This window comes from Bufo gargarizans, chromosome 1, assembly GCF_014858855.1.
Source record: "Bufo gargarizans isolate SCDJY-AF-19 chromosome 1, ASM1485885v1, whole genome shotgun sequence".
Lineage (NCBI taxonomy): Eukaryota > Metazoa > Chordata > Amphibia > Anura > Bufonidae > Bufo > Bufo gargarizans.
This window is the reverse complement of record NC_058080.1, coordinates 543,125,564-543,269,742: the sequence shown is the minus strand read 5'-3', so window position 1 is coordinate 543,269,742 and position 144,179 is coordinate 543,125,564. Positions and strand designations below refer to the sequence as shown.

General features: G+C 43.5%; 2 protein-coding genes across 2 annotated transcripts; both read left to right on the top strand.

Moving 5' to 3' along the window:
- Positions 1 to 36,424: 36,424 nt before the first annotated feature.
- SLC25A1 (solute carrier family 25 member 1) lies at positions 36,425 to 69,265 on the top strand. The gene is made up of 9 exons (XM_044275542.1): positions 36,425 to 36,715; positions 51,800 to 51,907; positions 53,259 to 53,358; positions 53,512 to 53,650; positions 59,277 to 59,361; positions 60,489 to 60,593; positions 64,386 to 64,501; positions 65,551 to 65,624; positions 65,812 to 69,265. Exons 1-9 carry the CDS (start codon positions 36,553 to 36,555, stop codon positions 65,924 to 65,926), a joined length of 1,005 nt encoding a protein of 334 aa, XP_044131477.1. The 5' UTR covers positions 36,425 to 36,552; the 3' UTR covers positions 65,927 to 69,265.
- A 12,479-nt stretch (positions 69,266 to 81,744) lies between these two features.
- LOC122934392 (somatomedin-B and thrombospondin type-1 domain-containing protein-like) lies at positions 81,745 to 139,059 on the top strand. The gene is made up of 5 exons (XM_044289822.1): positions 81,745 to 82,013; positions 108,812 to 108,994; positions 109,099 to 109,189; positions 122,401 to 122,559; positions 137,848 to 139,059. The coding sequence occupies exons 1-5, from the start codon at positions 81,785 to 81,787 to the stop codon at positions 137,951 to 137,953; spliced, it is 768 nt and encodes a 255-aa protein (XP_044145757.1). The 5' UTR covers positions 81,745 to 81,784; the 3' UTR covers positions 137,954 to 139,059.
- The last annotated feature ends 5,120 nt before the right edge of the window (positions 139,060 to 144,179 follow it).

Here is a 144,179-nt window from a genome sequence, read left to right as displayed (position 1 = left end):
TCTTCTTCCATATACCTTCCTTCTTTTGTTTTTAATTTGGTAATTCCTTGTTTTAGTTTCCTTTTTTCATTTATGTATCTGAAGAATGTCTTATCGCCTTTTTTCACCGACTGAGCTAATTTCTCTTCTGCCTATGCTTTAGAAGCTCTTATAACTTGTTTGGCCTCTCTCTGCCTAATCTTATAAATTTGCCTGTCATCCTTGTTTTTTTTTTTTTTTATATAATTACTAAATGCTATCTTTTTATTTTTAATAATTATGGCCACTTCTGCTGAGTACCACAGTGGTCTCTTTCTTTTTTTGCTTTTACTGACAAGCCTAATGCAATTATCTGTTGCCTTCAATAGTGCCACTTTTAAGTAGTCCCATTTCTCATGGACTCCATTGAAACTGTTCCAATCTGATAGAGACTCGTATACCACTAATCTAATTTTAGAAAAGTCAGTTTTTCTAAAATCTAAAACTTTTGTTTTTGTGTGGTGTGACTCAGTCACACACCGACACATGTCCAATCCAGATAACAAGAAGCTGTGAATCTCTATATCTCTATCTCTATAATAGGAGAAGGGTGCCCTAAGGGTACTTTCACACTAGCGTTAACGTTTTCCAATATTGAGTTCAGTCATAGGGGCTCAATACCGGAAAAAAATGCATCAGTTTTATCCTAATGCATTCTGAATGGAAAGCAATCAGTTCAGTATGCATCAGGATGCTGCGGTATTTTCTCCGGCCAAAATTCCGGAACACTTGCCGGAATGCCGGATCCGGTATTAATTTCCATTAAAATGTATTTATGCCAGATCTGGTACCAAGTGTTCAAGAAATTGCTGCATTGACGGATCCGGTTTTCCGGTCTGCGCATGCGCAGACCTTTAGGAATGTGAAATAAATAAATACCGGATCCCTCTTTCCGGATGACACCAGAGAGACGGATCCGGTATTTCAATGTATTTGTCAGACGGATCCGCAAACAAATGATCTCCGTTTGCATGCGGATTTCCCGAACCGGCAGGCAGTTTCGTATGCCGGATTCTTCTAATGCTATTGTGAAAGTACCCTTATAAACATTTCTTTGAGTATTGATAAGACCATTCTCTTCAACTCAGATTTCTTTCTCTAGTGAAAATTAGATATTCATTTTAAAGGGCTATCAGTTATTTCCTTGGTTGATTCGTTTACACCGCTGCTATGTACTTTGGGAACACGATTTCCAGATACCATACTTTTTCTGCAGTATATCTAATGGAAGCCTCAACATGTTGAAAACCTCAGATGCGTATCTTTCTAGGAAATCCCATGTCACAGCTGGACTTCTATATACTGTCTTCTCATATTTCTGCTTAGTGTACAACAGATGTACCGTATTTTTCGCCGTATAAGACAAAATGGGGGAGAAATGCCCCTGCGTCTTATACGGCGAATGCAGTCAGTTTTACATCGCTGGCAGCGATGTAAAGAGAGCGAGGACTCGGGGAGGGACTGGGAGGAGGAGCTGGGGCCGGCAATAGCGGCGGGGCGGTGCAGTCACTGTACTATAGCCCCGCCCCGCCGCTCCTGTATACTAATAAAATATGTCATATTCAATGAATGGTTATTAAATATGCCCCTTTATGCCTAATAGTACCTTAAATCCTAAGCTCATCCGTACAATGCAGGCCGGGCGGGCGGCAGCGTAACTCCCTGATGTCACGTGCCTGCGCCGCCTACTTTATGAATGAAGCAGGCGGCGCAGGCAAGTGACGTCAGTGAGTGACGCGCCGCGCCGGCCTGCCGGCATTGTACTGAAGCGCTTAGGATTTAAGGTACTTTTAGGAATAAAGAGGCATATTTAATAACTATTAATTGAATAAGACATATTATATTAGTATACAGGAGCGGCGGGGGATCTGTGGATGGCACAGTTATGGGCTGGGAGGGTCTGTGGATGACACATGTATAACAGTGCCATCCACAGATCCCCCCCTGTAACAGTGCCAGCCACAGATCCCCCTGTAACAGTGAAAGCCACAGATCCCCCCATAACAGTGTCTGTCATCCACAGTTCCCCCCTAACAGTGTCCGTCATCCACAGTTCCCCCCATAACAGTGTCCGTCATCCACAGATCCCCCCATAAGTGTCCGTTATCCACAGATCCCCCCATAACAGTGTCAGTCATCCACAGATCCCCCCATAACAGTGTCCGTCATCTACAGATCCCCCCATAACAGTGTCCGTCATCCACAGATCCCCCATAACAGTGTCCGTCATCCACAGATCCCCCCATAACAGTGTCCGTCATCCACAGATCCCCAGTAATAGTGCCATCCACAGACCACCTAGTTCCAAACCCACCAAACCCACAGCACACCTTTTGGTTAAAAATATTTTTTTTCTTATTTTCCTCCCCAAAAACCTAGGTGCGTCTTATACGCCGGTGCGTCTTATACGGCGAAAAATACGGTATATTTATCTAGTTATGATTATTTGCTGTTGCAGCAGTTAATGTGTTAACCTGTACAAAGCAACTATGCCTTGGGACTTTCATCACAAAGATGTTTGACAGCTTTCTAGTGGTTATAATTACAGGTAAGGGTACTTTCACACTAGCGTTTTTCTTTTCTGGCGCTGAGTTCCGTCCTAGGGGCTCAAATCCGGAAAATAACTAATCAGTTTTATCGCCATGCATTCTGAATGGAGAGCAATCCATTCAGGATGCATCAGGATGTCTTCAGTTCAGTCTTTTTTTACTGATCAGGCTTTTAAGAAAACCGTAGCATGTTGTATTTTTACCTCCGGCCAAAAATCCGGAACACTTTGACTGAACGCCGGATCTGGCATTTTTCCCATTGACTTGCATTAATGCCGGATCCGGCGCCATGTGTTCCGTCAAACTAGATCCGGATTTTGCATGTTAAACCCAAAAAAATTGCTAAAAAAGTTAAAATCCATAAATGGCGGATCCGTTTTTTCCAATGCATTTTTTCTGTGTGTTTAGAATCCTGAATTGCCCGCCGGATTTAAACAACGCTACTGTGAAAGTACCCTAAAAGCAAACAAACACTATATGCAGCAGCACAGTGCTCCATATGCCTTAACACATGCAAACACTGGAAATATGGATAAATCTGAATTGCATCACTGCTATACTTACTATATGAAAATTAGAAGCTCCTTGTGCACATTTTGTTTAAAATTAGGTTGGGCCCATCTACTAATGACAAGGTGGCTCCAACAGATGGGACCTACATTATCAAGCTAGCTTCTCCTGGACCTAAGCCTAAAAAAGTCAGGGCAATGTAAAAGTCAGGGCTGATGGATGGGAGTGCAAGGTCCAGATACAGGCAGCCACTCCACCAAATGTACAGTGCAAAAAAAACTAAATTCGACCAGCACCTCTAAACAATATGAAACAAAATACAGGTGCATGCTACCACGGCTACAATGCAACTACTCCATGCGCTAAGGCACATGCAAACACTGGAAACTCTGATAAATCTGAAATGCATTATCGCTATACCTACTATTTGATAATTAGAAGTTTTTTGTGCACATTTGCACAAAATTGTGTCAGTCCCATCTACCAGCGACAAGGTGGATTCCAGCTGACAGGACCTAGACTATTAAACTGGTCTCTCCTGGGCCTAAGCCTACAAAATTCAGGGCAATATAGAGTTTAGCTATATTATACTCTGTATATGAATATAGCTAGATTCTATACTGCCCTGAACAGGTCTGATAGTGTAGGTCCCACCTGTTGGAAGCCACCTTGTTGTTGGTAGATAGGCCCAACACAACTTTTTGATCAGAAAACAAATTTTTGTACAGCAAGTACAGCAGTAATACAATTCAGATGTATCCATATTTCCAGTGTTTGTATGTGTTTGTGAACGAACCAGTATGCGGCTGCGTATATGTGTTTGATTGCTTTTACATTGTAGCCGTGGTGGCAGGCGCTTGTTTGGAGGTGCTGGTCTAACACTGTTTTCTGCATAAGTACAGGTGATGTGCAATGTCAATTATTAGTTACTACATTCAGCTTCCCTGACTGATTAGAAAAAATATGTTTCTCTGTTTCTCACCCACCAGCGAGGATGGAAGGCCTAGTTCATATGTCACTGATGGTCAGTACAAATCTTTCCGTTAGGGTGCCCCCTAGGCTGCGTTCTGTTCCACTGTGAAATATTAAAAGGCTTTTCCGAGACTTTTACACTGATGAGCTATCCTCTGGATTGGTCATCAGTATTTGATTGGGGGCGGGGGGGGGGGGGGGGCGGGAGGGGAGTCTGACACCAAATATCCCCAGGGATTACCTGTTTAGAAGGCACCAACGCCAGCAGTAATGCCAAGCTTTCTTGCAGCTTAGCCTAGGCTATGTGATTTCATGGTCATTGGTCAAATGGCCTAGGCGCAACTGATTGATTGAAGTCAACGGGGCTGAGCTGCGATACCAAGCACAGCAGCTATACAATGTATATTGCTGTGCTTGGTGAGCACGGAGAAGGCTGCTGCGTTTACAGGCGCTGGTGCCTTCTCAGACAGGTGATCTGTGGGGGGCAGAACAGCAAAATGACAGGGCTCCATGTAAAGCCTCGTTCACACGTCCATGCTCAAATCTGTGAAAAATAATTTTCAAAGCATCGCTTCTTAATGTTCTGTGAAACACGGATGCAACACAGATGGCATCCGTGGTTTTCACAGACCCATAGACTATAATGGACGTGATAGATCTGTGCACACGGACAAAATAGAGCATGCATCCGTTCTAAAAACACTGACCCACGGACTGTGCTAAAACACTGATGGCTGAATACACACATTAAAATGAATGGTGACGTGTGCTGTCCGTGGAGAACACGTACAGCACACGTCCGTGAAACACTGACGTGTGAATGAGGCTTAAAACTGAAAGTAAGATACTTTGCAGTTAGGTTCGAAACTTAACCATGTAGGACAAAAACTACTGAAAATGTTTAATAAAGACCAATTGAAAAAATTATTTTTATCCCAAAATGAATAAAATGTAATAAAAAAATTGCCTCTGAAGGTGGTCATGGCCTTTAAAAATATTGTATTCTAGCATTTTTGTGATTTTTATCTTTAACTCAAGGAAACAAAACACTAGTTTGTTTTCCTAGTAAAGGCCCATTGAATGCCTTCTGAATGCTTGTTCTTGATCACTGGCCCAGTAACCATGCCAAGCAAACAGCTGACACTTGCAAAACACTAGTTTGCCATTGATCATTGTCTTCAGCTAACCGCCTCATGTGAAGGGCTCATGCACACGACCATGGGTGCCCCGCAAATGAGGCAAGGTGAGACAATTGCCTCAGGCAGCACCAGCTAGGGAGCAGCAGAAGGGTCATGGGCAATGAGCTCTTCCATTGTGGAAACGCTCATCTCTACATATTCAACTGCATTGCTGTACTCAGGACAGCAATACAGTTGAATACTGTGACGGGGCACAGGAGTGATGTCTCCCTGCCCAACCGTTTCCTCTAATATACTTTAGCCCTAGTTCCTGTATCCTATCAGAGGCCAGTGTCATCATTATCGTGGTGCCTGAGTCGGGCTGCATAGAGCTCAGGGTATAGACTAGAAGAGGTCTGTGTCTTGCACTGAATCGTTGACAGCAGAATGGAAGAAAGTATTTGAGTTTATTATTATTATTTGGCAGCACGCTGTTGCGCCACAATGCGGTGGAGGTTATTATTTTGTAATTGAAGAAGGCACTATGGGGACATTGCGGCTGTAAAAGCAGCATTTTTAGTACTGACACACGTTATAAGGGAGCATTTTTGTACTGGCACACCTTCTAAGGTGGCCACTAAGGGAACATTTGTTCTACAGGGGGCACTAAAAGGGCTTTTATTGTACTGGCACACATTATAAGCGAGAATTGGAGCATTTTTGGACAAACATTATAAGGGATCATTTTTGTACTGGCACACATTATAGGGGGAATTATTACTTCTGGGTGCCAAATGAGGGACATTATAACTACCAGGCGCACAGTTACCACATAGTGCACTCTGGCAGGGAATTGTTACTATTGGTGGGACTTTGGGGAGGACTGTTACATTGGGAGGTACCCTGGCACAGTAACAGCTTAGTACAATTATTTTTGGAGGACACTATGTTTATGGCACTATAAGTTCCAGGGACACTATTTGCTGGGCACAGATATTTTTAGGGCACTGTGTGCAGGGAGCACAATCTGTGTAGTAATAGTATTTTCAGGGGGATTATCTGTTTCTGCAGTATAGTATTGGGAAGCACAGTAGGAACAGTATTAGAGGTTACAGGATGGGGTGTTCAGAAGATGGGGAGGAAGAATGGAAAATTAAGAAACTAAGATGTCTGTTTGCAGAGGCAAGAGATGACTGAAAGAAATCATCATAGTGGTCTGGTCTGAATGGAGAAGATACAGAAAGAGAACGTCTACATCAGAGGACGTGTCACTGGATAGCAGAGGAATGTGGCGCTCTATTACCCTGTATGTTTTGTTGCTCTGTATGTAATGTTTTCCCAAGTATGTCTTTAACAGTAGGGCTGGAGGGAAGGGATTAGCTTAAGAAATTGGCATTGGGGGCTTGTTACACAGTTTCAGTTTTTTTCGCCTCAGGCAGCAGAAAGGCTAGATGCACCCCTGCACACGACCGCATTTTTGGTCTGCATCCGATCAGTTTTTTTTTTTGCTGGTAGGATGTTGACCCATTAACTTCAATGGGACCACAAAAAATGCGGAAAGCACACATGTATGCTTTCCACATCTGTATGTCCATTCCATGGCTCTGCAAAAAAATATATATATATAGAACATGTCCTATTCTTGTCCGTTTTACAGACAAGGATAGGACAGTTCTATAGAGGGCATTAAAATGTACTTCAGTTACCTGAGAGGTGCACCAACTATATTTACTTCGGACATAAATTCAAAAGCTACAGTAAAAAGTGAAATTTGTAGGAGGGTTTTTCCAAATTTGATGTGACTGTTAGGGGGTTAAAGGGGTTGTACCATGAAAAATATTCTACCTGGATCTGAATACTTTTTCTAATTACATGTAATTAAAAATGTTGGATAGCCACTGAGATATTCAAGAAAATGAATCTGTATAACGGTACATACTGTTTGTTCTTTTCCTTATAAGTCTGTCCACATCACTGTGGTGGTCGCACGTGCTCAGCTTAAATCTTCAACTGTCCCAACCATTATCTTCTGTTAAAAGCTGTGACAGTTACACCTTGTTCACACGAGGTCTTATTTGATCAGTTATTTCCATCAGTTATTGTGAGCCAAAACCAGGTGCGAGTCAAAAACACAGAACAGGTGCTGATCGTTCCAATATACCTTATCTCTGTATAGGCTTCCTGGTTTTTGCAAAACATAACTGATGGAAATAACTGATCAAATAACTGACGTGTGAACAAGGCTTAACAGGGAAAGAGAAAGGACATGCCCCTTTGAGAAAATTTGCATATACTCCAGAATGTTATGAAGAGTGATCAGATGAATTGCATAGTCCTTCTTAGCCATGAAAATTAACTTAATCCCCAAAAAAACTTTCCACTGCATTTCATTGCTGTCATTAAAAGACCTGCTGAGATAATTTCAGTAATCGTCTTGTTAACTCAGGTGAGAATGTTGACGAGCACAAGGCTGGAGATCATTATGTCAGGCTGATTGGGTTAAAATGGCAGACTTGACCTGTTAAAAGGAGGGGGATGCTTGAAATCATTGTTCTTCCATTGTTAACCATGGTGACCTGCAAAGAAACGCGTGCAGCCATCATTGCGTTGCATAAAAATGACTTCACAGGCAAGGATATTGTGGCTACTAAGATTGCACCTCAATCAACAATTTATAGGATCATCAAGAACTTCAAGGAAAGAGGTTCAATTCTTTTTAAGAAGGCTTCAGGGCGTCCAAGAAAGTCCAGCAAGCGCCAGGATCATCTCCTAAAGAGGATTCAGCTGCGGGATCGGAGTGCCACCAGTGCAGAGCTTGCTCAGGAATGGCAGCAGGCAGGTGTGAGCGCATCTGCACGCACAGTGAGGCGAAGACTTTTGGAAGATGGCCTGGTGTCAAGAAGGGCCGCAAAGAAGCCACTTCTCTCCAAAAAAAACATCAGGGACAGATTGATCTTCTGCAGAAAATATGGTGAATGGACTGCTGAGGACTGGGGCAAAGTCATATTCTCCGATGAAACCTCTTTCCGATTGTTTGGGGCATCAGGAAAAAGGCTTGTCCGGAGAAGAAAAGGTGAGCGCTACCATCAGTCCTGTGTCATGCCAACAGTAAAGCATCCTGAGACCATTCATGTGTGGGGTTGCTTCTCATCCAAGGGAGTGGGCTCACTAACAATTTTGCCCAAAAACACAGCCATGAATAAAGAATGGTACCAAAACACCCTCCAACAGCAACTTCTTCCAACAATCCAACAACAGTTTGGTGAAGAACAATGCATTTTCCAGCACGATGGAGCACCGTGCCATAAGGCACAAGTGATAACTAAGTGGCTCGGGGACCAAAACGTTGACATTTTGGGTCCATGGCCTGGAAACTCCCCAGATCTTAATCCCATTGAGAACTTGTGGTCAATCCTCAAGAGGCGGGTGGACAAACAAAAACCCACTAATTCTGACAAACTCCAAGAAGTGATTATGAAAGAATGGGTTGCTATCAGTCAGGAATTGGCCCAGAAGTTGATTGAGAGCATGCCCAGTCGAATTGCAGAGGTCCTGAAAAAGAAGGGCCAACACTGCAAATACTGACTCTTTGCATAAATGTCATGTAATTGTCGATAAAAGCCTTTGAAACGTATGAAGTGCGTGTAATTATATTTCACTACATCACAGAAACAACTGAAACAAAGATCTAAAAGCAGTTTAGCAGCAAACTTTGTGAAAACTAATATTTGTGTCATTCTCAAAACTTTTGGCCACGACTGTACTATATGATGTCTGATTTTCATGTTTTACATCAGTCATGGCATAACCCCTTTAACCTCAAAAACTTGGTTTAGTGACCAGCTTGCAGTTGGATGTGTATGTAGGGGTGCACCTAGCCTTTCTGCTGCCTGAGGCGAAAACTGAAATGGCTCCGCCCCATGCCAATTTCTTAACCTAACCCCTTTGCCACAATGAAACCGCTCATGTCCCATGGCCCTTCCGCTGCCCCTCTCTGATGCTGCCTGAGGCGATCGCCTCACCCCTGTGTGTATGTTAAATATACTATGGAGTGGAGCTCTGGCAGTGATATCTTATTAGAATTAGCCTTGCAAAGTTTAGAGCAGGCATGTCCAAACTGCGGCCCTCCAGCTGTTGCAAAACTACAACTCCCAGCATGCTCTAATAGCTGTAAGCTATCCAGGCATGCTGGGAGTTGTAGTTTTGGAACAGCTGGAGGGCCGCAGTTTGGACATGCCTGGTTTAGAGACTAAAGAATGTTCCTGTCTAGATACAGGTTGACACACATTTGGGGAGATTTATAACAACAGTCTTTTTTGCACATGGCAACCATAACTTTCATTTTTCAAGAGCACTATAAGGTTGGAATCTGTATTTCAGAGGTGTCCCAGCCTGACCATGGGTTTCTGATCTGAATTTACAGCATCATAAGGATGTAAGATGCTGTGAGTTCTCGTCATTTAACCCACAGTCATGTTGGAACACACGTCTGGAATATGGACTTATTTTAAACATTTTCATAATTTTTACTCACAGTTATTTGTTGTAATTAATGTCAGAATTCTAATTTACAGTGTGAGAAAAAGTGTGAAACAACTGAAAATATGTCATATTCTAGGTTCTTCAAAGTAGCCACCTTTTGCTTTGATTACTGCTTTGCCCACTCTTGGCATTCTCTTGATGAGCTTCAAGAGGTAGTCACCTGAAATGGTCTTCCAACAGTCTTGAAGGAGTTCCCAGAGATGCTTAGCACTTGTTGGCCCTTTTGCCAACGGCCCAGGTCATCTGGCGCAGCACCCCATCACTCTCCTTCATGGTCAAATAGCCCTTACACAGCCTGGAGGTGTGTTTGGGGTCATTGTCCTGTTAAAAAATAAATGATGGTCCAACTAAACGCAAACCGGATGGAATAGCATTCCGCTGCTGTGGTAGCCATGCTGGTTCAGTATGCCTTCAATTTTGAATAAATCCCCAACAGTGTCACCAGCAAAGCACCCCCACACCATCACACCTCCTCCTCCATGCTTCACGGTGGGAACCAGACATGTAGAGTCCATCCGTTCACCTTTTCTGCGTCGCACAAAGACACGGTGGTTGGAACCAAAGATCTCAAATTTGGACCAAAGCACAGATTTCCACTGGTCTAATGTCCATTCCTTGTGTTCTTTAGCCCAAACAAGTCTCTTCTGCTTGTTGCCTGTCCTTAGCAGTGGTTTCCTAGCAGATATTCTACCATGAAGGCCTGATTCACACAGTCTCCTCTTAACAGTTGTTCTAGAGATGTGTCTGCTGCTAGAACTCTGGGTGGCATAGAGATGTGTCTGAGCTGCTGTTAACCTGCGATTTCTGAGGCTGGCGACTCGGATGAACTTCTCCTCCGCAGCAGAGGTGACTCTTGGTCTTTCTTTCCTGGGGCGGTCCGCATGTGAGCCAGTTTCTTTGTAGCCCTTGATGGTTTTTGTGACTGCACTTGGGGACACTTTCAAAGTTTTCCCAATTTTTTGGACTGACTGACCTTCATTTCTTAAAGTAATGATGGCCACTCGTTTTTCTTTACTTAGCTGCTTTTTTCTTGCCATAATACAAATAAATTCTAACAGTCTATTCAGTAGGACTATCAGCTGTGTATCCACCTGACTTCTCCACAACGCAACTGATGGTCCCAACCCCATTTATAAGGCAAGAAATCCCACTTATTAAACCTGACAGGGCACACCTGTGAAGTGAAAACCATTTCAGGTGACTACCTCTTGAAGCTCATCAAGAGAATGCCAAGAGTGTGCAAAGCAGTAATCAAAGCAAAAGGTGGCTACTTTGAAGAACCTAGAATATGACATATTTTCAGTTGTTTCACACTTTTTTGTTATGTATATAATTCCACATGTGTTAATTCATAGTTTTGATGCCTTCAGTGTGAATCTACAATTTTCATAGTCATGAAAATAAAGAAAACTCTTTGAATGAGAAGGTGTGTCCAAACTTTTGGTCTGTACTGTATATAGCTAGATCAGGTTTTTAGTCAGGTTTCAGAAACAAAGTAATTTGAAGTAATTTGTGATAAATCTATTAAATGCCACACAATGTTTGTTAAATGTCAGACTTTTTTAAAACTGGCAATTGATAAATCTACCTTAAATCAGCTCAATGTGCTAACCACATCCACTTTCCCTTCCATTTTTCAAAACTGTCTGGATATATTTACACTTTATTGAGGGCTACCCGCCCGTATTTATGCAGGTCCCCATCTGGTGGACACGCCCCTAGGGGACCAGATGGAAGACAGTGACACATGACAGATATGCAGCAATTCAGGATACACAGACACAATACATCCCCACAATGCATCATGGTTTCCTCCTCTCTGCCCTGGAGACACCCGAGGCGTAATTCAATTATCTCTTCAGGACAAAAGGAAATCGCCAATACACATGTGGGGACAACAGGACAGAAATCACCATTTAAACATACAATGTCACAATCCTTACAGTAAACACAGACATTTAACATATCCCCAGATAGCTCAAGTCTGAGTGCATATTATTAGGTGAATGCCACTCAGACTACATGAATACACTAAAATTAGCTATCTGGGTACCCTCACATAACATAAAATACAATTCCAAAGACAGATTTAAGCTGTGCGGCCGGTCTGTCTTCTCCTTTAAAGTTAGTATGGGCCATAATCCTGAGGCAAGAGGCTGGTAGCCAGGCCCCTCCAAAACCCAGTGGCGAGGTTGGTTTCACCACACTCCCCCATAGAGTGCTACACACCTGGAAAACCTGAAGCCTGAAAACTAATACCAAGCTTAGGGACAGCATGTATAATGGTGTCCCTATCCTAATGTGTATATGTAGAGAGCATAGTGCTCTTTAAAAGGGTTTCAAAGTGTTTAATGTTGACCTGTCACTGTTTTATAATTTTTTTTGTGTGTCTGTGGGGGGTGCAACCTATTAAAAGGGGTTTTCCGATTGTTTTAGGCCTCTTGCACATGAACGTTGTGTGCCCGTGGCCGTATTGCGGCCCACATACAGCAGGTCCACAATACATGGGCACCGGTCCGCGTGCACTCCGCATCACGGATGCGGACCCATTCACTTGAATGGGTCCACAATTACGGAGATGCGGAACGGAAGCACTGATCGGAACCCCACGGAAGCACTATGGAGGCTTCCGTGGTGTTTCTGTCCGTGCCTCCTCACTGCAAAAAATAGAGCTTGTTCAAGTTGAATGGGTCTCGATCTGTCATGGCCGCCTCACGGACATTGTCCATGCATTGGGGACCTTAAATTGTGGTCTCCAATGGACGGAACGGATGCACAACGTTCGTGTACAAGAGGCCTTATACAGATGACCTATCCTCAGGATAGGTCATCAGTATCCAGTGAGTGTCCAACTCCTGGCACCCATGCCAATCAGCTGTTTGAAGAGGCCATGGTGCTTCGGTGAGCTCTGCAGCCTCTTCCTAGGCCAGTGATGTCCGCTCTTCGGTCAAATGACCTATGTACAGATCAGTCCCATTCAAGTGAATGGCCATAGTCTGCAATACCAAGCATAGCCTCTATCCAATTGACAACGCTGTGCTTGGTAAACTGCGAGGAGGCTGCATTGCTTACCGGAGTAGCGCAGCTCTTCAAATAGCTGATTGGTGGGGGTGCCAGGAGTCAGACCCTGCACTGAGAGGATAGGTCATCAGCATAAAACAATTGGAACACCCTTTTTCATGGGTTGTGCCTCCTACAGACACAAAAACCACAACTAACCATTTCTACCCCCATTCTCTCACATCCTCTATACTTCTACACGCAATATGTTAAACACTAATGTATTTAGTGCATGGTGGGTTGGTAGTTAGCACTAATGCCTTGCAGCGCTGGGGTCCTAGGTTCGAATCCAACCAAGGACAACATCTGCATGGCATTTGTACACAGAAAACATCCCCCACACCATTACACCGCCACCACCAGCCTGCACAGTGGTAACAAGGCATGATGGATACATGTTCTCATTCTTTTTACGCCAAATTCGGACTCTACCATTTGAATGTCTCAACAAAAATCGAGACTCATCAGACCAGGCAACATTTTTCCAGTCTTCAACAGTCCAATTTTGGTGAGCTTGTGCAAATTGTAGCCTCTTTTTCCTATTTGTAGTGGACATGAGTGGTACCCATGGGGTCTTCTGCTGTTGTAGCCCATCCGCCTCAAGGTGGTGCGTGTTGTGGCTTCACAAATGCTTTGCTGCATACCTCGGTTGTAACGAGTGGTTATTTCAGTCAACGTTGCTCTTCTATCAGCTTGAATCAGTCGGCCCATTCTCCTCTGACCTCTAGCATCAACAAGGCATTTTCGCCCACAGGACTGCCGCATACTGGATGTTTTTCCCTTTTCACACCATTCTTTGTAAACCCTAGAAATGGTTTTGCGTGAAAATCCCAGTAACTGAGCAGATTGTGAAATACTCAGACCGGCCCGTCTGGCACCAACAACCATGCCACGCTCAAAATTGCTTAAATCACCTTTCTTTCCCATTCTGACATTCAGTTTGGAGCTCAGGAGATTGTCTTGACCAGGACCACAACCCTACATGCATTGAAGCAACTGCAATGTGATTGGTTGACTAGATAATCGTCTTAATGAGAAATAGAACAGGTGTTCCTAATAATTCTTTAGGTGAGTGTATGTGCTCCCTGTGTTTGCGTAGGTTTACTCTGGGTATTCCAGTTTTCTCCCACACTCCAAAGACATACTAATAGGGAGCCCCATTGGGGACAGCTTGATGCTAATGTCTGTAAAGTGCTCTGTAATATAGTAGCGCTATTTAAGTGCATGAAATAAATTAAAAAAGTAAATAAGATAAAAGGAAATATCAGAAAGAACGCCTGACAATAATAAAAACTGGGCATAAAGGGAGAGCAGTAAGGTAGCCACCACTGCAATCCATGAGAAGTGGCAAAGCTTAGCTCACGTTTCCAAGACCTGTGTATGGTGCTCAAGTTGTAGGATTCCAGACAGATGAGTTCTAACTGGAACTCCTCGCACAATATCTTCTTTTATTTTTACCTAATAGGTATTCCATAAGAAGCGCACTGCACCATCATTATTTCAATAGGTAAAAATTTGGCATTAAGCCAACAACCGCTGACGATATGCGCAAAACCATTGTGGCTTTCAGGTCTACCACTTCCTGCTGTGTGAAGAGTGACTTTTACCTAAGGCAATGACAGACATGACATGGACAGGAATATTCACATCACAGATAGAGGTAGGAGTTAAATTTCTAATTCATGCTGAAAATGCAAGTGGGTCCCGAGATGTTCTGTTTGTTGTAAATACCTACCTTGTGTAGAAAATTAGCTATATGTGGAGTAACAAGATGTCTGGGATAGACAAGAGGTGTTTTTTTATGTTATGTGGTTTTAATACAGTCCTGGTCAAAAGTTTATTTTTCAGTGCAGATAAAAGCCAGTTACAGTCCAGTCTACATGTTTCGGATCAGAGACAATGGCGAGCCTTCCTCATGACATACACAAATTTTTAAAGATCCAATAATTACAAAAAGAAGCTTTTGAATCGTGAGTCGCTTTGGATCTTTAAAATGGGGTCCACCACGCCAAGTGGACTCAATCGGAAACACGACTTTTGATCCATGATTTGTGTGTGTTCTTTTGTTTTAATTAATCATGCTTTTTAGCATATGTTGTCAATTTCATTTAAAGGAGGAGCTTGTAGTTAGTGTGTCCACCTGCTCTCAGGTGGAGGCGCTATATATCCAACCCCCTCCTCAGTATGTGTATGTCATGAGGAAGGATCGCTATTGTTTCTGATCCGAAACATGTAGACGACTGTAACTGGCTTTTATCTGCACTGAAAAATAAAGGTAACATTTTAATCGAGCTGGACTCTTTTCTCTTTTTACTCAAGTAACGCTGTGGTTCCTGGCATGGTCCGTGCTCGGTGTGACAGGGTTTGAGCACGCCTACATTTTTTCTCTGTGCCTACCTGTGATCAAAAGTTTAAGACCACTTAAAAAATGGCAAAAAAATCATATTTAGCATGGCAAAAAAATCATATTTAGCATGGCTGGATAGTAGAGCTTCAACAAGCAACAAGAAGAAATGGGAGTGAGACAAAACATTTTTTTAGCATTCAATTAAATGAAAACACAGAATAAACGGAAACAGGCTGTTTTTCAGTTGATCAAAAGTTTTGGACCACACCTCCAAAAAAATAACTAACCCCCCCCCCAAACAGAAATCCATGAGGTGAGTAGGAACATTTCTCCAAGTGGTGAAGACGGACGCACGAAGGCCATCTACTGTGTGGAACTGTTGTCCACTTTTTGTAAACTTCCCTTGCCATCCATCCCCAAAGGTTCTCAATTGGATTTAGATCAGGGGAACACGCAGGATGGGCCAAAAGAGTGATGTTATTCTCCTGGAAGTAGTCCCTTGTCCTGCGGGCATTGTGTACTGTAGCGTTGTCCTGTTGAAAAACCCAGTCGTTACCACACAGACGAGGGCCCTCAGTCATGAGGAATGCTCTCTGCAACATCTGGACATAGCCAGCGGCCGTTTGAGGCCCCTGCACTTCCTGAATGTAAGGGTCACGTACACACACACAGGGGGGAGGATAGTGACCACTGCGCTCCACCCTCACCCCTGGCCATGCCTACTTGCCTCACGAGTCCTGATGACAGGGGATACCTGGACGGCAGTCCCTAACTTAGGATACGTGCGGGAAGGACAAACAAGACAAATAACGGATAATGAACGGACCGGGTCAAAACCAAGAGGACAACGCAGTACAGAGGGATAAGCAATGAATGGTCAGGAGAAGCCGGGGTCATAAATGCCAGGAGAGTAGAGAAGTACCAAAGGAGTCCGCAAAGAATAGTCAGGTGGAAGCCGAGGTCAAAATACCAGGAGGGAAGCGCAGTACAGGAGGAGCAGGCAAAGGATTGTCAGGGAACAGGATCAGGTAAAAAATACAGGTATCCAACAAACGCCAAGAACCGAAATTAACAGGCAACCTGTGGCCAGCAGGCTGCCTGTATTTATAGTGGGGAGTGAGGGTTATGTGACGAGGCCAGCGTCACATGACCGACAGACCAACAAGTCGAGCACCGAGTGATCAGCTCGGCACTCAAGGCAGACCTAGGAGCAGGGAGCCTCCCAGCTAGCAAAGCTGCCCTGGGAACGAGGTCAAGCACAGATCCTCGCTCCCGAAGCTAAGCAGCAGGTCTGCGGCTGATGGGAGACCGAGTGCGCCTTCGGCTCCCTGTTACACTGAAGCTCCATTGTTCCACTGAAGGAAAAAGAACCCCAGACCATTATGGCGCCCCCTTCACAGTGGCGCATAGAAAACATCTCAGGTGGGATCTGCTTGTCATGCCAGTAACGTTGGAAACCATCAGGACCATCGAGGTTAAATTTTTTCTCATCGGAGAATAAAACTTTCTTCCACCTTTGAATGTCCCTTGTTTGGTGCTCTCTTGCAAAGTCCAAACGAGCAGTTCTGTGGCGTTCAAGGAGACGAGGTCTTTGAAGACGTTTTTTGTTTTTGAAGCCCTTCAGTCTCAGACGCCATCTGATGGTTATGGGGCTGCAGTCAGCACCAGTAAGGGCCTTAATTTGGGTCGAGGATCGTCCAGTGTCTTGACGGACAGCCAATTGGATCCTCCGGCTCAGTGCTGATGAAATTTTTTGGGGTCTTCCACTTTACTTTTTTGTTCCATAACCCTCAGGATCATTTAAGAAATTCCAAATGACTGTCTTACTGCGTCCCACCTCAGCAGTGATGGCGCGCTGTGAGAGTTTTTTTGCCTTTGCCATCACAACGTGTGACTACCTGACAGAAAATGACAATGAATCCACCTCTTTGCACAGACTTGGCCTTTTAAAGGCATGTAGTCCTAAAATTTTGATCAGCTGAAAAACAGCCTGTTTCAGTTTAATCGTTATTTTCAATTAATTGACTGCTCAAAAAATGTTTTGTCTCACTCTCATTTCTTCTTGTTGCATGTTGACGCTCTACTTGGAACCTTGTTAAGATCCAACAATGCAAAATATGATTTTTTGCCATTTTTCAAGTGGTCTTAAACTTTTGATCAGGACTGTATATGCAATGACAGACATGACATGGACAGGAATATTCACATCACAGATAGAGGTAGGAGTTCAATTTCTAATTCATGCTGAAAATGCAAGTGGGTCCCAAGATGTTCTGTTTGTTGTAAATGCCTACCTTGTGTAGAAAATCAGCCATATGTGGAGTAACAAGATTTTTGGGATACACAAGAGGTGGTTTTTGATGTTATTATACCAATTCTTTTAAAGAGCATCTGTCAGCAGTTTTGTTCCTATGAAACTAGCTGACCTGTTACATGTGCACTTGGCAGCTGAAGGCATCTGTGTGAGTCCCATGTTCATATGTCCCTGCATTGCTGAGAAAATTATGTTTTAATATATGCAAATGAGCCTCTAGGAGCAACGGGGAGCAATTACCAATCTGCACATGTAATGCTGCCCAGTAATGGCATCTTTAAAAAAGTGCCCCCCATTAGTGGCCACTTTAAATATAGTGCCCCCCCAGTTGTGGCCTCCTTACAATTAATGCCCTCTGTACATATAATCCATCAATCGTAGTGTTCTTTGGCCTGTCCCCACCGTTCAACTCCAGCACCCCTTATGGACCAGTACCAGATGATCCACAGCCCGATACTGGTCTGCGTCCCGATGGTTGGGGACCACTGCTCTAAAGGCTAAAAGTTTTCCGACATTTTTTACTTAATGCTCCGAGTATCAAGATGTGGATTGCAACATATGTAGCGCTCTGTTGCTAGTGAGAGCTGGGCCTCTATTTGTGTCCTACTGTTCTTTCTTTTCGTTCTTGGCATTCATTAAAGGGGTTGTCTCACTTCAGTAAGTTGCATTTATCATGTAGAGAAAGTTAAAACAAGCCACTTACTAATGTATTGTTATTATCCATATTGCTTCCTTTGTTTGCTGGATTCATTTTTCCATCACATTATACACTGCTCGTTTCCATGGCTACAGACCACCCTGCAATCCATCAGGGTGCTTTTTCCTATATTGTGCAAGCACGACCACCACTGATGGATAGCAGGGTGGTCTGTAACCATGGAAATGAGCAATGTATAATGTGATAGAAAAATGAATCCAGCCAGGAAAGGAAGCAATATGGATAATAACAATACATTAGTAAGCACCTTGTATTAACTTTCTCTACATGATAAATGCCACTTACTGAAGTGAGACAACTCCTTTAACAGCAGTAGTTACCAAAATGGGTGGACGTTAGCTACTGAGGGCTGATGATTAAGGGTACAGCTACATGGTGTGAGAGAGAGGTTTTATTTTTCTACATATAATGTGAACATTCTGCAGTACACATGTCTGTCCACAAGATGGCAGCAAACCAGATGTGTAAGCCTCATGTGCATTTCTTTGTCCTGTGAAGGAGCCCAGCACCGCCTATGTCCTCCGAATCTCCTCCTTTCATCAACTATAGATTGCCGGTAATTTCGCAATGCGCAAGCTCACGCATGTGCAGTTCTTTCCCTGAGGCTGATGCCAGCACAGGAGAGGAACACTATACCTGCACTGCGCATGCGCGAGCTCGCGCATTGTGAGATTACGGCAATCTATAGTTGATGAAAGGAGGAGATTCGGAGGACATAGGCGGTGCTGGGCTCCTTCACAGGCGGGCGTGGCTGGGCATGGCTGGGCTCCAGGAAGGTTAGTACAACCCCTTGGACACATACAAGACTAATTCACATATCTATAGAATCCTTTTTTAAAGAAATTAAAAGCACACAGCCCTATAGGACAGGTATATTGCGGACATGCTAGCGGCGATCTAGCCGTGCATGTCCGCAGCTCTATAGCCCAAAACTTGGTGACAGAATCCCTTTAAGGTCAGTGGGGGAGGGGAAGGGGGAGTTAGGTTGCCATTTTTGAATGTGCCAATGAAAATCAGGGATAAAATTAGCAAACTACTCCCATTTTGTCAAGAAGCCAATAGTCTTTTCTTAACCACCTCCGGACTGCCTAACGCAGATGTGCGGTCCGGAGGCGGCGGCCCTGCGCAGAGTCACGCATATATGCGTCATCTCGCGAGGGCCGGGATTTCCTGTGAACGCGCGCACACAGGCACGGAAGGTAAGCGAGTGGATCTCCAGCCTGCCAGCGGCGATCGCTCGCTGGCAGGCTGGAGATCTGATTTTTTTAACCCCTAACAGGTATATTAGACGCTGTTTTGATAACAGCGTCTAATATACCTGCTACCTGGTCCTCTGGTGGTCCCTTTTGTTAGGATCGACCACCAGAGGACACAGGTAGGTCAGTAAAGTCGCACCAAACACTACACTACACTACACCCCCCCCCCCCCGTCACTTATTAACCCTTTATGAACCCCTGATCACCCATGATCACCCCATATAAACTCCCTGATCACCCCCCTGTCATTGATCACCCCCCTGTCATTGATCACCCCCCTGTCAGGCTCCGTTCAGACGTCCGTATGATTTTTACGGATCCATGGATACATGGATCGGATCCGCAAAACACATGCGGACGTCTGAATGGAGCCTTACAGGGGGGTGATCAATGACAGACGGGTGATCACCCATATACACTCCCTGATCACCCCCCTGTAAGGCTCCATTCAGACGTCCGCATGATTTTTACGGATCCATGGATACATGGATCGGATCCGCAAAACACATGCAGACGTCTGAATGGAGCCTTACAGGGGGGTGATCAATGACAGACGGGTGATCACCCATATACACTCCCTGATCACCCCCTGTCATTGATCACCCCCCTGTAAGGCTCCATTCAGACGTCCGCATGATTTTTACGGATCCATGGATACATGGATCGGATCCGCAAAACACATGCGGACGTCTGAATGGAGCCTTACAGGGGGGTGATCAATGACAGGCGGGTGATCACCCATATACACTCCCTGATCACCCCCTGTCATTGATCACCCCCCTGTCATTGATCACCCCCCCTGTAAGGCTCCATTCAGACGTCCGCATGTGTTTTGCGGATCCGATCCATGTATCCATGGATCCATAAAAATCATACGGACGTCTGAATGGAGCCTTACAGGGGGGGTGATCAGTGACAGGGGGGTGATCATCCTGATCACCCCGTCATTGATAACCCCCCTGTAAGGCTCCATTCAGACGTCCGCATGTGTTTTGCGGATCCGATCCATGTATCCATGGATCCGTAAAAATCATACGGACGTCTGAATGGAGCCTTACAGGGGGGGTGATCAGTGACAGGGGGGTGATCATCCTGATCACCCCCTGTCATTGATAACCCCCCTGTAAGGCTCCATTCAGACGTCCGCATGTGTTTTGCGGATCCGATCCATGGATCCGTAAAAATCATACGGACGTCTGAATGGAGCCTTACCAGGGGGGTGATCAATGACAGGGGGGTGATCCGGGAGTCTATATGGGTGATCACCCCCCTGTCATTGATCACCCCCCTGTAAGGCTCCATTCAGACGTCCGCATGTGTTTTGCGGATCCGATCCATGGATCCGTAAAAATCATACGGACGTCTGAATGGAGCCTTACCAGGGGGGTGATCAATGACAGGGGGGTGATCAGGGAGTCTATATGGGTGATCACCCCCCTGTCATTGATCACCCCCCTGTCATTGATCACCCCCCTGTAAGGCTCCATTCAGACGTCCGCATGTGTTTTGCGGATCCGATCCATGGATCCGTAAAAATCATACGGACGTCTGAATGGAGCCTTACCAGGGGGGTGATCAATGACAGGGGGGTGATCAGGGAGTCTATATGTGTGATCACCCCCCTGTCATTGATCACCCCCCTGTCATTGATCACCCCCCTGTAAGGCTCCATTCAGACGTCCGCATGTGTTTTGCGGACCCGATCCATGGATCCGTAAAAATCATACGGACGTCTGAATGGAGCCTTACCAGGGGGGTGATCAATGACAGGGGGGTGATCCGGGAGTCTATATGGGTGATCACCCCCCTGTCATTGATCACCCCCCTGTCATTGATCACCCCCCCCCCCCCCCCCCCTGTAAGGCTCCATTCAGACATTTTTTTTGGCCCAAGTTAGCGGAAATAGTTTTTTTTTTGTTTTTGTTTTTTCTTACAAAGTCTCATATTCCACTAACTTGTGTCAAAAAATAAAATCTCACATGAACTCGCCATACCCCTCACGGAATCCAAATGCGTAAACATTTTTAGACATTTATATTCCAGACTTCTTCTCACGCTTTAGGGCCCCTAAAAAGCCAGGGCAGTATAAATACCCCACATGTGACCCCATTTCGGAAAGAAGACACCCCAAGGTATTCCGTGAGGGGCATATTGAGTCCATGAAAGATTGAAATTTTTGTCCTAAGTTAGCGGAAAGTGAGACTTTGTGAGAAAAAAAACAAAAAAAATCAATATCCGCTAACTTATGCAAAAAAAATAAAATTTCTATGAACTCGCCATGCCCCTCATTGAATACCTTGGGGTGTCTTCTTTCCAAAGTGGGGTCACATGTGGGGTATTTATACTGCCCTGGCTTTTTAGGGGCCCGAAAGTGTGGGAAGAAGTCTGGGATCCAAATGTCTAAAAATGCCCTCCTAAAAGGAATTTGGGCACCTTTGCGCATCTAGGCTGCAAAAAAGTGTCGCACATCTGGTATCGCCGTACTCAGGAGAAGTTGGGCAATGTGTTTTGGGGTGTCATTTTACATATACCCATGCTGGGTGAGAAAAATATCTTGGTCAAAAGCCAACTTTGTATAAAAAAATGGGAAAAGTTATCTTTTGCCAAGATATTTCTCTCACCCAGCATGGTTATATGTAAAATGACACCCCAAAACACATTCCCCAACTTCTCCTGAGTACGGCGATACCAGATGTGTCACACTTTTTTGCAGCCAAGGTGGGCAAAGGGGCACATATTCCAAAGTGCACCTTTCGGATTTCACTGGCCATTTTTTACACATTTTGATTGCAAGGTACTTCTTACACATTTGGGCCCCTAAATTGCCAGGGCAGTATAACTACGCCACAAGTGACCCCATTTTGGAAAGAAGACACCCCAAGGTATTCCGTGAGGGGCACGGCGAGTTCCTAGAATTTTTTTTTTTTGTCACAAGTTAGCGGAAAATTATGATTTTTCTTTTTTTTTCTTTTTTCCTTACAAAGTCTCATATTCCACTAACTTGCGACAAAAAATAAAAAATTCTAGGAACTCGCCGTGCCCCTCACGGAATACCTTGGGGTGTCTTCTTTCCAAAATGGGGTCACTTGTGGCGTAGTTATACTGCCCTGGCAATTTAGGGGCCCAAATGTGTGAGAAGTACTTTGCAATCAAAATGTGTAAAAAATGGCCTGCGAAATCCGAAAGGTGCACTTTGGAATATGTGCCCCTTTGCCCACCTTGGCTGCAAAAAAGTGTCTCACATCTGGTATCGCCGTACTCAGGAGAAGTTGGGGAATGTGTTTTGGGGTGTCATTTTACATATACCCATGCTGGGTGAGAAAAATATCTTGGTCAAATGCCAACTTTGTATAAAAAAATTGGAAAAGTTGTCTTTTGCCAAGATATTTCTCTCACCCAGCATGGGTATATGTAAAATGACACCCCAAAACACATTCCCCAACTTCTCCAGAGTACGGTGATACCAGATGTGTCACACTTTTTTGCAGCCTAGGTGGGCAAAGGGGCACATATTCCAAAGTGCACCTTTCGGATTTCACCGGTCATTTTTTACACATTTTGATTGCAAAGTACTTCTTACACATTTGGGCCCCTAAATTGCCAGGGCAGTATAACTACCCCACAAGTGACCCCATTTTGGAAAGAAGACACCCCAAGGTATTCCGTGAGGGGCATGGCGAGTTCCTAGAATTTTTTATTTTTTGTTGCAAGTTAGTGGAATATGAGACTTTGTAAGAAAAAAATAAAAATAAAAAATCATCATCATTTTCCGCTAACTTGTGACAAAAAATAAAAAGTTCTATGAACTCACTATGCCCATCAGCGAATACCTTAGGGTGTCTACTTTCCGAAATGGGGTCATTTGTGGGGTTTTTCTACTGTTTGGGCATTGTAGAACCTCAGGAAACATGACAGGTGCTCAGAAAGTCAGAGCTGCTTCAAAAAGCGGAAATTCACATTTTTGTACCATAGTTTGTAAACGCTATAACTTTTACCCAAACCATTTTTTTTTTTTGCCCAAACATTTTTTTTTATCAAAGACATGTAGAACTATGCATTTAGCGAAAAATGTATATATGGATGTCGTTTTTTTTTGCAAAATTTTACAGCTGAAAGTGAAAAATGTCATTTTTTTGCAAAAAAATCGTTACATTTCGATTAATAACAAAAAAAGTAAAAATGTCAGCAGCAATAAAATACCACCAAATGAAAGCTCTATTAGTGAGAAGAAAAGGGGGTAAAATTCATTTGGGTGGTAAGTTGCATGACCGAGCGATAAACGGTGAAAGTAGTGTAGTGCAGAAGTGTAAAAAGTGCTCTGGTCATGAAGGGGGTTTCAGCTAGCGGGGCTGAAGTGGTTAAGGAACACCCCTTTTGTGATGTCATGTCTGCTATTTAAGTGAAAGTAACTTGAATAAAGTTCTCTTGCTCAGGAGGATGAGAAGATGCTTTCATGACACCAACTTGTGTGTCTGGTCTCATTATGAAAGCAGTATGGCACGTGCATACTTATACTTCTAATTGATCTGGCACCACACAAAGAAGAAGAGAATCACATGAATTGCGATAACAATTGTGACATAAAAGGGTATGCCTACATGGCGACATGAATGTTGCACAACATTTCATAAAATGTTTTTCAATGGTGTCGCAATGTGACATGCTGCGACTGTGGCGCAACAGTAGCCCAAAAATCTGATTTAGATGCATGTCGCGTTGTGACACCATTGAAATACATTACATGAAATATTGCGCAACTTGTCTCCATGTAGCCGTACCCTTAGACCTCTTTCATGTGTCAGTGAATGATGGATATGTGCTGTCCATGTTCTCCAGTAACAGCACATATGTCCATTGACTTTAAAGGCTATGTACACCTTTGTGGGCATTTCTTTATGATTGCATTTTACTAATTTTAGCAAAACTACAACTCCTAGCAAGTGGTCACTGTGGAGTATCCCAGAAGGAATACTACACAGTGTTAATTACTATCAAGACAGTTAAATATTGTGATTTATTTATATACACTTAATAGCACAGTATGGACAACATATGGTTAACATCTTGATAAATTGTGTTAGGTTGTCAGGGTGATGAGCCAGTTATGCCCCCTGGGTAAACAGAGAGAGAGTCTAGTTTGACGTAGCTTGAAGGAAACACGTGTGTGAGAGACCTTTTTCATAAGTTCAGAGAACCCTAGTCTCTGAGCCTACAACTGCCCAGAAGAGCTGTACTATCAGAGTACTCCAGAGAGAAGGTGATTAGAAGGTCCAGTACTCACAGTATAATGCTTGTTTATGGCAGAAAGGCGTTTCTGCTGTGAAAAGGAATTATTTGCAAAGCATCCCCCACACTTTGAGACGGATAGGCCACCCCTATCTCAGTTTGACCACCCATATCTCAGTTTGGTAGTGCCTTCCCACCTCTCCTTCCCAGTATTGCCTTCCAATCTCTAAAAATAAAAATTCTAATTCACATGACTATCTCCAATTAATAACCAAAATTTTGAGTTTCTGGTAGATGATTTCAGGTTCTTGGAAGATGGATCATCTCGGACAGGATATACTGTTCCTACTTAATCTGATGTTGTCAAGATAGAACCACTCCCTCCAGCAATGTTAGTGCGGGAGACAGAGCTGAAGACACTCGCTGAGGTTTGTAAGATGGCTGAGGATAAGACGACTAACATCCAGGTATGCCTTTGGTATCACTCGTTATTATGGTCTAATCTGGTAAAGCAGAGATTTTATTTAATCCATGGATAAACCCATCAATAATGAATGCTGAGTCTATGAAAGATGTTTGATGCCCTGATGATGCCTGAGAAGGTAAAGACTAAACTATTCTATGCTAAGTGGAAATCTGTGTGATACTGGATGGCTTAGGGCCAGCAGACTTCTAAAAATGTGTCTTCTTCAGATACAGGCTCAGAGGAAGAAAGGAAACATCAAATTATAAAGGTAGAAGTGATGATTGAGAATGGACTCTGGAGGGTTGGTAAGAAACTCTTCCTTTAGAGGGCACCCTACCTAAAGAGGATAGATTTAGATCATAGGCAAATCAAGAGAGAGAAGGTGTGATTGGGTTCTGTGGTGGATGGCTCCAGGGTTCCAGGAAGGCATATGCCAAGGTCATCCTACCTAATTCAGAGACTGCGGATTGACTACATTCAGAACAAAGTTGGAACAGTGTGAATATGTCTGTGTCTGTATTGATTTCTTTCCAGGATATTCGGAGATTTGGCCTGTGGCAAAAGGGTACAGCTAAAAGATACTTGATTGATGTGAGAGTACCTACCCCTGGGGCTTTTTTCCATCCGGTACACACCTAACCGGAACATAGGCCTCTTTGGAAATGCCCCTAGATTAGGTCTCTATTTCCCCAACAGCTCCAGATGCAGCATAGTAGATTTTCAAATTATGTTGTCTGTTGCACAAATTTTGTTGTTTTCTAGAATCCAGACTGTATAGAAGCAATTTATTCCTTACAATCAGGAGATTGGGTAGCGGTGAAACAAGAGAAATGCGGAAAGTCCTAGAGCTACGGTTTGAAGATCTACATCAAGTCCTGATAGCCACCGCCACTGCTGTCGAATTGGAAGAAGTGCCTGTTTGGATCTACGTGTCATATTGCAATCAAGTGCCAAGACTATAAGAGCCATAATGTTTTTGCATGTCGTATTTTTTGTTTCATATAATTGTACAAGGGGGAAATCACAGTCAAATCAAATTCCAACGGTGTTATATTATCAAGATGAGTCAGGAACAACTAAGTTGACTTTTGCAGTATAGTGGACTGTAAGACAGATGACAGGTAGGACACTTGGTTTTGGTCTGATAAGTACATCAGTCCACAAATTGCAGAAGGATTAACAAGAACCTTATTGCAGACCTGTGTTTCTGCTAAAAGACACTGCAGTGTCTTTAGAGAGAGGGAGTACTATAACCACCATCATTGTTGCTGTCCATACCCTGCTATTAGAAGGATATTGCACTGTGATATACTTTAAAACTCTTCTTTTTGCTGCTATTTGTTCTACAGTCTCTATCATCAATCTAAGGCCTCATGCACACGACCGTTCCGTTTTTTTGCGGTCTGCAAATCGCGGATCCGCAAAATGGAAGCCGCCAGTGTGTTTTCTGCAATTTGCAGAACGAAACGGGCGACCCATTGTAGACATGCCTATTCTTGTCCGCAAAATGGTCAAGAATAGGACATGCTATATTTTTTTTGCGGGGCCTCTGAACGGAGCAACGGATGCGGACAGCACACGGAGTGCTGTCCGCATCTTTTGCAGCCCCATTGAAGTTTATGGGTCCGCACCCGAGCTGCAAAAACTGCGGCTCGGATGCGGACCCAAAAGACGGTTGTGTGCATGAGGCCTAATAGAAAGAGGCTATTTATTACAACCAGCAGGTTGATTATTGTCTCCAATATCCACTGGTCCTGCCTTGCACACAACCAACCTATCTACTATCCAGGGCACCCCAATACCAGAGTGTGTCCCAAGGGAAGAAAGGGAACTACCACCATCATAGCCACTCTCACAGCATACCCCCTGCGGGTCTTAACTCCAGCAGAAATGAATAGAAAATACTGGGAGTTGTAGTTTCACATGCTTCCTTCATAGGGTACCATAGCAAGGGCCTACATAAATGCTGCAGACTGCAAATAGTGGTCCACAATGCACTGGCACTGTGCCCACCGTTTGCATACCCATTCACTTGAATTGGTCAGCAATCTGCAAGATTCAGTCCGCACCGCAAAAAAATAGAACACGTTAAATTTTTTTGCAGTGCAGAGGCACGGACTGAAATCCCATGGAACTTCTCAGTAGTGCCTCCGTTGTATACCACTCCGTATTTTGCGGTTTGCGGACCGATTCAAGTGAATGGGTCCTCATCTGTGATACGGAGTGTGACGAATACCACACCTCGTGCCCGCTTGACGTCGCCTACGTCGAGCTCGCGAGTCGCGGTATGGTCACGGGTTACCAAAAACGTGATGTTACGCCCTCCAGAGGAGCTTACCAGCGTGGTACAGTTTACACATACACCTCCTGTCCACGCAAGCACAGAGAGGCAACAAGCTGAGAGAGCCTTTTCACTGCCACAGTGAAAACAGCGCTGTCTCAGCCCGGGTATCTGCCACCAGCTCTCGTTTGATATAAGCCCGGTACGCTAACGGGATTATACAGGGTGAGAAACAAACCCACGGTAGCTTATAACTAGGTTAAAAGACAGACGTGGGGATGCGTGATCGAGATACAAGATAGCACAAGATTAAATTATAGATTTAATCGCCGTAAGGGCACACTAGATATAACACAATAAACACAGAGACTATATACAGTGGTGTGAGGTTACAGATACAAGTTATATGGGTACAACAGGGTTAGGCCTCATGCACACGACCGTTGTGTGCATCCGCGTCCGTTCTGTCATTTTTCACAGTTTAGCAGAGGTCCCATTCATTTCTATGGAGCTGTGAAAAAAAACTGATAGTCCTCAGTTTTTTCTCCGCATCCGTGATTCCAGTCCGTCAAAAAAATATAACCTGTCCTATTCTTGTCAGTGGAAAATGGAGGACGGACCCATTCAAGTCAATGGGTCCGTAAAAAAAAAAAAAGGATGCACAACTGGTATGTCATCCGTGTCCGTGTCCGTTTTTTTTCTACAAGACCTTGGTGCAATAAAATTACACTTTTCATTAACCACCTCCCGACCGCTGTACGCACCGATGCGTCCTGGAGGTGGTTGATTTATTCCTCCTGGATGCATCGGCGCGTCATCTCGCGAGACGCGAGATTTCGTCACAGCCGGCCCGCGCATGCGCATCGCGGGCCGGCATTTCGTCAAGGAGTATTTCGTCAGCAACCTGCCGGCCAATGATCGTGGCTGGCAGGTTGCTGATTTTTAAAAAATCCAATCAGAAGCCACATAGCAGATCATATTAGTAAATATGATCTGTTATATAGCTGCCTGCTCCTCTGCTGGTCCTTTTCGTCGGTTGGATCCAGCAGAAGAGCAGGCTACACAGTGAGTACACCAAACACCTCATACTAGCCCCAGATCACCCCCCTGAACCCCAATTAACCCTTTGATCACCCCTTTCAATCACTAGTGAAAGGAAAAAAGTGATCAGTGCAAACTGTCACTTTTTTTTCCCACTGGTATTGACCGTTAGGTTTCAGTATAGTTTAGGCCCCTTGGTTAGGTAGTTTAGGGATCGGTTAGCGCCCAGCCCACCGCACCGCAGTCCGTTATTCGCTGATTAGCGTATCGCTAATCAGCATTTGTACTTTTATAGTATCTGGAAGTGATCAAAACTGATCACGGTCAGATCTATAATTGTATTAGTGTCACTTTAGGTTCGCCCTCCACCCAAAACGCAGTGTTTGCCCGATCAGGCCTGATCGGTCGCCCACACGTGCGTTCACCCACGCCCGCCCCACCGCAGTGACAAAAAAATTATTTTTTTTTGATCACTGCACATTCACTTTACACGCACTGCGGCGATAAAAAAATCAGTTTTGATATTTTTTATCAACCGCAGCGGCCTCAGGTACTTCGCTAGCCTCCCCTTTGTAAGACAGGCTTGCTTTTTTTTTCTTGGGTAGTCTCAGGGAATACCCCTAAATTTAGTTGCCCACATGTCAAACAGGGGGTATTCTTCTGAAGAGGCCTACAGGCTTCTGACCCAGTCGGATGAGGAATGGGAACCCTCATCTGACGAATCCAGCGGGTCAGAATACGAACCTGTAGAAAGCAGTGGCTCTCTGACCCAAAGTTCGGACGAGGAGGCTGAGGTCCCTGATACCACCAGGCGTACCCGGCCCTGTGTTGCTAGACCGCAGGTTGCGCAGGATCCGCTTCAAGAGCAGCAGAGTGGGGCTGGTGCTGTCGGATTACGTGGTGAGGCATACACCAGCAGCCCAGCCCTTCCTGGACCTAGTACCAGCACTGCCGTAGAACATGGTGAAGTAGCGAGCACCAGAAGGGCAGTTGAAGCTGGTACTGTGGCACGTGCAGTAGTGACCCCGTCGCAGCCACCGCAAAGACGTGCCCGTAGAGCCCCTAGAATCCCTGAGGTGCTGGCAAACCCTGATTGGCAGTCCCCAACTTCAGCCGCACCTATAGTTCCCCCTTTCACCGCCCAGTCTGGAGTTCGGGTTGAGACAGCTCAGATCGATTCAGCCCTGGGATTTTTTGAGCTGTTCTTGACTGCGGAGCTCTTAGACTTAGTTGTGGCCGAAACAAACAGGTATGCCACACAATTTATAACCGCTAACCCGGGAAGCTTTTATGCCCAGCCTTTCCGGTGGAAACCAGTCCAAGTTTCCGAAATTAAAACTTTTCTGGGCCTCCTCCTCAACATGGGTCTAACTAAAAAGCATGAATTGCGGTCATATTGGTCCACGAACCCAATTCATCACATGCCCATGTTCTCTGCTGCTATGTCCAGGACACGATTTGAGGCCATCCTGCGTTTCCTGCACTTTAGTGATAACAGCACCTCCCGTCCCAGGGGCCACCCTGCTTTTGACCGGCTCCACAAAATTCGGCCCCTCATAGACCATTTCAACCTGAAATTTGCAGATTTGTATACCCCAGAGCAAAACATCTGCGTAGACGAGTCCCTGATACATTTTACCGGGCGCCTTGGCTTCAAACAATACATCCCAAGCAAGCGCGCCCGGTATGGGGTCAAATTGTATTAGCTCTGTGAAAGGGCCACAGGCTATACCCACAAATTTCGTGTCTATGAGGGAAAAGATCAGACCCTGGAGCCGGTCGGTTGCCCTGACTACCTGGGGAGCAGTGGGAAGACAGTTTGGGACTTGGTGTCACCCTTATTCGGCAAGGGGTACCATCTTTATGTGGACAATTTCTACACAAGTGCCCTCTTTAGGCATTTGTTTCTAGAACGGATTGGCGCCTGTGGTACCGCGCAAACTAGTCGCGCGGGCTTCCCCCAACGGCTCATTAGCACCCGTCTTGCAAGGGGGCAGAGGGCCGCACTGTGTAACGAAGAACTGCTCGCGGTGAAATGGAGAGACAAGCGTGACGTTTACATGCTCTCCTCCATTCACGCAGACACGACAATACAAATTGAGCGAGCAACCCGTGTCATTGAAAAGCCCCTCTAAGTCCACGACTATAACCTTCACATGGGAGGGGTGGACTTCAATGACCAGATCTTGTCTCCGTATTTAGTTTCCCGCAGAACCAGACGCTGGTATAAGAAGGTGTCTGTATATTTAATTCAATTGGCTCTGTATAATAGTTTTGTTCTCTACAGTAAGGCTGGGAGAACTGGATCCTTCCTCAAATTTCAGGAAGAGATCATCGCGAACCTCCTGTATCCAGGAGGTTCCGTGGCCCCATCCACCAGTGTAGTTAGCCGTCTACACGAGCGACATTTCCCCAGTGTCGTTGCTGGTACCTCAAACCGACCGCCACCCCGAAAAAAATGTCGTGTCTGTAGCAGGAGTGGAATAAGGCGTGACACCCGCTATTTCTGTCCTGACTGTCCTGACCACCCTGCCCTATGCTTAGGGGAGTGTTTCCGGAAGTACCACACACAGGTACACCTAGCATAGGGATCATCTCACCAGGACAGGCACACAGGGCTATTAGGGCCCATTCACTCACACAGCTGCTGCAAACGTCTCCTTTCACCTGGGACAAAGTGCATAACGCACTTCGCCACATCTTTGGGCGATTTGCGCTTTGCACATTGACCCATGGAGAAGGAGAGGTTTGTTCTATAAAGGTAAAAAAACAAACCAAAAAAACCACCAGTAAGCAAAAAGGTTAATGTTTAGTTCAAAAAGTTAAAGTTTATATGTTCTGTTGCAAAGTTAATAAAATTATTGCGTTGCGGCCTGTTTTTTTTTTTTTTACCTTCCAGGTGGACCAACCGATCGACTAGCTGCAGCACTGATGTGCATTCTGACAGAAGCATTGCGCTGCTGTCAGATTACACGCAAGTCGGTGTATGCGGCGCTGCAAGACGAGATTTCTACTCTGCAGTAACAGATACGTTTGCCGAGGCATACGAGCTGAGGAGGAGGCGGCGTTCCTATGCTTTGGCAAACACTTTGTATGTAAAAAAAAAATAAAAAATAATAAATCCCGGCAATGATTTATTCATCCACATCGATTGATGTGAATGAAGAAATCTGGTTTGCCAGGGCATACGAGCTAAGTGGGTATGGATGTTGGGCGGAGCTCCGATGTCCCGGCAGACGCCTTTCCCCTCCTTTTTTTTTTCGGCAGAGATTTTTTCATCCACATTGATCGATGCGAATGAAGAAATCTGTGCCATTCATTTTTTTCTTTCAGCCCAGAGGCTGAACGGGAAAAAAAATCTCATTACCTGTATGCTCAATATAAGGAGAATAGCAGAAACTCCTAATGCTGGCCATACATGTAATGATTGCGGAGACCCTCAAATGCCAGGGCAGTACAAACACCCCACAACTGACCACATTTTGGAAAGAAGACACCCCAAGGTATTTGCTGAGGGGCATATTGAGTCCATGAAAGATTTAAATTTTTGTCCTAAGTTAGCGGAAAGTGAGACTTTGTGAGAAAAAACAAAAAAAAAAAACAATTTCTGCTAACTTATGCAAAAAAAAAATTCTATGAACTTGCCAGGCCCCTCATTGGATACCTTGGGGTGTCTTCTTTCCAAAGTGGGGTCACATGTGGGGTATTTATACTGCCCTGGCTTTTTAGGGGCCCTAAAGCGTGAGAAGAAGTCTGGGATCCAAATGTCTAAAAATGCCCTCCTAAAAGGAATGTGGGCACCTTTGCACATCTAGGCTGCAAAAAAGTGTCACACATCTGGTATCGCCGTACTCAGAAGAAGTTGGGGAATGTGTTTTGGGGTGTCATTTTACATATACCCATGCTGGGTGAGATAAATATCTTGGTCAAATGCCAACTTTGTATAAAAAAATTGGAAAAGTTGTCTTTTGCCAGGATATTTCTCTCACCCAGCATGGGTATATGTAAAATGACACCCCAAAACACATTCCCCAACTTCTCCTGAGTACGGCGATACCAGATGTGTGACACTTTTTTGCTGCCTAGGTGGGCAAAGGGGCACATATTCCAAAGTGCACCTTTCGGATTTCGCAGGCCATTTTTTACACATTTTGATTGCAATGTACTTCTCACACATTTGGGCCCCTAAATTGCCAGGGCAGTATAACTACCCCACAAGTGACCCCATTTTGGAAAGAAGACACCCCAAGGTATTCCGTGAGGGGCATGGCGAGTTCCTAGAATTTTGATTAATAACAAAAAAAGTAAAAATGCCAGCAGCAATGAAATACCACCAAATGAAAGCTCTATTAGTGAGAAGAAAAGGAGGTAAAATTCATTTGGGTGGTAAGTTGCATGACCGAGCAATAAACGGTGAAAGGAGTGTAGTGCCGAAGTGTAAAAAGTGGCCTGGTCATGAAGGGGGTTTCAGCTAGCGGGGTTGAAGTGGTTAAAGGGAGTCTTTCACGCCGATTCACCGTATTAACCTAATAACAGACTTATGTCCACGGCATCCCCCCTATTAAAACTGTGCTTAATGTATGTTGCTTGGTATCATCGTTCTGCCGAAAAACACTTTTAATCCATATGCAAATTAGGCTGTGAAGGTGCCCAGTGGCGGCGTTACAACGGCCGGTGCCCAGGCCCCTGGGTCATTTTAATAAGAATCCACTCCCCCTCCGCCGCGTCTGCCCGCCCTTGGTCTCTGCTCTAACCCCCCTCCTCCTGTCCGTAATCCCGCGCATGCGCCGACAACCGCGATATCGGCGCGTGCGCATTGAATGACCACAGTCTGGCCGGGGCATCACAGTTTACTGTGCGCATGCGCCGGCCCCGGCCTAACTTACGTTCTTGCCGTGATCACAGCCGCCCCTGGGCACCTTCACAGCCTAATTTGCATATGGATTAAAAGTGTTTTTCGGCAGAACGATGATAGCAAGGAACATACGGTAAGCACAGTTTTAATAGGGGGGATGCCGTGGACATAAGTCTGTTATTAGGTTAATACGGTGAATCGGCGTGAAAGACTCCCTTTAACACAAGGAAACACAACTGAAGCAAAATCGGACACGGACCACTGAAGCAAAATCACTGACATTAAAAAAACACTGTCTTGTGCATGAGGCCTTAGGTGGACGCGGACACCGATGACATACCAGTTGTGCATTCGTTTTTTTTGACGGACCCATTGACTTGAATGGGTCCATCCTCTGTTTTCCACTGACAAGAATAGGACAAGTTATATTTTTTTGACGGACTGGAATCACGGATGCAGAGAAAAAACTGAGGACTATCAGTTTTTTTTCACAGCTCCATAGAAATAAATGGGACCTCCGCTAAACTGTGAAAAATTACGGAACGGACGCGGAGGCACACAACGGTCGTGTGCATGAGGCCTAACCCTGTTGTACCCATATAACCTGTATCTGTCACCTCAGACCACTGTATATAGTCTCTGTGTATATTGTGTTATATCTAGTGTGCCCTTACGGAGATTAAATCTATAATTTAATCTTGTGCTATCTTGTATCTCGATCACGAATCCCCACGTCCGTCTGTTGGCCTAGTTATAAGCTACCGCGGGTTGGTTTCTCACCCTGTATAATCCCGGATGCACACTCGTCCGCAAAAAAAAAAACGCGGCATCCGTTTTTTTTTTCGGAGGATCCGTTTTTTTCCCACAGATTCCTTGTAATAAATGCCTATCCTTGTCCGCAGTGAAAAAAGTAAGACATGCACTATTTTTTTTGCTTATAGGAAACACGAACAATGGACGCGGAACACAAACGGATGAATATTTTGGCTGACCCATTGAAATAAATAGGTCCCCATCCTATCCGCAAAAAAAAACTGAACGGAGGCCGAGAAAAACAACTGTCGTGTGCATAAGGCCTAAAATTCAGTAACCAAGTAGATGAAAGTTCCTTTGGGTCATAAGGGTGGAATAGCCCTTGGCTGCAGTCACGTGGGGGCAGTGATGTCAGCTGGTTCCTGGTCTCTCCAAACACATTGGCACGATGTGACCCCCTTCAGAAAAGACGCCGCCCGCTGGCTTGCATGGGCTTATGACCTGTAGCCGGCCGCTGTAGCAAATGACCCATAAAACCCCTTAGGGCTCATAGCCCCAGACAAGAATGTCGCAGGAAGATGGTTCCGGGCCCAATTGATCTGCCTAGGTTCCGGCTACAACTAGAGTCCAAACATGGTGCCGTTATTTGGTTTCTGTGGGGAGATATGGATATCTCCCTTCCCTGACATCTCCCTACCAAACGAACATCGTGGCCACCGGGACATAAATATGTATCCGGTTTGCGCCTGCGATGGCCGGCGATTCATAATTCCTTATAAAATGTAGGTGCCAACATGTCTGGGAGGTAATATTGATCCTGGCAAGGGCTGATACCTCCTGCTGGGGGGTTTTCCTGCAGGATTTAGCTTGCCTCCAAACTGGCTGATTGAGGTGTGACCTTCTCCACCTGGGGCCTCCTTGAAGCCTGGACCCCTGGGGCTTTCTTCCGTGCCAGCTGACAATCAGATGGCTGGGGGGTGGGAACTTATTTTGCATGTACTGATGTACCTGCCAAAAGGTGAATCAAATGACAATCAGGGCTGCCAGTAAATAATTATCCATTTTCCTCACAGGGAGTGCACACGTGCTGTTTGCGGGCCGAGATCTATAATGCCATTTGCTCGGGCCACTCACACAGATTGTACTTACCTCGCTCCCGACACCTGCGTTGCTTCTGATGCCGGCATGGGCCGCTGCATCTCCCCGTCGCGAGGATGAAAACATCCGGCGACTGGTTTGCGGTGATGGTTTGGGCAGCCAATAGCAGGCCTACGACGGGAACAAGCCTACCTAGCATCATTCCCATTCTCGCCTGTATTGGCTGAACCCCCACCCCCCTGACGCCAGATGTTTTTATCCGTGCCGGCATCAGAAGAGCGGAGAGTAAGTACAACCTCTGTGAGGGGCCTGGACATATGGGGGGGGGGGGGGGGATGGCGGGTCCGCACGAGTAGGTACGCGGACCTGGGTAAAGGACCTGTGATGACGTAACTACGCTCATCACATGGTCATTCACATGACTCATCACCATGGTGATGGACCATGTGATGAGCGCAGTGACGTCACCACAGTTCCTTTTCCTGCAATCAGCAAAAAAGACAGAAGAGATGCCGGCTGCGCGAACAAGTGGATTAAGGTGAGTTAAAGTTTATTTATTTTATTAACCCCTCTAGCGCTATTTTACTAAGCATTCTGTATTCAGAATGCTATTATTGTCCCTTATAACCATGTTATAAGGGAAAATAATAATGATCGGGTCCCCATCTTGATCGTCACCTAGCAACCATACGTGAAAATCGCACCGCATCCGCACTTGCTTGCGGACGCTTGCGATTTTCACGCAACCCCATTCATTTCTATGGGGCCTGCGTTACGTGAAAAACACACAATTATAGAGCACGCTGCGATTTTCACGCAACGCACAAGTGATGCATGAAAATCACCGCTCATGTGAACAGCCCCATAGAAATGAATGGGTCAGGATTCAGTGCGGGTGCAATGCGTTCACCTCACACATTGCACCTGCGCCTTTAGAGGCATTCCGTTATTCATTCCGTCATAATAGAAGTCTATGGGCTGCAAAACGTATCCTTCCTGTTTTCGTTATACAGGGGAGTTCTCCCCATTCATTTCTATGAGACATTTAGCACAGGTTCAGCCCCAAGATAGGGCATGAATGATGCTTCTTTTTTTTGTGCACATAGAAAAAAAACATGATCTGCTTCCCATAGAAATAAATGGAGCTGGTTTTGAGGCGGAAACGCTCCAAAAACCAGTGTGAACTGGCTGTAAGGAGTTGCCTCAGGTGGACCATTGTGGAGTCCTCGTCTCCTCAGCTTCTAGCTCCTCCCCTCTGGGCGGAGCTGTCTCTACGTAGGACTGGGCGGGGGGCAGAGCTGGCAGCGCCACCCCTACCCCGGATCCCGGACACGGCAGCTGCCGGAACCAGTGTAACCCCCGTCTTGTGCCCCAGCCCCGGACCCTGCACCACTTCTTCTCTTCCCTGCCCTTTAGTCACTACGGCCATGTGCTCCAAGCCTGGCTCCCCGCTGCTGCCTGCCCATGTGTCACCGCTGTCTGTCCTGCCCGGGTCCCCATTCGCTGTCCCGAGTGGACTGAGAAGTCTGGCAGCTGCTGCACCGGCCGGGGGTGCCAAGCTGACCCACCCAGGCAAAGCCATCTTAGCAGGTTAGTAGTAGAGGAGGGGTCCCTGTGTGTGCACCCAGGCTGGTGCCCAGTGCGCTCTGCTGGGTGGGTGCCAGCTGATCGTGTAGTTGTCACCAGGGATGTGGTCATCTGGCAGCACTGGGCTAGTGGGTATGAGGAGACAAGTTGCCAGGTTACCCATTGCTGGATGGAGCGGAGTGTCTGTGCACTGGTACTGGAAGGGATGAATGAACTGGTCTGACTGGTTAGGTCGCTGTCATTAGCCCTGGATCTCTGCACATACTCCTACATCTTGTAGTCCTCATATTTACCTGTCGCGGTATGGCGGTTTTATAATATACCTTATATACATATACTTTCTGCTTGCTTCATGTTTGCATTTCGTTTTTCTTTTTCTGGTCCATCAAAGGAACAGATAAATGTATGAAGAGTGTGCTAGACCTGTCACCTGATGGGCACCAAAGGTGACCCTGTGGGCATGGGTGCATCATTTTATCTGTCATTTCTGACAGAGCCTCAGAGCCGTACCCTGCCACAGTCACAGGATGAATAAGGCTACTTTCACACTTGCGCTTTCCCTTTCCGCTATTGAGATCCGTCATAGGATCCCAATAGCGGAGGGAAACGCTTCAGTTTTGTCCCCATTCGTTGTCAATGGGGGAAAAACGTAACTGAATGAAACGGAGTGCACCAGAATGCATTCCGTTCCGTTTGGTTGCGTCCCCATCGTTGAGAGAATAACGCTGCAAGACAGACACACAATGTAAGTCAATAGGGACAGATCCTTTTTCTCGGACACAATAGAAAACGTCTCCGTCCCCCGTTGACTTACAATGGTTTTAGGGACGGATCCGTTTTGGCTATGTTACAGATAATACACCCGGATCTGTTCATAACGGATGCAGACGGTTGTATTATTGTGACGGAAGCGTTTTTGCTGATCCATGACGGATCCAGCAAAAACGCTGGTGTGAAAGTAGCCTTACGTTGAGCCCAGCTCCAGCTAAAGGGGGTTCTGTGGGTTACAGATGTTGATAACCTCTCCTCTGGATAGATCAGTACCAGATTGGTGGGGGTCTGACCCCTGGCACCCCTACTGATCAGACGTTTCGGGCTGCAGCAGCGCTGGGAACTATACTGGGTATGGAGCTGGAAGCAGACAGTTTGGTGCCAGGGTACAGCCCCTCAGCTGCCATTCAAGTCAATGGGAGCCGAGTTTTAGGATGCCAGCAGCGGAACCTGCACAGTGTTCTGCTCCCAATCTGTACATTGTTTGATTCCGGCTCTGCAGGCAGCTAATCTGTGGCGATAATCTATCGTGATGATAGGCCAGGGATCAACAACCCTCAGCACTCCAGCTGATGGGAGACTACAAATCCCAGCATGAAAACATGCTCTGCTGTTCTTATAACTTATAATAATAGTCTTCTGGGAGTTGTAGTTTCTGAACAACTGGAGGTTGCTGATCTCTGGCATAGGCCAATATCTTCTCGATCAGAAAATGCTGTAGATCTCGTGTGATTATGACTAGTGCAGGGATCAGCAACCTTCGGCACACCAGCTGTTGTAAAACTACAACTCCCAGTGTGCTCTTTCCACTTGTGTGGTAGTTTAGAGAGCAGCCAAGCTAGTGTGCATGATGGGAGATGTAGTTTTACAACACCTGGAGTGCCGGAGGTTGCTGACCCATAGACTAGAACAGAGTTGGCCAACCTGTGGCTCTCCAGCTGCTGTAAAACTACAACTCCCACCATGCCCGGCTGATAGCTGTAAGCAGTCTAGGCATGCTGGGAGTTGTAGTTTTGCAACAGCTGGAGAGCCGCAGGTCGACCATTCCTGGACTAGAGTTTAGTGTGATGAGGAGTTGCCCTTTTAAGTAAAGTGAACTTAGAAGAAAAGTCAGAATTCTTTTATATGGAACATATATTCCGTATTTTACTACATGGCTGCTGTAATATTCCCCGTACTGTGTAGATATCCGTGTATAATGGCTAGGGCTGTAAGGTAGATATATTGGTTTTGACACAAGAGACTGGACCAGGATGTTCTTGCTGATTCACGCTAATCTAAGCAAAGTACCTGTCTCTGTGCCCAAATGCAAAAAGGAATGTTCTGCTCGGGCAGATAAGATATATTGCCATCAGCCTAAAGGAAGCCACCAGTCAGACGTGAGACAGTGCCTCTGACAGCACTTGTAAAGACTTTGGGGGTCATTTATCAAACTGGTGTAAAGTAGAACTGGCTTAGTTGTTCTTAGCAACCAATCAGATATCACCATTCGTAAAGTTCATAAAGTTACCAAAAATCCCTACAGGATATTTAGAGAGGGCCTGTCATCTCCACCGACCTGCATGGTTTAGTAAATACTTGTATACGTTCCTGGATAAGTATATGTATCTGGACTTGAATTCCGGAAACTAAATCCATCACTCCAGTGACTTCAAGTAAAACGTCCTCCTCATTGTAGAAAAATGAAAAAAACTACTATTGGATAAGTGTTTTTAATTTTTCTACACTAAAGAAGTTTTTCTTGAAGTCCAGAGAAGACTGGACTAGGTTTCCTGAACTTGCTGCTGATCTCTGGGCTTGTCCGTGTGCACTTCAGCAGGGTGAGCCGCATCATTACTTTTGTTGTGGGCTTTGATTCCCCCCGTCGAGGGCGTCTGTCTACACCATCTGACTCCAGTGATTGGACAATGTCAGACTTTGTCCTGACACCCCATAGCGGCAAGGGGGAAGGTAACACCCAGTTGTCTATTTAATCGCATTTCCCAGAAGAATTGCAGAATTATGGCAGAATTATTATTACTATGATGGGTGGAGCTAGGCGATTAATAAAAAAAAAAAAAAAAAAAAAAAAAAAAAAATGAATGCAGCCTGATTAATTAACATAATCTTGGCCATGTCAATTATTTAAATTATTCTGGTTACAGCAGGTGCTGCTCTACTCCCTTCCTTCCCCTGCTCTTTTGATGTTTGTGCCAGGCTCCTCCACTCACTCCAACCGCGGCCCACTCCCCCCACCGCTCCAACCGCGGCCCACTCCCCCCACCGCATCCTCCACCTCCCTCCCACCGCTCCAACCGCGGCCCACTCCCCCCACCGCTCCAACCGCGGCCCACTCCCCCCACCGCATCCTCCACCTCCCTCCCACCGCTCCAACCGCGGCCCACTCCCCCCACCGCTCCAACCGCGGCCCACTCCCCCCACCGCATCCTCCACCTCCCTCCCACCGCTCCAACTGTGGCCACCTCCCTCCCACCGCGGCCCTCTCCCTCCACCGCTCCAACCACATCCGCCCAACCACCATGCTCCAGCTGTAGCTGCCTCCTCATTAATTTTTCTCTTCGCTAATTAATTGCAATTGAGGTAAAAGTTTCAGCTAATCGCCATTTTGATTTTGGTCCTAATAATAGGGAATGCAGGTATTTACTAAACAGGACGTCCTGAGAGGTGACAGGTCCTCTGTAGAATGATAGAGATAATGTATTCGTTTGGCCAGGTTCTAGATTTTCAAGAAAATGCTACAGCAGATCCTGGAGATAATTCTTAATCTCCCCTTTCCTATTGGGGTGGATCCACCCCTTCCCTGATGTGAGAGATACACAACCACCAGTGGTCCATGGTTTTATTAATCATCAGTGGTACAGCCATAGAAACTAATTGTAACGAGGCAGATGAGTCCCATGGGCTTCTGCACTGCACTAGCAACCAGTATATACAACAGAATATTTTACCTGTCCAGCAGGATTTCTACCCTGTGGTCAGACATTTGGGCCCCTTGTAGAAATACATGTCAGCAGATCCTTCCAAAAACAAATCTGCAGGATCAACTAAGAAAATGTGACCGATCCAGGGGCTGCTAATGTGCTGACGTGCCGCTGGCAGAGCATGTAGACGAGGTGCCTTGTACTTTCACCTTTGTTCTCCGGAGCAGTGAAGAAAGGCAGCAAAACAAGTGCCTCCAGCAAAGAGGAGGGAAAGGCAATGTAGGCCAAAGGGGACTGCGCTTATCTCTGGTCAGGGATGAACGTTCAAGGGCCCATAAATACACAGCTTGTCACAAGGCTGCTGGTCAACAGCCAACATGTATCCTCTCCATACATTGATGGGCAGCGTGCTGAATACTAAGTGCACCACGAGCTTAGATCGGTGCCCGTCTTCAGTATTCTAGAGGGTTCTCTTTATAAAGTATGGACTGACGTGTCTAAATTTTATTTTAATAGGTTAATGTTCTCTAGTCCCATTTGCATTTGGCACAAGATTGCCAATCCACGTAAGAGAAGTCTGCCGAAATAGCCGTTTTTCGTTTCGTATCATTTGGGCTGTTTGCGTGAGCCCTTACCTTTTATTTATTATTATATTCTAATAAAATGACATTTCAGATTACTTGTCCATTCTCTCTAGATGCAGTTTTTTTTCTGAATGAAGTAACACGTCAACATGTTACTGCTGTCATTCTGTTGCGCCATTCAGAGAATGCACACCGCCTGCAGGAAGGCAACTGCGAAGTTTTGCTTTTTCTGGATCGTTCTTCAAATAATTGATCCCTAAGCAGTATTGCTTTCACACTAAGTTATTTTTGTTTAAATGGTTCAGTATTGAGGTTTTCTATAATCTTGTAGCTGGGTGTATCTGTCCTGGGAACTTTAAGAGTAACTAAACTTTGACACTAACTTTTAATATGTTGTCCCTAACCCCCTAAAAAAACTTTTTCTAATATACTTTATTTATTAATTTTCTATTTTTACCGTACTTTTTCATCCCTAAAGCGCATTATTCACTGGTGCGCTAAAACTCAGTTCTCCCTACACGGCAGAGCTGTCAGCGGTGTATGGAGTACTCCTTTTATTTTTTTTAATAGTATCTTTTTATTTTATTTTATTCAATTCGTACAAAGCATAACAAACATTACAATACAGACAATCATCCTTTGAGTCCAGTACAAATCAAATACATGGGATTAATCATAACTTCTCCTCATGACCCAAGTGCAGGTCAGAAGCAGTATCAAGTTCAGTATAAATAATACCTATCCAGCTCCACCTGAGGATAATTAGAAGTACCGCACATACACGCACACATTCACACCTCCCTCACTGGTCGGAACAGCTACTCCGTCATCTATGACACCAGAGTCTGGGCTTCAATCCAGGGGTCCCATATCTTCATGAAGCGATCAGGGGTCCCTCTTTTCTCATATACGAACTTATATAAACCAAGATCCGCATTAATTAAATGTACCCATTGTTGCATAGTAGGATTTTTAGGAGGTTTCCAATTGAGAAGGATAGTTTTCCTAGCATAGTATAAGAGTATTCTGTAAAGCTTTCTACCAAATTTGGTGGGAACAACCTCATTGACTACCCCCAACAAGCTAGTAAGCTCAGTACAAACATTAGGAAAGCCCAGTTTATCATTAATATACACATGAATCTCCTCCCAGAAGCCGAGTACTCCTTTTATGAATGGGGCTGCAGCAGCGCAGGGAGTCCGGACAGGAGCGCATATTTCTGCTCTTGCCCGTGCTCCCTCGACTATTACTAACTGCTGGCATAGCACTTGGGTACCCTGTACCCATCTATTATGCCAGGATTGGCTCAGCGGAGCGGGCTCCTGCTTCTGACGGCTGCTGCGGCCCCATTCATAAAATGAGTACTCCGTACACCGCTGACAGCTCAGCGGTGTAGGGAGAACTGAGTTTTAGCGCACCAGCTTTAGGGATGAAAAAGTAGGGTAAAAATAGAAAATTAATAAAGTATATTAGAAAAATATTTTTTAGGGGGTTAGGGACAACATATTAAAAGTTTGTGTAAAAGTTTAGTTACTCTTTAAAGGCTAGCTATGGACACCTTTTTTGGGGGCAATTTTTATTTATTTTTATTGCATTGTACTGATTTTGAGCTATAATCATTTTTTTTTTCAATTGATCTATATTAAAAACGTAAGCCCCTTTCTCTGTACAACCTTGAGATTCTCTAGTAGAAGGCTCAGAATCTTCACATTGTTCTGTCAGGCAGCTCAGCTGACCTCTTAACACTCATTATAGATCAATTATTACCTTACTGATAATAATCTGGCTTAATAAGTACCGGTATTTATGATAGTATGTAAAAGTATGTTCTGTTTTACAAAATAATTTGGTCCCAGTTTAAAGGCTATAATATTATGACAATGCGCAGACGTGGTGTTATTGATGAATATTGATCTCACTGTGTTAGTGGCCATAAAGAAATACGATGAGTAACCTACAGCAGGTCCTTACTACTGTCAAAGGTAGCACTGGCGGCATTCCTTTAGGTTCTCGCATTCTCATGGGGTTGTGTACCAAGTGAATGGCCTTAATGAGTGACACTTTCTAATGTAACATTGTGCTTTCCCAAGTACACCCTGTGTCTTTGATTGTACCTTCATTAGTACACTATGTTCTCATTAAAGGCGTTATCCAATATTGTTTTAATACATGTCCCTTACAGTAACAACTTTTTTTTTTTTTGTTCCTATTAAATGTTGCTTACCAGGGCAGCGCCGCTCTCCCGATCCTTACATGCTCCTTGCACTTCGGAGATCATGTTCCGTACATTGTGCTTGTGATCCCAGCCTGGTTACAACCCAGAGCGTATATGTGTGAGAATAAAACTCTGGGCACAGCGCTAGCAAGAGATTAATTAAAGCATGCGCTGTGGGTTGTGCCCAATGTAAGGCACGTCATCCCGGAAGTGCAAGAATCGTGTAGAGAAAGTTAATACAAGCCACTGGATGAATTTTTCCACATTATAGACTGCTCATTCTTATGGTTACGACCACCCTGTGGTCATGCTTGTACAATATAGGATAAGGCTCCGGCCTCTCTGGGTGGATGGGACTGTTGGAACGTGTATAAGCCGGCTTTTCTTACCTATAGTGTGCAAGCATGACCACCACTGATGGATTGCAGGGTGGTCGTAACCATGGAAACGAGCAGTGTATAACGTGATGGAAAAAATGAATCCAGACAGCAAAGGAAGGAATATGGTTAATAACAATACATTAGTGTCTGGTATTAACTTTCTCTACATGATAAAGGCCATTTGCTGAAGTGAGACAACCCCTTTAGTGGCCACATCAGAGTTTGCATGTGGCTGGAGAGTAGTTACTGCCATCATCCATAGTGTAGAGCATCTGTATGACTGTAAGGGTCCATTCACACATCCGTGTGTGTTTTGCGGATCCGCAAAACACGGACAGCGGCAACGTGCGTTCCGCATTTTGTGGACCGCACATTGCCGGCACTAATAGAATATGCCTATTCTTGTCCGCTATTGCGGACAAGAATAGGATATGTTCTATTTTTTTCGGGATCGGAATTGCGGACCTGGATGGGTCCGCAATTCTGTTCCGCAAAATGCTTACCAGCAAGGGGAGATGCCACCCACTATTAATGTGCTCCTGCCTCAACATATACCCTGCTGCACAACCCAAAATGAAGGGTGCACCACCTTGGTTGTGTGCTCATTGACCAAGCACCACTAGCAGTTTGTACTTTGTCAGTCTCAGCTCAATCGCTTTATCTATCTTTTTGTCCACATTCACTTTTCTCCTCTGTTTTCCTTCCGAATGAAATGTTGTAAGTGCTCTAAAGTCCCGAGGACAAGTTCCGTCTCCTAGGCTTTCTAGTGGCACCACTCTGTGAAAGGAGTCAATGGGCGTATCAAACAAAAAAAAAAACAAGAAAGTCTGGACCCAGGGCTGGGGGGAGAGGAAGTAGAGGCAGATTGTACTAGATAAACATGTGTGGACATACTTGTCTCCTGTTCTTTGAAATTTAAGAACGCATTCCTAACATGACCTATACATTTGTGCAGAAAGAATTGCTATGATTTTCAAGTAGCTAGGAGAATTGTATTAGAGGACGTACAGTTGCAAGAAAAAGTATGTGAACCCTTTGGAATGATATGGATTTCTGCACAAATTGGTCATAAAATGTGATCTGATCTTCATCTAAGTCACAACAATAGACAATCACAGTCTGCTTAAACTAATAACACACAAAGAATTAAATGGTACCATGTTTTTATTGAACACACCAGGCGGCAAAAGTATGTGAACCCCTAGACTAATTACATCTCCAAGAGCTAATTGGAGTGAGGTGTCAGCCAACTGGAATCCAATCAATGAGATGAGATTGGAGGTGTTGGTTACAGCTGCCCTGCCCTATAAAAAAAAAAACACACACCAGTTCTGGGTTTGCCCTGCCCTATAAAAAAAACACACACCAGCTCTGGGTTTGCTTTTCACAAGAAGCATTGCCTGATGTGAATGATGCCTCGCACAAAAGAGCTCTCAGAAGACCTACGATTAAGAATTGTTGACTTGCATAAAGCTGGAAAGGGTTATAAAAGTATCTCCAAAAGCCTTGCTGTTCATCAGTCCACCGTAAGACAAATTGTCTATAAATGGAGAAAGTTCAGCACTGCTGCTACTCTCCCTAGGAGTGGCCGTCCTGTAAAGATGACTGCAAGAGCACAGTGCAGACTGCTCAATGAGGTGAAGAAGAATCCTAGAGTGTCAGCTAAAGACTTACAAAAGTCTCTGGCATATGCCAACATCCCTGTTAGCGAATCTACGATACGTAAAACACTAAACAAGAATGGATTTCATGGGAGGATACCACAGAGGAACCCACTGCTGTCCCAAAAAACCCATTGCTGCACATTTACAGTTTGCACAAGAGCACCTGGATGTTCCACAGCAGTACTGGCAAACTTTTCTGTGGACAGATGAAACCAAAGTTGGGCTGTTTGGAAGAAAAACACACTGCAGCACACCAACATCAAAACCTCATCCCAACTGTGAAGTATGGTGGTGGGGACATCATGGTTTGGGGCTGCTTTGCTGCGTCAGGGCCTGGACGGATTGCTATTATGGAAGGAAAAATGATTTCCCAAGTTTATCAAGACATTTTGCAGACCTTAAGGCCATCTGTCCACCAGCTGAAGCTCAACAGAAGATGGGTGTTGCAACAGGTCAACGACCCAAAGCATAGAAGTAAATCAACGACCGAATGGCTTAAACAGAAGAAGATACACCTTCTGGAGTGGCCCAGTTCTGTAAAGAGGAATGGTCAAGAATTTCTCCTGACCGGTGTGCACGTCTGATCTGCAATTACAGGAAACGTTTGGTTGAAGTTATTGACCCTACACACATATGGACAGGAGATGTTGCAAAATGTCTCCTTTAACCCTTAGGATACTGGAGATTTTTTTTCTTTTTTTTTCATTTTCATTTTTCTTCCCCATCTTCCTGGAGCCATAACTTTTTTTTTTTTTTTTTTCTGTTGACATAGCTGTATGAGGGCTTATTTTTTGCAGGACAAGTTGTGCTTTCTAATGCCACTATTTAATATGGCATCCATTTTAATTTAATTTTTTATTGTAGATTTATTTCTTCTATTACTGAACATGATTATGGGGGGCGGCCATCTTGCCTGAGATGACCTTAACTGCATTTAGAAAGCATTAAGAAAATTGATTTATGGCAGCCCCATGGTCCAGAGACACAATGGTCAGGATAGAACCCCATTGACTTCTGTGGGAGAGTCTTCTAGGCATACTCTGCGAGAGGTCATTGTACAAGGAAGGAATAGATCAGCTCTGACAATCAGCTATTGTGAATAGTGGATCCTGTCTTATCTATACACAGAGGTGATATCATTACAGGCAGAATAATATATAACTGCAGTAAAGTGATCTGTATAAACCAAGAAGTTGCACCAATTATTCCAGCTGGTGGCCAGTGCGAAAACTGTAGGATTTTATGGTTTTGTTTAAATATAGATATTGACATGGAAAATGAAAAATAACAATAAAAAATTCTTGAAAAATATGTTAAACATAAAAATGTGATTTAAACAGTAGATCATTTTCTGATGACACATTCCCTTTTTAAGGCTACATGCACACGACCGTATGTGTTTTGAGGTCCGCAAATTGCAGATCCACAAAAAAAAAAAAAACAGATGACGTTCCGTATGGCATCCGCAAAAAAACCCATGTAGCCTAAGCCTGTAGTTGCACCAAGCCTTTCAAACCAGGGGCTCTTGGTTATACTTTTTAGAGGAGAGCCTCTGCTGGAATTGCGGCTCGGTCTTTCAGTTTAGTAGGATGGTTGTACAACACCTTTAAACTCACTTGATAGACATCTAAGATGCTGTTGCGTTTGTAGTGTCTGTTTGCCCAGTAAGCTTGGATACTTCTTGGACCTGGTCACTTGGCAAGAAGGCAATAAGAGCGTCCTGTTGGTCTCCATCGGCATTGTATACTTAAATATAATTTTTTTTTTTCCTACTGTACATAATGGCGCAGTCTGCTGTGCAGATCTATGCAGAGGGATGCAGTAAAAATACTTATTCAGCATGGTATACAGGTTTCTAACATTGGATACTATGGGCGATGGATGTCATTGTATGCTTATACAGTGTCCTCCGTCAGAAAATCCCCCTGATGTACGCTTTTGACAAACACTGCAAACACCCGATGAAAGCACCCTTGAAGGGAATCTTCGTTTTGAATGGCCCTCTAAACTAGGATAAGTGGTGCTTAGTGTAAGTGACGCTGGGTCCAGTTATGCATTGGAAGGACTCTTCTCTGAGTCCTCACCATTAGGCCTCATGCACTTGACCGTTGTGTGTTTTGCAGTCCGCAAAACACTGATGGAGTCCATGTGCGTTCCGCAATTTGCCGAATGACGCGGACAGCTATTAATATAACTGCCTATTCTTGTCCGCAAAGAATAGGACCGGTTATATATATTTTTTTTGCGGACCACGGAACGGAGCAACGGATGCGGAAAGCACACGTACGTGTGCTGTACATGTTCTCCCTGTAACGGCACACGTCCCCATACATTTTATTGTGTGTATTCACACATCGGTGTTTCAGCTCGGTCTGTGGGTCCGTGTTTTTAGCACGGATGCATGCTCTATTTTGTCCGTGTTCACGGATTCATCACACCAATTATAATCTATGGGTCTGTGAAAGCCACGGATGCAACACGGATCATTGGGAAGAGATGCTTTGAAAATGATTTTTCAGCTGCGTAGGGTCAGTGAAATACGGATGGCACACTGATAGCAAAAAACGGACACACGGATCCTTCACGGACAGCTTCACGGATGCATCGCTGACCACCTTCTCACGGATTTGAACGAATGAGGCCTAAGAGAGAGACTTTGTTCCTATCTTTATGTAGTTTGGGGTGGTATAACATGCCGCTCGCTGCCTCCTTGATGTAGCCTCGTGACCTTATCATTGCTCTCTGCAGTATAGCGAGTCTTTGTATTGGAATACTGGATCTGCAGATTGTTGGCATTCCTGATGGAGCTGCCCGTGTGACTGATCCAAGCAAATCGCTTTTTAGCATCATTGCACGGGCAAAAGCATTTCAGGCGTTTTCATAAACTACTGAATGGGGGTCAGCCTATGTTGCTTCTATGCCCCATTCACTCCAGAATCTTACTTAATGGGGCTGTGCAGCATTTTTATATTCCTCCTCTCAGAAGGACCTGTGAAGAGACCGATGCTTACCTGCTCCATGGCTCCCAGGCTGTTTCCATGGAAACTTGCTGCACAGATGTACGCCGCTGCAGCCAGGGGCCACATGCAACCCAGCAGTGACATGACACTTGCAAAATACCGAACCGTGTGAGAATTGCAGCCAAAAAACTGTGTGTATGCGGTCTTGTAAACGGTTGGTTTTACACTGCGCAATATGCTTTCAAAACTCTACTAAACAGCTCCCCATTGACTTCAGTGCGAAATACACCCCCTGGCGCATCTGAACGTGTATTTTTATGCAGTCAATAATGCTTCAGAAGTGGCATGTTACTTCTTTCAAGTGCTTATGAGAGGTATCTGGAGTGTATACCACTCTGCCATTAACACTGGCGGACGAGAGTTTGTCACGATGCGAGTCCGCAGCACACCTCCCGTCCTGAACTCCCAGCACTGACCGGGTCACATAGCATTATATTGATTTATGATGCTATGTAACCCTTACAGTTCTGGAATGTATGGGATAATGCTGCTAGTGTTATCCAATACATTCTAGAACTGTAAAGGTTAGGGCTCATGCACACAAACGTATTTTCTTTCCTTTCCGTTTTTTTGCAGACCGTATGCGGAAACATTCACTTCAACGAGTCCGCAAAAAAGTTACTCCGTCTGCATTCCGTTTCCGTATGCCTGTATTTCCGTTCCGCAAAAAAAATATTATTGTCCGCATTACGGACAAGGATAGTACTGTTCTATGAAGGGCCAACTGTTCCGTTATGCAAAATACGGAATGCACACGGATGTCATCCGTATTTTTGGCGGACCGCAAAATACATATGGTCGTGTGCAAGAGGCCTTATTCTGAGGCAGGTGCAGCCTAGAACACGCAGGCAGGTGCAGATCGACTTGCCACCTTCTTTGGACTACATATGATTTGTAATTTGACAGCTTATATCTGCAGATGAAGTACTCCACCCCGCAGAGGGGCGTTGTCACCAATCACTGGCTCCCTCCTGTGCTCTGCTGACTCATGCTTATCCTCTGAGTGCGCTCACACAATACACAGCACCAGAGACCTGCTGAATCCATGTCTAATGTGGACTCTTGTGTACGTTTACTATTCAGTGTTTAATCCATATTGTATCACTGTAAGTGCGCCTTCTCATGTGGCGGAAAAATCCATGGAATGACAAAAATGCCAGAAAATTAGCAGATTACATTCCCTATTGAATGGACACATTATGCTTCAGAAAATCCCCAACACATCATTATTTATGCAGCAGAACAGAGGCAGGGATTGACGCTTTTCAACCCCATAGAATAGCATGGGGGAAGTCTATGTGGCACATTTTCTGAAATAATTTTTCGCCATTCATGATGGCACCTTAAAGGGGTTCTCTCACTTTAGCAAATGGCATTTATTGTGTAGAGAAAGTTAATACAAGCCACTTACTAATGTATGGGGATTGTCCATATTGCCTCCTTTGCTGGCTTGATTCATTTTTCCATCACATTATACACTGCTTGTTTCCATGGTTACGACCACCCTGTAATTCAGCAGCGGCGGTCATGTTTGCACACTATAGGAAAAAGCGCTGGCCTCTCTGGTGGCCAGCACTACGGGTGTGCGCATAGCCCAGCACTTTTTTCTATAGAATAAAAGCACGGCCACCACTGCTGGATTGCAGGGTGGTCGTGACCATGGAAACATTAACTTTGTGTACATGATAAATGCCATTTGCTGAAGTGAGACAATCCTATTTAATGATATAGAAATGAAAAAATGCTGTGGGCAAACTCAGTGGAGCCCTGTGATGGAAAGTCTGAGCTGTGGTTAGGGGGCTGTTTAGTGTATCCACTTAATGCACCCTGTTTTAACGCCTTGAAGGGCATCTGTCAGCCAGCTCCACCCTATTAAATCAGGCATATTGACTGGTAGAGTTGATCTTGCTGATGATAAAATGATACCTGTCTTGTAAAAATCGGTTGCAGTGTTCCCGAGCAAAGGCCCCGGTGCCCCAATGGGCAGGGTATAGTCCCTCAGTGCACTGAAGCCCTAATTTGCATAAACAATAAGTCTTTTGTCTCTGTAATGCCGCTGTTCCGTTCTACTGAGTGGTAGAGAGATTCTACCCCCACTCTGCGCATGTGCGGTGATCGGATGGATGTTCTGTAGTTAGCCGCGCTTGCGCACTGGCCCGTAATTTTTCCCTACCCTAACCGCTGGTGAGGCTCCCGGCGCATGCACAGTGTCGGCCAGTGTCCAGCTAACTCTGCTGTGAAATTTCCCTACCCATCGTTGTGCGTCGGCGCGGCACACCTCCTTGCAAAGCTGGAATGTCATGTCCAGTGCGGCCGCGTCGCAGCAGGAAGTGACGAGGGTAGGGAAATCTCACGGCACACCGCAAACAATTTTCACAAAGCAGGCATTATTGTATTTAAGCAGGATCAACCTTACCAGGCAGTGTACCTGCTTTAATGGGGCTGATCATGATGACAGGTCCTCCTTGAAGAGGACCCGTCACCTCTCCTGACATGTCTGTTTTAGCAGCTTCTTGTATTCCCCATACAATAACAGTATTTAGTAGCAGGGCTGGTTTTACGCCATGACCGCCAGTTTGGCGTGGTGGGAGCTTGTCAAGGACCAGGCAGGGGACGGGACTCCAGCCCCGTGGAATTTACTAACATTTATTCCTGGGACGCAAGGACTGCCACAGATTATGCTAATTTATGACGAGATGCATGGGGGAAACTAAGACCAGCGTAAAAAGCCTGTCTTAGTAAATGAGTCCCACTGAATCTTGGCCCACAAACCTGTCCTTTAGAAAGATCAGTCTGCTCAGCTCCTTCTGCGCTGTGAGATGACTTCAGTGTGACAGCTTCACTTTAAAGGGTTTTTTCATTCCCTAGATATTGATGACCTATCCCCAGCATAGGTCTATCAGATTGGTGGGGGTCTGACTTTCGGCCGGAAGCAGAATGCTCTTATCACTGTGTAGTGGACTGCGGCTAAACTCCCATTGCATAGACTTGTACTGCAGTATATATTCATTGTTTGTATGACATGTAGGATATATACTATACTAGTGAGTTTACAAGTTTCCATCATTTTCTTTTATATGTTTGATGTGTAAGTTGGATCACTTTTACTACTTTCTAGTTGCTATCTATGAATGACAGGTGCTGCCATTTTGTCCTGAGCTAGTAAATTGAGAGTTGGGCTTTATAAATATAGGGATTTTCATGAATTTTTAGTAACATAGTATATAAGGCCGAAAAAAGACATCTGTCCATCCAGTTCAACCTGTTATCCCGCAACTTGATCCAGAGGAAAAAAAAAAAAAAAAACTGAGGTAGAAGCTAATTTTCCTCACTCACACTGATTGCCAAATCAGTAGCCATAGCCTGTAATATTACGCTCCAGAAATACATCCAGGCCCCTCTTGAATTCCTTTCTTGTAGTATAGATCAGATTATTGCATTGGCTGGTTTTACCTTGATTAGGAGTAAGAAATATGTCTGAAATCTAGTAGGCAATGTTGCCGTAACTGTCTATATTGTCTTCTCTCTACAGGAGGTATTGCTGGTGGAATAGAGATCTGCATCACATTTCCCACAGAATATGTCAAGACCCAGCTGCAGCTAGACGAGAAGGCTAACCCCCCAAGATACCGGGGAATATGTGAGTAACAACGGGGCACATTTATTCAAGTGTTTGTGCCTGTTTTTAGTCTGAAAAAATGCAATTTTAGACGTTTTTTTTTTTTTTTTTTTTACATTTACTACTGAAAATATTCAGAAGGTTTGTGGCTTTTTTCCGAGCTATTTATGTAGGTGCGCCTTGTTCTACGCCTAATTTCTACTCCACTCCAGGGCTGGTGTACTTTTCTTCATTTGTTTTCAGTGGTGAAGTGCGACTTTTATGCATAAAAATTCACCCTTTCTGGGAGACATGCGACTTTTTTCTCTGCACAGATGCAACTTTTTTCATAAGCAAATGCATTAGACCGGTCTAAGTGAATATGAACCTAACTGAAAAACAGCCACCTGAGGTCAGACTAATAAAATACGCCCCGTCTAATTCATGAAGTGCTGTGTGCTTTTTTTTTTTTTTTATAAATACTCTGCAAAAGAAAGACAGCCGAATGAAATAAGCCTGCCTAACTTTACACCTAAAAACAGGCGAGCTTGATAAATGTGCCTCAGTATGTGTGCCTGTAGGGATTAGGTGGTGAATCGTGAGGCTAGGTTCACTCGGCCGCTCGCGGTAGAAAAATCAGTAGGTGGTGGCAGATTTTTAATTTGGTGGTGGATTTAGAGTAGTATTTACAAGCGTTTTAGAAGAGTTTTTGGTTGAGGATTTGGAAGAGGTTTTAGAAGCGTTTTTACCAGTGTTTTTCTTATCCAACCCTTTGATGGGATAATTAAGAAGCATTTTTAGTGGTGGAAGCACTGCTAGCGTTTTTTTTTTTTTTTTTTTTTTTTCTTTTTCTGTTTCTCCACTGACTTCACTACAAAATCCAATTCTAAGAAATGACATGCCACTTCAGAAGCGGATCTCCATTTAGTGTGTGTGCACATGGTGTTTTTTTTTTCCATGAAAGTCAATGGAAAGCTATTGGCGTGTTGATCACGGATTTCATTGTGGAAAATGGATGGAAACCGCAATAGATTTTAATCAAAGGACTTTTTTCCAGGATAGATCATCTGAGATCTGATTGGTTGGAGTGTGACTCCCGACACCCCCATCAGCCATTTTCAGCTGTGCCAGCATCCAGCAGAACTTCAGTACACCAGAACGGCCACCACATGGTGTACATAGCTGTGGTGTTCCGAATTCATACACTCTGGAATTGCGAAAAGCTGATTGGTGGGGGTGCTGGGTGTTGCCCCCCCCCCCCCCCCCTCACTGATGTGATATCTATCCTCAATATCTTAGTCCCAAAAATGTCCCTTTACATTTTTTGGTAGTATTACTATAAAAAGATTATTACAGTCTGGTATAATTTATTTCACCCCTTTACTCTTTTTAGGGGACTGTGTGAAGCAGACAGTGCAGGGTCATGGGGTGAAGGGGCTGTACCGGGGGCTCAGTTCTCTACTCTATGGTTCCATTCCAAAGGCAGCTGTAAGGTAAATATCTCACAGACTTACAATTTTGCCTTCAATGCACTTTTTTTTCCGTCCATAAGATAACTATCCCCGTCATTATTTTCTCTCTCCCCCGCTCAGTGGCTTCTTTTCTTGCATGTAACTTTTGTTTCATTATTATATCTTACCTTACAGGTTTGGGATGTTTGAATTCCTTAGTAATCAGATGCGAGATGCACAAGGGAAGCTGGACAGTAAGCGCAGTTTAGTGTGCGGCCTGGGGGCTGGTGTGGCTGAGGCTATTGTGGTGGTCTGCCCTATGGAAACTATTAAGGTGAGCTCCCCTATACATTTGTCTTCAGAAACTAAAACACATTACTCTAGGGGTCCCAAACCTGTGACTCTCCAGCTGTTTGCAAAGCCTCAACCCCCAGCATTCCCTGAACGCCTTTGAATATCAGGGTGTTGTGTGTTGTAGATTTACAACCGGTAAATCTACAACAGATTTACAACAGGTAGACAGTCACAGGTCAGGAGTCTATTAGCGTGTATTCCTTTTTTCTGAAAACTCAATGGAACCAAAAATGGATTTAAAGCGGTTATCCCATCTTCGACAATGGGGGCATATCGCTAGCACCTCTGGGACCCACACCTACAAGGAGAACAGAGCCGGGGAGAGTTGTGGCTGGAGGACTCCGGGTTTCCCGTGGTCCGTCCACCACCAGGTGCAGCTCCCCACCTCTCCCATTGAAGTGAATGGGAGCGCACTGCGCATGCGCGGCCACCGCTCCCATTCATTTCTATGGGGCCGACGGAAATAGCCGAGCCAGTGCTCGGCTATTTTCGGCGGCTCCATAGAAATGAATGGAGGGCGGCTGCGCATGCGCAGTGCACCCCCCTCCTCAACTTTCTCAGCTCCGTTCTCCTTGTAGGTGCAGGTCCCAGAGGTGGGACCTGCACCTATCAGACAATGGGGGCATATCCTAGCGATATGCCCCCATTGTCTAAGATGGGATAACCCCTTTGAGGGCATGACACAGTTGTTGTCAGGAAATGTTTAATATAGATGGAGGCAATCAAAGCAGCCATCCAGAGTTGTGACAGCTCGGCTCCTGTTCTCTTGATACTAGTTGTCCATGTTTCTACTAGTCACTTTTTTTTTTTTTTAAAGCTTAGAGTGGAGTGGTACCAGTGGATGACATATCAGAGATTTCATAAAAACAAGAGGTCCCAAATACATGAACATATGCACACAAACCAACAAAGAACTATGCAGGACCAAAGTCCACTAAGGCTACTTTCACACTAGCATTATCCGGCAGGGCTCAGGAAAAATCCAGCGCGGTTCGTTGCGGTTTGCTCTCCGGTATGAGAACGGAATGCATTTTGGAGCATTCCGTTCTGTTCAGTTACGTTTTGTTCCCATTGACAATAAATGGAGACAAAACTGAAGCGTTTTTTTCCGGTATTGAGACCCTATGACTGATTTCAATACCGGAAAATAGAAACGCTAGTGTGAAAGTAGCCTAAAAAATGTAGTAGTATTAGATTTAAGACTGCCGCTAAGACCCAGCGCTCCTGCAGTTAACCGGTACCAGTGATCACATGATTGGTAGGACCGGAGCACGGAACGGCATCATCGAGCTCTATTTAAAAAGTGACTAAGGCTACTTTCACACTAGCGTTCGTCGGTCCGCTCGTGAGTTCCGTTTGAAGGAGCTCACGAGCGGACCCGAACGCCTCCGTCCAGCCCTGATGCAGTCTGAATGGAGCGGATCCGCTCAGACTGCATCAGTCTGGCGGCGTTCAGCCTCCGCTCCGCTCGCCTCCGCACGGACAGGCGGACAGCTGAACGCTGCTTGCAGCGTTCAGCTGTCCGCCTGGCCGTGCGGAGGCGTGCGGATCCGTCCAGACTTACAATGTAAGTCAATGGGAACGGATCCGCTTGAAGAGGTCACCATATGGCTCAATCTTCAAGCGGATCCGTCCCCCATTGACTTTACATTGAAAGTCTGAACGGATCCGCGCAGGCTACTTGCGCACTTGCGAAATTTTTTAAAGTTATTAATGCAGACGGATCCGTACTGAACGGAGCCTCCGTCTGCATTAATATGATCGGATCCGTTCAGAACGGATCCGATCAAGCGCAAGTGTGAAAGTAGCCTAAGAATGCAGGGACGGTAAAAAAACATTGTTCCTTCTCCATGAGGAGCCTGGCTGTCACTGACACTCACAATCTCCGTGCAGCTACTAACTCTGCATCTTTACTGCGGTAAAGGGAATCTGTCACCAGTGACCTTGCTTTCCAACTAGACACATAGCTGTGGTTCACCTGATTAAAACCTTGTTTTTCTTTTGCTGATCTGAGGCTACTTTTTCGAGTTATGATACCTTTTTTTAAATATGCAGATTAGGCCTTTGGTGCAATGAGGGCGTAACCATTGTTCTTGTTGCACCCAAGCTCCGCTCCTTTCCGTGGCCATCCCCTACCTTGCTGCTTTACCACTGCCTGGACCTATCAATCAAATCAGTCAGGAGGATCTGATTTCACATGTTGGTGGAGAGGGATTAAATAAAATTAATTTAGCACATTGACTGTTGGCATATCACCATTAAAGGTTTTCTTATATTTATGACCTCTTGACCGTTTACCTGCTCGCCTGCAGCAGTAGAGCAGTGTAATTACAGCTACTCCGCCTAAAGAGAACGCAGCGCTCACCCAGTCTCCTCAGACAGCTGATCGGCAGGGGTGCCAGGAGTCGGACCCCCACCTATTTGATGACCTGTCCTGAGGATAATTTACCAATATAACGAAACCGGACAACCTATTTAAAAGGGTTATCCCATGATTAACCCCTTAGTGACCAGCCTGTTTTGGGCCTTACTAACCAAGCGTTTTTGTTCCTTTTTTTTCATCGTCACGTTCCAAGAGCTATAACTTTTTTTATTTTTCCGTCTATATAGCTTTATGAGGGCTTGTTATAGTTGCAGTTTTTAAAGGCGCCATTTAATGGCGCCTGCTGGAAACTAATCAAGGCTGGCTTGGGGCCTTCATAGACCCCAGCCAGCCTTCACACACATCGGCACCCCACGATCACATTTGCGGGGTGCTGATGGGAGACAGAGGTAGTCCACTCACTCTGTCACCGCTTTACATGATGCAGCGGGCCATTGCCCGCGGCATGTAAAGTGTTAAACAGCTCGGATCGGCACTCCTGCCGGTCCGGGCTGTTAGAGCCGGGCCCCTGCTCCCCACTGCACAGGGCCCCTTAGTGACTGCCGCGTAAGGCGTATGGGTGGTCACTAATAGTTAATGTAAAAAATGAAAGTCAGACTTTATATCAAGCTGACAGATCAGAGGGCATGTCCTTTCTGCCACAACTCTCTCCCAATCACAGCTCGGGTAGCAGTTGCAGAATGAACCTGAGCATGTGCAGTTATCTCGGTGAGCCAAAGAAATAAGAAAAAAAACGAACAGCAAGTGGCGCTACACAGATACATTTTATTGAATAACTGAGTGGCCAAACTAAATGTTTCATTACATCCAGGTACAAAGAATTCAGATCCAGGTGCTGATTTGAAAATTGTAGAATATTTTTTGTGGGACAACCCCTTTAGATGTATGTACAAAATCAGTTTTCCATAGACAAAAGTGTAGAGTTATAAAAACTGATGCAATAAAGTGGAGCAGTGGTCCCTAACAATGAAGTTGAATCTGTTATATGTAAACCTTGAAAATTAAAGCTGGAGGGGGGAGATTTATCACACTGGAGTAAAGTAGAACTGGCTTAGTTGCCTATAGCAACCAATCAGATTCCACCTTTCATTTTCCAAAGGAGCTGTGAAAAATGGAAAGAGGAATCTGACTGGTTGCTGTGGGCAACAAAGTCAGTTCTACTTTACACTAGTTTGATAAATCTCCACTGTAGTCTCCACTGTTTGTTTTGTACTATTTTTTTTTTTTTTTTTTATCTTGCCCATAGTTCTAGGAAAATGTTCTGGAGCTGGTTCTTTCAAAAAAAAAACTGAGCTGGTTCTTTCATAAAACCCCAAGTTTGTATGCTGTTCTCTAAACATTTACCTCCATTTAACCCAACGTTTCCACACTTTCATACATCAGCGCACTTTATGTACTACTTCTTGTATTCTAGTGCCACCTAGTGTTCATTATGAGAAATTGCACAATGTTATGCTATGAAAACATGTATTAGTCATGAGGCCCCAAAGGATGTATGATGTTGAAGAATGGTCTTTCTACTTGCATGTCCCAGCATATGTATGTCATCTTTGTTAACTCCCTCCTTATCCAACAAACTAGCGATCTCTTTACAGATTGCCACAGCTTCAGCACATTACTGCACATATGAATACACCCTCAACCAGTGTTTCTCAAATCCAGTTTTCAAGTATCCTTAATACACTGAAAGTTTCTTTGAGGGTGGTGTCCCATGTAGCAGTTGCCACGTGGCTAAAAGTCTGTGTAGTTCACTAATGAAATAAGTGCTAACTCACTGCTGTTTGTTATTAGGCAAACTGAATGGCCAATAACAAACGGCAACAAGTCATATCTTGTTCACACAGCAAAATACACTTTAAAAAAAATCCACCATGTATTTGTAGCTTTTTTTTTTTTAAATCAAAACTGTTTATTCAAAGAGGTTGTCCCACGAAAAATATGCTACAGTTTTCTAACCAGCATTTGGATCTGAATACTTTTATAATTGTATGTAATTAAGAATTTTGCAAAGCCACTGAATTATTCAATAAAATGTATCTGTATAGTGTTTTTTTTTTTTTTTTTTTTTTTTTTTTTAACATTTTGTTCAACATTCAGTGATCAAGATGTTTGACAAAGACTCTATAATTTTCACCATGGCAAGGAGTGCTGCGGTTTTTCTTTGTCTTTACTGATAAATAGCACAAGGGTATAAAGCAAGATACAAAAATCAAAAACGTCAGAGACCAGGAGGATTTGTGTCAGGATCCACAACAGTGGAGGTCTTGGAAGTCTTAGTTATGCTCTTCCAACCAATGTCGGACGTTTCTAACTGTCTGACAGGTCACATTGTCTTGCTGGAAGATTACATTCACCCCAGGGAAGACAATCCGCATGTATGGGTGTACATGATCTGCAAGGATATATTCATGCCCAAATCAGTTGAGAGTGTCTTCCACATGGATGAGTGAACCCAGAGAATGCCCCAGACCCATAACGCTGCCACCACCAGCTTGTGCTCTTTCAGCAATGGTTGCAGGGTGTTCGATGAAGGTAAAAATATGACTTGTCGGAGAAGGCAACCCTTTGCCAATCAGCGGAGGTCCAATTCTGACGCTTCCTGTGAAAATTTAAGCCTTTTTTTTTGCTGATGCAGCTTTGTTAGCAGAGGTGCCGTGACCATCCGTCTGCTTCAGAGCCCCATACGCAGTAGGGATTGCTGAACTGCGGTAGGCTGCTTCACTGTAGGGTGTCGGTCCACCCGCGTGCATCTTCGTAGTTGAAGTTCATCTAACAAGTTAGCAGCTGATGGTCGCTCCAAGAGCACACTGCTAACTTGTTAGGGAAGTCTCTGCTGACAGGATTTTTGACTGTTTCCAATAGCAAACCGCAGAAGTTTGATTGAAGCTTTTAGCTATAATATAGCTACAACAAGATCAGTACGATATAAATAATATTTAGTCACTCAACGTTTATGTAGGGAATTTCTATATGTAACTTATAAATGGTCTCCGGGATGATTATAGGATGTGCTATCCGTGTGGTCCAATGGTTGTAATCTCCTCCTCTCGGACTTAGGCAATATTAGTAAATGCCACAGTCACTGGATGAGAGCAGTATGGTGTTTGAGGTAAATGTGAAGGGACACCACCCAGTTTCTCGTGCTGGGCATTACATGTCTACAGAGCTGTAATATGTTTTACTGGACTGGCAGTAATAAATCTATTATTCTGTCTTTGTACAGGTAAAGTTTATTCATGATCAGTGCTCTCCGAACCCAAAATACAGAGGATTTTTTCATGGAGTGAGGGAGATCATTCGTGTCGAAGGTATTGCCATCTGTTCCTTCCTCCTCGTCTGAACAGAATATATCAAATACTGGTAGCATAGGACCAGAAGATGTCGGTTTGTTTAGTTGTTAAATGCAACCTATCATCCATACATTGACACTGACTTCTAGAATCTGTTTTCTTTTACTGATGAGATATTTTCCATACATTTTGACTTGTGTGAGGTTCTCCATTAAGCTGGATTTCCACGTTCAGGTTTTTTGTGAAGTTTTTGAAAGCAAAGTAAGGAATGGATTCAAATAGAGAAGCCCCAGGGTTTCTTTATACATGTCTTGCATTAATGATCCATTCCTGGCTTTGGCTATAAAAACTCTTATTCTATATTCTAATTAAGCAGAGGGGGTTCTCATTATGTACACTAGTTAAACATCTGTTTACAAAATGACTTAAAGCGTACCTGAGATTTCAAAGCTTGCATAATGTCCATGCTTCTTTGTACAATCATAAATGTGAAGGAATACATCTTTTTGGTCTTCCCTAATGTGTTTTTCAGCCTAATTTCCCCCCCCCCCCCCTCACCTGCTGCATAGCTAGATGCATTTCTCCCAGAAGCAGGGGGGTGTCTACCTTCTGTGGAATCTTCCAGCACTGTACTGCTGTAATGTCCTCTTCCTAACTTCCCACTATGTTTGTTTTCAGCTCAGAAGCTCATAGAACATATAAGAAGGGAGGGATCACACATATGGAAAGGCTCCTATGAACTTCACAAGCTGTGTAGAAGCAGTTCTTTTTTCAGGCTCACAATCTCAGCTAGCACTGAGACGCCCCTACTTGCCCTTTACCGTCTTCTGTTTCTAGGAATGGATCTTGCCTGACAATAGGCAATAGACTGCAACTAAGATGGAAGGGAGACCCTTAGTGGCCATGACTTTACATCTTTTTTTAAGGTGGAGGCAGGCATGTTTTAAAAAAATATATAGAAATGAGCTATTTACACTATTCTCTATTAAATTAAATAGTGTAAAAGTAGAGTGACTCTTTAATCTATTACATTTGTATCATGTATTTTAGATCTCTAAAATGGGAAAGATTTGTTATCATCATAAGTTGGTGTGGAGTGAATCGCCGTGTTCCCACTTCTTCAGTAACCGTTTCTTTTTCACTAGGTATAAAAGGGACATATCAAGGTCTCACAGCTACAATCCTCAAGCAAGGATCTAACCAGGCTATCCGCTTCTTTGTAATGACCTCCCTAAGAAACTGGTATAGAGGTAAACCACAAAAGGCGTTTTTTTGCTTTATATTCAAAGAGACACCATCAGCATAGGCCCCCCCCCCCCAAATTTGAGTAAGCAGTGAATAATTTTTCCGATCTGTCATATTTGTCTTTAAAGGGAACCTGTCACCGGGATTTTGTGTATAGAGCTGAGGACATGGGTTGCTAGATGGCCACTAGCACATCCGCAATACCCAGTCCCCATAGCTCTGTGTGCTTTTATTGTGTAAAAAAAACTGATTTGATACATATGCAAATTAACCTGAGATGAGTCCTGTATGTGAGATGAGTCAGGGACAGGACTCATCTCAGGTTAATTTGCATATGTATCAAATCAGTTTTTTTACACAATAAAAGCACACAGAGCTATGGGGACTGGGTATTGCGGATGTGCTAGTGGCCATCTAGCAACCCATGTCCTCAGCTCTATACATAAAATCCCGGTGACAGGTTCCCTTTAAACTCACTTGCATTGCTCCATTGTGCGCTATGGGCCATCCTGTGAGTGCTGAGCATGGCCCTTAGAGCACAGTCCTGGAGTCCCCTCCATTATGAGCGCATGCTCAGGAGTCTTCATATATTGTCTGGCCTATTTGCAGCCACAAAGCAGAGGATTGTGAGGGGCTATAAAAATCGCACATTGGAAATAGGTGTCTTTTCAACTATTCACAGATTACTGTAGTTTAGGGGGGGGGATTTCAGGTGTCAGTCTATTTGACTTCCCTTGCATCTCATTATTGTAGAAGCGCTAAGCAATCTCTGTTTCCTGCTTTGTGGCCAACAAACAGCAATGTGCTTCTGGGACATCTCTGGAAATAATTTTAGCGCCCTATGTTATAAGCTCATCAACTTTACAGTAAATTGATTTTTATTAGCATTCATACTAATGCCACAGTTCCCAGATGAAGAGGAGAGGTGTATTAGTGTCTAGTGGCTAATGGGGTATTGTGGGGAACTGAACCCTAAAGGGGTTGTGGCACTTCAGCAAATGGCATTTATCATGTAGAGAAAGTTAATACAAGGCACTTAATGCCTGCAGCCATCATGAGGACTTTGTGAGCTTACTGTATACATTGAAGTCAATAATGAAGCAGTATGAAGTATACTATATTCATGGATAAAGCCACATAACATGTTGGATCAGTCTCTGCTAAAAATGCCTGTAATACGTACCTTTTAATCCATATGTTACAACCAATGAATATCAAAAAATTACAGTGGTCAACCAGAAATGTTTGAAATATTAATTTGTTAGCCAGTAATAAAGAGTAAATGGCCAAGGACTTGCTTCTAATGTCATAATGTGTTACATCGTCCAAAATCAAAGTTAGGGCTCATTCGCACCTATTCCTTTCAGTGGGGCTGCAAAAGATGCGGACAGCATTCCGTGTGTTGTCCGCATCTGTTGCTCCGTTCCGCGGCCCTGCAAAAAAGATACAACATGTCCTATTCTTGTCCGTTTTGTGGATAAAATAGGTATTTCTATAATGGGCTGCCTGTTCCATTCTGCAAATTGTGGAATGCCCACGGGCGGCATCTGTGTTTTGCAGATCTGCAATTTGCGGACCGCAAAACACGGCGCGGTCGTGTGAATGAGCCCCTAGGCTGTGGTATGTGCTGCCTAAAAGACTATATGAAGTATTATAATCTGGATCTGGTTTTGACATAGTTTATAGTAGGCCTGCATAATAGATCGCCAAAGCAATCGCAATAAATCGCCATATCGCAATCGCCAATTGGCCGACCCAAAAATGTTGCAATTGTATTACCATGTTTTTCGCTTTATAAGACTAACTTATTTGGGGGGGAAATGGCAGTGCGTCTTATAAAGCGATGGTTGACTTTTTACGTGGCTGACACGGATGTTGCACAGCGCGGCCGGCGATACATCAGTTACAGTGCGGGGAGGGAGGAGGGGCTGGAGGCAAGTCGTTATTTTAATGAACAAATGTGCTTCTATTTATTCTATTTATCTGTTCTGTGCAGTGCTATTAAGAAAATGGCAAGTTTTGTATTTTGTACTTTTGCAGTAATGCAAATATGTTATTTAATTTAGTAAAAGATGTTTTATTTTGAAAAACACTGTGCATTTCAGTTCTTGAGTTAAGCATAACTACATTTCAGCATTATCAGTAATTTGGGTGTGCTTTTGCCTTGAACATCCAAGCAAATAGACCTCTAGCACAATTCCCTTAAAATATTGCATCACATCGCATATCGTTATCGCAATTTTTAGGGCCCTAATCGCAATCGCAAAAAATTACCATATCGTGCAGCCCTAGTTTAAAGTTTTAGTGCAAACTTGTTTGCGGCAATTAAATATCCACTCCTGTTAGCTAGTATCTTTTACTATAGGCTCTTATTTTCTGTTTTTCATGTGATTTATTATTTTATTTTTTTTTTTTTTTTCAGCAGCCTTTGAGGAGGCTTATTCTGTGCGCTAAGCAATCCAAATTCCGAGGCTGATACTATCCGCTTCGGCCAAAGGGCACTGTTTGGAAATCAGTCAAGTTGTTTTCTAGGTCGTATTACCACCTTAGATGCTGTGGTCGATAGCGACTGCCTCATCTAAGGTGTTTATCGGAGGGAGGGAGCTCCCTCTAGCACCCATTACCCCTGCAATATTGTTGCAGGGGGGCCTGTTTTACTATGGCAGGCCTAAGTTTAATAAAGTTTTTATAATGATCCCCCCCAACTAAAATGAAATAAAAACGTTTAATAATTAAATTTTTTGCAATTTTTTTGGTGCCATCACCATGACCCATAGAATAAAGTTAACTGGTAAACAGAAAGGTAAAAAAAAAACTGTGGAGCTGCTGTTTTGTTTTGTTTTTTTTCCAAACCCAGCTCCCTCCATTTAAAAAAAATTAAAAATAAGATCAATAAATTATAAGTACTCCAAAATACTAGAAATAAAATCTGCAACCTGTGTCGCAAAGCAACAAGCCCTCATACTGCTACATTGACAGAAAGGTGAAGATACAGCAACATACTAATAAAAATCTACAAAAATATATATTTTTACCAAAAAAATACTTACACTTACTTTCTTATTGCCTTCTTCAGACCGACCCTTAGAATAAAGATAGCTTGTAATTTTTACAACAGGGAAAATATGCAAAAAGCCAAAATCGTGTTTTTGGTTTTTCTTTTTTGCATCCCTCCCCCCTGCCTCCCTAACTTAAGTAAAGCTAATCAATAAATTATATGTACCACAAAAGGTACCATTGAAAAATACGACTCTGCTCACAAAAAAAAATCACTCACATCGTTATATCAACAACAAAAAATATTGCTCTTAAAATGTGACAATAAAATATTCAGTAAGATCTAAAAGACATGCGGCATTAAGGTGTTAACAGTGAATTTTCTGGTTACAGACTGCCTGCAGCTGCACCTAGAGGGTGCAGGGGAGATCACTGTACACTGTTATTGGTTTCTGTGTTAGTGCTCCCTCTAGTGGTGGCTGCAGTTTCCACTATGTAAGCCCTTTTACTCAGTCAGTCTGTCTACAGAGAAAGTTTAGTATAACTGGTGAGGTTGGTTATTCAACAATCATAATGCTTTATTTTACATATAAAAATGTTAATTTTGTTTTGTAGATCAGAAAATGTTATTTGGCTCCCAATTCTTTTTACTTTAGAGCCAAAGGCACACAAGAGATTTTTTAAAAATATTTATTTAACATGAAGAACTAAGATCGAGATGATTTAGACCCTCGGCAGAGATTATGTAATGACTGTCAGTGGATGATAAGACTTCTGCAGCCTGTGTTTGTCTTTGACAGGTGACAACCCTAACAAGCCAATGAACCCACTTATTACTGGTGTATTTGGAGCCACGGCTGGAGCAGCCAGTGTGTTTGGTAACACTCCTGTGGATGTGATCAAGACTAGAATGCAGGTAATGTGAACAAGCACTAATTCTGCGTAATAGCTGATAGAAGTGACGGCCTGTTTCTATATAGTTCACTGGTCACCTCAAATGGATTGACTGCAGCTCACAATGATCTTCACTGTTTCAGTGTGACAAAGAGGTGTAAAATGCAGGTTTTGACAGCATTCTGTGTTTGAACCATGGATTTTTGTAGGTCTATACATTTGTTTGCTTGTACAATATGCATTAAGCCCTTCAGGACCACCATGTACATATATGGCCGAATTTCGAGGTTTAGAAATGGCACCCACTCGCAAGCAGAATTGGCGTCAGACACCCGGAGCTAATGTCTGTGATTGGCGATAACTCCAATCGCATGTTTTAAACCCCTAAGATGCCAGGGTCAACTGTGACCACGGAATTTGAAGTGGCACTCCCAGGGCCCAAACGACTCCTTTGCATTAGGATTATTGAAGCCATTTGTTGGTGGTTTTAGGCTGGAGCCTGCTCAAGGCTACGAGTCCTGCTACAGGTATATTCCTATGGAGGCCTGCAGGTGGCAGTGCTCTATAGGAATATATTGAATCTCCCATATGCTGCATTCTTAAATAAATTAAGTCTATAGAAGTAATCAAATCTAAAAGTGTAAAAATGTTTATACAAAATATTAAAAAAATCAAATCGCCACCCCCCCCTTCTCCATAATAAAAAATAAATAATGAAAAAAATAAAGATCACCATGTGTCCCAAAACGCTCGTACTATTAAAATACCCATTTGAATTTTTTGTTTTCAGCTTTCCACCACATTAGAAAGTACAACTTGTCTTTCCCCCTCCTAAAAAAATAAAAAATAAAAAAAAGTTCTCATATGTCTGAGCTTTGGCTCTGGGAAGGCTTGGAATAAATAAACGGAAATGCAAAATGGCCTGATCCTGCAAGAGTTAAAAGGAATCTGCCATAGAAAATAGACTTAATATGTAAATAATTTAATTAAGGCATCACTAATAAACAGATACATTGGCTTTGGTCTAAATGTCCCTTATTTGTGAAACAATTTGTCATATTTCCATTGCAGGGATTGGAAGCGCATAAATACAAGAGTACATGGGATTGTGCCTACAAGATCCTGAAATATGAGGGTCCCCGAGCGTAAGTGTTACATTTCTACGTATTCAGCCATGTGAATGAGACAATTTGTCATGACTTGTCATTTTCACATCCCCCTCTATCCCTTCCACATTTTTCCTGCTTGCTCCTCTTTAACACTTGTTTTCTGTTCTGCTATCCACACGTTGTTGTGGTACAGGCGTAATGTCTGATGTCCCTCATCTTTCAGGTTCTACAAGGGGACTGTTCCTCGTCTTGGACGCGTGTGTCTTGACGTGGCTATTGTCTTTATAATCTATGATGAAGTGGTGAAGATGCTGAACAAGGTGTGGAAGACCGACTGATACTTCAAGCAATTGTGATAAACCAAGGATCCCACCTACACGGGATCTTCAGGGTGCCAAAGAGTCCATTCAATCACTGAAATCTGTAGTAAAATGCTCCAGTGCCTCTAGTTTCCTAAGACATTGTCCCCTTTTTTTCTGGCATCCTCCACCATTCAGAAACCATAGCCAAACAGCCTTGCAGAACCATTTCTTGCAACAAAAGTGAAGGGGTTAACAAGGGTAAATATACATTCGCCTTTTTATTTGTCTTTGAAAAAAAAGGTTTTCAAATTTTTATATTTTTTTTATTTAATTTTTTTTAACTCATGCCTACGATAATGACCTCTTATTACTCTGCTTACAGCCAGACGCTGTATACCGTGGGTAATGTCCTAAAGACCAGCATATTATTTTTTTATTTCCTTTTTTTACTTTATCATTTTTAAGGCGATCCTTGCAGAACGCTACTTTTTACAGTGCTTGTGAACTGCCGCAATAGGCTTTGAAGATGTTCTCCCGGTACGGTGTAATTTTATTATGTTATTTTTATCTTTTTGTGTTCTATGCTGTGCCATGGTAACAGTACACATCGTATCCAAGAATGGTTTCATATTTTAATATGGATGAATTTATAAAATCGCTGTTTTTATTGCTCAAGAATAATTTTTTAGAGTATTTCTAGAACACATAGAAAGACATGCACTAAGGTGTGAAAGGTTTTTGGTTTCATTGGTTCCCAAGTGAAGACTGCATCTCCCGTTCCTCTATGCAATTAAAGCTGTATGTATATTTACTCCTGTATACGTATGCTCCCATAGACTCTCTTTCTCAGCTGTGTTATGGGTGTAATAATGTTCACCCCTGCATTTATTTTTATTTTTTTTATAAATGTGTGCCAAATTGCCATCTGTGCTCTGTAGAGGTATAAAATTAGAGCTACCTCTGCCAACATATCAGCCTTTAAGCCAAAATAACAGTACCATTCCAGCTGTGAGACCAAATTCCTAGGACATGGCCACCAGTGGGAGACAGAATGTGCCTTTGCAATGCTGTTTGTTAAACCCTTCACAGTAAAATAGTTACAAGCTGCTAACGTCTTTGCAGAAAGACACTTTTAAGCATTTGTAATAAAATTGTCTAATTTATTTAGTTATCTTTAAAGGGAAACTGTTGGCTTCTGTTTGCTGGCCTCACAGCAGGGCAGCATAGTGTATGGACGGACTGGGAACGTAAAGTGGCCCTATATTATGGGTGGGTCCAAATTGACAGAGGGCAGGGCAACACAAGTAGGTATGGACAACAGAAGTAGGTAGGACCTTCACAAAATACCACCCCCGCAGAACCATATAGCACAGTTCTGCACAATAAACTGCCTCAGCAGAAGCAAATACCAAAATAGTGCTGCCTTCAGCACAGTATTCAGCTGTATCACCGTTCTGAGGACGTTGATACAGTTTAGTTTAGGAGGGCACCTGCAGCTGTTGGCCAAGTGCCTAAGTACCTGATGCATTAATTAATGCTTAGAGCATCAGATCGTTATGTATTCGGCCAGCGACCGTGAGGAGCACTTGGGTGGTCCACTGGGAAATTTCCCTGTTGAGTCTATTTCAGGCATCTGTCACTGATGTGATGGTATTCAGTACTTTTAGAGTACTGACCTACCAAAGGCTGCAGTGTGCACCAGTGCTGTGAGAGGAGTCGGACCGCACATGCTGCCACTGCCTCTGGATGATAAATGACAGTTTTCTTAAAGGGGATCGCCAGGCTTTTAATATTGATGACCTATCCTCAGGATAGGTCATCAATATCAGATTGGCGGGGGTCTGACACGCGACAACCCCGCCGATCAGCTGCACAGGGAGACAGCGCACGCAGTGTGCACGTGCCGTCTCTCTTCCTATGTGCTGCTGCTTTTCCATAGACATACAGCGGAGAGCAGGAAGAGAGAAGGGACATGGCACATGCACATTGCGCGCGCCGTCTCCTTATACAGCTGATAGGTGTGGGTGTCGGACCCCCGCTGATCTGATATTGATGACCTATCCTGAGGATAGGTCATCAATATTAAAAGCCAGGCGAACCCCTTTAAGCTTAACAGGAAAGAAAATTGTCAGTCATCATCTGGGGAAGGCACAGACAGCACGAGGCATCGGACTCGTTTTTCTCTGCACTGGCATGTGCTGCTGCTGTAAAAGTACTGAATGCCATCACAGCAGTGACAGAGGGGTTGTCATTACAGTATACCACATACAGGAGAAGACAGGTTCCCTTTAAGACTTACTGTATTAGTTACTTCTGTGCTAAATGAAGAGGCTGACACATGCAAAATAATACCATTTAGTTATGTTTGGAGCTGATACACATTGCTCATGAGATTTCTTAAAATATATAGCTCCATCATCTGTACATAGGAGAAATCAGTATAAGTGTATAGCATATGAAGTACATTGCAATGTATGGTATGTCTGACTAATGGTATGTATTTGTGGTATATATATATATTTATATGTATAGAGCCTATTTTGTGCCTGTGTGTATTAGGAAGGTGATGCTGTTGTGTATGTTTAATTGCAATACATGCCATAGTTCTCTTCCTTGTGCCTCTGCAAATGTACAGTGCAGACAAGATAAGGCCACATTTTATTTTCTGTCTGGATTTGCAATCCACAACATGATGGTGGAAGAATATCATCATAAGCTGGGATCAAGCTTATCTTGTAAAAGTACATGCCATATTTTCACAACTGGTTGAGGCACTGTGCTGGCAGCCAATATTCCCTAAGACACTTATATTCCATTTTTATTTGTTAAAGGGAGTCTGTCAGCAGTTTTCACTGGGAAGAGCAGTACAAACATACATCTTGTGGAGCTTTTATGATCAGGGGTAGTGTGAATATGAACTTTTATTCTGCCAGGTTGTGAACCAGCAGGTGCCTGGGGGGTGAGCTTCACTGTGAACTGCTTTCTGCATTAAGTTGCTTCATTGCCCCTCCCCTCTGCAATGAGTGATGGCTGTAGCAGTCACCTGGTTGAATACTTCAGCTGTAACTCAGAGGGGAGGGGCTGTGAAGCAGTTCACTGTGGGAAGCATTTCATAGTGATTTATCGCCTTCAGGAAACTTGCAGGAGCACAACCTGGAAGAATAAAAGTTCATACTCACACTACTCCTAATAGTAAAAACATGGTCAAAACTGCTGACAGACTTTTTTTTAAAGCCGATACTTGAATGTTTTAAGTTTACATTACAGCTGCTGTAATTGATGCTCTACTGGTATATATACATGTCTCATATTACAGTTCAAACCAAAATAATTATTTACTACCAAGGTTATTAAAAAAACTTTTGTGTCTACAGACTCTTGAGTGATGTGCTATTTGTAATAAACTCCCACATATATTTATGCTTTAGTTAGAAGTTTTTTTTAATCCACTTGAAGACCTTTTGGGGTCCTCCTTTAACTTAACACTCTGGAACTTCTTTGCAGACTTAACAGCTGTCCGCTGCTAGTGACAGCTGGGCTCTCCATAGAGAAGGCAAGGATGATTTTTTTTATTTTATTTAAGTGTCCCTGCCTTCTCCATCATTTATACACAGTGCTCAATGAGCACCAGATACAGATCTGGAAGTGGCAATGCTTCCTGCTCCAGTCCTAGTGGTCATATGAACACTGGGGCTGGATATATGTACAAGCTGCTGGGTCTTAGCAGACCCAGATCAGCTCTACAGTGAGGCTGGACAGCATTGTGTGACCTCTCAGAGGGATGTTTTCCCTGTGTAACTGGGACTTGTATGTCAAGTTAAATACCCTCATACAGTAGGTCTTCTATGACATTATGGGGGGGGGGGGGGGGAAAGCACAACGTGTAGTAAAGTAAAAATACTTACAAATAAAAAGATAAATACAAACGCTACACTGTAGCTTCTAGCCCCGTCTCTGGCGACTCTAAACTATATATCTCCCTATTTTGAAATGACCATTACAGAAAGAAGACATAATTTAGTATTTTAGTTGCACTTTGTGCTATTACAAAAAAATAGGAGGTCTTGCCTCCTATTGACACTAGAAAAAACTGAAGCTCTCTCTCCAGGCTGGAGGGGGTATAGCTGCCGGGGGAGGAGCTAACAGCTTTTACTAGTGTCAACGCCTCCTAGAGGACATAGTAATCCCCTTGGTTCCTGTGTCCCCCAATGAAGAGCCAGAAAGAGAGTTTACTGGTAAGGTATACAAAAATCTCCTTTTTTAAAACAAAAAAATAAGCCCCATATGTCACTGAAAAAGGCGAAAAATGATTTACATAACTAAACGGAGAAAAAGTGGCTGTCAAAGACCATGTCCTAAAAAAGGAGAAAGTGCATCTGGTCAGGAAGGGTGGTACATGACCTGGTCTTGAACTGGTTAAAAAAAAAACTGCATACAAAGTAAGGGCTCAAGCACACAGGCCGTTGTGCGGCCCGCATACGGCGATTCCGCATTACACGGGGCACCGGCCGTGTGCATCCCGCATCACAGATGCGGACCCATTCACTCGAATGGGTCCGAAAACCCGGAGATGTGCGGAACGGAAGCACGGATCGGAAGCACTACGGAGTCAAGTTGAATGGGTCTCGATCCGTCCCGGCCGCCGCACGAACGTTGCCCGTGCATTGGAACTGCTGCACAACGGCTGTGTGCATGAGCCCTAAGCAGGAGCAGAGTGCTGGATGCAAAACATGATGGTAGAGTCATATGTGAAACAAAATTAGATACGTTGTGAATAATTTAATGCCAGGACAGAAACTATGGAGGCAGAAGGGTATCCAAAATCTTGTCTGATAATGAACATAACCAAAATTTACATATTCATTATTTTATCAAGCATATTTGGTGAAATTAGACCAGATTTATCAATGTTAAGAAAAAGCGCTAAAGGATATGGTCAGACCGAAAAGAAGAAAACCGCTGGAAGAAATTGCGCTTCTGTTCCTCATCCACTGCATCTAGGGTTGCCAGATTTTAGAGAATTTATTGTGGGTGTGATGTCCCCAGCATGGTAATTCCTCGAGCTTACACATTTCGTGAATTTCATCCACTTATTCTTTTTGGATAGCGTGATGTCAACACGAGCCCAATGAAGTGGAATGATATGGTGAATCAGGAGGTCTGAAGAGGTAGAATTTTTAGGATAGTCTGAGTAATACTTATTCAGCTGTCAACTGTAGCGGTTCAGTGCAGACTTTAGGCTGCGTTCACTTCTGTGTTGGAGGCTCCGTTAAAAGCCTCCTTCGCAGATTCCACCAGAATGACTTGTATATGTATATAATACTGTAGCTGGTTGCATGACAAAAAAAAATAAAACGATGGACACCCCTTATATTCAATTGCTTGTGTCCATTTTGCTCTTCTGTTATTTTCAGCATTCTGTGCTTATAACTGAGCAGAACAATGAAAATAACGCCTTGGTGAACGTGGCTTTTATATATACAATTACATATTTCTGTTTAAAACTGAGAAATCGAAGGGATGTATAAATGTGTGAGAGGGAGCAAGAAATACAACTGAAGCTGTACCATCCCAGCTCATAATGTAAAAGCATAGTATGAAGTTACTGTCACGTGCCAGTGATGAGGATCCTCTAAGCCACAATGATGCTGGCTGGACTGGGATGCAAAGTCTAAGGCCTCTTTCAGACGGGCGAGATTTCCACGCGGGTGCGATGCGTGAGGTGAACGCATTGCACCCGCACTGAATCCAGACCCATTCACTTCTAGAGGGCTCTGCACATGAGCAGTGATTCGTGAAAATCACAGCATGCTCTATATTCTGCATTTTTCACGCAACTCAGGCCGCATAGAAGAGAATGGGGCTTCAGTGAAAAGCGCATTGCATCCAGATTGTTGCGTTGCGTTGTAAACGCAAGTAACTTGGCAACAGGGAATGGATTTGAAAGACAGGAAGTGAACTTCAAAGGTGTCAGTCTGCAGGCACTGCAGGGGAGAGGTATTACTTGTGAGACTTCTCTTGCGGAGCCAAAGTAAAGATGCCCCAAAAGATATGGATATCCCCAAATTGATCAGCATGGTGAAGGAGTGGCCATGTATTTGGGATATTGGGTCTGCCGAATACCTGGACCGTTCCAAGAAAGAAGAAGCTTGGGCAGAAATTGCCCAAGCAATGTTTGGGACAGTAGGAATGCCCACAGACAGGAGAGGCTTGGTAAGTAAAAACTGGACAATCTATACATGTGTGATTATATCTGTCCTCCCTTTCGGCATAGCACATGGCATACGGTATCCTCTGTAATTTGTGGTCATTTTTATTTATTTCCATTTTTATTACAAGTTTCTGAAGTAAAGAGTCGCTGGAGGAGCCGCCGGGACCAATTCCGTAAGTGAATTCTGCAAGGATGCAGTGGCTCCGGCACTTCGAGGAAAAGGCCATACCGTTATAAGGACCAACATTATAACCAATGATGACAACCTGTTTATCAGTACACACTGTATGTGTACTATGTGGGTAATTAGAAATGTCATAGTTGCCGCTAGCAAGCAATCCGAAAATATTGCAAGTGGAATTGGATTATTTGCAAAGCACTTCTAAGTTCCATAATGTAGCTGCATGACCACATATGTAATATGTTGCTTCATTAAACATGACCTGTCAGTACTCCTGACCTGGCGTTTAAATTAGCTTTATGTGTTCCCCATGTCGTCAAAATTCTTGAGCATATATTCTTATAACTCTTTATGTAGTGTCGTTGCTTTATTATTCCTTCTAGAAGTTATAAATAAATGGTTTCTGCAGTTTTTTTAAACTGATGATCTATCCTTGGTATAGATCCTCAGCATCTGTTCGGCGGTGGTCCTGGGTGTTGGACCCCCGCAGATCAGAAGGTGATGATCTATACAAAGGATAGATCATCAGTTTGAAATAACAGCAGAACCCCTTTAAATGGCTATTTTACACTTCAATAATTAAAGGGTTCAGAGGGGTGTTACCAAGTAGTGGTGGTGTATCTGCACACACTCATTGTATCCAATCAGTGCTGCCATGTTTAGGTGTGCATGTACACAACCCCAATGATATAAGCAATTCATTCATAACTTCTATTTTTCACATAAAGGAATGGCACAACATTGAGCATTTCACAATGGAAGTTCCAGATATGCTATTAAATGGGTAATACATGAAGTAATGAAAGAACACATGTTCCGAGTGTTGATCGGTCTGGTTTAAACTAGTGATATTTTGGAAAAGTATTTTGCTGATGCTAGTAATATTATAATATTTATTTGGGTACATATTCGTATGGTCATATATTAAATGACCTTTTTTTTTTTTTTTAAAGAACGGAGGCCAACCTTGAGGAGGAGCCTGAACACAGTAGTGCTGAAGACTCCAGGACATGCAATGAAGAGCCTCCGGCATGTGAAGGTCCTGAACAAAGTGGTGAAGGGCTGACCAACTCCACCAGCTCTCAGCCCCCAGACTCCGCTGTGCCCCCCCCCCCCAAGTTTGCCATTACGTGGCCGCCGCCACAGAACACTGCGCCCTGCTGAGGCAGTTACACATCCCCCCCGGAAGATCATTTTGATCTTTATGCTAGAAGCCTAGCACCTTTCTTGCGGAGTCTGCCTGCAGAACGTATATTTAGAATCCAATCTGCTATCTGGATAGTTCTGGAGGCAGCCACGCCACCGAATAAGCCTGCTGCGCTAGAAAGTTGGCGCAGCAATGTCTACATGTCTAGTCCCCGCCACATTCAGGGTCCACAGGTGCCCCAACAAATTACACAAAATAGACACAATCATGGGCCCCTAACTCACTCATGGGCAGCCTGGCCCATCATCCACAGTAGCTGGCCCCTCTCAGCTATATGGAGCACTTGCCCAACCAACCTACCATGGGCAACGGTTTCTGCCTACCCCTTTTTCACTTAGCCGATTCCTCAATTTGTAAAGACTTGATTGTTTTTCTGTTTTATGTTTTTATATGTTTTTAATAAAGGCTGCATATCTGGCTGTGGGTGCCAGCATGCTTATTGCAGGTGGTAGCCTTTCCTGAAGAGTTAGGTTTTCTTCAGGTTACTTTTGAAGGTTTTGATGTTGGGGGAGAGTCTGATATACTGGGGTAGTGAGTTCCAGAGTAGGGGCGAGGCATGTGAGAAATCTTGTGGTTGATTGTGTGAGGAACAGATGAGAGGAGAACTGAGGAGGAGGTCTTGAGAGAATAGGAAATGATGTGTGGGGATGTACACAGAGGACAGGTTGTGGACGGCCTTATATGTAATTGTTAGTATTTTAAACTGAATTCGCTGGGCAATGAGGAGCCAGTGAAGGGATTGGCAGAGGAGTAATGGGGGAAGAGGTGGAATAGAATAGATTGGAAGGGAACTAGAGTGCTAGATGGGAGACCACAGAGAAGAATGTTGCAGTAGTCCAGGCGGGAGATGAGGGCATGCATGAGATAAGAGCATGGTGAGGAATGGAGCCAAAGAGGAAAGAGCAAGGGGCAATGAACCATCTGTCCTCTCCTGCATAACAGAAACGGAACTCCCCTGGATAACGGAAACGGGACGGATCAGTTTTGCAGCCCATAGACTTCTATTATTACGGAATGCCTCCAAAGGCATTCTGTTATGCATTCCATCATAGAATTGCGTTATGGTCCATGGTAACGGAATCCATAACGCAAGTCTGCTATCACCACCAAACGAAGCGTGAACGAATTTCAAAATATGAAATTCGCTCATCTCTATTGATTTTATGTATCCTTGCGGCGTTATTTTCATCTCCATTCATAATCCAGCTCCTGTGCGCTTCCCCGCCGGGCCCGGACATGCGCAGTACATTGCCCACTGTGGGCAGAGGCATACTGATTTGCGGTGTGCACGCGCCAGTTACTGTTTACTTAACCGTCACATGTGCACTGCATATCAGAATGCCTCTGCCCACAGTGGGCAATGTACTGCGCATGCCCGGGCCCGGCGGTGAAGCGCACAGGTACTAGATTATGAATGAAAATGACGCCACATGGATACAGGGCTGGCCGAACGATACAGAGGGGAGGAGTCAGGCTCAAGTAAAAGCGGGGAGCAGTGGGCATTTGCAGCACACTCGCTGCCACTGGGCACTTGCGATAGGTAATTTGCATATCTTGCCTCCCACAGAGCTATATAATCAATTGTTATGTAGGTGACAGACTCCATTTAAAGGGGTTTTCCAGCCTAGGAGCTGACAACCTGAATGGTAGTAACTAGGGATGAGTGAATCGACTTCGGATGAAACATCCGAATTCGATTTGCATAATAGTAGTTCCAATACTGTACAGAGCAGGAGCTCCGCACAGTATTAGTGTCACGGAAGGTGTACTGGAAACAAGACAATGCAAAATGAATATATGACTCACTGGATCCAAAACTAAGGAACAAAAGGGAGACCCCTGCATAAGACCTGGCACTCTCCCTGACTGCTCAGCCTATGCGAACACCCCAATGGTGGATGATCGCATATCCTCGTACCTCGACTATATAACACCTGAACACCCTACAATAGTGAGGGGACACGACCACCGGCTCCCTACACTAGACACGGAGGGAGTCAGGGTCACAAATGAATGTACAACACTTATCTTGTAGAAGACTGGGAAATAGGATCAGCATGCACACACACTCCAGGAAGTTGTATAAACCGCACACTAATGGGGAGGAATTTAAAGGGATGCAATTAGTCCAACTACATGACAGCTGAGAGAGGCTAACGAGATGAGGAACTGAAAACCAAAACAAAGAAAGCTCAAGGAGGAGGTTCTGAAAGGCATCTGTCAGAGCTTCTCAGATGTCTGGTTGTGACAATTAGAACGTATTGGCTCCGATGAGCCGAAGTTATTGCTTCGCGAAGTCTTTCGAGACTTCGGGTAATAACTTCATAAATTAATTTGTACTGTAAAAAACCATTTAACGAACTCTGGTTTGGTTCTAAGTGGTATTGTTTCCTTTTGTATCCATGTGTTTACAGTAAACTTCATATAATCCAGTCCAGCACGTTCCGTACCATGAGACGCCTTACATAAATTATTAGAGAACTGGGCTATAAAGGAAATGGGAGTGGACTACACAAACCAGAGTTTCTCCTTCCACTTGGAGGTCCTGTATGTGCCAATAGAAGGTGTTTTGTACTTTCAAAATGAAATCTACATCGTTCACTGAGGTTCTGAAACACAAGCCCCCGGAGATAATGAGAACGGCAAAGATGCAGGGCTGGATGATTGTAGGCTGAATACACTACATTAACGATACAGAAAATACTGCCTCCTGTTTACAAAGTGTCTGGAGCAATAGCCATTTACAATTTCAGAGTAGTACCCCCTTTCACACGAGGGAGTTTTCCGAATGGATGCGATACGTGAGGTGAACTCATAGCACCTGCACTGAATCCTGACCCATTCCTTTTAATGGGTCTGCATCAGTTCTGCGTTGTGTGAGAATCGCAGCATGTTCTATATTCTGCATTTTTCATGCAGCCCTGGCCCCATAGAAGTGAATAAGGCTTCAGTGAAAAACGCATTGAATTACTGACATGACAAGCAGATCCCATCTGAGATGTTTTCTACGCGCCACAGTGGAGGGGGCTCCATAATGGTCTGGGGTGCTTTTTCCTTCAGTGGAACAATGGAGCTTCAGGAAGTGCAGGGGCATCAAACGGCCGCTGGCTATGTCCAGATGTTGCAGAGAGCATTCCTCATGACTGAGGGCCCTCATCTGTGTGGTAACTACTGGGTTTTTCAACAGGACAACGCTACAGTACACAATGCCTGCAGGACAAGGACTTCTTCCAGGAGAATAACATCACTCTTTTGGCCCATCCTGCGTGTTCCCCTGATCTAAATCCAATTGAGAACCTATGGGGATGGATGGCAAGGGAAGTTTGCAAAAATGGACAACAGTTCCAGACAGTAGATGGCCTTCGTGCGGCCGTCTTCACCACTTGGAGAAATGTTCCCACTCACCTCATGGAAACGCTTGCATCAAGCATGCCGAAACAAATTTTTGAAGTGATAAACAATAACAGCGGAGCTACTCATTACTGAGTTCATGTTTGGAAGTTGGATTTCTGTTTTGGGGGGGGGTTAGGTTTTTTTTGGAGGTGTGGTCCTAAACTTTTGATCAGCTGAAAAACAGCCTGTTTCAGTTTATTCGTTGTTTTCATTAAATTGAATGCTCAAAAAATGTTTTGTCTCACTCCCATTTCTTCTTGTTGCATGTTGAAGCTCTACTTGGAACCTTGTTAAGATCCAGCCATGCTAAATATGATTTTTTGCCATTTTTCAAGTGGTCTTAAACTTTTGATCAGGACTGTATTTTTATAGGATTTCCAAAATGATGCCACGGACAGAAACACCATGGAAGCACTCCGTAGTGCAACAGCCGTGTGCATGAGGCCTAAACCTTAGATGATTATGGCCATACATGTACAGCAGAAATCATTATCTTAACCGCCTCCGGACCGCCTAACGCAGGATCGCGTTCCGGAGGCGGCTCACTCAGGCACAGTCATGCATCTATGTGTCATCTCGCGAGACGCGAGATGACACTCACAGCCGGCCCGTGTATGCGCATCGCGGGCCGGCAAAAGTTACAGGACAAGTTCGTCATCAGCCTGCCAGCCAATGATCGTCGCTGGCAGGCTGATGATTTTCAAAAAATGAATCAGAAGCCATCTCACACATAATATTTATAAATATAATGTGTTAAATGGCTTCTCTGCTCCTCTGCTGGTCCTTTTCGTCGGTTGGTTCCAGCAGAGGAGTACAGTTCAGTGAGTACACCCAACACAACACTTAGCCCCCAGATCACCCTCCATCATCCCAATTAACCCCTTGATCACCCCTGTCAATCACCTAGTGAAAGGGAAAAAAAGTGATCAGTGTAAATTGTCACTTTTTTTTTTCACTGGTATTGACTGTTAGGTTTTAGGATAGTTTAGGCCCCTTGGTTAGGTAGTTAGCGATCGTTTAGTGCCCAGCCCACCGCACCGCAGTCACTGATTCGCTGATTAGCGTATCGCTAATCAGCATTTGTACTGTTAGGCCTCTTTCACACGGGTGTCATGTTTTTTGCCCGGATAAGAGGCGGGTGCGTTGCGGGAAAATGCACGATTTTTCAGCGCGAGTGCAAAACATTGTAATGCGTTTTGCACTCGCGTGAGAAAAATCGCGCATGTTTGGTACCCAAACCCGAACTTCTTCACAGAAGTTCGGGCTTGGGATTGATGTTCTGAAGATTGTATTATTTTCCCTTATAACATGGTTATAAGGGAAAATAATAGCATTCTGACTACAGAATGCATAGTATAATAGTGCTGGAAGGGTTAAAAAAATAAAAAAGTTAACTCACCTTATCCTCTTGATCGCGTAGTTCCCGGTCTGTTCTTTGCTAGCTGTGGGCTAAATGACCTGTGGTGACGTCAGATCACATGCTCCAATCACATGGTCCATCACCGTGGTGATGGAGCATGTGATCTGACATCACCACAGGTCCTTTAGCCCACAGCTAGCAAAGAACAGACCGGGAACTACGTGATCAAGAGGATAAGGTGAGTTAACTTTCTTATTTTTTTTAACCCTTGCAGCACTATTATACTATGCATTCTGTAGTCAGAATGCTATTTTTTTCCCTTATAACCATGTTATAAGGGAAAATAATACAGTGAATAGACTGTCATCTAGAACCCATGCGTGAAAATCGCACCGCATTCGCACTTGCTTGCGGATGCTTGCGATTTTCACGCAACCCCATTCACTTCTATGGGGCCTGCGTTGCGTGGATTATCGCACCGCAACGCACAAAGAGGAGCATGCTGCGATTTTCACGCAACGCATAAGTGATGCGTGAAAATCACCGCTCATGTGAACAGCCCCATAGAAATAAATGGGTCAGGATTCAGTGCGGGTGCAATGCGTTTAACTCGCGCATCGCACCCGCGCGGAATACTCGCCCGTGTGAAAGGGGCCTTATAGTATCTGTAAGTGATCAGAACTGATCACAGTCAGATCTATAATAGTATTAGTGTCACCTTAGCTCCCCCTCCACCCAAAACGCAGTGTTTGCCCGATCAGGCCTGATCGGTCGCCCACACGTGTGTTTACCCACGCCCGCCCCGTCGGGGGAGATTTTTTTATCCACATTGATCGATACGAATGAAGAAATCTGTGCTGTTCATTTTTTCTTTCAGCCCAGAGGCTGAACGGAAAAAAAAATCTCATTACCTGTATGCTCAATATAAGGAGAATAGCAGAAACTCCTAATGCTGGCCATACATGTAATGATTGCGGAGACCCTCAAATGCCAGGGCAGTACAAACACCCCACAACTGACCCCATTTTGGAAAGAAGACACCCCAAGGTATTCGCTGAGGGGCATATTGAGTCCATGAAATATTGAAATTTTTGTCCCAAGTTAGCGGAAAGGGAGACTTTGTGAGAAAAAAAAAAATATATCAATTTGCGTGAGAAGTAGTTTGAAATCAAAATGTGTACAAAATGCCCTGTGAAATCCTAAAGGTGCTCTTTGGAATGTGGGCCCCTTTGCACCCCAAAGCTGCAAAAAAGTGTCACACATGTGGTATCGCCATACTCAGGAGAAGTTGGGCAATGTGTTTTGGGGTGTCTTTTTACATATACCCATGCTGGGTGAGATAAATATCTCTGTCAAATGCCAACTTTGTATAAAAAAAATGGGAAAAGTTGTCTTTTAGAGAGATATTTCTCTCACCCAGCATGGGTATATGTAAAGATACACCCCAAAACACATTACCCAACTTCTCCTGAGTACGGCGATACCACATGTGTGACACTTTTTTGCAGCCTAGGTGGGCAAAGGTGAAATCAAACACATTTTGATTTCAAACTACTTCTCACACATTAGGGCCCCTAAAATGCCAGGGCAGTATAACTACCCCACAAGTGACCCCATTTTGGAAAGAAGACACCCCAAGGTATTCCGTGATGGGCATAGTGAGTTCATGGAAGTTTTTATTTTTTGTCACAAGTTAGTGGAATATGAGACTTGTAAGAAAAAAATAATAAAAAAAATCATCATTTTCCGCTAACTTGTGACAAAAAATAAAAAGTTCTATGAACTCACTATGCCCATCAGCGAATACCTTAGGGTCTCTACTTTCCGAAATGGGGTCATTTGTGGGGTGTTTGTACTGTCTGGGCATTGTTGTACTGTCTGGGCATTGTAAAAATGTGAATTTCCTGTCAGGAAACATGACAGGTGCTCAGAAAGTCAGAGCTGCTTCAAAAAGCAGAAATTCACATTTTTGTACCATAGTTTGTAAACGCTACAACTTTTACCCAAACCATTTTTTTTTGCCCAAACATTTTTTTTTCCATCAAAGATATGTAGAACAATAAATTTAGCGAAAAATGTATATATGGATGTTGTTTTTTTGGCAAAATTTTACAACTGAAAGTGAAAAATGTCATTTTTTGCAAAAAAATCGTTAAATTTCGATTAATAACAAAAAAAGTAAAAATGTCAGCAACAATGAAATACCACCAAATGAAAGCTCTATTAGTGAGAAGAAAAGGAGGTAAAATTCATTTGGGTGGTAAGTTGCATGACCGAGCGATAAACGGTGAAAGTAGTGTAGTGCAGAAGTGTAAAAAGTGGCCTGGTCATTAAGGGGGTTTCAGCTAGGGGGGTTGAAGTGGTTAAGGGGGGTTCAGCTAGCGGGGTTGAAGTGGTTAAGGGTGTTTAAGCTAGGGGGGCTGAGGTGGTTAAATATGGTTCCCACTGAGGCTAATGTCTGCAATCTGTGATATTGCAGATCGCAGACATTTGACCCCTCAGATGTTGTGGTGAAATGTGACTACTACATCTAAGTGGTGAAAATACGGAAGTTATGCGCTCCTGCACTGTTAACAGCTTCCCCTGGATGAGATCAGGGAAGCTGTTGCCTGGTGATGATAGGCTGGAGCCTGCTGAAGGCTCCCTTGCTTAGATCGCTGGTATATACCAAGACAAACCTGCAGGTGGCAGCACCGAATTGGAATATTCTGTATTCCATGTTGAGTAAAGGCTCAATTTCCTTTACTAAATAGAAACAGTAATCTAATAATTGCTTGGTATAGCCACCTAGGGTGACTTAAAAAAAAAAAGTTAAAAATATAAACAAAAATATATACAAATTCAAATCAATCTCCTTTTCTCAAAATAAAAAATTAAAAAAATAAACATTGCGGGCATCACAGTGACCGAAAAGCCCTTATTATTAAAATATTAAAATATTTATCCAATATGGAAAACGGCGTAATAGAAAAACATCAAAATGGCCAATTCATCATTTTTCACCTCTTCACCTCCGAAAAAAACCTGAATAAAAAACTAAAATGATCAAAAACTACAGATTAGCCCTCAAACAGTTCGGTAGATCTAACTAGAAAAAAGTTATGAGGGTGAGAATACGGTGATAAAAAGAAAACTATTAACTTTTTTTTTTTAACTTTTTTGTGTTTCCAGGGTGAGAATACGGTGATAAAAAGAAAACTATTAACTTTTTTTTTTTTTTTACTTTTTTGTGTTTGCGGTGGCAACATAAAAAAAAGCCATAAGTAATATTTTGACTTTTGGCAAAAAATGTCCCAATATTTGACCAGAAAGTAAAGGCTGAGGTCTCCCTTCCTCAGGCACAGTGAGATACTCCGTCCATCCGTCACACATGTGTCCCCCCCATACAGCCAGGGTCCAATGAGGAGGCTGGGGGCCCCGGAGCTCCTCCCACTACCTGGGAACAGCTGGAGCCCGGGGTCTGTCAGGCGGCTCTGCCCTCACATGACCTGCGGGGCACAGTGACTGCAGACAGCGCGTCTCCTGTGTCTGGATGCCCCGGGATGCAGCTCCGGAGCTCCGGGCTGTGGCTTCTGCTCTGTTCGGTGTGGGTGATCCAGGGACCGGGAGGTCGCTGTGCCTGTACCCGGCGCGGACATCCCAGGTGCTGCCCAGGGAGGAATAATGCCTGCACCGGCGTCACTGCCAGCGGGAGCACGTGCTACTGCGACTCCTACTGCCACCGGAGCGGCGACTGCTGCCAGGACTACGCGGGGCAGTGCGGGGGCAGCGGTGAGTACGGGGGCACTTACATGGGTCGTGTGGCATAACCGCACCGGGAAGCATGCAGTCTGTACTGATCCCTATAGTCCACCAGCTTCACTGACACCAGCAGCCCTTTCCACTTTAGCACAGTTTTCTGGTGCTGGAGAGGGGTCCAGCGCTGGGTACAACCTGCCATCCCTACAGCGGGTACAACCTGCCATTATTAAGGATGACGTACAGGTGACTGGTAATGTCCATGCAGTTTTTTGTAAATCATGCTGATTTGCGGTGAAATCATATGTGGGTGCAGTTTTTCCACCACATTGTGGACGCCCCTCGATCGCGCTGTGGCCGCTGTGTGTGTCTGTACCCTAAATATGCCTTGTATTTGCCAACAGGTGGGCGCTGTGTTTGGTGGTGCAGGGTACACTATATTCTTTGTGTCTAAGGTACTGCGCCACGGTATGTGCACTGATCCGATATAAAGGTACATTTTCTCACACGTCATCCTATAATTGGGACCTGCATTTGGGGTGTAAAGCGATTCCCTAATCTCTATCCGTCCAGAGAATCAGTAATATAAAAGGGCGGCGACTGAGAGAGAAATTCCCTCACCGTCTCCCTGTGAATCAGTCGGCAGAATACAGGCCATTATTAGGCAGTGTTCACATGTGTCAGATATGTATATCGCCGATCGACACGTAGATCCACTGCAAGGGGGGCCGCCACACCGCCAGGTGGGAGTCATAAAGGAGAGAAAGTATAAGGCTCTTTCACACGAGCGGATGCCGTGCAGGTAATCTGCTGCGTAAAAGAGACCCAAGCCCCGCTCCGGACAGCGGAGACACGGAGCAGTAACATGACTGATAATGCTCCGTGCCTCTCTGTGATCTTTTTACTACAAAATCACAGTGAGATAAAGTTGTCACCGTGATATTGTAGTAAAGAGATCACAGAGAGGCACAGAGTATTATCAGTCATGTTACTGCTCCGTGTCTCCGCTGTCCCTGTCCGGAGCGGGGCTTGGGTCTCTTTCACGCAGCGAATTACCCGCACGGGATCCCCTCCTGTGAAAGAGCCTTAGAGGACAGATACCACTCCTGGTTTTAGCTTCCAGAACTGCATGCAAAAACCTGACTGTGTGGCCATACCCTTAGGAAGACGTCCATTTGCTGTCTGCATTTTTTGTGGACCCATAGAAATGAAAACAATTGAGGACAAAAACAATGGTCGTGTGCATATAGCTTTAGATACTGCCATGTGAATGAGGCCTTAGAGCGAACATCGCTGGCGATCACTGTGTGTGATTCCCCTTATCTCAGCCTCCTGGACCACTGACAGAACAGCCTGCGACTGCCAGTAGTACATTAGGGCTCATACACACTGGCAGAGCCTCCATGCTCCGGTATGTGTGGCAGTGCTTCTATAGGGAATACCCTCGGGCACACCAGGTTTGCACCGTATATGAAATTGAAGGCATGTGGAGGTACAGTAGAGCTTCGTGCATCTGTGACCGCCATACGTCTGTTAAATCTGCTCTGGTCCTCCAACGTAACTGATGAGCTCCATAGTCTCTGTATCATATGATTGGTTATAATAAACCGGCGGATGGGAGTTGTAGTGTGATAGATGCCAGGCATTACCTTTGCTTAGCAAATACATTAATATTTGTTATAAATAGATGTGACACATTGCCAGTGTTCTCTTGGGCCATTTTCACATCTCCGGCTTTCCTATCCCGGCACAGAATGGCTGGATAAAAACCTGGCATATTTGCCGTGTAGCAGCCGGATCTCTGCCAGGCCCCATTATAGTCGATGGGGTTCGGCAGGCAGGCGGCAGTATCTGGCAGTGCCGGATCTGGAGAACTCGGGCAGGCTGTTCTGTGCCGGACAGATGTGAAAATAGCCTTACTTTAGGATTTGCTTATGATACTGGCATTTTTAAAGAGGACCTGCCACCTCTCCTCACCTGTCTGTTTTTGTACATACATGTATTTCCCATGAGATCACTATTCTATAGCGTATTTTTCTTAAAACTCTAAATTGTACCGTTTGTTATTCCTCCTAGAAATGTGTAGGTGTTAACAGTTGGGGATGTGTCCTTACACCGCCTGATACTGTCCAGTCAGTGCTGCCTGAGTCTGTGTAGAGTCATATCCCTTTGACGAGGGGAATGGTAACACCCAGTTATATTTAGGAGGATTAATACAGGAACATCACAGTTCAGAGATATGATAAAAGGTGTTACAGAATTGTGTTGTTATGGGGAAGAAAAGCGTTTACTGAAACAGACATAGAACAAAACATACAATACAACAGCACTCTGCAAACCAAATAAAGTACAAATAACCAAACCAAATAAATTAGAGATTCTTGGCAAATCATTTTGTACAAAATGATTTGAGCCCGTCTGCCGCACGTCAAGGCGATCTCTGTAAGGTGGGAACCTAACACTAAGTTTAACCTGAAGTGCCATGGCAGCGACCAGCTTGGTTTGCTCCGCATGCATGTTGGTACTTGTAGTCCCTGGATTCAATGGAGGCCATTTTGGCACTGAAAATTATGATAACCAAAAAGGGGGCCCAGCATGCATGCGGAACCTACACCCCCTGAACTTCATGGCTGCTGTCATGGCACATAACAGGTGAACTTAGTGTTAGGTTCCCATCTTACAGAGATCGCCTTGACGTGCGGCAGACGGGCTAAAATAATTTAGTACAAAATGATTTGCCAAGCATCTCTAATTTATAAGCATAGCATTAGCAATATAATTTATTTTTGTACTTTACTTGGTTTGCAGAGAGCTGTTGCATTGTATGTTTTGTTCTATGTTATGTTTTCAGCCATAGCAATGTGCCCCTGCGTACTGAAACAGACATGTCAGGAGGGGTGATGGGTCCTATATTGAAACTCGTGCAGAAATCCAAGGGGAAACTGGTGCAGTCAGCCCTAGAAACCAATCCGATTTCACATCTAATTTTTAGGGCAGCTCTGGAAAATGAAGGCAGCAACCTGACTGGTTGCAATGGTAAGGGTATTTTCACACTAGCGTTATTCTTTTCCGGTATTGAAATTCGGTAAAGGGTGCTGCAGTATTTTTTCCGGACAAAATACCAGAACAATACCGCACTTGCCGGATCTGGCATTAATTTCCATAGAGATTTATTAATACCGGATCTGGTATCAAGTGGTCCGGAAATTGCAGCATCGCTGGGTATGGTTTTCCAGTATGCGCATGCACCGGGATAAAGGAGGAGCTGGTTTCGCCTTTGATCTTTGAAAAAATGTAAATACTCGATCCGCTATTCCGGATGAGACGGATCCGGTATTTCACCGGATCCGTCAAAAAAGGATATCAGTTTGCATACTGTCTGCCGGATTCAAACAACGCTAGTGTGAAAATAGCCTAACTGCTGTGCTTTTACCTTGCATCTGCCTGTATGCTCCATGTGAACAGATTCCTAGTGTATTATTTTGGGAGAGGGTTGGAAAAGAAGAAAGTCATCTGATTGGTTGCCAGGGTAATACCATTTATTATATTACACAGTTGTATATTGTTTTGTCATTTATATGATCATTTCAGGATTTATTTTTATATTTTGTGGCTATATAAAATACAAATTATGTAGGAAGTGCAGTTTTAACGTTCATGTTCCATAGGCATATACAGGGATCACATACTCCTTTTTGTTTAATATATGTGTGTTTTATTGTACAGGGGGCTCTGGCCTTTGATCTGTGGATGAGCGGAGTATTACCCTGACAGCATGAACAGCAGTGATCAGCATTGATTATAGCAGTGATTATACAAACCGCAGGAGTCAAAAGAGAATAGTATGGATACTAGGGCTGTCTGCACATGTTGCGGATTATGCGTGGAAAAACCGCAGCGTAATACATTTCCACCAAAGTGTTTGAGATTAGACTGCTTTTTTCTTCCGTGTGGAAATTGGCCTACCTTGCAGATTTTAAATTTCAATCGTTTTTATTGAATTTTTTCAACATAAGCGATAAGTAAGCACCATTAGATACACAGTAGGTAGTTGGTCATACATACATGTACTTATAAATGGCGATGCATTATATTCTGCAGTAGGTAAGTCAATACAGGTAAACAAGTGTTAAAGAATAACAGGAAAGAAAATAAAATAAAATAAACATTGTCTTGATACGGAACAATCATACAGTCATGTACAGTTCAGACAGTACTATAGCGATATGTCAAAGGGTTGGCCAGGGGACCTAGGCATGAACCGTGTCCATGACTCCCATTGGTATAAGAACCTATCCACGCTATGTTCCTTATAAGCCATAGCTTTTTCATACGTACAGTTGTTATGAACTCTGGCTAAAATTTCAGCCACCGACGGGACAGTAGTCGATTTCCAATACTTGGTTAGCGCTAACTTTGTGACCAGCAGCAAATGCGCCACCGGGATTCTGCACTTGGGTGGGACTTCTCGTATACCCCTGAAAAACAGAGCCATGTACACAGTTTTGGTGACCGTGATACCACAAAATTTAGAGGCTACCTCGAACATGTCTGACCATATTTTTAGTATCAACGGACACTCCCAAAGGATGTGTAGCAATGTGCCAGAGCAACCACAACCACGCCAACAGAGCTGAGACGTGCCAGGGTAGATTTTGCTCAATCTGTCAGGGGTATAGTACCATCTCAAACACGACTTGACGGCTGCCTCATCTACCTTGCAGATTTTAAAGGGAACCTGCCACCATGAAAATGTAAGCTACAGGCAGTAGGTTATAGAGCAGGAGGAGCTGAGCAGATTGGTATATAGTTTTATGGGAAAAGATTCATTATAACTTGTATTTTATACATTTAAATTCCTGCTCATTCTGAGCTTTGGAGTCAAAGAGGCGGTCCTATCAGTGACTGACAGCTATCTCTGTATGCACAGTAATAGAGGGCAGGCTGTCAATCACTGATAGGACCGCCTCCTTGACTTCAAAGCCCAGAATGAGCAGGAATTTATATGAATGCAATAAGTGTTATAATGAATCTTTTCCCAGAAAACTATATATCAATCTGCTCAGCTCCTCCTGCTCTATAATATGCTGCCTGCAGCTCAGACACCATGTTCAACATGACAGGTTCACTTTAAAATTCACAGCATGTCAGCATGTAACAGAAAATCTGTGCCAAAATCAGCAACCACACACACAAAAATCACAATAAATAGTGATGATTTAATGGTACTTTCACACTAGCGTTTTTCTATTCCTACGCTGAGTTCCGTCAAAAGGGCTCAATGCCGGAAAAGAACTGATCAGTTTTATCCCCATGCATTCTGAATGGAGAGCAATCCGTTCAGGATGCATCAGGATTTCTTCAGTTCAGTCATTTTGACTGATCAGGACGGAGATAATACCGCAGCATGCTACGGTTTTATCTCCGGCCAAAAAAACTGAAGACTTGCCTGAATGCTGGATCCGGCATTTTTTTCCATAGGAATGTATTAGTATCAAAATACTGGAATGCCAGATCCGTCCTTCATGTATGGCCATGCGCAGACCCAAAAAAGGTGAAAATAAATAAATACTGGATCAGTTTTGCCGGATGACACCGGAAAGATGGATCCGGCATTTCAATGCATTTTTCTGAGTGATCAGGATCCTGATCAGTCTTACAAATGCCATCAGTTGGCATACGGTTTGCCGGCAACGGAAATGCTTGCTGGATCACTCTGCCACAAGTGTGAAAGTAGCCTAAGGTCCCTTTCACACGAGCGTGATTTCCGCGCGGGTGCCATGCGTGACGTGAACGCATAGCACCCGCACTGAATCCGGCACCATTCATTTCAATGGGGCTGTGTACATGAGCATTTTTTTTCACGCATCACTTCTGCAATGCTTTGAAATCGCAGCATGTTCTATATTCTGCATTTGTAACGCAGGACAGGCCCCATAGAAGTGAATGGGGCTGCGTGAAAAACGCATTGCATCCGCAAGCAAGTGCGGGTGCGATGCGTTTTTCACTGATGGTTGCTAAGAGACGTTGTTTGTAAACATTCCGTTTTTTATCACAGGCGTGAAAAACGCATCAAAACGCATTGCACCCGCGCGGAAAAAACTGAACAACTAAACGCAATCGCAGACAAAACTGACTTGTTTTAGTGCCAAAATCGCAGCATTTTCACTGAACGCACCCTGAACGCATCTGGATCAAATCCGTCACGCCCGTGTGAAACCAGCCTAAGTGTGGTTGTGGTGTGGAATCCACATCAGGTTTTTTCTGTATACATTTTTTTACCTGACATGGTTTTTTTTAGTGCAGTTTTGGTGAGTATTTTCATTCCTGTCCATTTTCAATAGGAACTCTGTGTTTGGATTCAACGCAGAATGATCAGGAAACTTCTTTTTCCACAGCAAGGTTTTTAATCCCGCAAGCTGAAAAATAATTCTTTGGATTCACATGCAGATTCCCCATTGAAATCAGTGGTGAAGATCTACACATGTTTTTGGCTCCAAAAATCTGATGTGTAAGCATATGGAGATCTGAATGGTAGTAGCTAGTGGGGTCAGGTAGCAAGATTCTCCAAATCACATAGCAGGATAAGAGGATTGGGTCTAGAGGCGGCTAGTTTTTTTAAGTAAAAAAAAAAGGGCGTTAGTCAGCCCATCCCAATGCGCAGGTGCACGCTGCCATGGCTAGAAACATAGAGAAAAAAGACAATGCAGTCTGTAAACCAAATAAAGTTGGTACCTGTATCCCCTGGAAGTAATGGAGGCCATTATGGCACCAAAAATGGTATAAGGCAAAGTGGACCCAGCATGCATGTGGATCCAACACTTCCTGAACTTTATGGCGGCCATTATGGCGCATAATAGGTAGTATTCAGTGTTAGGTTCCTGTCTTACAGAGATCGCCTTGACGTTTGGCAGACGGGCTCAGATGGTTTTGTACAAAATGCATTTGCCAAGCATCTCACTTTATAAATAAGCGTAGCATTAGTACTTGAATATTTTTTTGTGACTACGGCATTATTGTACTTTATTTAGTTTGCAGAGTGCTGTTGCATTGTATTTTTTCTCTAGTTTTTTTTTAAGTATACCTCAAGCCAAAATTTCACAGAATCCACTTGTATAGAGAGAGTGTATGAAGTGTTTCTGAAAATTACTAATCAAATGTTATATCTGATGCAACTGCAGTCTGGTCTCCTTTTTCAAATAACAGACCTGCTGGGTGATGGCATGTTCCCTGGTCTCCTCCACATCCTTCCTTCTTGTCCTGTCATCCAGGTGCGGACTGGTCATAGAACCTAACTGGGAAACTTCACGGTGGGCCAATGCCAAGAGGGCCAGCTGAGCCCTTCTCACAGCCGCTTGCTGGGTGCATAATGCTCTGATGGCCTCAGCTTTTATTGAATACTGTGGTGAGGTTGGCAGTATTTTGTGCTGCACTGTGGTATTTGGTTCTGCGGGGGCGGTATTTTGTGCTGCACTACAGTATTGCTGGCCCCACCTACTTCTGTTTTCCCTGCCTACTGATGCTGCCCCTATCTGCTCGTGTTGCCCCGCCTTCTGTCAATTTGGACCTGCCTACTTGGGGATACTTTTAGTTTTTTTCCAAGGCCACTTCAAGATCCCAGTCCGCCTCTGCTGTCATCAGTCTGGATGCCCTCTAATATCTATACATCCCTACACCAAGGAGTGCTGGGAGCTCTTTGGTGATTCCATCGAGGTAAGGTCCTGGCAGGACTGTACCTCAGTATTTCATATTACAGCGGAGTTCATTGCATGGGACAGAAGTGCATCATAATTAAAGGTAGACCCAGGTTTTTCTCTATACAGACATTTTAATTTCATACTCTGTAACATTTGCGCCATTTTTTTTATGTTCTAATCACATTTGCGACATGAAGGTGTTATCCAATTTCTGGGGAAAAAATAAATACTGTACTACTTACCTCTCCAATCTATACAAAACAGGATGGAACCAACTTACTGTAGTTATACAGACATTTAAGTAATTTACTGTATGTAACGCCTTATTCACTCGAATGGGGTCCACATCCAATCTGCATTTCCTGTGGATTTGATTTGGACCCATTGATTTCAATGAGTCCTTAAAAATTGCGGATAGTACACTGTGTGTTGTCCGCATTCGTATGTCTGTTCTGCAGCCCTGAAAAAAAAAGATAGAACATGTCCTATATGTGTCCATTTTGCGGACAAGAATAGGCATTGTTACAATAAGCAAAAACACAAATGCAAGGCAGGGTAGAGTGCTGGTTGCAGAGTGCGATTGCATTTGTGTTTTTGCGTTTGTATCTGTATTTCGCCATAGCAATGTGCACCTGCATACAGGGTTGTGCTGACTGAACCCCCCACATTGTTACAATAAGGCCGGCAAAAAGTGTGGCATGCACATGGGCAGCATCCGTATTCTGCAGATCCGCGATTTGCAGTCCACAAAACGGATACGGTCTTGAGAAAGGACCCGTATGCCAAGTGTATATGCCAGGTTAGAAGCACAGAGCCACTGACATAATGACTCATCATCTTGTTGTCTTATGACAGAAATATATAGTGATAGATTATAGTAAGTGTTATGTTGATAGTTAGGGATAACTGAATACGAGATTTGATGTGCAAAGGGCAAGTGTGTTCCACGGTCCGGCTGAAAACCGCCTTGGTTCTTGGCATTGTGGGGTTCGAGTGGTTAGCTATGGAACAATCGCTGTGTGCAGCTGACAGATTAGGTTCTGGGCAACCCCTTTAAAGGATTTTTTTGCTTTCAAGAAACAGTGCCCCGTCTCTCCATGGGCTGGATCTGGTCTTGCAGCAAGTTCAGTCTATGATGGGTAAATTGGATAGATTGCTTACGAGCCTCAGAGGGCTGCCCCGGCCTCCTGCATTTTGACAAAAATGTAAAAATTACACCCCCATTGAAGTGAAGGGTTGATACTAGGATGGTTCTCGGCTTCCTGACGGGTTTAAAGGGAGTCTGTCATCACAGTTTCACCTTTTTAACCTATCCCATAGCTTTCTAGCAGCATTACAGTTGATAAAAACATTACCTTTTATAAGCAATCTTGGACTTCTAAAACAGGCAAAAATCATCTTAGTAGGATATGCAAATGAGGGCTTCGCAAGTGCCCAGGGGCAGCGTCAACCTCGTAGGTGCCCAGGCAGCTCTGCCTTATCGTCGCTTCCCCCAGCCCAGTCTTTCCCTCTGCCCGTCCATCTTCTTACTAATTTCCATTTTTTTATGCGGCCCCATTGAAGTGAATGGTTCCGCATATGGGCCGCCCAAAAAAAACGTAAGGGACACAGAAAAATAATACGTTTGTGTGCATGAGCCCTGACAGTTTCTTTCTTACCGGGACAGCCAGGAGCTCATGAATATCAGGACTCATCATTATGCGCTGGAGCTGTTAAGGGGAAATAAAACTATATTATGCCGTTCTTACTGAGGACACCATAATACTGGTGACGGGTTCCTTTTAAGAAATCAAAACTGGGCTCTGATCGTCTGTCTGAACAACCATGAGATCGGTTTTTCACCTAAACTGACCCACAATTCCTTATGTACTGCAGACTTATCAGTCTGTATAACAAGCAGAGACCGCTCAATAATCTTTTAGGGACTATTGGGATCATTTATCAAACTGGTGTAAAGTAGAACTGGGGGTAATTTATCAAACTGGTGTGAAGTAGAACTGGCTTAGTTGCCCATAGCAACCAATCAGATTCCTCCTTTCATTTTTGACAGCACCATTGGAAAATAAAAGGTGGAATCTGATTGGTTGCTATGGGCAACTAAGCCAGTTCTACTTCACACCAGTTTGATAAATTACCCCCTATAAGAAGCACAGAATTTCTGACCTCCTCCTCGAAAACTGTAAGGCCCCTTTCACACGAGCGAGTTTTCCACGTGGGTGCAACGCGTGACGTGAACGCATAGCACCCGCATTGAATCCTGACCCATTTCCATTCATTTCAATGGGTCTGTGTACATGAGCGTTTTTTTCACGCATCAGTTCTGCTTTGTGTGAAAAACGCAGCATGTTCTATATTCTGCGTTTTTCATGCAGCCCTGCCCTGGCCCCATAGAAGTGAAAGAAGCTTTAGTAAAAAACGCATTGCATCCGCAAGCAAGTGCGGCTGCGATGCGTTTTTCACTGATGGTTGCTAAGAGATGTTGTTTTTATACCTTCAGTTTTTTATCACGCGCGTGAAAAACACATCAAAACACATTGCACCCGCGCAGACAAAACTGACTGAACTTGCTTGCAAAATGGTGCCTAAGGCCCCTTTCACACGGGCGTCGCGTTTGAGGGCCGGATAGGATGCACGATTTTTCCGCGTGAGTACAAAGCGTTTTAATGCATTTTGCACACGCGTGAGAAAAATCGGCATGTTTAGTACCCAGACCCGAACCCGGACTTTTTCACAGAAGTTCGGGTTTGGGGTTGGTGTTGTGTAGATGTTATTATTTTCCCTTTATAACATGGTTATAAGGGAAAATAATAGCATTCTTAATACAGAATGCTAAGTAAATTAGGGATGGAGGGGTTAAAAAAATGATAATAATTAAACTCACCTCACCCACTTGTTCGCGCAGCCCGACTTGTCTTCTTTGTTCTTCTTTGATGACCTGGGAGGAAAAGGACCTTTGGTGACATCACTGCGCTCATCACATGGTTCTTCATATGGTCCATCACCATGGTGATGGACCATGTGATGAGCGCAGTGACGTCACCAAAGGTCCTTTTCCTCCCAGGTCATCAAAGAAGAAAAAAGAAGGCGAGCCGGGCTACACGAAGAAGTGGATGAGGTTAGTTTAATATTTTTTATTTTTTTATTTTTTTAACCCCTCCATCCCTAATTTACTTAGCATTCTGTATTAAGAATGCAATTATTTTCCCTTATAACCATGTTATAAGGGAAAATAATAAAATCTACACAACACCTAACCCAAACCTGATTCGGGTCTGGGTACCAAACATGCCCATTTTTTTTTTTTCTCACACGCGTGCAAAACTCATTGAAACACTTTGCACTAGCGCGGAATAATTGCACATTTTCCCGCAAAGCGCCTGCATCTTGTCCGGCCCTCACACTCGACGCCCGTGTGAAAGAGGCCTTGGTCAAAAGCTGACTTGCTTCAGTGTTTTCTTTACATGTGTTAAGTTCTTGTGTTTTTGTTTTTTATTTTTTGCAGTTTTTTTTTTTTCACATTAGCCAGCTTCACACATGGTTTTGACTCCACGTCAGGCCGTGACCAAGGGCCAGGAAGGGCTTTTTGTTTGTGGATGACTTCATAATTTTCTTTTGCTGGATTATAATAAAAGCCCTGTATGGAACTATTGTTGCCTTTTGTTGCTGTGGCTTTACATATAATATTATTGGGGTGCTACCCTACCAACCCATCCTGCAGAGTGCCAGCCAATCGATATGCTACAGTTTTATTTCCCTGACCTATTGACTTCATGGACCAGTTCTGTGTGCAAAATGGATAAAGACAGAACCTGCTGCAATTTTTGCCGAGCAGGCAGATGGTCAGGGAACAATATGTATATAACCATTGAAATGAATGGATCAGGGTTCAGTCCGGATGCTGTCCGTTCACAAAACGGAATGCATCCTGACAGAAAAAACTTGTGTGAAATTAACCTAAAGTGCGCTGGGCCGGTGTGTTTGGTTCTGGACAAGGGATGGATTTGTATTTTAGTACATTGCTAAAGAATCAAATGTAATGAAAGGTTTATGAACAGACGGTGCAGTTGCATAATAATACGTATATTGTAATGAATTTCTGATTGACAGTAATGTTGAGTGTTCATACTGTAGTAGTATTCCCTGTGCAGTATAGAGAGTATGGCAGAAGATGTATCTGGGTCCTGTCTGACTTTGGGTTCCTGCCTTATAAGGACTGTATTAGGAGGAGGTGGACAGGACTCCTGTCTGCACAGTGTAAGGTCCTGTGTTTATAAGAGGCCAGCGATATACTGTACTGGACTCCGCAGTCATATTGAGAACTCTAGGGAAAATAAATCTGTGGATTGTGTACAGTTAGATTATTCCGACAACTTCCACGCAGTTACATATGTTCAGTCCAAGTACTAAGATGCCTCATGTCATCTGTACATATTTCTATCAGTGGTAAGGATGTTTGAGACAAGAAATCAGATTCTTCCTTTCATTTTTCAGAGCTTCTCTGGAAAATGAAAGGTGGAATCTGATTGGTTGCTATGGGCAACTAACCCAGTTCTACTTTACACCAGTTTGATAAATCTCCCCCATTGGCTCCCATTTACTATTGTGCCTGAATTGTGGCTTAGTCTAGTTTCCCACTAGCGCTTTGAGATCCGGCAGGTTTTTTCTGCAGGGAAGAGCCTGTCGGAGCTCTCTACATTGCTACCAGCTACCGCATCGAGCAGCAGTTTTCCTCCAGCTGATTTTGGCATGTTTGACTGGATCTTCGCTGGTCCCCTTTATACTGAATGGGGCTGGCTGGAAGTGTCCGGCAATGCCAGTCCCAGACATCTCTAGCAGGCTACTCGCTACTGGAACAGCCTGCCGGAGATCGCTATTGTGAAACTAGTCTTGGGTCTCTTTCAGGCAAACAGTATGTTACTTGCGTGAAATTGGTCAGTTTCCTTTATTTTTGCTTAAAGCATAACTGTCATTTCAGTTTATTTTTAATCTAGTGTAGGAACAGGCACGATAAACATATTTTTTATAATATACTTTATTAGGGAAAGATCTTTCTTTGTACTAGAAAACAGTAAGAAAGAGTCTTCTAAGCAAAGCTGTAAGGCCTCATGCCCACGACCGTGTGCCGACCATGCCCGTGCTGCGGAACACAAATTGCAGCTTGCAATGCACGGGTATCGACCATGTGCCTGCAGACGCGGACCCATTAACTTGTATTGCATCTGTGATCCGCATCTGATGGTCCGCACTGCAAAAAAGTAGTGCGTGCACTACACATACTGTTTTTTGGACTTCCGATCCATGGACTTTGTTTTTGCAGATCAGAGGCGGACCCGTTCATCTCAATGGGACCTCAAAAGATGTGGACAGTACACCCGAGTGAAAAATAGAACATGTCCTATTCTTGTCTGTTTTGCACTTGGCCGGGATCTATTTTGCAGATCCGTGATTTGCAGAACGCAAAATGCTTGTGTCCGTGTGCATGAGCCCTACGGGTGCATTCACACAACTGTGTCTGTTTTGCGGACCACAAACCCAGATCCACAAAACATGGACACCGGTTGTGTGCACCCTGCATTAGGGTGTGAATCTATTAACTTTAATGGGTCTGCGAGATGCGGCCAAAGATAAGATGTTTCGGCACAGAAGGACACTGCTCCCTAGCTGGAGGAGTTCTTCGACATTTGTGCCAAGCGTAAAGGTGAGTAAATTTGCCTGCCCCAGCATAGCCCCCAACACACCACCGCTCCGAACACGGTGTAAGACCGTCCATGCACCTAAATGCTATCACACGGCCGACTATTTTTAAAACTAAAATTATTTTTAAACTAAAATAAAGCCACAAGTCCCCTAACAAATGATCCCCAGTGTATGTTGTTTTGCAGGCTCTAGCTATGGCCATATATAATATATATTTATATACATATACATGTAATGGTGACAGTATGCTGCCTGTGGATGTGCAGTAAATAGAAGCCTGGTTACATTGCTGTTCATTTGAAACTAAATATATTGGCTTGGTTTTCACTTTTTTTTTTATAAAATCATTTCACATTTGTCTGATTAGGTTAGTAAAATTTTCCGGAGATTACAACCAACGTGAACGCCTTTTCTCACCACCGCTTTGGTCACATGATGAGAGGAGCCTATGAACCTGACATTGCATTGCATATTGAATGTAGTTTTCTGTGAAATTTCCAGCCCCACCTCTAGCAACAGGCAACTTCCCCCTTGCCAGTCTTCTGAATGGGGCCCATCTCTATTATTTCACATGGATGGACACATTGACAGGGGGTCAGAGGTCATGGTGAGTGTACACAGGCCATGCTGGGAAGCACAGGCCAGACCCTTCCCCCTCCCAGTGCCCCCTTTGGGACATAGTGTAGACAGGTTCTTAGTAACTCTGTATTGTACCAGCGCTGTCCACATTGCTTTAATGTGAAGGCAGTCATGCCTGCATACAAGTGCAGCACAAAATAAAATTCAAAAGAGGCCAATATAGAAATAAGGTCGGTGTCTTTGGTTACACAAATAACATTATTATTGAAAAAAGAATCTCCGTTTTCTTCTAGGTAGAAATGAAAATATTCTTATGTAGCTCAGAGACAAATGAATATTTGTCATAACCATACATTTATATGGGGATGTTTGTCTTCTCTGGGAAAGTTTGATACGGCTTTAGAGAGGTGGCTGATGCATTGCATATTAAATGCGGTTTTACACTAAAAAGCTTGCTGCTTCCGTCATCTCTTGGATCTGTAGCAGATAAAAACTTTAGGTTAAAGGGGTTATCCTCAGGATAGGCACCATGCACCCTCGCCTATCAGCTGTTCTGTGTAGCTCCTTTGCCGGAACTACACTTGACCATTAACGTTGTAGTGGACAGCGCTTATATCTGCAGCACTGCCTATCGTGGGGGTGCCGGACCACCGACAATCAGCTAGTAATGGCCTGTCCTGGAGATAGGTTGTCTAGTGAGGGCCTATTTTAGGCTACTTTCACACTCTAGTTTGGTGCGGATCCGTCATGGATCTGCAGAAACGCATCCGTTCAGATAATACAACCGCATGCATCCGTTTAGAACAGATCCGTTTGTATTATCTTTAACATACGCAAAACGGATCCGTCTTGAACACCATTGACAGTCAATGGAGGACGGATCCGTTTTCTATTGTGTCAGTGAAAAGGGATCCATCCCCATTGACTTGCATTGGGGATCATGGCGGATCCGTCCACATTGACTTACATTGTGTGTCAGGACAGACGTTTGGCTCAGTTTCGTCAGACGGACACCAAAACGCTGCTTGCGGAACGGAGGCGAACTGATGCATTCTGAACGGATCCTTTTCCATTCAGAATGCATTAGGGTAAAACTGATCCGTTTTGGACCGCTTGTGAGAGCCCTGAAACGGATCTCACCAACGGAAACCAAAACGCCAGTGTAAAAGTAGCCTTAGAATCTCTTAGGGTCCTTACAAACATCAGTTAGGCACATGCCAAAATACCCAAAGGTATTTCTCTTAGCCATCTGTGTTTTTTTGCCACATTTTTGTTGTGTTTTTTGTACACAGTGGGGGAGATTTATCAAGACTTGATACCCTGTGCACCACATTAATAAATTAGACTCTGCCCCTCCGCACACCAGAAACTCAAATCTATGACCGCTAGGGGCTGGTGTAGACTTGAACTATAACTTACGGCAGTTTCTGGCATTAGTTATAGTAAATCTGGTGGGCTATAAGCCCTGCCCCCTTTTTGTGCCACTTTAGAATCGTGTTGAGAAGCTCAAAAAGTCTCAAATTATGATGTAAATATGCCGTGCATCATATTTGCTTCTTGTTTACACCACAAAAGTGGCGTAATGACTTTAATAAATTCCTCCAGTGTTTCTTACCGCTAACGTCTTCTTCATGGTGTTTTCTCTTGGAGAGAAGTTGATGTGAAATGCCTGAAAAGAGCTCCTGCATGCTGTATTTTTGATAACAAGTAAGAGACAAAAAATGACACCTAAATAACAATGCCATTAGCATAAATTTCCTGCATTTCATATTCCCCATAGACTTTCAGCTAACATCTGGAGCTGGCGTCTTACAGCAAAAAATACTACAAAAAATGCACGTGCAAAAAACACCACTAAGGGTACTTTCACACTTGCGGCAGGACGGATCCAACAGCCTGTTCACCCTGTCGGATCCGTCCTTCCGCCATTTTGCCGTGCCATTGGACCGCCTCTCCGTCCCCATTGACTATATAATGAGGACGGTGCGGAGCGCCAGGGCAGCACGGCAGTTCGCGGCGAGAGGCCGCCGGACTAAAAGTCGGACATGCAGGACTTTTATGTGTAATCTGATTTTATTTACTTTTTCGTTTTCATTTTCAAGTGACATATTATAGCAAAAGATTTCAGTACACATGATACGGGCAAAGCCCAACAATAGGTCGCGCAGGACCCACATAGTACAGCCATATCAAAGTGTACAGTGTAATAGAACTAAAAGAATCTATTCATCCCAAGAATAACAGGGGACCTCAACTAAGGAGGGATATCATCTTGTAGCAATAGAGGACTCGCCACAAGCCTACGGGCTCATGAGCAAAAGCACCTGGCATAAAGTAACAACAAGTGAAACTCCCAATTCGAGCAAAACATATAGGACACAGAAGGAAAGAGGGTAAGGGAGGGAGTATAAGTATTATCGAGGCACACTTGCAGGAAACTTATAGAAGAATAAGCACAGGATCACAATAGATTCTTAAATCCCTGAGAATCCAAGAATAAAATCTGAGAGGTGTATCTATTCTGAAATATCCCGCCCCTTTCTTGATTATCTGCTATTAATTCTTCCATCCTTAAAATGTGCTTCAATTCCTTGGCCTATTCTACCAAAGTGTGGGGGGGGGGGGGGGGGGAGATTGGTTTTCCAATGTCTTGGAATTACCATACGTGCCTTGGCCAAGAAGAGACGTAGTGCACCCTTCTTAAAATGGATCCCGGAAGGAGTGATAGCAGAGTAATTTGAGGCGTATTAGGTATAGACTGACTAGAGTAACTGGCATATATCTTTAAAACCTGTTCCCAGAAAGGCTTTATCAACGGGCAATCCCACCAAATATGAAGCATGGAACCCTTCTCCTGTTCACACCGCCAACATTGATCAGAAACTGAGGGAAACATCTGATGTAGAGTAGTAGGGCAATAGTACCACCTAGAGACAATTTTATAGTTGTTTTCTTTGACTTGTCGCCATTGACATTCCATGGGAAAGTATGCACAACTTCCTCACGTCATCTGTTGAGAATGTAATTTGCAGATCCCTCTCCCATTTCTCAATAAATGGGTCTCTTTCTCCATTTCGGAGCTGTAACAGGACCTGATACATGGCTGATATTGTACCTCGACCGTCCGCGGGAGCTAAGTATAGTTTGTCAAAGTCTGTCAACTGGTCTATCACCTTGCCTGAAAACGTGAGTCCCAAAAATGACCTTACTTGAGCTGTCCCAGCCATGAAACTTGCATGAAAGCTACATTCTGTCGAAGTGTCCCTAAAGAGGATAATTGACCAGAGGTGATCAAGTCTTTAACCCTCAGGAAACCGTCCCGAGCAATTTTGCTGAGGAATGAGGAGGGGATTAGGCCCGGTAAAAATGCCGGGTTGCTATGCAACGGAGTCATAGGACCGGGTCTAGCGGATACTTGTGTCGTGGATATCCAATAGTCCCAGATAGCCAGGGCATGCCTCACCAGCTATGGCCACCCATCCAAGGATGGTCTTTATCTAAAGCAATCCAGGGCAACGCCTGAAGAGACAGAAGAGATACTGATTGTTCCAAACCAACCCACAATTTCTGAGAGTCTTTATGTAGCCAGTCCCTCAGTCTGGTGAGCACAGTTGCACTATGATAGACGGACATATCCGGGAGGCCAAAACCCCCTAAGGATTTCTGCTTAGTCAGGACCTGTCTCTGCAGTCTGGGTTTGCTTGCCTGCCATATGAACTTGTTCAGTCCTTTTTGTAATTCGCGAAAGTACGACCTAGGCACATACACTGGGACAGTTTGCTAGAGGTAGAGAAACCTCGGCAGGATATCCATCTTAAAGGCGGCCATACGACCAAACCAAGAAAACTTTTTAAGAGAGTACTTCTGCAAATCCTCCAGTGTCCTCCTCTGCAGTGGCAAGTAGTTAAGTGGGAAGAGCAAATGTAGCTGCGCAGGTACCCCAGACTTTGCTCTTTCCATTTAAAGAAGTTATCTCGAAGTGTGGTTACGTCTGCAGGGGCCAAAATTTATGTTCAATAACTCCGTCTTTGAGATGATCACCTTAAAATTGCTCAGGTGACCAAATCTATCAAACTCACGGAGTAGAGATGGACTTGAGATATGTGGGGCCGACACGTATAGGAGCAAGTCGTCAGCGTATAATGCCAATTTATGCTGTTTATTCTTGATGTTGATACCCCTGATATCCGGATTAAGGCGAATGGCCTGTGCCAGGTGTTCCATCTGAAGCACATATAGGAGAGGAGATAATGGGCACCCCTGACGTGTCCCATTATGGATCTCGAAAGAAGGTGCCAGGATACCATTGATTCTTACCCTAGCTGTGGGGCGGGTATACAAAGCTGATACATATTCTATAAATCTGTTCCCTAATCCAAGATGTTGTAAGGAATCTAACATAAATCGCCAGTGAACTCTATCAAATGCCTTCTCGGCATCTACAGACATCAGGCCTATGGGACTTTGTCGTTCCTGTGCACGGTGGATCAACGTGATAGTGCGGATGGTATTGTCTCTGGCTTCTCTGCCCGGGACAAACCCAACCTGATCTAGGCTAATACTTTGTGGCAGGATCAGCCGCAACCTATTTGCCAGAATCTTTGAGTAGATTTTAATATCACAGTTTATTAATGATATCGGCCTATAGTTGCCACACACCGTGATGTCCTTATTAGGCTTAGGTATAACAACAATGTGGGCCTCTAAGGATTGCTTGGGAAAAGGACAGGTAGGAGAGATGCTATTAAAAACTTTTGTCAGCAAGGGGCTAAGCAGATCAAAGAATTTCTTGTAGAAAAAGCCAGTAAACCCATCAGGTCCTGGGCTCTTATGCCCTTTAAGAGACTTGACCACCAATCTTACTTCCGATTCAAAGAAGGATTGATCCATGTCAGACTGTTGATCTGGCGAAATTGTGGGCAGGGCCGTCTCATCTAAATAGGATGAGATACGGCTGTCTAATTCGGGAGAAGGCATATCCACGAATTGTCCCTTTATGTTGTATAATGATTCATAATACAATCTAAATGCTTCAGCAATATGAAGAGGGTGATGCACGGTCTTACCACTTGAGTCTTTAATCTCTGGGATATAGAATTGTGTCAATCTAGGATGTAGGAGTTTGGCTAGAGCCGACCCGCATTTATTGGCTTTTTCAAATAAGAAGCCCTGGTAGCGTTCTCTGGCATAAGCATACTTCTTGCTGATCTCTTCCTTTAGTTTATCTCGCACTGAAGTCAACTGTTAACAAGGCCGGGGTAAGAGAACCCTTGTGTAGGGATTCTAAGTGGAGTGATTCCTCAGACAAGCTCCTAATACGTGCCTCCCTTTCCTTTTTCAATCTCGAGCTGTGTTGAATAAACACCCCCCGTAACACGCATTTAAGTGCCTCCCACTGCAGAGGAGGGGCCGTGGGATCATTAGCATGAGTATCAGGAAAGTCCGTAATGGTCTTCTCAATTGCTTGCCTACATACCATATCCTTCAGTAAATGAGTATTAAGCCGCCACGTCCATTCCTTGGCAACTAAGTTGGGTAGAGCTAAAGTAAGTGAAACAGGAGCATGATCCGACCATATAGCCGAACCAATAGCTGCCCTAGGGTGGTATGTCAGTGCATAATGAGAGATGGCAAACAAGTCGATCCTGCTATAAGTGTTATGGGCCGGGGAGTAGTATGTATAATCCCGACTTGACGGATTCAATATCCTCCACACATCCACCAGCCTGTTGCTCTGCAAGACAGAGTGAACCCTAGAAAGAGTTGAGTTAGGAACAAGAGACCTCCCAAGGGAAGTGTCTAATGACGGGTTAAGGGGCAGGTTAGTCGCCCCCCAGCAGTACAATACCATCCATGAAAGGTTCAAGTTTTGACATGATATCTGCAAATGACTTACCTTGTCCAGAGTTTGGAAGATATGTTACCTACAGTGTACACTCTTCCCATGGATGGCCAGCTTGACAAAGACGTAACGTCCCTTGTTGCAGGATCTGGAATCTATAACAGAGCAGGGTAAACTTTTATGCAAAGCGATTGAAACACCTTTAGCTTTAGCTTCTGGATTTGTACTATGAAACCAGGTAGTATACGTCTTAAAATGTGTTTCTTGGAGAAGCAAGATCTGTGCCTTATCTTTTTGCCGCCCCGCAAGTATCTTTGCTCTTTTGTCAGGGATGTTAAATCCCCTAACATTCAGCGAGACCAGTTTAATTTCAGCCTGCTGATTCATTTTTTAGCTCCGTGACAAACCAGAGCCGTGTGACACTGAGGTGGGTCAGGGACAGGTGTAGGGGTATGGAAAACACAAGAGGGGGAAGAACAGGACAAACAAAAATCACAGAGGATCACTAGTGACCAAGGGACCACAAGAACCACGGAGGAATAACGGGAAGAAAAAGGGAGGTTGAGACACAACTAAGAAAAAGAGGGGGAAAGGACGTAGACCACAAACTAGGGGTGACACACAAAGTGCGTCAACTAAACCTCGTAACTGAGGTGGTTAATGTGTAACGTTAGTCGGGGACTGTCTTCCAATAGCAGGTATGGAGACCTGTCTGAGAGTATGAGTGATCATCGGTTATTAATGTGAGCGCCCTGGGGAAAAAGGATGGTGGGCGAAAGAGGTGACCTGTGGGTAAAACTAGCCACCATACAACAAAAGAAAAGTCTTGAGTCTAAAAACTAGACAGCAAGGTAGAGAATACCTAACGAGATATGTACGCCACAACTAAGGGTGAGGAAGCTAAGCCGTCTTGTCAATCAGGGTGACCTGTCGCATACAGGCCACGAGGCCTGGACCCCGGCAGACGAGAGGCCCTAGCATAAGAGCATTTTAGAGAAACAAACTGAATATAACTTGCAATACAATTTGAAAGGGGAGATCAAGAAGGCAGTCTCCGATTATCCGACCCCTTGCTGCGTCCCGGTGGCGTAGACTTCCAGACTGAGAACCTCGTCGGGATCAGAGGGGTGTTCAATATCATCTTAAAAAGGTCTTGCAAAGTATGGATGAGATCCACTGTAGGAATAGATTTAGGTAGGCCCCGCAGCCTGATGTTATTTCGCCTGCTGCGGTTCTCAGCATCTTCATGTAGCCGGTACAGCTGGCAAATATGTTGGTCTCTTTGAAGACCTTTATCCTCTATTTCATCCAGTCTGGAGGACAATTCGGCCTGATGAGAGAAAACATCATCCACCCTCTCCTCAGCGACCTGTAAGTTAGTAGACAGGGTATGGAGCTCTTGCTTATAGGCAGACGTGCAATGAATTGTTCAATTTCTTGTCTGGTCGGCAGCTGCCGAACATGAGCTCTCCAGTCCCAGGACGGATTGTCCGGTTCTGTTGAAGGAGAGGGCTGGGATAAGGCTTGTGGTTGCAGGGACACTGAAGATTGAGTCAGCGGCATGGGATCTCGTGCGGCCTGGCAAGATGGCGCCAGCCGCGTGTCTCCTCCGTTCACAACGTGGGCCGAGTGAGGTAGCGGTAAGTCCCTCTTCCGACTCTGGCAGGCGACTGGGACTGGCTCATATTGAGATGATTAGTCTCAGCTTTCTCAGCTGGCCTCGGGATTGTTAGGGGCTTGTATGGGGGCGCAGCGATGTTAAGTTCGTGCGCTGCTTGTGGGAGAGCAGTCACGCCAGAGTCGCGGCCAGTTACCTTCTGCCCTTCCGAAGCGAAAAACTGCTGGATGCCTTTGTGCTTCACGTCCGTGGGAGTACTAGGGGGACCGGCTGACGAACCCCTTCTCGTCCGAACCATCGGAACTTGAAAACCAGGCGCTGGTGAGCTGGGAATGCTTGCAAATGCCCTCTCAAGACAGGAGCTCTCAAAGACGCGTGTTCACTCCGCCATAGTCAGGACACGCCCCCCCATGAAGGACTTTTAGTCCGGTGGCCTTTCGTCTGTCGGATCTGTCCTGCCGCAAGTGTGAAAGTAGCCTAAAGCGCTCTGATCACCATTAAAACACGCTTATCAGCTAGTGTTGGCCCGAAGATAGGCTATCACTTAGTAAAGGCTGGACAATCCTTTTAATCTTTATAGATGTCAGAGCTCTTTTTTTTTTTTTTTTTTTTTTTTTTTTTTTTTTTCTTTTTTACACAGAGCTCCAAATATCTGCATTGCCGCCACTAGTTGCTTACTGCAGGCTTATTTTATGTATGGAACACAATAGTGTGCAGCATTCAGTTCACTACTGAGCTCCTTCTAGTGGTGTCTGCAGCCAGCAAGTTTTCTTTGAAATCTAAAAACTGGCCCTGAGCCTAGTAAAGTAATTAAAACTTTTCTTCCTGCGCCTGCTTCGATCCAGCACCACCATTCTGTCATCCTCTTCAGCAAAAGCCAGTGACATTCTGTAAACTGCTGCAGCCAATCACAGATCAGTGATTGGCTAATCAGAACGTCATCCCAGAAACCCAGGTAGGGTAGGACTGGCCCACTAGAGTTAGGCTACTTTAACACTAACGTTTTTTGCGGATCCGTCATGGATCTGCAAAAAACGCTTCCGTTACAATAATACAACCGCATGCATCCGTCATGATCTGATCAGTTTGTATTATCTGTAACATAGCCTAGATGGATCCGTCATGAACTCCATTGAAAGTCAATGTGGGATGGATCCGTTTTCTATTGTGTCAGAGAAAACGGATCCGTCCCCATTGACTTACATTGTGTGCCAGGACGGCTCAGTTTCGTCAAGCGGACAGCAAAACGCTGCAAGCAGCTTTTTGGTGTCCGCCTCCAGAGCGGAATGGAGACGCAACAGAGGCAAACTGATGCATTCTGAGCGGATCCTTTTTTCATTCAGAATGCATTAGGGCAAAACTGATCCGTTTTGGACCTCCGAAGTTGAGCCCTCAGAATCATTTCCTCTGCTGGGCCCAAAGGACTTCAGTCCGACACAGGACCCAGGGGAGGATGAGTTTTTAAGTGCTCCTGGTACTTAGAAGAATGAAAATATTACTCACCTTCACAATTCTTCTGCTGCTGCAATTCTGACGTTGGTCCAATCCCCGCTGCTTTCGACTACCTGGAAATGCCAGAAAAAAGCTAATCACTGGTTGAGATGGGTCACTAAGTGAAAGTCCTGTCTGTATTATTGTTTCCACTTGGAACCTTTTGTTAATATTATGTGTCATTTTCATTTACCATATATACAGTATATTAATATCAATAAATGAAATATACTGTTGAAAGGCTGAATTAAACATCAGGGACATAACTTGAATCTCCAGGGCCCTCATGCAAGATCTAGAGGTCCCCCCCATCTTCTATGCCACATAAGAAGACATCAAGATTATAAAACTGATGACTAGGAGCACTTGGATGTGAGGGCACATGGTCCACTACTACTGTTACACCCCTGCAGAAAATGTTATAGCTTTCTTGCATCTAGTGAGATGTCATTATCTACAATTGCATATAGCATGAATGACTTGTAATGCCTGTATGATGCTCCAAAGAGACCTAAGTAGCATAACCATTTTAAAAGCAGGCTTTGTATGTCATTGAAAAGTTTTTTGCAATATCAGTAATTCAGTAATGGTTGATGTCACTCTGTTTTTTGTCAGTACGTGTTGTTTGTTTCATATCACCTAATGAGGGCGAGAACAGCTTTTCCCAAAAGTTCTCGTGTCCTGGCATGGTATCGCCACATGCCAAAGGATATTGTATGCCTATTCATCAGAGAGGGCATCAATAAAATGTTCATTTACTAGCATTTACATATTTTTCTCTTTTAAAATTTTAATAATAGTTTTTATCAAATGAAAATCAAATTAACATTTCACAGTAGTGAGACTGCAGTCTGCTGAAAGCAACCAGAAGAAATGTACAGTATATACGGTGCATTCCAAAAATCTTCAGATCCTTTCGCTTTTTCACATTTTGTTGTTACAACCTTGTGCTAAAATTAAAAAAAAGTTTTCCCCCATCCATCTAGACTCAATACCCCATAATGATAAGCGAAAGCAGAATTTTAGAAGTTTTTGCAAATTTATTAAAAAGGAAAAGCCAAAATTTTGCATGGACAGAAGTATTCAGACCCTTTACAATTGTAATTTAGCTCTTGGGGCCTCCCATTTCTTTTGATAATTTTTGAGATGTTTCTACACCTTGATTGGAGTCCACTTGTGGTGAATTCAGTTGAATGGACATGATCTGGAAAGACACACCCTTGTGTATATATAAGATCTTACAGCTGACAGTGCGTGTCAGAGCAAAAACCAAGCCATTAGGGAGGAATGAACTGCCTGTAGAGCTCAGAGACATGATTGTGTGGAGGTGCAGGTCTGAGGAAGGGTACAAAAATTTCTGCTACACTGAAAGGATCCACGGACATGAAAAATGAAAAAAAAAAAATCAAGTTTGCCATTGAAATGATAGGAAAAAATGGATTACGGACGCGGATGACAATCTTGTTTTTTCACGGAACCATTGACTTGAATGGGTCCGTGAACCATTGGCCGTGAAAAAAATTGGACAGGTCCTATTTTTTCACGGCCAGGAAACGCGGATCACGGATGCGGCTCCCAAACGGTGCATTTTCCGATATTTTTTTTATTATTATTTTTTTTTCCCACTGACCCATTGAAAGGTCTGCGAAAAAAAACGGAAAACGGCACAACGGTCACGGATGCACACAACGGTCGTGTGCATGAGGCCTTATCCTTAAAGGGAAGAAGTTTAGAACAGGACTAGTGGCTAGTGACTAGGCAGGGCTGGCACCACCCCTTGCTCTCTAGGAGGAATTAAAAGTCAGTCTAGTGTTGTCTGTTGACAAGTGCACAGCTGAAAAGCAGTTTGGAACAGAGTCCATCAGGGAGATGCAATTCACTTGAAGATTATAAAAGCTAAAGTGACAGTATTTGTGCCAGCCCTTGGAGGAAAGAGATATTGGATCTTATAGAACATTTAGTGAAGATTGCAGAGCATTCATCAGAGAAAGATAAACGCACGTGGTGGCCACAGCCTTCTTTGCATGTGGTGGGAACAAACAAGGTTCAGGTAGTCCATCATACCCAAAGGACAGAAAGGACCCTCTGGCCAGAGACTGTATAACCACTGAGAATACTACAGAGTTAAAGGGCTTCTGTCACCCCCCAAAAGTCTTTATTTTTTATTTTTAGGCTAATTAAAATCCTTATACTGCGATATTTTTTTTTCAATATATAGGGCTCTTACCCTTTTCTGTTGGCTAGTTTCTTTAAAAACGGCACTTTTATAATATGCAAATTACCCCTCTACCAGAAAGTAGGTAGCCGCCGCATCCTCCTTTAAAAAAAACGTCCCCTCCTCCTGCTGATTGACAGGGCCAGCGAGCGCTCTCCTCCTCCGACTGGCCCTGTCTGCAATTCAAATCCCGCGCCTGCACCTCATTCGGCGCCGATGACGTCTTCTCTTTCGGGTTTAGAGGTGACGTCATCGGTGCAGGCGCACTGAGGGAGTGCTGAGGAAGCGAGCGTCCTTCTCTCAGAGCGCCTGCACTGAATGAGGTGAATCGCAGTATAAGGATTTTAATTGGCCTAAAAAAAAAATATTACTTTTGGGGGGTGACAGAAGCCCTTTAAGATATAGCCATATAGTTAGAGAGCGAGAAATCACACTTCTTGTTTGAGTTGGAAAGCTTGTGCAGACTATTGGAAATGTACAAATATATACAGCCTTAGGGAATTGCATATATGAAATGTAAAGACTGCATCTAATGTGTAGAAGTTCCAGGGAATCCTGCATCACGTTTTGTGCTTCCGGCACTAATGGGCAGTCTAGGGCAGCGCTACAGACCTCCAGGCTTTTTAATGTTGATGACCTATCCTAAGGCTATGTCATCAATATCAGATCGACTATCCGCGCCCCCCCCCCACGATCAGCTGTATGAAGGGAAGTTACGCACTGTCTCTCATGTGCACACTGTGCGAGCTTTCCTTCATACAGCTGCCGGGTGTCGGACCCCACCAATCTGATATTGATGACCCATTTTGAGGGTAGGTCATTAATATTAAAAGCCCGGAGGAACACCTTTTGTGTGCCTTCGTACAAAATTGTTACATTTCTGTGGGCAATTTACAGATCTGTACAACATGTAATGTGGTCCATGAGACATATTTTGGATATGCTGCCATAGGAAAAAAAAAATTTGACAAAGCATTCTATCGTTGTCTAAAACTACAGTAAGTTCAACCAGTATTATGCTTTATAATATCAGTTGGTGCCATCTGCACTGGGAAGCTTTGGTATGTCACTAGACCATCTTATGTACAGTGGGAAGCTGTCTATGTTGTAGTGAAGTGTTGGTTTCAGGCCAAAATAAACCGCTGAGGGAGGCGCCGAAGCATATGTAAATATGCAGACAGGACCCGTGTGAGAAAGAGTGTCCAGCCGGATCTGATACAGAAACATGGACTGCAAACATAACATCCTGCCGCCTCTATCGTGCACCCGCTGTGTCACCCTGACATTATGTCAAAAACTCCACCTCAGTACTTGTTCCTGCACTGAAGGAGAAGAGGTATTCCAGTGAGAAGGTCACTGGAACTAATCATCAGAAGGCTAGAATTTGGTCATGCTTTTGTTAATGACCAAGCATTCTGGTATATTGATGTTTCCATATTTATGGGATGGTTCATTTCTGGCATCAGTATTATCCTATGTGACTGTGTAAAGTGCTTTGTATCCAGGCCGTCACTCAAATACCATTTAAATACATGCCATGTGTTATACTGTAAGGACTGCCTGGGTGCTCAAGCTGTAAGCCCAGTGAAAATATTTTCTTTTCTTATAATTATCAAAATAAAGCAAATTATTATTTTTTTTATCCTTTTCTTGCCCATTTCCAGAATAATGTCCATTTTCTTTCCCTTGCAGTCACACACTGTGTAGTTGGGCCGTGGGGGCCATGGAGTGAATGCAGTTCTCTCTGTGGAGTTGGGAGCAAAGAAAGATTGCGACAAGTCAAAGTACCTCCGCGTAGTGGAGGAAACCCCTGTCCAGATCTTAGACAGCGCCGTGGCTGCTATGGCGAAGACTACACCTGTCCTTCCTCTAAAGGTTACATTTAATTCTTGTATATTGTATTAAATATGAGCTTTTGGCAATTTTTATTCTTTTTTTCAAGAAATCCTAGAAACTCACCCGTGTTTTACTTGTTACAGAGGTGGCTAAGATATTGCCAAGCTCTTTCAAAAGGGATTCTAGAGGTCCTTGGAGAAGGCCCCACACCCTGATTTCTTTAAGGACCTCAAGGTAAGGAGGATACATTAATGCAATATACCTTCAATATTTGGGTGTATTTTGCCTTAGTGTTGGAAACTGTAGATGTAGAGAGGGTATTAGTTTTGGGATGTGGATATATTGATAGGAGTGAAAAATACGCTGCTTGTCACATTCAATCCATCTATTGTCTGTTTACGTACAAAATGACATAAATAGACAATACAGCGGCACTCCTAAAACTCATATTGACCACTTACATTACATCATGAAAGGAGTCACTACTTGCATTTTTAAATGACTACTTATGAGCTCTGTCTATTTAGATGTATACTAATCTTAGTAGATCTCAGTTTATATGGAAGTTACTTTAATAGTTGAAAACCATAGGAGAGCCTTAGTAAAATGTGAGAGGTCAGCTCTTGTGTTCTACATTGTTACTGTGAGTCCTGGTAACGAGCTAAGCCACAAGGTAGCTGAGAATGCCCACTACGTTAATCCTTTCATCTTCCTGCCAGAGATGACTTGTTAATAAAGAAAAGTCTAACGGGCAGAAGGAAAGGTAACAAAATCTGGCAGAAAGGGAAGACTCTTCTCTCGCATTTCAAGTACATTAAGAAAAACATTTTTTTTTACCCAGCCAAGCCTTTAAACCTAGTTTGTACACAATAACATCCTTAACTCTTCACTGCATAATTGGGCAGTTTTGCCTTTCAGCAGCTTTGGAAAGCTGGGTAGCAAAGTAGAGGTATGCTGAAGATCCAACTTCGGATTCCTGTTTTAAAATGTTTTTAAAGTTGTAGAATCTAAGCCCGAAGTTATTCCCTGAAGTCTTGCGCAATTTCGGACTTAACACATTTTTCCTCCCCACAGCACATACATTTTAATTTTGTACTGGGGGAGGTCTCCATACAGAGACCTATCTTAAACTACAGAGACAGGGCTGCTATTCTTGCAGCGGCACGTCAAAAGGGAGTCCTCAGATTCGATGTTTGGTGCAAGAATAGCTTTCCAACTCCAAATTCCAAAAGTCTTCCAGTATATATCGGTGTGTATTATGTAACTTTTTTTTTCCATTACAAACATTTCAATAATATGAATACTTTTTATGAATAGATTGGTTTGAAATGTAAAAAGTTGCATATAAATTGCCAAGTAAATGATGATTCCTTATTCTCTGAATATTCCCAAATATTGAGTTTTCCCTATATAGAAAACTGATATATGAAAAAAGTCAAATAAATAGGTTTATTCATATAAAACTCATGTCTCCCACCAAACATTCTCATGGCTTTATAGGGCAGCATAGGAGTCTTCCCAACAGAGCCAACAATGAATAAAAGGCTCTTTTTAAATATATAAATTACAGTTTCCTATATAAAATTTAAGACTTGCTTCTTACATACCAATTTAACCCCTTCACGACCACGCTGCGTAACTTTATGTCGGTAGTCGGGCATTTAAAAATGGTTCCCTCTCGTGAGCCTGCTCTTTTAATAAGATGATGTTGATCGCATACATTTAACCCCTCAGATGCTGTGGTCAAATGTGACCACAGCATCTGGAAAGTTAAAGACCGGGAACGCGCACTCCCGTGCATGCTCTGGCTCCCCCTGGCAAGGATCGGGGGGAGCCAGATGCAGTGTGCGGCAGCCCTTGTACTCAGGAGTGGTACAGGGCTGCCGTATTCCAGTTCCTATGAAGAGGCTGCCTGTGGCAGGGCTCCATAGGAATAGGTTCATTTATCAAACTGGGGTAAAGTAGAACTGGCTTAATTGCCCATAGCAACCATTTTTGACAGGCCCTTTGGAAAATGAAAGGTGGAAGCTAGTTCTACTTTACACCAGTTTGATAAATAACCCCCATTAGTGTAATTGTCACAGACAATTGTCATATATAAAAGCAATCTAATGATTGCTTATTATTAGAGATGAGTGAATTTCCGCTTATGAAATTCATTTGCGATTCGTTTATTGGTAAAAGCAGAATTGCGTTATGGATTCTGTTATCATGGACCATAAATGCAAATCTATGACGGAATGCATAACGGAATGCCTTCAGAGGCATTCCGTTATTCTTTCCGTCATAATAAAAGTCTATGGGCTGCATAACTGATCCGTCCCGTTTCCGTTATGCAGGAGAGGACTCCCCTGCATAATGGAAACGGGACTGATCCCTCTAAAGACATTTCATTATAGAATTGCGTTTATGGTCCGCGGTAACGTTATCCATAACGCAATTCTGCTTTTACCAGTAAAACGAATCGTAAACTAATTTCAAAATATGAAATTCTCTCATCTCTACACTGGATGAACTATAAAAAAAAAAAGTTAAATTTTTTATTTTTATTTTTTAAATCAGATCATTTTTATTGTAATAAAATACAACAATGTAACATTGTTATAAATATAAGCGTATCATGTCCCATATTTTGACATATAAATTAATACCACTGATGATTATGATACAGCAGGCAACCATACAATGACAGTGTAACCACAACATACCCTTCTCACCCAACCCACCCCCCCAACTCCCACTTCAGCACTCAATGGACTTCACCTTTTTTATTCAGCTCTAGACCTCCAACGCCCCCATAATTTTTCAAACTTTTGCGAACATCCTCTCTTCTTAAACACCATTTTCTCATACGCTAACATCGTGTTTACTTTCCTTCTAAATTCCTCAATAACTGGAGGGCTTGACTGAATCCAATGTAAGGCAATCAACTTTCTTGCCACATACAATAGTCTACTCGCTACAATTCTGTCTGTCCCCTCTTTCCCAATATCTGCCACATAGCCCAATACACACACTTTTGGTTCCCATTTATTTATTTTTAATATAAAAAAAATATTAAAATTCAAATCACCCCCCTTTCCCCAAAATTAAAATAATAAATTAATAATTTAAGAAATTTACATTATGGGCATTGCCCATGCTATTAAAATATAACAATATATATCTCATACAGCAAAAGAAGAAATGGCCGATTTGGCGTTTTCTTTGTCACTTCACTTCTCTCAAAAAAGAACTAAGAAAAAGAAAAACACAAGAAAAACTATACATATGTGGTATCGTTGTAATAATCGTGACCTGGAGAATAAAAGTAACAGGTCAGTTTTACCATGTAGGAAATGGAGTACAAAAAACCCCCATAAAACATGGCATGGTGTTTTTCACCCCCTTTTGAAATTTCCCCCCCCGCTTCCTATCATATTCTATGTAACTGTAAATCGGGCCATTAGAAAGTGCATCTTGTCCTGCAAAAAACAAGCCCTCATATGGCTATGTGAATGAAAAAATAAAAAAGTTATGGCTTTGGGAGGGCTGAGAGTAAAAAATGAAAACACTAAATCACCCGGTCTTGAAAGGGTTAATGCATATCTAATTTAATTTTTATTTTATTTTTTCCATTTGATTACTTCAGCATACATTATATAAGCGGCTGTGAATATTAACACCCTCTGTATAGTGCTTGCAATATATTTGATTGGAGCAATATAAGCATATAAAATAAAACCCCTTTTGCCTGGTTTTGTAGATTTGACAAAATCTTGGCATATATGAGACCGTGTGACCTATAACCACAGGCCAGACTCTTGTGCACTCAGTATCAGGTGGCTGTGCCAAGCTTACAGCACACAGCAGGGGTGGCATTGTTCTTTCTCCAAACAGCTTTATTTTCAGCTGATACACGCCTTAATGTTTTTCTACACCTCCGCTGCAGGCATAGCACTTTCCATGTTGAACTGCTATTCTCCAGAGAGAGAAGAAATGAGCACTATTCATGTTGGGCTACTTTCACATTTGCGTTCGGGGTTCCGCTTGTGAGTTCCGTTGGAGGGCTCTCACAAGCGGCCCCGAACGGATCCGTACGGCCCCAATGCATTCTGAGTGGATGCGGATCCGCTCAGAATGCATCAGTCTGGCAGCGTTCAGCCTCCGCTCCGCTCAGCAGGCGGACACCTGAACGCAGTTTGCAGCTTTTTCGTGTCTGCCTGGCCGTGCGGAGCCAAACGGATCCGTCCAGACTTACAATGTAAGTCAATGGGGACAGATCCATTTGACGTTGACACAATATGGTGCAATTTTAAAACGGATCCGTCCCCCATTGACTTTCAATGTAAAGTCTGGACGGATCCGTCTGAATACAAATTGGACTTTTTTTCTGAAATATAATGCAGACGGATCCGTTCTGAACGGATACCATCGTTTGCATTATAGGAGCGGATCCGTCTGTGCAGATACCAGACGGATCTGCTCCGAACGCAAGTGTGAAAGTAGCCTTAGTAAGACATCCGTGTCTCCCCGTGTCTCCCAATACCTATCACTCCGTACTCTGCAATAACACCGGTAATTATACACTGACAGCAGACTGGAAGAACAAGGCATTTTGTTTTTCAATTAACTCAATGAGTGCTTTTCTAATTGTATTTTTTAGTAGTGCTGCACAGCTACATTTGCAAAGGCATCTGTCAGCAGATACAATATGTACCTATGAAACTGGCTTAACCTGTTCCATGTGCGCTTGGCCGCTGAAGGCATCTGTGTTAGTCCCATGTTCATATGTGCCCGCATTGCTGAGAAAAATGAAGTCTTAATATATGCAGATGAGCCCCTAGGAGGCTGTTACACCTAGAGGCTCAGCTCTCTCTGCAACTGCTGCGGCCTCACCACTTTGATTTACAGGACCAGGCAGTGAAAACGTCATGACACCTGGCCCTGTCAACGTGGAGAGGGTGCAGCAGTTGCAGAAAGAGCACCTCCCCCGTTGCTTCTAGAGACTAATTTGCATATATGAAAACCTAATTTTTCTCAGCAATGCGGGCACATATGAACATGGGACCAACACAGATGTCTTCAGCTGCCAAGCACATATGCAGCAGATCAGCCTGTTTCATAGGTACAAATCTGCTGACAGATGTCCTTTTAACCAGTTCCCGACCGCTCATTGACTATAAACTTCCAGGCAGTCGGGACTTATCTCTGACGGACGTTTTGGAACATCCATTCAGAAATCGCAGCTGCACTCTAATCGTGCAGATGCTGAGCAGGGAGCAGTGACAGCAGAGCACCCCTGACTTGTAGATCACTGTATACACAACAATGAACGAGTGCTGTGTATACAGCTGAGAAAGTGCTGTGCCGCTTCATGTTTCGACCCCATTGATCATGTGATTTCCGGGGCCAGGAGCTGCCATGTCTTCCTAGATCAGCTCTGCAGTGAGGGTGCCTCTCTGGGGGATGTATTCCCCCTGTAACCTGGGCTGACATAATCGTCAGTAAAAAATTTTTTATGTATGACCTAATGGGTGGGGGCGCACTAAGCGCGAAATAAAGAAAAAAAATGTGTTTTATGAAAATAAAAGCTCCAGGTGTAAACAAAAAAAAAAAAAAAAAAAACGCCCTTTCCCCTAATAAAGTCATTTAACAATTGAAAAATATATATATATATTTATCGCCATGTCTGTAACTACCAGTTCTATAAAAATATTACATAATCTACTGATAAAACGTAAAGTCTGTCCTTCAAAAGATAAGCCCTCACACTTTTACTTTGGTAGAAAACAAAAAATGTTATGGATGTTAGTAAACAATAACAGATTTTAAATAAAAAGTGATTTTGTTATGCAAAGTAGTAAAACATGAAAAAAAACGACAGAAGTTTGGTATAGCCATGATCGTATCAACCTGCAGAATAAAGTTATCATATCATACATATCACATGATGAACCCCATAAAACATAAAAAACACTGACAGAATTTAAATTTTTGCCTACCCCGCCTCCCAAAAAATTTGTTAACAATCGATCAGAAAGCCAAATATACCCCAAAATGTCAATAAAAACTGTTTGAAGTGAATCCAGCAACTCATCATCTTAAAAACATCATGCTTTATTGGTCACCTTAAAACCCAGTAGGTGCATACATGTTCATCTACGCATTTTGGACGATCACATGTCGTCCTTCATCGTGGCATGAAAGATGACATGTAATCGTCCAAAACACGTAGCTGAACACGTATGGACCTATGGACTTCTAGATTAAATCAAGTTTTATTAACTTTTCCTCACCAAAAGTGCAATACAATTGCCAACAGGACATGTCAGATATACCGTGGTCAAATTATCTGGCCAAACAATTGCACCAAATAAACTATATTGAAAGTTTAGACACAAATAAAAAGATGTAGGACAAGACACACTAGGGAAGGGTCGTCTGTTTACTCGATCAGTAAAGAGAAGATGCATTGCTTAAAGTGTTAGTGGTCATGGGTTCCTTGCTCTTGAGCAGTTGGGCCTCCTTCAAGCCAAATGTGAAATTGAGGGGATCCTAGATGTCACATGGAAAGGAATTAGGAACAACTCACTTTCTCTGGTGCAACTATATCTTCCAATTGAATGATTCTATTTAGTTCCTCAGCCCAATTTACTCTAGAGGGAGAAGTGGTAGATTTCCAAAATCTAAGAATAACCAATCTCAAGGTGTGAGGCATTGAGGGAGAGTGGGTTTTGGCCAATCCGTCAGGTAAATCATTGGAGGCTCGAAAGCCCCAAAGAAATTAAGGAGATCTCTCAGAGAAACCCCACCGATAGGAAATCCCTTTTTCTCGGAGAGTTAAAAGTAGGGGTCTGAGTGCTCTGCTGAGTTGAAGAGAATGTCTGGAGAGATCCACCATTATAGAGATAGAGCTTTCATTAAGCTTTAACTCATCTTGCTCCCTCACTGCATTCGTAATGACCTCCTTTTCTGTATTAAAGTGAATTTGATATAGAGATATATATCTATCTCTAGCTGGATCTGTAGACTTAAGTCAAGAGACCTATGGATGCAGTCTGAGTATAGGGTCCTTAGTCGACTCACCAAGCAAGGGTTTAAACAACTTCAGTGCAGCTAGCTCCAGTTCTGCAGGCTGAATAGTTTCAGGGATACTCCAGTATCCGGAGGTTGTTTCAGCAATGCAGATTCCCAAGATCATCTAAATGTGCCACCACTGAAGATATTTGTGCGGTTTGGTCTGCTATAGCGCTAGAGTGGGTCTCGAGCTGTGAAAATATCTCCTCAACTTCCTCCACTCTCTGGCCAAGGTAGTGCAGGTTCTCAACTGCCTCCCTTTCTCTTTTATGCACGCACTGCTTTTAACCTGCTTATGAAGATTCTATCTCCTTCTTAGTGGGGATAGCTTTCAGATGCTCCTTCCAACTCCAGGAATCCTCATCCTCCAGGCCAGAGGAGTTCAGTTCTAATGCATCCGCCAGTGGTGCGCCAGGGCGACTGTGTGGGGCCTCTGCTATAAATACTGGGCCCGTGTGAGCTGATGGCGCCATCTTACTCACCCCTTCTCCGCCTGCAGTCTATGAGCCAGGCTGAAAAAAGTGTTGAATACTAAGTACCTCCGGTTCTCCTGAGGATAGCAAGACCTGTCTTGCCTTTCTTCTTGCTCCCCACCATTATCAGGTAATAATAGGCCAAGTAGCTAGAGATAAAGACTGTTTTGCAACACGGGCAGCCTGAAGCTCAGCTAGTGTGTGACCAATAAAGCATGATGTTTTTAAGAAGACGAGTTGCTGGATTCACTTCAAACCCAAGTGTTATAAATTCTAGGAAACGCTTGTTGTGTCAAAGTGCTCAATAGACCCCTTAAAAATTCCTTGGATGGTGTAGTTTCCAAAATGTTCACTTTTGGGGGGTTTCAACTGTAAGGCTATCTCAGGGTCTCTTCAAATGCAACTTAGAACCGAATGACCATTCCAGCAAAAATCTGCCCTCCAAAAACCATATTGCGCTGCTTGGCCTTCTGAGCCCTGCAGTTTACAACCACATATTGGGTGTTTCTGTAAACTTCAGAATCAGGGTAATAAATATTTAGGTTTGTTAACCCTTGCTATGTTAGGGCTCTTGCACACGTCCATAGCCTGGTCCGCAAATTGCGGACCCACAAAACACAGATAACAGCATTCCGTACACAATTTGGGGAACGAAACGTCCTGACCTCTATAGAACCGTCCTTTGTCTGTAAAACGGACAAGAATAGGACATGTTCTATCTTTTTACGGGTGCCACGGAATGGACATATGGAGTACTGTCCGCATCTTTTGTGGCCCGACTGAAATAAATTGGTCTGCATCCAACCCACACAAACTGCAGATTGGATGCGGAAGAAAAATATGCTTCCAGGAGCCCTAACTGGAAGAAATTGATTAAAATGGGAAATCTGCAAAAAAAAGTGACATTTTTAAATTTCACTTCCATTTTGCTTTAACTTCTGTGGAATACCTAAAAGGTTAATAAAGTTTGTAAAATCTGATTTAAATAAATTAAGAGGTTTCTAAAATGGGGTAATTTATGGGTGATTTCTATTATGTAAGCACCTCAAAGTGACTTCAAAACTGAATTGGCTCTTAAAAAAATTGATTTTGGAAATTTTCTTGAAAATGTTAAAAATTGCTTCTAAAATTCTAAGCCTTCTAACGTCCTAAAACAATAAAATGTAATTTACAAATTGATTCATAAATATAAAGTAGACATATGTTGAATGATAGTGAATAACTATTTTATAACACTATCTGTCTTGGGGCTTTTGCACACAACCATCAGATGTTTTGCAGACCTCAAATTGCGGATCCGCAAATCATTGATACTGTCCGTGTGCATTCCGGATTTTGCATAACGGAACAATAATAGGACATGTTCTATTTTTTTCCGGAACGAAAAAACGAAACGATCATGTGGTCATACAGACACGGAATCGCACATTCAGTTTTTTTTTGCAGCCCTAGGGAAGTGAATGGTTCCACATATGGGCCACGATAAAAACAGAACGGACACAGAAAAAAAATGTTCATTTGCATGAGCCCTTAAAAACAGAGAGATTCAAATTGATAAAATAGCGAATTTTTTCAAATTGTTAGAAAATTTGGGATTTTTTTTTATAAATAAAGGTAAGACATATTGACGCAAATTTACCACTAACATATGAAGTACGTAATAAAAACTTTAGGCATCAACCAAGAGTGCTTAATACAATTGCACCAATAAAAGTAGCAGGGTATTCGTTTCCCTGCCACTAAAACGCCCCCGACATGGAGATACCGGACCTATCCAATACATTACAGTAAATAGCACATTACTTATATTACCTTTAATCCTTATTTCCTCCCTCCCACCCTTCCCAAACCCATATCCCCCCACCCTATAGCCGCCGGGAAGGGGGGGAGGGGGAGGACAAAAAAACTAACAATAAATAAATATATTAATCTATATCTATCTATTTATATATTTTGACCACTGAGCCCAAATTTTCTCATGTCTATAACCTATGTTACTCTTAATGTATCCTAATCTTTCTATTATACAATTAGAGTTCATCAGGTTTTCCCATTCTTTTATTGTTGGTACCTCGGGGCGCATCCATCTTCTTGCTAAACGAGCTATAAAACATGATTTGTATAACATTATTTCATTCTCCTTTGATAGCTCATGGGAAGTTTCACCCAAAATACATACAGAAGGCGTCCATTGGATTTTAAAAATATCCCCGATTAATTCAATCAGACTGCACCAAAATGGTTGAATCTTTGGGCACCTCCACCACATATGGATAATGTCCGCTTTATCATTCATACTTCTAGGACATAGTCCGGGCGTTTTAGCTGAAACTTTCTTGAGCCATTTTGGTGTTATATATATAAACGGTGTAATATCATAAACTGAGTTACCCTATGAGAGGGGTTCCTCAGGTAAGGTTTAAAACACCCAAATTTTTCCCACTGATCATCTGTTATTATCCCTGTATCATTCTCCCATTTTGATTTACTGTTACAAATAAATCCCTCACTTCTAGTTTCTCGTATCTTTTTTTATACAAGCTTGACACCAATTTGTGCTTTCCTTTCCAACCTACTATATAATTAATCACCTCATGTGGTTTTGTCACTAAATCTTCCTTTTTTTTTATAACCGTTTTGACAATATCCACCAGCTGAATATATCTAAAATAACTTTGTTTATCTTCCCCTACATTCATTAATAATGTGTCCCTATCCTTCAATGTTTCATTTTGAAAATATTGTGAAATAAGCCATAAACCCTTATCAGTCCAATATTTGGCCTCTTTCAGGAAGGTAGCATTACCCAACCTCCTATTATACCATAATGGTGTGACTTTAATCTGCCCCTCTAAATTCAGTGACTTTTTGACTTTACTCCATACCCTCACCAATAATTTTACCAATGGGATTTTATATAGGTGCATACTTTCCAGTTGTCCTGATTCAAGTAATGTGAATATATCCGGTAGGGCACCCTCACTCTTATATACCAAATGGCTCGGAAAGTCCACCTGTGTCCAGTTCATCATTGTTGCAATATTAGCTACCATATAGTACAATCTGATATCTGGGACCTCTAATCCTCCTTGTTCGTAAGATCTTGTGAGCCAATATATCTTTTTCCATACCCTTTTGTTTGACCAAATTAATACATTGAATAATTTCTCTATGTCCTGAAAAACCGATTCCCCTAAATAAATGGGACTGTTTCTAATGACCTAGAGCAGCTGAGGTAGCAGTATCATTTTAATTAGTCCAATTCTTTCTGCTTTGTTTATTGGTAGTTTATTCCAGACTTTTAATCCTCTCCTTCATCTTATCAAGTAATGGTTTAATGTTCAATACTACAAATTTATTAGGGTCCTTAGATATTTCCAGGCCTAAGTATTTGAAACTGTCCTGGGGACTAAGAATCTTTAATTTTGCCTCTGAAATCACATTCTTGTCATTCAGAGGAAGGAGAGTCGATTTATCCCAGTTGGTTGATGCCTGATGTTTTTATTATGTAATTGTTACATGTATTACTACTGCTCTTTTTGTACTTTACTGGATTAAATACAATAAAAAATAAATAAAAAAACATATGAAGTACAATGTGTCATCACTAGAAAACAATCTCAGAATATCTTGGATAAGTAAAAAGTGTTTTAAAGTTATTACCACATAAAGTGACACATGTCAGATTCGCAAAATTAGGTTTGGTCAGGAAGGAGGGTAACTGACCGGGTCTGTAAGTGGTTAAAGGTCTTATATCACCCTTAGGCCTCATGCACACAACCGTTTTTTTTTTTACAGTCTGCAAAAACGGGGTCCGTGATCCGTGACCGTTTTTTCGTCCGTGGGTCTTCCTTGATTTTTGGAGGATCCACGGACATGGAAAAAAAGTCGTTTTGGTGTCCGCCTGGCCGTGCAGAGCCAAATGGATCCGTCCTGAATTACAATGCAAGTCAATGGGGACGGATCCGTTTGACGTTGACACAATATGGTGCAATTGCAAACTGATCCGTCCCCATTGACTTTCAATGTAAAGTCTGGAGTCTCTTTTATACCATCGGATCAGAGTTTTCTCCAATCCGATGGTATATTTTAACTTGAAGCGTCCCCATCACCATGGGAAGGCCTCTATGTTAGAATATACTGTTGGATATGAGTTAGGCCTAGTTCACACGATCGTATGGCTTTTATAGTTTTTTGCGGTCCGTTTTTCACGGATCCGTTGTTCCGTTTTTGAGTTCCGTTGTGTTTCCGTTTCCGTTCCGTTGTTCCGTTCCGTTTTTCCGTATGCCATGTACAGTTTACAGTAATTACATAGGAAAAATTGGGCTGGCCATAACATTTTCAATAGATGGTTCAGAAAAAACGGAACGGAAACGGAAGACATACGGATGCATTTCCGTATGTGTTCCGTTTTTTTTGCGGATCCATTGAAATGAATGGAGCCACGACCCGTGATTTACGGCCAAATATAGGACAAGCTCTATCTTTCAACGGAACGGAAAAAACGGAAACGGAAGGCATACGGAACACATTCTGTTTTTTTTGCGGAACCATTGAAATGAATGGTTCCGTATACGGACCGTATACGGAACACAAAAAAACGGCCCGTACACCCGCAAAAAAAACGTTCGTGTGAACTAGGCCTTACATTGTGAAAACTCATATCCGACAGTATATTCTAACACAGAGGCGTTCCCATGGTGATGGGGACGCTTCTAGTTAGAATATACTACAAACTATGTACATGACTGCCCCCTGCTGCCTGGCAGCACCCGATCTCTTACAGGGAGCCGTAATCAGCACAATTAACCCCTCAGGTGCCGCACCTGAAGGGGTTAATTGTGCGTTTCATAGCCCCCTGTAAAAGATCAGGGGCTGCCAGGCAGCAGGGGGCAGACCCCCCCCCCCCCCCCCCTCCCCAGTTTGAATATCATTGGTGGCCAGTGTGCGGCCTCCCCCGGCCCCCCCCCTCCCTCCCTCTATTGCATTAATAACATTGGTGGCAGTGTGCGGCCTCCCCTCCCCCCCCCGATCATTGGTGGCAGCAGAGTTCCGATCGGAGCCCCAGCGATTAAACTGGGACTCCGATCGGAAGTCTATGCCAGCCTCAGTGCCTCATCACATCTCCTGCCACAGTGCGCCGTGATTTGCCAGCCACACTGCCTCAACACATTAGAAGCCATAATGCCCCCATACTATACCAGCCATGATTCCTCATCAAATTTACAGCCACAGTGCCCCCTGACTTTGCTAGCCAGATTGCCTCATCACATTAGCAGCCATAATTCCCTCTCACTATGCCAGTCTCAATGCCACCTGGCAACCACAGTGTCTCATCACATTGCAAGCCACAGTGTTTAATCACAGTGCCCGCTGACTACGCTAGCCACAGAGCACTATCATAAGTAGGGCCAGTTCACACCATCTGTATGAAAGTAACCTACGGCCACAGATGCCAATCTTGTGTGCATCCGTGTTCTTTCACGGACCCATTGACTTGAATGGGTCCGTGAACCGTTGTCCGTCAAAAAAATAGGACAGGTCATATTTTTTTGACTGACAGGATACACGGATCACGGTCTCGGCTGCAAAACGGTGCATTTTCCGATTTTTCCATGGACCCATTGAAAGTCAATGGGTCCGCGAAAAAAACGGAAAACGGCACAACGGTCGTGTGCATGAGGCCTTAGACTACATGAAAAAATGTCATGTTATTTACATACACATTTTGGCTAATCACAATAAATGCATATTAATTTTTATCGTTGCCTTCCTCTGGATCAGCTTGCAGGATAACAGGCTGAACTGAATGGACAAATGTCTTTTTTCAGCCTTATAAACTATGTTACTATGTTATGCTGGTACATAAACAACGTGTGTAATGCGATATATGTATTTTTTTTATTCTCTCAGTTATTGTGTCTACTTCAGACTGAAACATGTGGGACCTGCCTGTTTGCTGCAAAACTGGGGCAGACAGTTGACAGGAGAACAAGTTGTATGTGTAGAGTGCCAGACTGAAGCAATGGATGCTAGTGGGCGGTGCCAAGGGGATGGTCTCGCTGGTGCAAGGTAAGAGATCATTGGGTAGATAGGACTGGAGGTAGAAAATGTGTTTAAAGGGCTTCTGTCACCCCACTAAAGTCATTTTTTATTTTTTTTGGGGGGGCTAGTTAAATTCCTTATACTGCGATATATGAAAATATAATGGTCTTACTTACTTTCCTTCAGCAGTTTCTTCTAAAAACGAACTTTTATAATATGTAAATTAGGTCTCTACCAGCAAGTAGGGCGTCTACTTGCTGGTAGCCACCGCAAAAAACAGCCCCCTCTTCCTGTTGATTGACTCCCTCAGTGCGCCTGCGCCGATGACCTCACCGAAAGAGAAGACGTCATCGGCGCAGGCGCACTGATGGAGTGCTGAGGAGGCGAGCCTCCTCATCTCAGAGCGCCTGCGCCGAATCAACACAGGCGCGAGATTTTTGAAATGCTGACAGGGCCGGCCGGAGGAGGAGATTGCAGCTGGCCCTGTCAATTAACAGAAAGAGGGGGCGTTTTTTTTGCGGCGGCTACCAGCAAGTAGACGCCCTACTTGCTGGTAGAGACCTAATTTACATATTATAAAAGTTTGTTTTTAGAAGAAACTGCTGAAGGAAAGTAAGTAAGACCATTATATTTTCATATATCGCAGTATAAGGAATTTAACTAGCTCCCCCCAAAAAAATGACTTTAGTGGGGTGACAGAAGCCCTTTAAAGTGTGTCTGTCAGCACTTTTGACCATGCTAAACTGCTGACAGTTCTAGGTATGGGCTAAGGAGAGCAGTACAGACATATGTTGTGGAGCTTTTCTCATCAGGAATAGTGTGAATATGAAGTTTTATTCTTCCAAATTCTGTTTTCTCAGGTGCCCGGGCAGGACTCTTGCATTGAGCTGCATCACAGCCCCACTCTTTAGTGGTGGTCTCCTGGATAGATGCGACAACTGTCACTCATAGGGGAGGGCTCAAAGCAGCTCGGTGTAGATAGCACTTCAGAATTAAGCTTTATAGTGTAACTACTCCTCAGAGAAAAGCTCCACAAAAAGTATGTTTGTACTGCTTTCCCCAGCCACTACCTAGTGCCATCACCAGCTTAGCATGGTCAAAACTGCTGACAGACTCGCTTTAAGGTACAGGCGACAGGACAGTAACTGTAATCTAATAAGCATAGGACAGGTATAGATACAATGAAATACAAAGCTGAATTTACAACCTATTAGTGCGGGGTCAGCAACCTTCCGCACTCCAGCTGCTGTGAAACTACAAGTGCCAGCATGTACTCTTACTCATCTATTCTTGTAACTCTCATAGAAGTGAAACTCATATATAGATTCATTACACACAGAGGGATCTAGATCAAGAATTTATTTTAATGTTGATGATTATGGCTTAAAGCTAATGAAAACCCAGAGAATTAAAGAATATTATACAAGACCAATTAAAAAATGATTTTTAATACAGAAATGTTATTCTACTGAAAAGTATGTACAATATATGCATTCAAAGCCCAGCACCGCCTATGTCCTCCGAATCTCCTCCTTTCATCAATGATAGATTGCCGTAATCTCGCGATGCGTAGTTCTTTCCCTGAGGCTGATGCCAGCAGAGGGAAGGAATACTATACCGGCACTGCGCATGCCCGAGCTCGCGCATCGCGAGATTACGGCAATCTATCGTTGATGAAAAGAGGAGATTCGGATGACATAGGTGACATAGGCGGTGCTGGGCTCCTTCACAGGTGGGCGTGGCTGGGCACCAGGAAGGTTCGTATAGCCCCTATGACACCTACAAGACTAATTTACATATCTCTAAAATCATTTTTTTAAACAAAATAAAAGCACACAGCCCTATAGGACAGGTATTTTGCGGACATACTAGCGGCGATCTAGCCGTGCATGTCCGCAGCTCTATAACCTAAAACGAGGTGACAGAATCCCTTTAACCACCTCAGCTCCCCTAGCTTAAACACCCTTAATGACCAGACCACTTTTTACAATTCTGCACTAAACTACTTTCACTGTTTATTGCTCGGTCATGCAACTTACCACCCAAATGAATTTTACCTCCTTTTCTTCTCACTAATAGAGCTTTCATTTGGTGGTATTTCATTGCTGCTGACATTTTTACTTTTTTTGTTATTAATTGAAATTTACCAACATTTTTGCAAAAAAAATGAAATTTTTAACTTTCAGTTGTAAATTTTTATTTATTTTTTAAACGACATCTATATATAAATTTTTCTCTAAATGTATTGTTCTACATGTCTTTGATAAAAAAAAAATGTTTGGGTAAAAGTTATAGCGTTTACAAACTATGGTACAAAAATGTGAATTTCCGCTTTTTGAAGCAGCTCTGACTTTCTGAGCACCTGTCATGTTTCCTGAGGTTCTACAATGCCCAGACAGTAGAAAACCCCCACAAATGACCCCATTTCGGAAAGTAGACACCCTAAGGTATTCGCTGATGGGCATAGTGAGTTCATAGAACTTTTTATTTTTTGTCACAAGTTAGCGGAAAATAATGAATTATTTTTATTTATTTTTTTTCCTTACAAAGTCTCATATTCCACTAACTTGTGACAAAAAATAAAAACTTCCATGAACTCACTATGCCCATAATGAAATACCTTAGGGTGTCTTCTTTCCAAAATGGGGTCACTTGTGTAAAAAATGGCCTATGAAATCCTAAAGGTGCTCTTTAGAATGTGGGCCCCTTTGCCCACCTAGGCTGCAAAAAAGTGTCACACATGTGGTATCGCTGTACTCAGGAGAAGTTGGGCAATGTGTTTTGGGGTGTCATTTTACATATACCCATGCTGGGTGAGATAAATATCTCGGCAAAAGACAACTTTTCCCATATTTTTTTTTAATACAAAGTTGGCATTTGACCAAGATATTTATCTCACCCAGCATGGGTATATGTAAAATGACACCCCAAAACACATTCCCCAACTTCTCCTGAGTACGGCGATACCACATGTGTGACACTTATTTGCAGCCTAGATGCGCAAAGGGGCCCCATATTCCTTTTAGGAGGGCATTTTTAGACATTTGGATCCCAGACTTCTTCTCATGCTTTAGGGCCCTTAAAATGCCAGGGCAGTATAAATACCCCACATGTGACCCCATTTTGGAAGGAAGACACCCCAAGGTATTCAATGAAGGGCATGGCGAGTTCATAGAAAAAAAATCTTTGGGCACAAGTTAGCGGAAATTGATTTTTATTTTTTTTCTCACAAAGTCTCCCTTTCCGCTAACTTGGGACAAAAATTTCAATCTTTCATGGACTCAATATGCCTCTCACAGAATACCTTGGGGTGTCTTCTTTCCAAAATGGGGTCACATGTAGGGTATTTATACTGGCATTTTAAGGGCCCTAAAGCGTGAGAAGAAGTCTGGAATATAAAAGTCTAAAACATTTTACGCATTTGGATTCCGTGAGGGGTATGGTGAGTTCATGTAAGATTTTATTTTTTGACACAAGTTAGTGGAATATGAGACTTTGTAAGAAAAAACAAAAACAAAATAAAAAAAAAAATCAATTTCTGCTAACTTGTGCCAAAAAAATGTCTGAATGGAGCCTTACAGGGGGGTGATCAATGAGTCTATATGGGGTGATCACCACCCTGTCATTGATCACCCCCCTGTAAGGCTCCATTCAGACGTCCGTATGTGCTTTGCGGATCCGCTGTGTCCGTGTTTTGCGGATCCACGGATCCGCAAAACACATACGGACGTCTGAATGGAGCCTTACAGGGGGGTGATCACCCCATATACACTCCCTGGTCACCCCCCTGTCATTGATCACCCCCCTGTAAGGCTCCATTCAGACGTCCATATGTGTTTTGCGGATCCGATCCATGGATCCTGGATCCGTAAAACACATACGGATGTCTGAATGGAGCCTTACAGGGGGGGGATCAATGACAGGGAAGTGATCAGGGCGTGTATATGGGGTGATCACCCCCCTGTCATTGATCACCCCCCCTGTAAGGCTCCATTCAGACGTCCGTATGTGTTTTGCGGATCAGATACGTGGATCCGTAAAACACATACGGATGTCTGAATAGAGCCTTACAGGGGGGTGATCAATGACAGGGAAGTGATCAGGGCGTGTATATGGGGTGATCACCCCCCTGTCATTGATCACCCCCCCTGTAAGGCTCCATTCAGACGTCCGTATGTGTTTTGCGGATCCGATCCATGGATGCGTGGATCCGTAAAACACATACGGACGTCTGAATGGAGCCTTACAGGGGGGTGATCAGGGAGTCTATATGGGGTGATCAGGGGTTAATAAGTGACCGCGGGGGGGGGGGGTGTAGTGTGGTGCTTGGTGCTACTTATTACAGAGCTACAGAGCTGCCTGTGTCCTCTGGTGGTCGATCTAAGCAAAAGGGACCACCAGAGGACCAGGTAGCAGGTATATTAGACGCTGTTATCAAAACAGCGTCTAATATACCTGTTAGGGGTTAAAAAAAAAATCGCATCTACAGCCTGCCAGCGAATGATCGCCGCTGGCAGGCTGTAGATCCACTCTCTTACCGGCCGATCCTGCGCGCGTTCACAGGAAATCTCGCCTCTCGCAAGAGGACGTGCCGGCGCGTCCACTCGGAATAACAGGGCCGCCGCCAGGACGCAATATAATATATAAAAAAAAATCATAAAAATTTAAATCGCCCCCATTCCCCAAAATAAAAAGAAACAAAAAAACTGAATTATGGCCATCACCGCATACGAAAGCGCCCATACCATTTAATATTAAAAAAAAAGTTAGCCCATATGGTGAATGGCTAAACAGAGAATTGAAAAAAGGCCGTTTCGAGTTTTTTAAATCACTATCTCCCAAGAAAATTGCATAAAAAGTGATCAAGTCATACACAACACAAATGGTATTGTCAAAAACGACAGATCATTCCGCAAAAAATTAGCCCCCACACATCTCCGTGGACATAACTATAAAAAAGTTATGACTGTCAGAATATCACAATGAAAATTATATATATATTCTTTTTTTTTTAAGCGAGTCCTGATGAGGCGTGGTGCAGTGAGCGGTCCTGAGTGGGGGGGCTGTTAGGGTTTCCATCTTTCCCAACAAAAAATTACACAAGTTTAAAAAGGTTGGTGTGGGTTAATACGGGTGTTGATTTGATCATATTTCACATTTTGCTAAAAAAAATTCCCAATAAAATCAAACTTTTCACTGTTGGGGGACACCTTGTGTATTTAAGTTTCCACATTAAGGCCTCATGCACACGACAGTTTTTTTTCACGGTCCGCAAAAACGGGGTCCGTGGGTCCGTGATCCGTGACTGTTTTTTCGTCCGTGGGTCTTCCTTGATTTTTGCAGGATCCACGGACATGAAAAAACGCTGCAGGCATAGCACTTTCCATGTTGAACTGCTATTCTCCAGAGAGAGAAGAAATAAGCACTATTCATGTTAGGCTACTTTCACACTTGCGTTCGGGGTTCCGCTTGTGAGTTCCGTTTGAAGGCTCTCACAAGCGGCCCCGAACGCATCCGTACTGCCCTAATGCATTCTGAGTGGATGCGGATCCGCTCAGAATGCATCAGTATGGCTCCGTTTGGCCTCCGTTCCGCTCAGCAGGCGGACACCCGAACGCAGCTTGCAGCGTTTTGGTGTCCGCCTGGCCGTGCGGAGCCAAACGGATCCGTCCTGAATTACAATGCAAGTCAATGGGGACGGATCCGTTTGACGTTGACACAATATGGTGCAATTGCAAACGGATCCGTCCCCATTGACTTTCAATGTAAAGTCAGGAGTCCCTTTACTTTCACACTTGCGTTCATATAATGCAGACGGTGGCTCCGTTCAGAGCGGATCCGTCTGCATTATATTGTTAAAACATTTCTAAGTGTGAAAGTAGCCTCAGACGGATCCGTCCAGACTTTACATTGAAAGTCAATAGGGGACGGATCCGTTTGAAAATTGAGCCACAGTGTGTCATCTTCAAACGGATCCGTCCCCATTGACTTACATTATAAGTCTGGACGGATCCGCTTGCCTCCGCACGGCCAGGCGGACACCCGAACATAACTTGAAGCGTCCCCATCACCATGGGAACGCCTCTATGTTAGAATATACTGTCGGATATGAGCTACATCGTGAAACTCATTTCCGACAGTATATTCTAACACAGAGGCGTTCCCATGGTGATGGGGACGCTTCTAGTTAGAATATACTACAAACTGTGTACATGACTGCCCCCTGCTGCCTGGCAGCACCCGATCTCTTACAGGGGGCCGTGATCAGCACAATTAACTCCTCAGGTGCCGCACCTGAAGGGGTTAATTGTACTATCATATCCCCCTGTAAGAGATCAGGGCTGTCAGGCAGCAGGGGGCAGACCCCCCCCCCCCCTCCCCAGTTTGAATATCGTTGGTGGCACAGTGTGCGCCCAACATCGGGCCCCCCCCCTTCCTCCCTCTATTGTTATAAATCGTTGGTGGCACAGTGTGCGCCCACCATCGCGTGCGCCCACCATCGCCCCCCCTCCCTCCCTCTATTGTAATAAATCGTTGGTGGCACAGTGTGCGCCCACCATCGCCCCCCCCCCCCTCTATAGCAGTAACAACATTGGTGGCAGTGTGCGGCCTCCCATCTCTCCCCCCCCCCCCCCGATCATTGGTGGCAGCGTAGTTCCGATCGGAGTCCCAGTTTAATCGCTGGGGCTCCGATTGGTAACCATGGCAACCAGGAAGCTACTGCATCCCTGGTTGCCATGGTTACTTAGCAATAGTAGAAGATTCATACTTACCTGCTTGCTGCTGCGATGTGTGTGACCGGCCGGGAGCTCCTCCTACTGGTAAGTGTCAGTTCTTTAGCAATGCGCCACACACACCTGTCACTTACCAGTAGGTGGAGCTCCCGGCCGGACACAGACATCGCAGCAGCAAGCAGGTAACTATGAATCTTCTACTATTGTACTATTGCTAAGTAACCATGGCAACCAGGACTGCAGTAGCGTCCTGGTTGCCATGGTTACCGATCGGAGCCCCAGCGATTAAACTGGGACTCCGATCGGAACCACGCTGCCACCAATGATCGGGGGGGGGGGGGATGGGAGGCCACACACTGCCACCAATGTTGTTACTGCTATAGAGAGAGGGGGGGCCGATGGTGGGCGCACACTGTGCCACCAACGATTTATTACAATAGAGGGAGGGAGGGGGGGGCGATGGTGGGCGCACACTGTGCCACCAACGATTTCTAACAATAGAGGGAGGAAGGGGGGGCCCGAAGGGGGGCGCACACTGTGCCACCAACGATATTCAAACTGGGGAGGGGGGGAGGTCTGCCCCCTGCTGCCTGGCAGCCCTGATCTCTTACAGGGGAATATGATAGTACAATTAACCCCTTCAGGTGCCGCACCTGAGGGGTTAATTGTGCTATCATATCCCCCTGTAAGAGATCGGGTGCTGCCAGGCAGCAGGGGGCAGTCTTGTACAAAGTTTGTAGTGTATTCTAACTAGAAGCGTCCCCATCACCATGGGAACGCTTCTATGTTAGAATATACTGTCGGATATGAGTTTTCACGAAGTGAAAACTTAGATCTGAAAAAGCTTTTATGCAGACGGATCTTCGGATCAGTCTGTATGAAAGCAACCTACGGCCACGGATGGCAATCTTGTGTGCATCCGTGTTCTTTCACGGACCCATTGACTTGAATGGGTCCGTGAACTGTTGTCCGTCAAAAAAATAGGACAGGTCATATTTTTTTGACGGACAGGATACACGGATCACGGCCTCGGCTGCAAAACGGTGCATTTTCCGATTTTTCCACGGACCCATTGAAAGTCAACGGGTCCGCGAAAAAAAAACGGAAAACGGCACAACGGCCACGGATGCACACAACGGTCGTGTGCATGAGGCCTAAGGGCAAGAACCTGGGCTATAGTGCTCAATGCTATGTCAGTGCTGAAAAACATCATAGAAGTTTCTTTTCTGTTAAAAACAGCATAGAAGTTTCTCTTGTATTATACAAGAGAAACTTCTATGAGGTTTTTCAGCACTGACTTAGCATTGAGCTCTATAGCCCAGTGGTTAAGGTTTTTGCCCTTAATGTAGAGGGTTGTGAGTTCAAATCCCCACAGAGACATTTTAAAAATAAAGTCTAAATTAGATTTATATACACAGGGTGTCCCTAAGCATAATGACAATGTCCATTCCTCTGTCCTAGGACCCCTGCTCTTCTCAGTTTACACCTTTGGCCTGGGACAGCTTTCAGTATCACTTCTGTGCTGACTGCACACAAATTTACCTTTCTGGTACAGATATCACCACTAGGGATGAGCAAATCGACTTTGGATGTTTCATCCGAAGTCGATTCGCATAAAACCTCGTTGTAATACTGTACCGAGGGGGAGCAGAATGTATTGGTTCAGATGAGCCAAAGTTATTACGAATTATTATTATTATTATGAAGCATCCAAAGTCTATTCGCTCATCCCTAATCACCACCTTACTATCCAGAATACCGCAATGCCTAATCTTCTTCTCCTCTTGCTTTCTAAAACTTAAAGGCTATGTAAACCGTTGGAGGAATTATTTTTAATTTATTGCATTTCACTTATTTTTATCAAAAACATTTGCCTCCAAAGGTGTACATAGCCTTCAACATGGATAAACCAGAATTTTCCCACCATCTCACTCAGCCCCTCATCAGACCTTCCATCACAGTCCATGGCTGCACACTCTCCCCAGTCAACTAAGTCCATCCACTGCCTTGGGGTAACCTTCGATTTCTGTTCTGCTCTTTTAAACCGCTTATCCAAGCCCTTTCTATTTTTTACTGCCTTCAACCAAAAATATCTCTCGAATCCGCACATTCCTCAATGCAATATGTGACAAAATGCTTGTAAATGCCCCCATCATCTCCCGCGTAGACTACTGTAACATCCTCCTTTTGTAGCCTCCCATCTATCAATCTTACACCCCTCCAATCTATCCTCAACTCTGCTGCTCGACTAATCTATCTCTCCCCCTTTACTCTCCTGTCTCTTCTCTAGCTCCCCGTTCCCCAGATAATCCAGTAGAAAACACCTACTATGACATACGAGGGTGTCCACAACCCGTCTTCTCCATAAATCTGTGACCTGATCTTCGGATATCTTCCCACAAGACCTCCTTCTCTACTTTTCTGTTCCCAAAATCGCCTCCAAGATTTCTCCTGTGCAGCCTTCATGCTCTGGAACTCTCTACCGCAACATATTTGATGCTTGCCTACCATGAAAACCTTCAATCCTCCCGCGACGGAACTGCCTGCCGGTAGTGTGAAAGTATCCTTAAATGGGTATTTCCAGCAGAAGTTATAGCATATACTGATTGGTGGGTTAAGACTGCAGGTACCCCCAACGATTCTTAGAATGAAGGGACCACAGTGCTGCTCCTGCCCACTGGCTGTGCTGGCAAATGCAACACTATTTTTTAAATTTAAAGATGGTTGTATTACTGTTCCCTGCAAAGCTAGTTGTGACAGGACACAGTTTTTGCGGAGACCATCACTTCTTCAGATTAGTATCTTTATTCATGTCATTCTGTGTTTGCCATTCTGTAATATTTACTTTGATGTGTGTATTTACAATGCATTTGGAAAGTCTTCCTAGAGCTGGCTTCCCCCAACTCCCAAACTAAGTAATCAAGAGAGAAGGGTCTTGTAAGGTGACTAGAAACCCAATAATCACTCTAGCTGAGCTCCAAAATCCTGTATGCAGATAGAAGAAACTTCCAGAGGGTCAACTATCACTGCAGCAATGCACCAGTCTGGGCTTTATGACAGAGTGGCTAGAAAGAAGCCTCTCCACAGTAAAAGACATGAAAGCTAGCCTAGAGTTTGGAAAAAAGCAACTAAGGCCCCTTTTACACGAGCGTGACGGATTAGGTCCGAATGCATTCAGTGAAACGCGCACCATTTTGCAAGTTCAGTCAGTTTTGTCTGTCATCGCGTTCAGTTTTTTCCGCGCGGGTGCAATGCGTTTTGATGCAACATCTCTTAGCAACCATCAGTGAAAAACGCATTGCATCCTCAATTGCTTGCGGATGCAATGCGTTTTTCACGGAGCCCCATTCACTTCTATGGGGCCAGGGCTGCGTGAAATACACAGAATATAGAACATGCTGCATTTTTCACGCAACGCAGAACTGATGCTTGAAAAAAAACGCTCATGTACACAGACCCATTGAAATGAATGGGTCAGGATTCAGTGCGGGTGCTATGCGTTCATGTCACACATTGTACCCACGCGGAAAAATCGCTCGTTTGAAAGGGGCCTAAAAGGACTCTAAGGCTTCTTTCACACGGCCGTATGGATTTTTCTGTATTTTGCAGTCAGTTTTTCACGGATCCATTTTTCCTTTTTTTTTGTTTCCGTTCCGTTTCCGTATTTCCGAAAAAAACATCTCCATATGGTTTTCGTATGCGATCCATTTTTTGTGACTCTCAAATGGAAACATAAAATTTGTAATCATTACTGTAATGTACTGTAATGTTTGTAAACAGTAAACACTTGGGCAAAGTGGGCATGTATCCGCAAAATACGGATGTATTCCGTATTTTTTGTGGACCCATTGACTTGAATGGAGCGACGGAACATTATTTGTGGACAATAATAGAACAAGTTCTATCTTTTAGCGGAATGGATATATGGAAATACGAAAAAACGGAATGCGCAGGTTTTTTTGCAGAACCATTGAAATGAATGGTTCCGCAAACGGAAACCTCAAAAACTGAATGGAAACAGAAAAAAAATACATTTGTGTGAAAGAGATCTAAGGCCTCTTGCACACGAAAGTTTTATTTTCCATTTCCGCTCCGTTTTTTTGCGGTCTGTATGCAGAACCATTCACTTCAATGGGTCCGCAAAAACAACGGAAGGTACTCCGTATGCATTCCATTTCTGTATTTCCATCCCATTGAAAGAAAGAACATGTCCTATTATTGCCCTCAAATCACGTTCAGTGGCTCCATTCAAGTCAATGGTTCCGCAAAAAAAAACTGAATGCATCTGTATGTCTTCCGTATCCGTTCCGTTTTTGCAGAACCATCTATTTAAAAATTTTATGCCCAGCCCAATTTTTTTTTATTTACTTACTGTTTAAACATTATTGTATGCTTCTGTTTCCGATCTACGAAAAAAGGGATCACGAACGGAAACCAAACAGAAAAACGGAAGCGGAACGGGAACTGAAACACTACTGAAACAAAATAAAAACAGACCGAAAAACCATATGGCCGTGTGCAAAAGGCCTAAGACTGTGAGAAACAAGATTCTTTGGTCTTATGAAACCAAGATTGTACTTTTTGGCCTCAATTATAGGCGTCATATCTGGAGGAAACCAGGCACTGTAAATCACCTGCCCAATTCCATCCTGACAGCGGCTGGGACAGGGAGACTGGTCAGGCTTGAGGGAAAGCGGAATGGAGCCAAGTACAGAGATATACTTAATAAAAACCTGATCCACAGTGCTCTGGACATCAGACTGGGTGGAATGTTCACTTTCTAACAAGACAATGACCCGAAGCACACAGCCAAGACATCGGAGTGGCTTAGGGACAACTCTGAGAATGTCCTGGATTGGTCTATCCAGAGCCCTGACTTGAATCCAGTCGAATATCTCTGGAGAGATCTAAAAATGGCTGTCCACTGATGCCCTAAAGCAGCCTTAGGCTGGGTTCACACGAGTGATTTCCACGCGGGTGCAATGCGTCAGGTGAATGCATTGCACCCGCACGAAATCCGGACCCATTCACTTCTATGGGGCTGTGCACATGAGCGGTGATTTTCACGCATCACTTGTGCGTTGCGTGAAAATCGCAGCATGCTCTATATTGTGCGTTTTCCAGGCAACGCATGCCCCATAGAAGTGAATGGGGCTGCGTGAAAATCGCAAGCAAGTGCAGATGCGGTGCGATTTTCACGCACGGTTGCTAGGAGACTATGGGGCTGGAGACCTGATCATTATTATTCTTTATACAGAATGCATAGTGCAATAGGGCTGGAGGGGTTTAAAAAAAAAAAAAAAAAAAAATATTTAACTCCCCTTAATCCACTTGTTCGCGCAGCCGGCATCTCTTCTGTCTTCATCTTTGATGTGCACAGGAAAAGGACGTGGTGACGTCACTGCACTCATCACATTGTCCGTTACATGATCCATCACCATGGTAAAGATCATGTGATGGACGCAGTGACATCATCAAAGGTCCTATTCCTCAAGAAGACAGAAGAGAAGCCGGGCTGCGCAAACAAGTGGATGAGGCGAGTTAAATTATTATTATTTTTTTTAACCCCTCCAGCCCTATTGCACTAAGCATTCTGTATTCAGAATGCTATTATTTTCCCTAATAACCATGTTATAAGGGAAAATAATAATAATCTACACAACACCTACCCAAAATCTGAACTTCTGTGAAGAAGTTCGGGTACCAAATATCCAGATTTTTCTCACACGCGTGCAAAACACATTACAATGTTTTGCACTTGCGTGGAAAATTTGCGCATGTTCCCGCAACGCACCCGCATCGCCCGTGTGAAACCAGCCTTACAAAGCTTGAGAGGATCTGCAGAAAAAAGTGGCAGCAAATTCCCAAATCCAGATTTGCAAACCTTCTGGTATTATACTCGAGGATCGGAGCCTATAATCGCTGCCAAAGGTGTTTCAACTACGTACTGCGTAAGATTTTAGTTTTTCCTTTTAAAAAAAACTAGCAAAGATTTCGAACATTCTGTTTTTACTTTGACATTATGAGGTACTTACTAAGTGCAGAAAAATGGCACGAGGCCACAACATAACAAAATGTGAAAGGGTCTGTAGACTTTCCAAATGCATTATTTATATACATACATAAAACATGGGTAGTATATTTGTTAGGATTCTGTATATGTTGAAAAGCTCCTGGAGGATATTCTAATTATATATGCACAGTAGCTTTATATTATTCCCTTGACGAAATGTGCCATACCTAGGAACAGTAGTACATTAGAATATACTAAATTTCCAATACACTAATATATTAAATAACATTAGTGACCTACACATTTAGTTCCCTTGGGGAGGGGCTTATAAAAAGTGTAAAAATAAGTTTTTAAAAATATAAAATTAAAATCACCCCCCTTTCCCCATAGTAAAAATAAATAATAAAGAAAAGATCATTTGTACCGCTGCGTCCCAAAATGCCCGAACTATTAAAATATAAACGTATTTATCCCATACAGTAAACACCGTAACTGCGTTAAGCTCAGTTCACACATCGGGTATTGTGAGCCAAAACCAGTAGTAAGGAAGGTATAATGAAAAGATTTGCACCTGTTCCATGTTTTTGACCCGCACCTGGTTTTTCCTCACAATAACTGATCAAATAACTAAGGGTACTTTCACACTTGCGGCGGAGGATTCCGGCAGGCAGTTCGGTCTCCAGAACTGCCTGCTGGATCCGTCAAAACGTATGCAAACTGATGACATTTGTCAGACGGATCAGAATCCTGATCCGTCTGACAAATGCATTGAAATGCCGGATCTGTCTCTCCAGTGTCGTCCGGAAAAACGGATCCGGCATTTATTTATTTTTCACTTTTTTTTTGCGGTCTGAGCATGCGCAGACTGCAATGTCGGATCCATTTTGCCGGAACACTCGGGGCCGGATCCGGCAAGTGTTCCGGAATTTTGGAGGTCCTGAAAAAGTAAAAAAGAATAAACTGAAGACGACCTGATGCATCCTGAACGGATTGCTCTCCATTCAGAATGCATTAGAATAAAACTGATCAGTTCTTTTCCAGTATTGAGCCCCTAGGACGGAACTCAATGCCAGAAAAGAATAATGCTAGTACCCTATAAGTGTGAACTAGGCCTTACTGTGGGCGAGTAAGCATTTTTTTGTTGCCTCTCCAAAAAAGTTGAATAAAAAGTGATCAAAAAGTCATACACACCACAGTGGTATCACAAAAAATGAGCCCTCACACAGCTCCGTAGACATAGATGTTAAAAAATCATCAGGGTCTGAATATGGTGATGAAAAAAAAAATTTATACATTTTACAAGTTTAGTATTAAAACACAAGAAAAACAATATAAATGTAATAGTACTGACCCAGAGAATGAAGGTAACAGGTCCGTTTTACCACATGGGGAACACTGTAAAAATGAAGCCCGTAGGCCTCATGCACACAACAGTATTTTTTCATGGTCCGCAAAACGGGGTTCCGTTGTTCCGTGTCCGTTTTTTCTTTCTTGATTTTTGGAGGATCACCAGACCAGAAAAGTGAAAAAAAAATCGAAGTCAACTATGCCTTGAAAATGATAGGAAAAAAACGGACACGGACGCGGATGACAATCTTGTGTGCCTCCGTGTTTTTTTCACGGACCCATTGACTTGAATGGGTCAGTGAACCGTTGTCCGTCAAAAAAATAGGACAGAAAGGAAACGCGTATCACGGACGCGGATGACAAACGGTGCATTTTCCGAGTTTTCAACTGACCCATTGAAAGTCAATGGGTCCGCAGAAAATCACAGAAAACGGAACAACGGTCGTGTGCATGAGGCCTTAGAGGTATGGCATTTTTTCCAAATTCACACCATCTCAAATTTTATTTTCCAGCTTCCCACTACTATAAAATGATGCCATTAGAAACTACAACTTATCCCGCTAAAACAAACCCTCTTACGGCTATGTGAAGGGAAAAATAAAAACCTTATAGCTCTGGGAAGGCGAGGAGTGAAAAATTTAAATGGTAAAAAGGAAAACCACTGCGTCAGGAGGGGGTTAAGGTTTTCTACTGTAAATTGAGCTTAAGAAGATGTACCAAGTGAGTGCTGTGCAGATTGTCACTTTAGTGTGCAGCCTATTAGTTCTTGGCAGTAACTGCGGATAGCCATACTGTTCTCTGATTTTGCTAAGTGAGCACAGAAAGAAAAAGCATGATGCATCTCAGGTCATTACACATTCATGTGTAAATGGTTGTACTTGTGCCCAGGCACCATTTAAGAAGCCACCAAAGATCAGAAGTTAACTAAATACTTAATGGCTGATCATTATTGAAATGTTTTAAGTCCCCAATTAGATTTTGACATGACATTGCACCAGGTCATAAGGGTTGTTCAAATTGTGCCAGGGATATGGTGACAAACTGAGCTTGATTCAGTATACTGCACATTACCAGATGTCATCCACTGGGCATTTCATAGAATCCACGACCTGACACATCAGGGACATTCTAAAGCCAAATTAAGTGTATCCATCTGCTGCTTGGAAGATATACAGAATAACCCAGACATGCATTACTAAAACTATCTTCTGAAAATTTTAGGACATTCTGGACCGCTGCCTCTCTTCTTGGCTGCCAGGGCTCCTGGGTTCAAGAAGACCTCCGAGAAGACTGCACGTGCCACTTACTCTCCTATATTTTTGTGTGATGAGCATTGTCATCATTGGATGTATGATGGCAGTCCTCACAAAACCAAATAGTTTACCTCTCAGATACCTACCTCTTCCACCTGCCTCTTGGGGGTGGGGATGTTACTTCCTTCCTTTTTTTTTTCTAAGATTCTACTACTCTGGTATTGTTTGTCAGTACATGATACCTGCTAAAGTTGGCAGTGAACTTCTCTATTCTCTGCATATTTGCCTTCATAAGGTCCTCTTACACAGACTGATAATCAGGCCAGTTATCAAGGATGAGCATTTGGTCTGTCTAAAAGGTGCTGGTGATCACCCAGTGAACGAGCAAACGCTTATTGATTGGGTGATCGTGTCTCTCAACCTGCACAAAAAAAATTATGGTTTCAGTGCTGTAGATCAGCCTGTATGACCAAGGATCTTCTGCACAGGAACAATAATTTTCTATGGGGAAAAGCATTCGCTCTAGCAATCACTTGTCCCCATGTAGCAGAGGTGATTGCTACATGTAAATGCAGTCATTATTTCCACTGACGATCGCGCAATTATTGGGACATGTATTTCATTCCCAATAATTGCCTAATATATTGGTCTATGTTAAAGGACTTCTAGGTTTTAATTGACCAGTGTGAAAAAAAATTCTACGTTGTGCTAATTCAAAATGTGAAAAGGAAACATTTTAAATGTAGCAATCTTTAAGAACTCTGAAGGAAGTATATCCATGTATGTAATTTATATTCATATATAATATGTCCTATCATTTTACACTTATATTATGACTCCATATTGTCCTATAATTTTAAACGTATGACTCCATATATTGTCTCTGACAGTAGTAATTTACAGTACCACTGACTAAAACTGTGTGCATATGTCTGCTGTGGAGCTCCAAGTGTAAAATCACCTGGATATTTTCTCAAAAAATTATTACAAAATTAAAGAGGTTGTCTCAACCATAATTTTTTGGGGGGGGAGTTGGGAGTCACTTGAGTGGGGTTGTCATTCCCAATATAGACCTAGATAGGAAAGGATGATGTTTCAGTAAAAAGCCAACAAGGACATAGCTCTTTGCTCTAGGCAGTCCCAGTTTTAAAAACCTGACAAATCAGATATTGATAGTACACTAGCAAAAAATAAAAAAAAACACCTGGAAAACTTAATGTGATTGAGCTGAAACTGACAAAGTATAAACTGCTAGTGGTGTTTGGTTAATGATCACACAAACAAGTTGGTGCACCCTTTATTTTCCAGCAGAGTATATGTTGTGGCAGGATCACGGTATTGGGTGGCATCTCCCCTTGCAGCAGTACAGGCTGCCACTCTGGTAACGGTCATACACATACTATATATCCTCCTGTGGTATGTCATTCCAATCTCTTTCAACTTGGACCCATAGGTCAGTCAAGATGGTTGTTGGCTGCTGTGCATGGGCCGTCCTGAAAAGAAAGTTGTATAGCGCGGGTGTTATCTCTGATTACTGAAGACTGTTTGCCATTTATGCCTCCAATGAGCTCTCTCATGGCACTCTTGGGTATGATGAGGTCATTGGGAAATGAGCTGTTGGAGTGTGTGAATGCAGGCCTGCTTTAAAGAGTTTCTACTATCAGATTTACTGTTATGGAGCTGACTGACATGAGCGATGTGCTAATGTCAGCACTACATAACAGTATGTTTTTTACATTTCTCCCTGCAGCCGTTCTGATAAAATAAGCACTTTTCCAATATGCTAATGAGCCTTTTTGCTAAAATATACACTTTTATAATATGCTAATGAGCCTCTAGGTGCTATGTAGGCGTAGATTCAGCACCTAGAGGCTCGGTCTACTCACCTGCACCGGATGATTGAAGGCCGCGCTCCTGGTGCCGGCTTCCTCACTGTGCCTGCGCCGAATACAGAGGTGAACAGCGCAGGCGCGGGATTTCCTCAACGATGCATGGAACTTGGACATCAATCAAGAGGAGCGGGGCGAGCAGAACGGAGGACCTGGGCGGGATAAAGGGTGAGTAGACGGAGCCTCTAGGTGCTGAATCTATGCCCACATAGCACCTAGAGACTCATTAGCATATTATAAAAGTGTATATTTTAGCAAAACGGCTGCAGGGACAAATGTTAGAAACACGCTGTCATGTAGTGCTGACATTAGCACATTGTTAATGTCAGTCAGATACATAACAGTAAATCTGATGGTAGAAACCCTTAAAGTAGACCGTTCCTTATGGTCTGGGCATTCATTGGTTCTGCAGTAGCCCCTGCAATTTGTCATGCAGTGGCTGTCCTTTGAGATTATACATTGATCTTGGCTTGCAACTGTCTGTCTTGACCATTCTTTACAGTGCCCTCTTCTAACCACCGTTGACATTACTGATGCACTACTGAAACATGTCATCCAACTCTTTTAGAGATTTCACAGCTTCTCAAATTCTCACCATTTTCCCCTTTACTTAAGTCCATTAATTGCACAAGTGGTGCAGCACACCTTCCTCTACCAAACAGAGTGAACACTAAACAACACTCAATCAATAGTCCTGTAAGGGAGAAGATGAAAAACAGTGCTGTCAAAGAAAAGACACCAGTGATGTTAGACAAAAAAAAAGTCTGGAGTACCTGTATGTAAATTAAGCGCTTGGAACTTTAATCACTACATATAACAAGGAGTCAATAAAACAGGCAATTTAGGATGTGACCCTTTTTGGGATATTTATAATATTGTTACACTTACATTTTAATGATTTTAGATGGATAGCCACTTGTCCAGATGATACAGGACTAAATAGCCTTTTCCACTTCTGGCGCCCATTAACTATAAATGCCTGGTCGGTCCACTTGTAGGCCTCTTTCAAACGGCCGTTGCGGAAACATGTGCGGGTGCGTTACGCGGGAACGGTAATGCGTTTTGCACTCTCGTGAGAAAAATCGTGCATGTTTGGTACCCAAACCCGAACTTCTTCACAGAAGTTCGGGCTTGGGATCGGTATTCTGTAGATTGTATTATTTTCCCTTATAACATGGTTATAAGGGAAAATAATAGCATTCTGAATACAGAATGCATAGTACAATAGCGCTGGAGGGTTTAAAAAATAAAAATTTAACTCACCTTAGTCCACTTGCTCGCGCAGCCCGGCATCTCCTTCTGTCTTCATCTGAGCTTTGTGTAGCAACAAGGACCTTTGGTGACGTCACAGTCATCACATGATCCATCACCATGGCAAAAGATCATGTGATGACTGTGATGTCACCAAAGGTCCTTGTTGCTACACAAAGCTAAGATGAAGACAGAAGGAGATGCCGGGCTGCGCGAGCAAGTGGACTAAGGCGAGTTAAATTATAATTATTTTTTTTAACCGCTACAGCGCTATTTTACTATGCATTCTGTATGCAGAATGCTATTATTTTCCCTTATAACCATGTTATAAGGGAAAATAATAATGATCGGGTCTCCATCCCGATCGTCTCCTAGCAACCGTGCGTGAAAAATCGCACCACATCCGCACTTGCTTGCTGATGCTTGCGATTTTTCACTTCTATAGGGCCTGCGTTGCGTGAAAAATGCACAAAGAGGAGCATGCTGCGATTTTCACGCAACGCACAAGTGATGCGTGAAAATCACCGCTCATGTGAACAGCCCCATAGAAATAATGGGTCAGGATTCAGTGCGGGTGCAATACGTTCACCTCACGCATTGCACCCTCGAGGAATACTCGCTCGTATAAAAGGGGCCTACAGTATCTCTGCTAAAAGGTTTCTTTTTACATTTTCCTGGGTATAAAAAATAAAAACAAATTACTAAAATAAAATGGCATAAAAATAAAGCCCCATGTATCACCAAAAATAATTAAAATAACCAAGTTACGGTTTTCAAAGCCACGTACAACCAAAAATAAGTGTCTGGTTATAAAGGGGGAAAATGGCCCATCTTGAAGAGTATATTTACATGAGTTGTTGTTGAGGCGACTTCTGTTTAAAAAAATATATATATGGTTTTGATGTAGAACAAATAAATTGTGATGCTTTGTGTACTCTGCATTCATACATGCCAACGTCAAGTACTGTAGCCAAGCTCTATTTACTTGAATGCAATGCTGACAAAACTTGGTTAAGTTTGCAGCTAACAAAGTTTACACTCAATTTTATATTACAGAACAGACATGCATTGTATAAACATATTACTTGTAGCCTTCTTGACTCCACACTGTTATACTTGACTTCTGACGACCAGACCACACCTTATAGTGGTCATGTATATCCATAAATCGGTTCATACGTGTAAAGATATTTATCTTCATATATTTCTTTTGTTAGATAATCAGAAAATGAATGACTTTTTTTTTTAATTAATCATACATTTAGCATGCCACCAGCTATATGGAGAAAAAAAAGTATATGTATAGACATATAACTGCTGCAGCCAATCACTGGCCCCAGTGGTCTTGTTCCATATACTGGCACATCACTGCTGCAGCCAAGTAAGTAAAGACCAGAGGGAGGCAAAGTAGAGGTGGTGCTGTAAGCAGCAGCGAAAGAGGGGTATAAAGCGGGAGTTTTTTTTTATTTTTATTTTTATGTTGTCACAGACCCTGCCTTTGGCCATCTTTTTCCATTACTCGGACAACTCCTTGGCAGATAATCATACTGTGTTTAGCAAATCTAACAGGATCTTTTAACACGTTAAAAAACAAAACAAAACACTATAGCAGGCAGAAATGCAGATGTTCAAAACTGTAAAAATGTATCTTATTGTGCGACAAAAACACTTTGTGATAAATACTGCTGAGGTTTCAACAATATCAGTCAATAAATATTATCCGCTGTGGCATCATGCAAAATAAATGTGAAAAATCAGTACTTGTCTTCTCACTGCTGCAACAGAATCATTGAAAATTAAGGGTCAAAGGAAATGTTGACTGAAGATTTTGAAGAGCTAGCAGAAAAGTTTACAGAGTTGCAAATCCCTTGCATAGTCATATACAGTACTTCAATGATTAAATTCTGTCTGCCAGTAGCCCCTGCTGAATGAAGCGTAGGAGCTTACTGCATACTCATACATTTACCACAATAAAAGACAATATGCAGTAGGCTCACTCTGGTGTGGCTCTGGGCAGCCAGACTTTTCTCTATGAACTTTATGCTGTATAAAAGATCACCAAAAATGAACGCTGATCGCCTTAAGATATATTCCGAAATTAACCAGAATGTTAGAACTAAAAAATACTTGGTGTTAAAAAGTAAACATTGACTTTATCACGGGGGTTACCTAACAATTAAATATCACTTTCTCTGTTAGAGCAGATCATTTTTCTATTTGATTTAAACACAATGCACTAGTGTCCACATATCATTGTTATTGTAAAACATGTGGTAAAATATAAAACTTTTGGTTATCCTCTCCAAATATAGTGTATGCGTTATTTGGAGTATGGAACATCAGGAGGACTCATTCACCAGGATTCAACAAGGGTATGAAAAAATTAACAATGTGATTGATTTTCTGCCTTCATAAAAGTTGATTAGATGGTAGAGTAGATGAAGTTCCGTTAGGACATACCTGTAGTAGAGCAAGTCCGTATCAGAGGCTCGCTCCGGGATGCAGGATTGGCTGAAAATAATCATGTGGTCCATCCCAGACTTAGTGCCGTAGTAAAAAAGTTTTGTATGAATGAATTTCTGGATGAGTGGAAAACAAAGGAGTATAGATGGGGGGGATTATTGAGGAAAGAGGATTAAATATAAGGCTGATACACTCTGCATTTTATATTAGTATAATTTTTTGTTATAGGATTTTAATCTGAACATGGTAGGAAGTGGGGGGGAGGGGGAGGGTGTTTTATGGGTATTTAAAGATGGATGTCAGTGTTGATGGTTACGACCCTGATGACGCTTGTAGCGAAACCTGGGTCGGGCAGAAGCACTAGGCTGTGATTTGTTGTATTTTGCACATTTTACTACTTACACATGCGCAGTGGCGTAGCGTGTGTTGCCAGCACCCGGGGCGAACCTAGTATGGCGCCCCCTAAGTTTTGTGCATGCGCCTTTTTATAGAATGACGCCCCACTGGCACACCAAGACCAATATTACCACTAATACTATAAAAGAGACATATATACCGCAATTTATTGCAGGATCTCATAAAATACAGGGTTCCATATGGCTTACAATGTAAGTCAATGGGGACGGATCCGTTTGACGTTGACACAATATGGTGCAATTTCAAACGGATCCGTCCCCCATTGACTTTCAATGTAAAG

Bases quoted from the DNA above. Each gene is read 5' to 3' on its own strand.
- SLC25A1 (XM_044275542.1), top strand. From the start codon at position 36,553: ATGTGCTCCAAGCCTGGCTCCCCGCTGCTGCCTGCCCATGTGTCACCG. The intron at 53,359-53,511 runs GTAAATATCTCA...CTTACCTTACAG, and splicing joins ATTCCAAAGGCAGCTGTAAG to GTTTGGGATGTTTGAATTCC. The intron at 60,594-64,385 runs GTAAACCACAAA...TGTCTTTGACAG, and splicing joins CCTAAGAAACTGGTATAGAG to GTGACAACCCTAACAAGCCA.
- LOC122934392 (XM_044289822.1), top strand. From the start codon at position 81,785: ATGCAGCTCCGGAGCTCCGGGCTGTGGCTTCTGCTCTGTTCGGTGTGG. The intron at 82,014-108,811 runs GTGAGTACGGGG...TTTCCCTTGCAG, and splicing joins GGGGCAGTGCGGGGGCAGCG to TCACACACTGTGTAGTTGGG. The intron at 122,560-137,847 runs GTAAGAGATCAT...TGAAAATTTTAG, and splicing joins GATGGTCTCGCTGGTGCAAG to GACATTCTGGACCGCTGCCT.